This window comes from Gastrolobium bilobum, unplaced genomic scaffold (genome assembly GCF_033153095.1).
Source record: "Gastrolobium bilobum isolate Gb01-03AN ecotype WA unplaced genomic scaffold, APGP_CSIRO_Gbil_v1 utg8085, whole genome shotgun sequence".
Classification (NCBI taxonomy): domain Eukaryota; kingdom Viridiplantae; phylum Streptophyta; class Magnoliopsida; order Fabales; family Fabaceae; genus Gastrolobium; species Gastrolobium bilobum.
In genome coordinates, this window is record NW_026899665.1 from 644,922 (window position 1) to 780,935 (window position 136,014).

General features: G+C 33.3%; 8 protein-coding genes, 1 long non-coding RNA gene and 2 other non-coding genes across 13 annotated transcripts; 5 read left to right on the forward strand and 6 right to left on the reverse strand.

The window, feature by feature from the left end:
* Positions 1–2,927: 2,927 nt before the first annotated feature.
* LOC133292456 (alternative NAD(P)H-ubiquinone oxidoreductase C1, chloroplastic/mitochondrial) lies at positions 2,928–8,768 on the forward strand. 3 transcript variants are annotated; one of them, XM_061490864.1, is made up of 12 exons: positions 2,928–2,954; positions 3,123–3,183; positions 3,375–3,577; positions 3,725–3,820; positions 5,020–5,086; positions 5,172–5,355; positions 5,752–5,845; positions 5,958–6,170; positions 7,390–7,788; positions 7,897–7,973; positions 8,077–8,180; positions 8,279–8,768. In XM_061490864.1, exons 2-12 carry the CDS (start codon positions 3,129–3,131, stop codon positions 8,416–8,418), a joined length of 1,632 nt encoding a protein of 543 aa, XP_061346848.1. In that variant the 5' UTR covers positions 2,928–2,954; positions 3,123–3,128; the 3' UTR covers positions 8,419–8,768. The 3 variants fall into 3 exon arrangements, 2 of the variants coding, with proteins under 2 accessions (XP_061346848.1, XP_061346847.1); XM_061490863.1 differs by having other exon boundaries at positions 2,932–3,002; XR_009748916.1 differs by lacking the exon at positions 8,279–8,768 and having other exon boundaries at positions 2,943–3,183; positions 7,390–7,823; positions 8,077–8,095.
* Positions 8,769–16,234: 7,466 nt separating this feature from the next.
* LOC133292440 (fatty acid amide hydrolase-like) lies at positions 16,235–23,589 on the forward strand. Its single transcript, XM_061490846.1, has 20 exons — positions 16,235–16,572; positions 16,918–17,027; positions 17,226–17,286; positions 17,513–17,700; positions 17,939–18,068; positions 18,486–18,563; positions 18,675–18,822; positions 18,914–19,026; positions 19,307–19,382; positions 19,468–19,539; positions 19,624–19,675; positions 19,861–19,932; positions 20,046–20,126; positions 20,352–20,455; positions 20,533–20,625; positions 20,796–20,864; positions 20,947–21,011; positions 21,133–21,194; positions 21,493–21,588; positions 23,097–23,589. Exons 1-20 carry the CDS (start codon positions 16,473–16,475, stop codon positions 23,157–23,159), a joined length of 1,833 nt encoding a protein of 610 aa, XP_061346830.1. The 5' UTR covers positions 16,235–16,472; the 3' UTR covers positions 23,160–23,589.
* Positions 23,371–23,442, reverse strand: TRNAQ-UUG (transfer RNA glutamine (anticodon UUG)). The gene has a single exon. It is a non-coding gene; the product is annotated as a tRNA-Gln (tRNA).
* Positions 23,590–25,131: 1,542 nt separating the features above from the next.
* Positions 25,132–29,838, reverse strand: LOC133292472 (filament-like plant protein). The gene is made up of 6 exons (XM_061490880.1): positions 29,743–29,838; positions 29,508–29,640; positions 28,946–29,114; positions 28,188–28,389; positions 26,195–27,552; positions 25,132–25,532 (listed from the first exon to the last, which is right to left on the reverse strand). The coding sequence occupies exons 3-6, from the start codon at positions 29,054–29,056 to the stop codon at positions 25,218–25,220; spliced, it is 1,986 nt and encodes a 661-aa protein (XP_061346864.1). The 5' UTR covers positions 29,057–29,114; positions 29,508–29,640; positions 29,743–29,838; the 3' UTR covers positions 25,132–25,217.
* Positions 29,839–35,930: 6,092 nt separating this feature from the next.
* On the forward strand, positions 35,931–48,452 carry LOC133292446 (CBS domain-containing protein CBSCBSPB3-like). The gene is made up of 14 exons (XM_061490852.1): positions 35,931–36,239; positions 37,101–37,269; positions 37,347–37,479; positions 38,615–38,785; positions 40,250–40,328; positions 40,452–40,571; positions 41,153–41,219; positions 41,362–41,467; positions 41,544–41,602; positions 47,381–47,487; positions 47,571–47,701; positions 47,893–47,972; positions 48,059–48,148; positions 48,260–48,452. Exons 1-14 carry the CDS (start codon positions 36,115–36,117, stop codon positions 48,431–48,433), a joined length of 1,611 nt encoding a protein of 536 aa, XP_061346836.1. The 5' UTR covers positions 35,931–36,114; the 3' UTR covers positions 48,434–48,452.
* Positions 48,453–51,104: 2,652 nt separating this feature from the next.
* TRNAW-CCA (transfer RNA tryptophan (anticodon CCA)) lies at positions 51,105–51,176 on the reverse strand. The gene has a single exon. It is a non-coding gene; the product is annotated as a tRNA-Trp (tRNA).
* A 987-nt stretch (positions 51,177–52,163) lies between these two features.
* LOC133292414 (uncharacterized protein At4g08330, chloroplastic-like) lies at positions 52,164–52,789 on the forward strand. The gene is made up of 2 exons (XM_061490813.1): positions 52,164–52,252; positions 52,402–52,789. The coding sequence occupies exons 1-2, from the start codon at positions 52,164–52,166 to the stop codon at positions 52,787–52,789; spliced, it is 477 nt and encodes a 158-aa protein (XP_061346797.1).
* Positions 52,790–53,060: 271 nt separating this feature from the next.
* On the reverse strand, positions 53,061–61,580 carry LOC133292461 (uncharacterized). Its single transcript, XM_061490869.1, has 10 exons — positions 61,168–61,580; positions 60,907–61,027; positions 60,623–60,708; positions 55,549–55,966; positions 55,351–55,451; positions 55,165–55,231; positions 54,692–54,919; positions 53,866–54,324; positions 53,633–53,705; positions 53,061–53,475 (listed from the first exon to the last, which is right to left on the reverse strand). The coding sequence occupies exons 1-10, from the start codon at positions 61,533–61,535 to the stop codon at positions 53,225–53,227; spliced, it is 2,172 nt and encodes a 723-aa protein (XP_061346853.1). The 5' UTR covers positions 61,536–61,580; the 3' UTR covers positions 53,061–53,224.
* A 20,110-nt stretch (positions 61,581–81,690) lies between these two features.
* On the reverse strand, positions 81,691–84,986 carry LOC133292433 (magnesium transporter MRS2-F-like). The gene is made up of 7 exons (XM_061490837.1): positions 84,585–84,986; positions 83,835–83,896; positions 83,651–83,753; positions 83,179–83,307; positions 82,364–82,524; positions 82,081–82,207; positions 81,691–81,972 (listed from the first exon to the last, which is right to left on the reverse strand). Exons 1-7 carry the CDS (start codon positions 84,984–84,986, stop codon positions 81,691–81,693), a joined length of 1,266 nt encoding a protein of 421 aa, XP_061346821.1.
* Positions 84,987–86,594: 1,608 nt separating this feature from the next.
* Positions 86,595–93,316, forward strand: LOC133292475 (diacylglycerol kinase 2). Its single transcript, XM_061490888.1, has 8 exons — positions 86,595–86,733; positions 87,164–88,293; positions 89,473–89,848; positions 89,922–89,998; positions 90,496–90,615; positions 90,729–90,893; positions 92,124–92,261; positions 92,908–93,316. Exons 2-8 carry the CDS (start codon positions 87,169–87,171, stop codon positions 93,058–93,060), a joined length of 2,154 nt encoding a protein of 717 aa, XP_061346872.1. The 5' UTR covers positions 86,595–86,733; positions 87,164–87,168; the 3' UTR covers positions 93,061–93,316.
* A 5,885-nt stretch (positions 93,317–99,201) lies between these two features.
* LOC133292482 (uncharacterized) lies at positions 99,202–101,258 on the reverse strand. The gene is made up of 3 exons (XR_009748918.1): positions 100,720–101,258; positions 99,785–99,873; positions 99,202–99,621 (listed from the first exon to the last, which is right to left on the reverse strand). It is a non-coding gene; the product is annotated as an uncharacterized LOC133292482 (long non-coding RNA).
* Positions 101,259–136,014: the final 34,756 nt, after the last annotated feature.

Consider the following 136,014-nt stretch of genomic DNA (forward strand, 5'->3'; position numbering starts at 1 on the left):
TCAAATTTCAACAACAAAGTATAAACGTTACGGTAATTGTGAATTAATTCAAATGAAGGGTTATTTGTGGTTTTCGTTTTTTTTGTAATTTTGTGATTTCTGTTGTGTTCAATTATACCAGATTTAAGAAATTTTGAAAATTATACTCATCCACCAGAACTATCATGCTATTAATCATTGTATGAATTTAGATTTAAATATAAATTCAGGTTATAAATTACGTAAATCGATAGAGAGAAAGAGGAGGAGAGAGAAAGAATGTGAAAAATAGTGAGGAGAAAGAAAAGGGAAAAAAGTTTATTTTATTCTGCAAATCTCCATCGTTAGATGAGATTGTAATCTAATGGTGTTGAGAGAGATAGGCAAAATAAGAATAGACAGAATAACTTATTCCTTTATTATCATTGATTATAAAGATAATCAATTATTTAAATAATTCTGTTCCCAGAAAATCTAATCATATACCTTTTCAGAATTTTGCAAAAAAATAATAAAATAGCAATTAATTTACCAGCTTCTATTGACCACATAAGTGAAGCTCATGGCGTTCTATCAGCTGGGATCCTTTGGCAAAAAAATTTATTTATTGTAATTTAATTAAATAATTACGTATTTATTGCAGTTTGGGGAGTATTTACAGATCTATTGCACAATGTGACGCCTTTTTTGGGCGTCACATGTGACGCCTCATTTAGGCGTCTCTCACCAAGGGAAGACGCCCCAATGGGGCGTCTCTCATGAGGTGTTGACACGTGTCATTTCTCTCTCCAAAAAAATAATAATTTAATCATAAAACTTCTGAATGCCATAATTTTTGACTCGGGTATCCAATTCAGGTAATTCTTTTTTTGATTCCACATAACTTTTCGAGATCTACGTAATGACATCTCATTTGATATATTTTATTTCTCACAAACATAATTTAAATTTGCAAGAATGGTACTATACGAGCGTTTAAACCTAAAAGTCTCTTAGTTCTTTCCGAATCAACACCAAACACACCAAAACCAAGTGTTTGAAAAAAAAAAATAGTGTACAATGTTATTGAACCGAAATTCGTATTGTGTATCGTTTGGTTGATTTTTCGTATCTTGAATCATACGGTATCATAAGTTACATCCTTCTGTTTTATGACTTTTTACTTTCAAGCCATTTAAATTATAGCTTTTGAATGGTTTTCAAAAATAAAATCCTTCTTAGATTTATAATATTTATTTAATTATTTTTTATTATACAGATTTTTCAAATTGATTTTTGAGTTTAAGTCACAAATCAAATCTTTATTTTGTTTTCCTTATTAATGATAATTTTTTAGATTTTTTTAAATTTAAATCACAAACCAAAACTTTATTTATTTTTTATATTAAAAATTAAAAAATGTGTTTTTTTTTTAAATTTAAATCACAAACTAAATCTTTATTTTTTTTATTAAATCACAAATTTAGTACTCAGAGGCTTGTGGATTTAAACGCTCTTATAATACCATTCTTGCAAATTTAAATTATGTTTGTGAGAAATAAAATATATCAAATGGGATGTCATTGCGTAGATCTCGAAAAGTTATGTGGAATCAAAAAAAAAATTACCTGAATTGGATTATTTTTTTATATTAAATCACAAATCTAGTACTCAGAGGCTTGTGGATTTAAACGCTCTTATAATACCATTCTTGTAAATTTAAATTATGTTTGTGAGAAATAAAATATATCAAATGAGATGTCATTGCGTAGATATCAAAAAGTTATGTGGAATCAAAAAAAGAATTACCTGAATTGGATACCCGAGTCAAAAGTTATGGCCTTCATAAGTTTTATGATTAAATTATTATTTTTTTGGAGAGAGAAATGACACGTGTCAACATCTCATGAGAGACGCCTCATTGGGGCGTCTTCCCTTGGTGAGAGACGCCTAAATGAGACGTCACATGTGACGCCCAAAAAAAGCGTCACATTGTGCAATAGATCCGTAATTATTTTCAAAACTACAATAAATAAATTTTTTTGCCGGGATCCTTTTCATAATGTTTAGAATTAACAACATGTTTCTAACGAAAATAAAATAAAATATCAATAATCAACTTGAAAACAAGTATTCCCGACAAACTAGCAGAATATATTTTAACGAAAAAAAAATGATTAACAAGTTGGAGTCTTGGAGAGACCTCTAGTTTGATCGAGTCGGTAGTATTTATTTTTAGGTAGGGTTATATTTACAAAATTTCTGTTTATAAATTCTTACAAATTACGTTTTATTTTTTTGGAAGAATATTAGTTATATTATGTTTTTATGGGAGTATATAATGTAATTTACAAAATTTTGTAAAAAAAGTTTGTAAACGGATTCTTTCTCTTATTTTTAAATATTGATGAGAGAAATTATTTTTGTAGATTATTAATTTTTGTAAACTTTCAATATTCTTTTAAAATAAACGTGTTATTATTTTTAAAAAATATTGTGTTGATCTTATTTTTAAAAAAGTGTATCATAATATTAGTCTTTTAAAAGCTTTCAATCATAAAACGTTACTATATTTATCATTATAAAAAATTAAAGTAGTAATAAAAGTTAAATTTAATAAATATCTGTATATTGAAATATTAACTTGGTATTAAAAATCATTAGGTTCTCTTAATTGGAATAAAAAGATGAAGAAAAGCGCATTGTAACTTTGTAATGTACATTTCTGTTCTTTTAGCAGATGTACTGTACATTTCTTTGATTTAATTGTAAAAAAGAAAGGTTACGTAGTGTTTCTTATATTAAAGAAAAAAGATGTGAAATTCATTTTTTTTTACATAAATTAAAAATATGTAGAAAATAAATTTATTACCTGTAAGTCAGAAACATTAAGCTAAAAAAAAGAAGGAATATAAAAACTGATAATGATATAAATAACATTTTGGTAGCAACAGTTGATAACTGGGAGAAAGCGTGGAAGCAGAACAGCCATATAGGTTGCAACTTGCAACCAACACTTACCTTCGCTGACTCTATTCTCTAGTGTTTGTTTCCTTCATGCTCTATCTCTGTTTCTGCTTCCTTCGGCGTACAAAATCAACCCTAATTTAATTACAGTGACTCAATTTTGAATTTAGTTCAATCTGTTTTTTTTTTCCCCTCAGATCAGAATGTCGCACATTGCTTTAACTGCATCAGCCACCGCCACCGTCGTGGCGTCTCACCGTATGCTCTCTCTATTCTTCTTCTTCTTCTATCTGCTTGTTTTTATGATATTTATTTATCATCTGACTCACATACACTCCTTGTTTGGAATCTGTGAAAAAAGTGACGGAAATTCTTTGTGGTTTTTCCTCATTTAATAATTACTATCCATTCGCTGCCGTCGCATCAGCAATTTTTTTTGGCGGTTTCAGGCCGCGCGAAGCAATGGAGCACGCTATTTCCGAGTTGTTGGAGAAGCAGGGGAACCAATTCATCCTTGGTCGCAAATTCTCCTCGGAAACGGTTGCAATTGCGGTTTCTTGCTTCGGGGGAAAATGGCGGCAATGGAGGTGTTGGGGCCGAGATATCTGAAACCGAAAAAGCACCCGCGAATTTCGTGTGGTCTGATAACAAGGTTTCTAAACGTTGCTTTTTCTCTTCCGGTATCGGATTTGTATAGAGTTTGCCTTCATTTGTGATTTGGCTGGGGAAACTTGCATTCCCGGTTTATGTTTGAAATAACATGTATAAAATTAACAAGAACTTATCTCCTTGCTTGCAGAAGCCTAGGGTTTGCATATTAGGCGGTGGATTTGGTGGTTTATATACTGCTTTAAGGTTGGAGTCACTCGAGTGGCCTGACGATAAGAAACCACAGGTAAGTTGTCATTCAATATTAAACTCCCTTGTGATGTTTCATGTCAATTTTCATGTCAAATAGCAAGTTTCTTAGAGCATTAATGTCTCTTGGTTTGATAGGCATTGAAACTCTTGGCGATTGCTTGTGTTCATATTGTCTGTCTCTGTACTTGTTTATTTATTTATGTTTTAATGCAATGGACGTGTAAAATGCATGTAATCACGATTTTCCCCCCCCTCTTTTTATTCAACTTTTGCATATCATTTTGACAGTTTCTTGCTCAAGTCATTTGTTGGACAGATTGCTTGATCCTTCATATGAGACTTACTTAATGTGCTAACCAAATGCATTTCCCACATTTGAATGAATGTTGCCTTTTTGCATTATGTTTACATGTCAAGGACAATGACATAATAAAATTAAGATTTCTTGTTGAAAATTAATCCTTTACTCTACTAATTGATGCATAGATTCATCTCACCATGCAGTTCTATCTGTGATAATTGTCTAGTCAACCATGTAGCCACCCTTAACAATACCCCTGCTGCAGTTTTTCCTTACATTTCTCTGTTTATCATCTCCCACCAACTTACTACAGTTATAACATAAACTATGCTTCTAATTTTCGTGAACCAACGATAACACTAAAAGATAAGTCCACTATAAATCACTGTTATTTTGACTTATTAACTACTCATTTCTTGTCTTACACTTGCTAAAGTTACCTCCCTTATGTTCAGCTTTATGTCCATTATAAATCACTGGTATTTTGACTTATTAACTACTCATTTATTGTCTTACACTTGCTAAAGTTGCCTCCCTTATGTTCAGTTATTGTATTTCTTAGCCTAAAGCTGCTAAGTTATAGTGCGTGCCTTTACATTTCTTAGCTCAGGATAACCCCAAATTATGTCCTTTCAATTCAATGGAAGTTGATGCAAAAGCCACGGTAGAAGGAATTTCGGAGCCTTTTCTTGGATGAAGGATGTCTAAGTACATTCACTAATGGATTTAAAGAGAAAAGGAATTACAGCAGTACCTTAACATTTGTAAATGGCTGTTCTGATCGGAAATTATTTTGTTCTTCTTGCAAAGTGTTTATACAACTATCATTATGATGTCTTATATCCTTGTCCTGTGACTTAATTGTTTTCTGTACATTTTGTTTACTTGGAGATGTTTTGATAAGAAAATTTTCTTTATTGGATATGGAACAGATTGCTCTTGTCGACCAGTCTGAACGTTTTGTTTTCAAGCCAATGTTGTATGAGCTTCTCACTGGAGGTTTGCAGCATTATACCTAAGAAACTACTGCAGTTTTCTTCTTTATTTCAAAGATGATTCAGCAGAATTACATTATGACATACAGAAGTGGATGAATGGGAAATAGCTCCCCGTTTCTCAGATTTGCTGGCAAACACTAGTGTACAGTTTTTCAAAGACAGAGTAAAGTTCTTGCATCCCTCTGATCATTGGGGAATGAATGGATCCAAAGCATCTAGTTGTGGAGGCACTGTTCATCTTGAAAGTGGCCTTCTTATTGAATATGACTGGTATTATCTACACTATATAAGTATCTCAGTGTATCCTGGCAACAATTTTGTTTTATATACTGCTTAAGATGATGTATTTTTCTCTGGTTTTTTGTTCTGCATATTAACCTATTTTCTTCAATTTGTAAACGATGGGTGGCCTGCTAGTCATGTATTATATCTGTTATTTTCTTGTTACCATGCTCAAGTTTATGCTTCGAAATGCTAATTAGGATGTATGGGCAAGGTCATAATATTTAGTATACTGAAATGTTCCTTTGTGTGCCTAAATCATCTTTAAAAGGAAAATGAAATCATTTATTGTCAAAAGAAGTACATTGGTAGTGTTATTTTACTTGGAATTACATTGTGTCCGTTGATTTGAACTTTTTTCATTTCTTTGCGCTGGACAGCCAGGCTGGTTCTTGCATTGGGAGCTGAAGCTAAACTGGATGTTGTACCAGGGGCGGCTGAATTTGCAATTCCTTTCTCAACACTAGAGGATGCACTTGTGAGTGAATGATAGGGTCAATCAATTATCAAATATATTGGGACTAGTAGTTCAATCTTTATCTTGCAAATTTTATACTTCATTGATTTTACATTCTGGTTTATTGTGGCAGAAAGTTAACAATAAGTTAACAACATTAGAGAGAAAGACCTTTGGTAAGGACTTCCAGATTAGTGTTGCTGTTGTTGGGTGTGGGTACTCCGGAGTTGAGTTAGCTGCAACTGTAGCAGAGCGATTACAGAATAGAGGGATTGTGAGAGCAATTAATGTTGCAACAACAATTTGCCCAAATGCCCCACCTGGCAATAGGGAAGCTGCACTAAAAGTAAGTTGTTTAGAGTTTAAATTATATGCTTATTGGAACTTGAATATCTGTTGGGTACAACTTGGAAAGGCATATGCAATTAGGTGATGGTCCACTGAGATGTTGACTTTGTATTCCTTCTAGTGCAAGGCAATGAGATATGCCGCTTTTTAAAATTTTATTCTATACTATTTCATGTGAATAAAATTTAATGGAGGAAAGTCAGATGTTTAGAGCTTTATGTATAACCATTTTGGGAGATGTTAAATAAAATTTAAATTGTCTAGTGACTTTAAATATAAATGCTTAAATTGAAATGTGATTGTTCATCGTTTGGGTTGAAGAAATGTAACCCGATTATATACAAAGGCGAGATGATCCTTGCTTTAATGCAACCAAGATTATGTATAAGGCAAGATGATTCTTGCTTATATTATGTTTGTCGAATTTTAAAGTTCTATCCTTCTGTCAGCTGGACTAAGGTCTTGTTGCTTCTATTTCTAGTTGGACTTAGATTGTTAAGATTCAAAATAATTTCTTGATAAGATAGGTGATGAGTAAGAAAACATGTTTGATCTTCTTAGAAGAACTTGATAGTTTTTTTATTAATTACTTTGTAGGCCCCCCATAATTTTTAAGAATTCAAATAGATCCCTGTAATTTGAAATTTTTAATTGGGTCTTTATAGTTTTTAATTTTTTTAATTTGTCCCCAATTCTATCATACTGTTTAGCACTATGGGGATCCAATTATTTTTCTTAATTATAGGTACTCAATCACAAATTTTAAACCATACAGACCTATATGAATTTTTGCAAAAAGTATAGGGACCTACATTGTAATTTAACCTAATTTTTCCCTAAAATATTCTGAAGAAAGAAATTCTGAGTAATTTGAAATTACAAAATTTCCTTCGTAGTAATTTCAATAACTCCTATTCTCTAACTATCACTCTAACACCCATTTTAAATAGATTTCTGAATAATTTAAACCTTTGAAACCATATGAGCATTAGCCACAATTGAATGCTACAAAATGAAATTGAAAAATGGAATACTTCTTAAACCATTTACTTGAAGTCCTGCTTTCAATCTTAAAGCTTCTCCAGCACGCAACTACTCAACTATGGCAGTTGTAGTGTTCACACACCATTCAATTTAAGTCCTCAAATTCTGTTACCAATGTTATTGCAAGTAATGCTTATGGTTTCTGAAAGGAAGCATTATGTTATGGATGATAGGTTCTTTCATCCAGGAAGGTCGAACTTTTATTGGGCTATTTTGTCCGCTGTATTCGGAGGGTCAGTGAATTGGAGTCTTCAGATACCCTGACAGGGGTAGATGAAAATTGCCTTGTAGTACATGATTTTGAGAAATATATATTGGAGCTGCAACCTGCTGAAAGGGAAGTGCAAAGTAAAATCATTGAAGCAGATCTGGTACTGTGGACTGTTGGATCCAAACCTCCTCTTCCTCAGCTGGAACCTTCTGATGCACCATTTGTAATTCCACTTAATGCCCGGGGACAAGCTGAAACAGATGAAACTCTTCGTGTTAAGGGTCACCCACGGATATTTGCTCTTGGTGACTCTTCTGCATTAAGGGATTCAAATGGAAGGATCCTTCCAGCCACTGCACAGGTGTAACTCCTGCTTGATAGATAGCCTATGTGATGGTACTACGACGTATATATAAATTTTGAGGATATCATCATCTTTGTTTGCTGACTGTTTTCCTTTACCTTGCAGGTTGCTTTTCAGCAAGCTGACTTTACTGGTTGGAATCTGTGGGCTGCAATCAATGGGCGTCCGCTTTTGCCATTTAGGTATTATTTCATTGAGAAGATTATTATTTGCAAATAAAACTGTTTAATTATTCTGTAATCTACACGCTCCTAACACGATGTTTCGTCCTAATCTGGCTGCCAGGTTTCAGAATCTAGGTGAGATGATGACCCTGGGAAGAAATGATGCTGCCATTTCTCCGAGTTTTGTTGAGGGGCTAACCTTAGAAGGTCCTATTGGTCATACTGGTAAGTTGGTCTCTGGGCTCCTCTTCATTATGCTCGTTATCTATACTAAAAGAAAAAGAAAAGAAGAAAAACAGGTTTGAACTTTTCTATTTTTGCAGCGAGGAAGATAGCTTATTTGATCAGGTTACCGACAGATGAACATAGGCTTAAAGTGGGGATCAGCTGGCTTACAAAATCTGCTATTGATTCAGTGTCATCGCTACAAAGTACCTTATCCAGAGTCCTTTCGGGATCATAGCTCATTCAGATTCATGCATAAAGCATCATGGCTAACATTTTTCTGTAGAGAGAGACTACGGAGTTTATCAGCCATGGCTTTGTTCCTGAATCACGGAGGATATAAGATGGGTATCATGATTCAACTCTAAAATACAAGATCCAGTGCATCGATTATTAATCAAAAAATTGGAAATATTTGTGTTGTTCAATTTCAATCCGCACCCATGGTTATCAGTATTTATTATGGATTTTGCTAATATTGTGGCATTGGGCTTTTCTAGAAACAGATATCTGAGAATATGGAGCCCCATCATCATCTCTCAAACTATTAATGAATGCATGTTTATTAGTTTCCTTATAATAGTCATAAGCGGCTTAATTAAAAGTTTTATTTTTATCAATTTATCTTCTCGAAATTTAGTTTTTTTTTTTTTTTTTTGGAGGTTTCGAAATTTAGTTTTAAGCACAGATGTAATAATTTTAAGAGTAAAAATGTCTATTTTTGGTCCTTTAAAAATATATGGTATTACATTCATCTTATGTTAATTATTAAATATATCAAATTCATCTTTTATATATATGAATGTGACGTTTTGTCAATAACATCACATGATGTTTGAAATGACAATAAATTAAATTGATCCTTACAATATAATAGATGTATTTTTTTTGTATGGGGTCCACATCTATTGTAAAACAAAGAAAAGAAAATATTGCGTGAAAATCAAAGGATTATTAATAGGAGAAAACAATTCTCTTAGAAAATGTTTTCCAACTTTAATATCCTTTAATTGGTGGTATTAATATTATTATAAAAGATTAATTTGATGTAACTGATAAATAAATAACGATGGCAGGTTTATTTATTTTTTGTAGAACCAAAAGTATTTAAGATTATTTAAACTATTGTTAAAATACATATTTTTGAACAACAGCTTAACCGTGGAGAAATTAAAAAAAAATAATATACATATCTTTGAATGTGACCTCAAGCTTTATACGTAGTGCTGAAAAGATCATTAATTTTTGAAATGCGGAGGTTATATTTACTATATTGTTGAATCAAAATTAAATCAACAATTCTCATTTGAATTTATTTTATGATTATTGATTTAATTTTGATCTTATGATAATAAAGTTGGTAATATATAATTAATGACTCTCACTTGATATTATTTTATAACCATTGATTTAATTTTAATTTAATAATAACAAAATTGATAATAAGAATTGGAAGAAAAAATAGTAATAAGAATTAGGAAATGTTATCTTATAATAAGATAACATTTCCTAAGTATAATATATCATTTTTTTTCTTTCAGAAAACAAAGGAGATTTTCTGTTCCGTAGGATGCGCGGAATTGCGGATATTAAATATACCATTGAATTTCAGGTACCCGAGTTTAGTTGGATTTCTTTTCAAAATGAAACGAATCTTTCTTATTATTGCTGTTGAATTCAACCACTGGGAGAACTAGTACTATTGGCTTAATGGAAAGGTTCTTCTGGAGGAAACACACGTAATAAAGTCAGAGTCATATCATATGACATATAGTATACTGACTTTCGCCTAATATGCAGTTGGCACAAGTCACATGCTTACCAATCTAGAAAGACGTAATAATAATACAATTTATTTCCTTCTTATTTTTATTAAGAAGGATGTATAGTAAATCCATCCACACAAGTAAAAAAAAGCAATACAACATGGGGAAAATGAAAGGACGAATTAATATAGCGATACTGCAAGATCTTCTTGCATTCTATATGGTGAAAAATGACTTTACAATTTTGTTTTCATCTAAACAAATGTCTAAGTTTCGCGTCTTGTACGTAACTCGGACTTTTCATTTGATTAATTCCAATCTATGAAGCACAAGTTATCACTATGTTTTCTTTCCCTTCGTTAACTTTATGAAAATTTACTCTAAGCTTTTTATTTTTTTTCCTTATTATTTGATTAGCATTTTTTTCTCAACTGCATGTAGTCGTTGTAAGGTTAGTTACCCATATTACGTAAAGATGAGGATACCTCATACCCCTAGCTTGAGTCCGAGGGAACTCAGATTAATTGCATGCATGACAGGCAATAAAGCATAATATTCGAGATCTTTTCATGAGGAAAGCGGTGTACCCACTGCAGAAAAAGGGGCAGCTTTGCAATCATTATCAAATACATATTGACCTGGTTTAATTTCTCCCCTAACTTGGAGGCTTGCATGTGTAAATCTTACCAAAACCGCTTTCTAGCATATGATCAGTTGCCTATTAGAGAAAAATTTATTTTTATTTTCTAAAATACCTACCTTTTCTTTTTCTTTTTTTTTAAATTTTCCATTTTAATTTGTATTTCTCTATACTCTTTTTTTTTTTTTTAAATGCGTTGGGAAGTAAGTTTCTCCCAACCCGACTATTTAGTGTGCTATTTTTATATATATTAAATATAAAATTGCTTATTTAAATTAAAAAAATATTTTAAATTGTAAATTATAAGCCGTTGAAGCAGTGTTCACAAACCCAAACGATCTGATAGGGTCAATTCAGGAACCGGTAAACCGGTCATATAATCGGTCTAGGTGAAATAACGGATCAGCCAAGCAATGGAACCGGTGCAAACAAGTGAAATCCAGTCAATTTTGGTGAAAATCGGTAACCCAACTGGTTCAACCGATTATCCAGCTCGGTTCATAATTTTTTTTTCAATAAAATGCTTATAAATATAAGAAGATCATTTTAGTTTTTTTTTTTTTAATTTAAGAAGTTTATAAAATAAGATAAAAGTATAATTAACATGATAAATTAATGAATCGTCAAGATTTCATCTGGATTTCACTTGTGGTAGATGTTAAATGTTTGAAGACAAGTCAAGTATTATGTATTTTTTTGTTCGTTAGATAATATTATGTGATTTATTACTTTTTCATATTAGAATATTTGAAACTGATATCATTATTCACAAGCATTTGAGTATGTTTATAGTTTTTTTAATATAAATTATAGAATTACATATACTTATCGGTCATACAGTTCAACTAGTAACTCATTGGTTGAGCTAGTGACCCAGTCCCTCCACCGAGTCAATGACCAAAATGAGTTTAATAATATTGCATGGAAGTGTTATCCTAGGGAAATGAACCTATGACCTCAATTTCAATATAAGTGTTGGATTGAACATTTATCAGCAAATCATATCGTGCAACTTTTTCTATTCACCCTTAGGGCCTGTTTGGATAGGCTTTTGAAAAAAAAAATTATGCATTTTTTTAAAGAACTTTTTTTAAAAGATAAAGTTATTTTGCATTTGGATGTATAATCTAAAAATTATTTTAATATAAAAAAGTGTTTTGTATGTTAAAATAAAAAAACACTTTTTATATACAAAATTACTAAAAAGGACATGTGAAATTTTTTTAAAACATAATATCTAGGGTTTATGCAAATGTAAAATTTGGATAATGTGATTTGAGGCCACTCAATAACAAGATCCACAAACAATAATATGTAATGCAATATTTCAATTAGTAGAACCATGATTTTGGTATATTTCTATTATGGGGTTTGTATTTATCATTTAACATGATCACACAAAGTTTCCTACACACACAACATTTTGTGGGACCCGCATGTTTTGAAGAAAAAAGAAAAACTATGGCACGCAAAACGAATCTCTATAACATAACACAATCATTTTTCCTACAACATAACACTTATAAAACCCTTCTATTATATAAGATAGTGCAGTCACTTAATATGGAAACAGTTAGGGGTGTCAAAACGGGTTGACACGACACGAATTCGACACGACACGAATACATCAACACGAACATGATACGAATTTTTATTCGTGTCAAAATCTTCAACACTGACACGACACGAATTTTTTGAGGGTTGACACGACACGACATGAATAACACGCAAAATAGGGGTCAAAACGGTAATTGATAAAAAAAATTTAAAAAATATATCGAAAATAAAAAAAATTTAAAAAAATAATTAAAAAAAAATACGGGTCGACACGAACACGAATTCATAAACACGAACACGACACGAATTTTTTTACGGGTCAACCCGAATACGATTTTTCGTGTCGTGTCGCGGGTCGATCCACGTGTCAAAACCTATATTGACACCCCTAGAAACAGTAATAATGTTTTAATGCCATTATTGCGTAGAGTTTAAGGTGACTGGATTTTTTTTTTTATTTCTCTCAATTGTTTTTCATGAGATGACCCGGCTGGCGGCTGCTGTGAGAACTCAAAATTTTTCGCTCTTTATCACAAATATGTGATTTTATAGATGAAAGTTTTTAGGTAAAAAAAATTGGATTTTATAAAAGTTATGTTGTAGGAAAAGTGACCGTGTCATGTTATAGAGATTCGTTTTCCGTGCCTTAGTTTTTTTTTTTTTTTGCTTCAAAAAATGCGAGTCCCTCAAAATATTGTATGTGTAGGAAAAATGTTTGTATCATGTGTCATGATGAATATAAACCCCTTTATTAAAATATTAAACACTACTCATTAACTACTAAATATTATGTAAAATCTCTACATATTATTAAGGGGAATACACTTGTCAATCAATTGCAAGCAAAAGTGTATTCTCCAGATACTAAGGTATTGATCAGTGTGCAACATTTTATTTTTATTTTAAAAAAAAAATTGATGATGGACCTCACAATTCTTGGGGTCAGCTGCAGAAGTTTAACTTCTTGTGTGACATAAAAAGTTCAAATCCCTATTATTAATTACACACGCCAATATTAGGATAAAAAAAGAATTAATTAAAAAAATTATAACAACAATTCACTAACTCATTAATTTAAAATAAATTCTAAATATCAATCAACATATTTTTACTGCAACAAAATTATTACTATGTAGTAAAAATAGTAATTATAAAATTATTGCAAAATTAGAAAATTACTATTTAGATGTATAGTAAATATTCCCCGTTTATTACTATTTTCACGATAACAAAATTATTCCTCGTTTATTACTACCTTTACTATAACAAAATTAGAAAGAGTGATATTTTTACTCCAACTTCACTCTTTGAATTTTTAATATTTAGTGGTTAATAAGTAGTGTTTAGTATTTTAATGAATGAAGCGGAATGAGGAATGAGTGAAAGGCTGGGATTCCGTGTGAGTTCCCCAAGGGGTCGTGACACTTACTTGAAAAAAAAATGCCTTAGTTCAAAGAGGGGAGGGTGCGGGACTCATCCCCCCATACTAAACGACTCTCGTTGATAAATATTGGGAATCGAATACCAGATAGAAAAATTAAAAGAGTAAAAACCCCTGTTTGATGAAAGAGCCCTCTAAAATATTTAAAGGTAGCAATATGGATTTGGTCTGGTAGGTCAACCCGCCAAAACGGGACAGGTTGGGTTGAGGTTTTCAATCTACCCCACTTAAAAATGGATCAAAACGGGTTCAAGCAAGGGCGGGGCAAGTTGACCTGCCAACCCACCATAAAATGAAGTGGTTCATTTTTTCAATCCATATTCAATGGCGGGGCAACTCATCTCGTCTCATTTTTATCGGGTTGATAACGAGCCAACCCATATTGTCACCTCTAAAAATATTTCCCATCACTTCACGAGTTCACGTGGTGAAGTGAACGAGGGATTAAGGCGAAGGATAATTTTTTTTTAAATTCTTATAAATCTTTAATTATAAGTGCTATTTTAATTTTGTGTTATATAAACAGTAATTGTCTCCTTCTAATTTTGTACAACTCTTTACTTGTGAAAGATATTTTTATTGTTATCAAAAAAAAAAAAAAAAAGATATTTTTATTTTTTGTGATATAAATAGTCATGAATAATACACGTTGTAATTTTGTCCCCTTATAAATTTTTCTAACTCTCGCCAATATATTGCCTTGACAAGGCGTGGTGTGTGCCGGACTTAGATCGAATCACGTTGTTTGGATGAGTAAGTGGGAAGAGTGACCATTTTGCCACACTTGACAAAAAAAATTTATCAGATTGTCACGTCAACAGTAAATTTTGCCAAAATATCACACTGCACCCTTAGCCGTCGTTGAAGAAGTCTGAAAATTATTAAGAGTTAAGATAAGATAATGTGAATTAGTTATATTTTCAGACTTCTTCAACGACGGCTAAGGGTGCAGCGTGACATTTTGACAAAATTTACTGTTGGCATGGCAGTCTGGTAAATTTTTTTGCCAAATATGACAAAATGGTCACTCTTCCGAGTAAGTGTTACTTGGATGGGCTGTTTTTTTTTCCTAAATAAATTACTTTTAAAAAAATCCTTTTAAGAAATTTTAGATGTAAAGGATAACAATTTTTTTAAAAAATCATAATTCAATTTTTTTTTAAAAAAATGTTACTTTTTTTAGCCAATGGTTAGTTGCTTTTGAAAAAATAAAAACTAGAAGATTATACAACTTTTTAAAAAATATAATTTTAGCCTCATCTTATTAGCTCCATTATCTCTCTTTATCCCATCATTATTGTGTTTTTTTAGCTAAAAATCTTCCAACAACCTATCACATTATAATCAAACATCTCCCTTTTCTTGATTTTCATTCCTATGAACTCTGTATCTTTATAGAGATTTTTTTTGAGATTTGATTTTTTCACATTGCATGATAATTGAATTCTCATCTGTGACTCAACTAGTAGTGGACCTCATATTTATTAAACAGAAAAAGAGAAAAAAAAATTTACACGTAAATCAAAAAATCATAACATAAGAATTAAATTCTGATCAACATAAAAAAATATTTTTCCTTCATAATATATCAGAATCAATTATCAAATTGATACAAGGTCAGGGAGCTATTTAGTCAAAGAGCCTATTTTAGGGATACAGTATATGAGAAAAGTATTCCATTGATACTTTTCAAGTACTACGTTAAAACTTTTGCACGAATATTATGGCAGATATTAAATGGCCGAATTTATTATCTACGGATATACTTTTATTGAGTTTTATGTTTGTTATGTTATATAACATAACTTTATTTTCCTACACACACAACAAAAGAGAGAGAAAGTGAAATGATGAAAGAGAGAAAAAAATATGTGGACCCCACTTCTTTGTTGTGTGTGTAGGAAAGTAGAGTTATGTTATGTAACATAACAAATATAAAACCCTACTTTATTACAGTTAACCTCTGAAAGCTTTGCGTAGAAAATATTTAGCTAAGATTGAAACTAAATCAATTAACAATAAATATATTATTACATAATACAAAATTCATGTGAGTATTTAATGTAAAGTTGATAATATATTTGTTATTGATTTATTCAACTTATACAAAAAAAAAAAAAAAAAAAGGTCTGCAGAAGTATTTATATAAGGAAGAGCGTCACAACTCACTGTCCCCTTAAGTTGCACTAGCTACTTGTCCATTGCAATATAATATCAACTAGAATGTTAAAAATGTACAATAATATACCTATAGTAAGTAGTAACCACTCACTCCGCAGGAAACTATAGCCCCCATGTTTCATCAATGTTGTTTAATGCAATTCCACCAAACCAAGAATTGTTTCCTGTTATGGCTGGCTCATAAGAATTGCAAATTGCAAAAATAAAAACAAACATCATATTCAACAATCTTTTTCCATTGGTCCACCACATGGCACATACAAACAATTGATATAATAAAGTAATCTACAGTAATCCTGCAACGACAAGAAACAATAAAATAAAAAAGATTAGAAACAAGAAGAACCTTATAGCTGAAGACACTAGAAAGAGCCAGTAGTAGTATGCTAATGAATTGGAGACATTTTCAGCATGCAGCCAAAGCTACACTGTCAAAAGAAATAAAAAAACCATTCTAGAATCTGACTATATAAGCATGATAAGGAATATTATGTTTGAGTTCTTTGTTTTTCTCTCATAACCTGTCAATGAAAATGACTTGTTTTCTAGTTGTCATACCAGACCCTATCCATCAACATGACAATTACAGTTTTGTTCCTCTTGCAGTCTCCGCCTACTACTCCTATAATATGTAATGTATTTTGTTGATAACCCCATGCTCTCTCCATTTTGCTGTTCATCTTCCAAAGAGCAACTTTTTTAGATTAATGGGTTTGTTCAAAAGTAAGGGTATGGTTTACAGGCCCGTTAAAGATGTCAATTTAGGCCCTGATAGCAGTGAATTCTATCTACAAGCCAATGTGAAAGGTTCTTAATGTCATTTATTACCATTTCTTGCTGCTTGTTCTATTTATCCTGATTTTGGTATGACATGGAATTGTTTTCATTTTCTTGGTATGATTTTTTTTTTTTTTTTTTTAATGGAAAGCTTCATATGGTTCACTTTGTTGATTGTAATATTTACAACTCTCTGGCCGGATGCAGAGGAGTTTTAGAATCATAGAAGGTTATGAATATGCTGTGTGTTAGTTCACAATGAATATGTTGTCTGCAGTTTTGAATTGATTTGTCAAGTTTAGAATTCAATATTTGTATCAGAATCTTTTATTTGTAAGTCTTAATGGTTAATTATCATCAAAATTTCAATTATAGCTCCCCGCATGACTGGAATATTGGTCAAGATTTTCACTTGGTTCTTGGAGTCTCCAATATTTGGAGCTTTGCTATTGTATATATTGAAGGGAAACAATCTTATCCATAAGGTATGCTCTTGGTTCATAGTCCATTGCTTTCCATTTTCATGAAATTTTATTCCAATTGAAGAAGAATTTCATCCTCATTTTATAATAACACTTTCTACTACTTCTTTAAGTTCATGCTTGAGAGACTGGACATGCGGATATAACTTTAAGCAGCATTTCTCTTTTCCCAATTCTCAGTAATTTTTTTTTTTCTTGCAGCTTGTTACAAATGCAGAGTTAGAAGAGTCACCCCTCTATGTTCCCTTACATCATTTTGAAGGTTTGTTGTTTTTCACTAGGTTTTTTCCACCAGATGATGTACAAAAGTGAGAGATTTGTTACATGATATTATGGACATGGATGTTATTCTAATCATTTTGTGTTGGATGTGTATTTATCTTTGAATAAACTAAAATAGCTTATTGTTCATACGTTGAAAAATTTTGCTCATAATTCAGAATATCCTTAATACAAAGTGGATCGCTGATTTCAGTTTATACTTGTAGACCACAAAGAACAAGAAGTTAAATCCTTAGATTCTGCTTTAACTCCACCAGAGCAAGTTCAACTTGCAATAGATTGCTTACCTACATCTTCAGAAAAAGCACTTAATGGAACAAATTCTTCTTTCTGTCGCTGGACAATAATGGACTATTCCAGAGCCTACAACTCAGGAGATATAACACCACGCATGGTATTTCATCTCTTAGATATTATTTTAACATGTCCTCGTCCTATTGTGTTAACTCATCAAATCCAGCTCGCATAAAGTTTTATTCTTCAAAATTTTACATTAAAAAGCTTGCTTTTACAAGGTCATTTTGTTCTTTGATATCTGTGTGATTGTTACAGCCACAAGCCCTTCATATTTCTAGTTGCTATTAATTCTGATGCACTTTTCCGTTCATTAGCTTTCTTCTTGATTTGCATAGGTTGCAGAGCGATTTATAGCTGCTGTTGGTGAATCATCAAAGCTTCCACTCCAAATGGGATTCTTTATTAACTACAATGCTGATGAGATACTAAGACAAGCAAATGAATCAACTCTTCGGTATCAGAAAGGTGCTTTATAGCAATTCAAGTGTCAACTCAAAATGATAAGACTTAACCCTTGGATCTTTAGATGATACTATCTAATAGTGTTATTGAAACTCACGTGTGAGTAGTTTTCATTTGCTATTAGAATCCAAAAGTAAGATGTATGCAACTTATCTTTTTAAACTACTCAAAGTTTTAACTTATAAGTGCTCATTGTGTAAGTTTGAGGAATATTATTTTCTAAACTTGGAGCTCTAAAAAGGAATAATTTACCAATGGAAGTAATACAGAAATTGCAATATCATTTTTTGCAATGTGTTAGTAATAATTTTGTGGCTTTGATTGCTTGTGCATCTTCAAGCTTTCTTCTCAATCATATACTTATGTTGATGTGTACTCAACCCTCTTTAGATACTCAATTGGTGCATTTTGTTTTTGTAGGGGAACCTATCTCTGTGCTAGACGGAGTTCCTGTTGCTATCAAGGATGAAATAGATTGTTTGCCATATCCGACTACAGGTAGTGGCAATGTGTTATTCTTTTCACTAACGTGTCAGTGTATTCAAATTTCAAATGTTTTAGCTGCTTATTTCATTATTCACGTAAGCATCTAAAAATGGTGTCCTCTAGGAGGTACAAAGTGGCTGCACAAACAAAGACCTTGTATAGATGATGCTTGCTGCGTTAAGCGTTTAAGGTTATGTGGTGCCATACTTGTTGGGAAGACTAATATGCATGAACTTGGGGCTGGAACTAGTGGTATCAATCCACATTACGGGTATGAAACCATGTGTTATACAACTTATATTCACATTATGCCACATCTTTGGTGTCTTCTGAACTATACCTTAATGAATTTACTTTTGTAGGGCTACTAGAAACCCATACGGTATCAATAAGATTGCAGGAGGTTCTTCTAGTGGATCTGCTGCTGTGGTGTCTGCAGGGTTGTGCCCTATTGCCCTTGGTGTTGATGGGGGAGGTATTTTATTTATATTAGCAGATGAAAGGTCAATGAACTTATCATTCATTATTGCTTATAAACGTGGGGAAGGATCGGTTTACAAATTTTTTTTACAAATTTTTGCAAATTACACTATGTATTCCTGAGAGAAACATTACTATGATATTTATGTTTAAGCCAAAGTGATATGAACTTACTAGATAAGTCTATATCAGTAGGTGAATGAAATTTCATTCTACAATTTACATAGAGAAAACAAAAGCTGGTGAATTAATATTTTATTTGCATGCCATTTCAGGCTCTGTGAGGATGCCTGCAGCTCTTTGTGGTGTGGTTGGTTTGAAGCCAACTTTTGATCGTGTACCTCATTCTGGGTTGGTATTCAATTATGTTTTGTCATGTTTAAATATACTAGGAGGATTGTAATGATTTAGAATAATGATCTTCTGCTACATTCAGAGTTCTTCCTCTGAACTGGACAGTTGGGATGGTTGGAATACTAGCAGGAACTGTTGAGGATGCATTGATCGCGTTAGTACCTTTTTTCTATGATATTTTTTCTTCAAGGAAGTTTTAATATAAGTTTTACAGCTTCTAATATTTCACTATTTATAGTTATGCAGCTATCAGTGGTGAAATTCCATCCCATAAGCCCTCTAGTATACTTGTAAGAACTTGCTTTTTCAAATTCTAAATGATTTTAATCACTGATTAATTTCATAGTTGACTTGTTTCAATGTTTCAAATATAACATTGCTGATGATTGTGATTACATTTACACCAAGTTCAACAAACTGGTCTGAATTTAACTATCTCTTCAAACTTCTGAAAATATTTTATGTAATACCTTAGACCAAGATAAATCTTCCACTGCTGCCCTTGACAAGGTCCATCACTGACATCAAATTGGCAAAATATGGGAAGGTTAGAAACACGTTTCCCTGCCTTGAATATATTGATTATTCATTCCCACAAATTGAAAAAGTAGGTTGTTCTAACATCATTTATGTCCTTTAACCACTAATTCAATCCATTAGTGGTTTGATGATTCCAGTGATGATGTAAGAATATGCTGCTCCAATGCTTTGAGCAAACTTCAGGATCATTATGGTTGGAAGGTACTGCAAAATTTAACCATAAAAACAAAAGCTTTGAAATGTTGACTTTATTATCATGCTTAACAAATATTAGGCGGTTTGAATATTTGATGTGAATTTGGAAGAAGCAACAATTTTTAAAAACAGAAAATCCCCAAGAGCTTTTAATACAATTACTTAACCCTTCATTGAAAAACAGCATAGTGATTACTTACGAACCTGCCAACTTTATTTTAAACATACAAGACCATAGAAGTCACTCTACCAGAAATAGAAATGATGCGCCTGGCACATTACGTAACAATTGGATCAGAGTGTTCCACTGCGCTTGATTCTTTTGGAGAAAAAAAGTATGTCATCTTAAACTCTTGACTTTCTTCCTTTATTGCCTTCTATGATTGCTGACATTACAAAATTATTACCAAAGACATTTTGCAGAATTAGGATGGGATGCAAGGGTAGCACTTAACATCTATGGTTCTTTCAGCAGCAAGGAGTATATTAAAGCTCAGAAAATTAGGTAAATTATGAACTAGTTTTCTTTATTAGTAACATGAAAAATTAGGTTGAGAAATACAGGTAATGAAAGTTAAACTCAATAAAATGAAGCCACATATGAAGCAGTTTGTGTTTGACTATAATCATATTGTAGAACTTTAAACTGATGCAAGTTTGTTAAATTATGAACAGGAATCGCCAGTTGCAATTTCACAAGAAAATATTTGCTGAAGCAGATGTCATTGTGTCACCAACAATAGGGTTTGTCCCATTTTCTCAAACTTAACAGAATGCCTTGTAGCAATTTTCTCTTAGGTAACATATGCCTAATGTTTATAAGCAGTGTAACTGCATACCCGATTCAAGATGATGCCCTTAAGACTGGTGAACTAGACTATATCAACGGAGGTATAGATGAAATTCATACTTGTAGTGACACTGAAGTACTCTTCATGTTACTTTTGAAGATGTTGGTAGCATAAATACCCGAATGTTTATCAAAATCTGATCCCTTTTGCCACCTTTTCAGCTGCACTTGTTCGGTATTCCATATCAGGAAACTTCCTTGGACTTCCCGCTGTGACTGTTGCGGTATGATTATATTATATTTTCCTTGGGATATATTTTTCTTATGTTGTAGGAAAAGAAATACCTCATGTCGTAGAAATAAAGGTATAAGTGGGACCCACATGTAAGATGAGAGAGAAAAAAAAAGTGGTGGGACCCAACTCCTTTTTGTGTGTGTAGGAGAGATGTTTATCTCATGTAAAATGAGATAAACATAACCCATTTTCCTTTTACATAGTTACTACATAAATGTTAGTTTCATCCTTATAGTTAATTTTTAAGAACTCAGATTCAATGATAGCTTTATCATCCTTCATCACAGGTTGGATACGATAAATTGGGATTGCCTATTGGTCTTCAGTTTATAGGAAGGCCTTGGGCTGAAGCAACACTGATCCACTTGGCATTTGCAATGCAGGTTATTAAATAATTACTTGCTTTATAACTACGAGTGTAACCACTACTACGTAGCATATGTGACCATGTTAAGACATTGAAAATTGTATTTTCTATCTTGTCACATTAGTAGACAATATCTGAATAGAAAGAAAAAAAGAATAGTTTTATGGTTATAAATATGTCTTACTGGTCAGATTTAGTTAAAAAGGTAATAGATAATATTTTTTCATACATATATATATATATATGGGGAAAACTAGTATTATGTAACATGATATAATTTTTTTTACCTATTGACCCATTGGTTTCCGCACCAACATTTTTTATTTTTTGTTTTTATTACATGTATGGGACCCACATGCATTTTTGTTTGAGTAGGAAAAATTGTTTAGATTATGTTACGGTAGCTTTACCCTATATAAGCAAAATGATTTCTAGACAGGATCCGCGTGCGGATCCTAGGATACGGCACCAGATCCTTTTTTTTTTTTTTAAAACGCCGTTGGGTCCACTTTTCTGTGTCAGCTGTAGAGAGTGTTATCTACGGCAGCTGCAGAAATGATAAGCCCTATATATATATATATATATATATATATATATATATATATATATAGGGCTTAACATTTCTGCAGCTGCTGTACCTACAGCAGCAAGGATCCGCGTTCGGATCCTAGGATACGGCAACGGATCCTGAGTTTTTTTCAGGATCCGTTGCCGTATCCTAGGATTCGGACGCGGATCCTTGCTTGCTGTAGGTACAGCAGCTGCAGAAATCATTTTGCCTATATATATATATATATATATATATATATATATAGGCAAAATAATTTCTGCAGCCACTGCACCTACAGCTAGCCAGGATCCGCGTGCGGATCCTAGGATACGGCACCAGATCCTTGTCGTCGTGGGGCCCACTTTTCTGTGTCAGCTGTAGAGAGTGTTATCTACGACGGTTGCAGAAATGATAAGCCCATATATATATATATAGGCTTTAATGTTTCTACGGTAAATATGGTAAGTTATCTATATTCGCTCCCAAAATGACGTCTTTTTGGGTTGAAAAAAAATAAAAAATCATAATGAAAAAGACTATTATAACCTTGAAATAAATTATAATTACAAAAATACTTTGATTTCTGCCTCAAAACAATGTCGTTTTGGGCTCAATGTAAATAAGTTATATACATTGACAGTATAAAAAACGAACCCAGGATGATTATACTTGCTAACATTTTCTCTTACTATTTCTTACTACCAACTTTGTTATTGTCGGATCAAAATCAACTCAATGGTTCTCACTTATGTTATTTTGTAAGGGTTGATTTGATTTTGATCTGACAGTAACAAAATTGGTAGTAAAAAATAGTAAGGGAAAATGATAGTATGTATAACTAATATATATATATATATATATATATATATATATATATATTTCTTAAAGGTGATCCAAGCTCAATAAAATGCAGTTTTATACTGTTCTATTTAGTGAACTTAAGTACTAACATCCTGGTGCTGTTATGATCTCAGGCCATCTGCTTGTCAGAATACAGAAAGCCAGAGATTTTTTATGATATGCTAAGAAAAGATTAAACAGACATGGATATATCAGAAGGAAGATGGAAGCATACACTATACCCTAGCAGGAGCATGTCTTTTCAAGCAAAAGCAGAACCATGTTGTGTCCTTTTATTCATTTGTCTTTGTCAGTTTCTCTTTTTGTTTGTTAAGACAACTTAATCACTTGATGGAAAGTTAAGCGAGACAAGCCAATATCTGTTTTTGCAAAAAATAATTTATCAAGAGGTCCTACCGGGAGTCGAACCCAGGTCGCTGGATTCAAAGTCCAGAGTGCTAACCACTACACCATAGAACCTCAGTTGATAGTGAGTGGGAGATTTGATAGTTAAATGTTATTTCTTTCGTTTGAGAAAATGATGTATGTTGCACATAATCATACTCCTCCAATTGATCTCGGTTGATGTGCAGATACACAATATTTTAACAACCCAAAAAACTTAATAACTACGATGCATCTTAAAATGCGTGACAAAATAATTGCTCTTTATTATGATTTTTATTTTTTTACTACTTTTCTAGCACATATTTATGTCAAAAAATCATTTCCATTGGGGGTGTTTGATAGAAAGATAAATTTTAAAATCCCACAAACTGCTATTAAAAATCTTACTTATCCACGTTTTTAATTTGTGAAGCAAAATCCTAGGTAAAAATACCACGGGGATGGGTGGTATTTTTGGATTCTCACCCGATGAGAATATTTGCTAAAAAAACCACGGGGATGGTGGGGCAGCAAAACGCTTGAAGCTTTTCTTAGAATTAGAGCAAAAACCCGCTCTGAGCAGAACCAACAGTGTGCAAACGTGAGTAGCAGCAGCATCAATTTCTGAGCCATTAATCAGCCAACGCAACTTGGAAAAGTTTTTAACAAAAATTAAGATTAATTTTGTAAAATTACCCCATAATCTCATGACTCATACAATCAACCAATCAAAAATTTTGAACCAACATTTCTAATATTTTTTGGCTTATCAAATATTTTTTTGATAATAATTTTGACAAAGTCACTTTTTCAGTATATTCCTGCAAAATAAAAATATTTTTTCTTTATCAAACGCCTCTTTGCATCTCAGCGGCAACCAACAATTGGAAGGAGCCTTCTCATTTAATAAATACGAACCAAATATACAAAAAAAAAAAAAAAAAAAACCCTTAATATAGCATAGCATAGATTTATGTATACAAAACTTTTCATTTATATTGTCATAACTTTAGTCAATTTATTTTCAATGTGAAAATCATTGACTTGTAATTTAAATTATCAATAAGAGTGACCCAAGTTGCTGAGTCCCTATATAGTGGTCCATCGGGCTCGTGGATGTTCTGTCCAACATGATACACACAGCTAGTTTTAGTGATACGCAGCTCATCACTCACGTGTGTGGGGAACGAGTACGAGTAGGAGTAGGACGTAGTAGCATCATGGTTTGGCTTGTGTTTCTGATTTAACGCTCTTTATTTCCTTCTGTTTTTATGTTTTTTTATTCAATAATAACACTGAAGTTTAAACTTATCACCTCATGCAAACTCCTTACCACTATTATTTTCAAGTTTTCCTTTCCACAATGCACTAACAATTAAATACAAATAGTTCCCAAGTGAATGTGAGTTGATTAATTCTATGTTATAAAGGATAAACTAATTTTTTTTTACCAGCTAACTCACCCCACTTTTATTTTTATTTTTTATTTTGCTCCTTACAACACAAGTTTTATTTATTTATTTATTTAGGTTTTTTTTTCATAACTGATTAACATAAAGTGATCTAGGAGATGAGTACTGGCGTTGAAAGTTGTAATTTTATCCTAAAAAGGTACAAATAATTTCCCCTTGAATATAGGATAGCAATTGTCTTATTGTTGAATAGCACGAGACAGAAGTAAACGTATCAAAATTTGGACTTTATGTATTACTATTTTTGCTTTAAACAATTTTACACATCTTCATGCAGTTCTATTTATGTAAATACATTACTTTGGATTCATAGAGATTGAATCCAGGAGATAAGAATGAATAAACCAAATTTACAACACAGCCTTATCTTTTATCCACTTCCCTTTCACATAATTTTCAGTGACTTCCTTTCCTGCTTACACTCTTGCTTCTAGGGATAAACTTACCAAAGCCATTACGTCTTTTCTCATGGATAATAGATGAGTTTAACGAAATGGGTGACTCAGATTCTCTTTTGGGCAAACACAAATCACTATGATGTAATTTTTCACCAACGTTTTGGGGACCTGGTGTCACTTCACAAGTTAACTCCTCCATAGGATCAAGTAGGAAGTCTTCAAAGGCTGCAAGGGACTTTAATTGCTGTCCAAGAGATGCAATGGTTTTCTGGCACTCAGCGAATCTACTACCCGCCAATGCAAGTTCCTTCTCCTGCAATAGAAGATGCCAAGCTCTTTATATGAGAAGACAAGAACAAAAAGGTTAATGCAAGACATTTAATCAACAACTATAACTGGTATTTAGCAATTTAGGCATCAAATGCAACAATAACATCAACATCACCTTTATTTCGAACTAGTGGGGTGAGTAGATTTAGGCACTAATTGCATTTCCAACAAATATTTAGCTTCAAATGCTCACAAATATAATATATAATTACATTTATATTTGATATATAAACTTCAACACGAAGGAAATGGACTTGCAAAGCCTTGGTTAAAATGGGCAGATATGTGAGAAACATGCTAGTATCATTATCTCTATTTAAACAGGCAAAGTATGATCAACAAGTCATGCTAGTAAATATTAGTTTGGACTCGGGAAGCTAAGAAGTTATTGGACTAAGTCAAGAACAACTAAAAGATTTGTTGCTAGACCATGAATATAAGGTTTCACTATACACACACACATGGAAATTGTTCCACCAAACAAACAAAAAAATATTAAAAGAATCGAGTTTATGCATATTGCACTGGACAATTTTCATCATAAAAAATAAATACCAGAAGGTTAGCTAGCGTGTTTCTACAATACAAAATCACTAAAGAGGGCTTAAAATACAAAGAGTTCCTAATAAGTGTTAGCAAACTGACCTGTTTTAATTTCAAATCGTGATTAACACCTTCTTTATGCAATATCTCGGTTTCTTGCTTAACTTGAGCTTCTTGCTTCATTCTCGAAAGCTCATCCTCCAACTTCCCGCACTTGATCAAATTCTCCACAGACAAAGCTTGCTCCTTCTGAATCTCTTCCTCCAATAAACGGATTTTTGAAATCAGTTCTTCTACCTCGGTTTGAGTGAGTTTGAGCTTTGACTCAGCTATGTCCACCTTTGTTTTAGTTGCTTTTAGTTCTTCATGTGCTTCTTGATTTGATTTGTTTGCAAGTGTTAACTGAGTTTGAAGCTCTGCTACCTTCAACTCTGCTTCCCTTATCCGACTCTGTGATGTCTCAAGCTGCATTTGGCACTCAGTTAAACCCATCTCAACCTCAAGTTTATCTGCCTCCATTTTCTCTAGCTTCTTTTCCAATTCAGCATTCTTTTGAATCATAGCTTCCACTTCAGCTTTCATTGTACCCTGAACAACTTTAGATTGATCTGATGCTACTCCTGCCCCAACAAAATTGCTTCCACTTTCTGTATCTGCCAATGCAGCAAGCTTTTCCATCTCAAGGAAGTCATCCATGAGATTGATCTCAGTTGAAGGGACCATATGATTTTTCTCAATAGCCTTTTCATTCTTAAATTGATCAAGTTCTGTAACTAAAGCAGATGACCATGAATCAGAATGGCTTGGCTCACATTCATTCATCCCCCAGCCATCTAATTTACGCATATCACTTTCAACTGCCAGTAGCCTCTCTCCGCTATCTGACATGCTATCTGTGAAGGACTCAACATAAACTGAAGATGCAGTCAAAGACCTATGATCATTAACGGAAAATGTTTTACGAGTCATGGCTTTCAGTCTACGGCATTCAGCTTCAAGCTTAGCAACCTTCTTGACACTCTCCAAATGTTGCTTGCTTGCTGTTTCAGCAACTTGGGTACTCAAATCCCTCTCAACGATCCTGAATTCTAGTTCCTCAAGTCGAGATTGTAGCTCAAGTTTAAGACCTGAATTTTCTTTCTCCACAGCCTCAAGTCTCTGGTGAAGATCAGTATGAATTGATGCTGCAGCATCTGCTTTAGCTGTTTGAAGTTGAGCCTCAAGCTCAGCAACTTTCCCCTCAAGCTCAGATCTTTTGGATTCCCAGTCATGAGAATTATTCGCAATAGCCTCATGGATCTTTTGCTCTTGTGCTTCTCTAGCTTGCCGAAGTTGCCTCATACACTCTTTTAGTGCCCCATCAAGATGACTAACTCGATCTTCAAGAATTGAGTTCTTCTGCCTTGCAGCATCAAGTTGTTGTTTTAAAGACAAAACTTCGTTTTCAGCCCTCTCCCAGCCTTAAATAAAATGAAAAGCCAATATAAAAGACTTCTAGTCAATTAACTAGCGTAGGTTTTTCTGGCAAAACACATATATTTTCAAAGAATTTTGGATGTACTTCCCAATTGTTCATTAAAGCAGAAGATTATGATAGTCATGGCTCCATGGACAAGCAGATAAAGCACATCTTACTAGGCAGTCCTAATATGAGCTTAACCCATGGATCATGTATAGACAAGTTTAGCTTTAATATTAGATATCATCTTTCAAAAGCTGCAAAATAGTCAGCCCTTTAAGAAGTATAAAACAATAAAGTCAATCGCAGATGCAAAGGATAGATAGTTTCTCATTTGATAACTCATCTACCAAACCAAGGAAAAATTATTGATATACAAGATGCACGTTGATGAAAAAAATCTTTAAGAGACGTAATAAGTGTACAGCATGAAGAATCAATGATTTTAATATATGGTCAAAAAAAAGTGCCCAAATCATTATTTAAAAAAATCAAGAATCTCTTCCCCATGAATTTCCCTTTGTGATCTCCTAAAAGTTATCACTTTTTGGGGTTTTCACATTTCTTTGTGATAACATGTATTTGAGGTAGCACTACTTCCAGTGACATACATGAAAAGGGCCAAACAGTAAATACCTGTAACAGCTTCTTCAGCAACTTTGGAATGCTGCTTTACCAGGTCTTCTTTGGCACTAATATTTCGCAGAGCAGCTGTTAATTTGTCTGTAAGAGTCTTCACGTCAGTAACTTCTTCATTTTCTTTGGGTGTACCAACTTCTTCATTTGGTGCAGCCTTAGACGTGACTTCTGGTGATAGAGTAGCTTGGGTTGGATATACCTTTACAACATGGGGGGGAAAATCAGATTCATAAAATTATTTTTCCAACTTTACAATTACTGGAACATGCAGAGATCTCACATTTAAATAGAACTAAATTAATGATGAAATACTGTATGCTTTGAAAAGGAACAAGTCCACCTGAAACCTACAGACCAAGCAATAACCATTGTTTTCTTCTTGCCTAGACATTACAAACTATCTCAAGTTACAGTATGAACAATGAGAGTTATTATTCCAGTCTGTTGTACTATTGACTCAAGTACTCAACTAAGCATTTGCAATGTCGGTAACATGATAACCTCTCCTTTTTCTTGTTTCCAGATATAGACCTTGGATAAGGTCATACTCTCTGTTCAAAATTGTACAATTTTTTATTAATCTAGTCTTGAAGCCACATCCCTCCCTCTATCTTCCTCATCTCCTTCAACAAAGATCATGATTTTCAATTCAGAAAATGGCCACAACCCTGATAATCTATTACACCAAGTATAAGAGCTATCCAGGGGCAAAACATAGTTAATTTAAACGCTGTTATGCCTCCACCATTTCCTACCTGATCATCAGAGAATCTTTCTGAAAGAGATGATATTGACCCAGAACTTTCCGTTTCACCTGGACTTTTCTCAGATGACTTCCTGCGCCATAGCCAACTCCTTCGGTCCATCTACAAATACAACACAGGCAAAAGAAGCACCTCCTCTATTCCCTCACAATGACTTTACCTACAACATTATTACACAAGACATAAACTCAGAACTTGATCTGGGAATCTACACCGCAATCAAGACTCGATTGGTATGACACTAATAAGATAGCTGGCAAAATCTGCAAGCAAAAACCCCCCACAGGAAAAGGAAAAAGAAAGGAAAAAAATATCAGACTGAAACCAGAATCAAATTTTAAATAAAACGGAAGGTGGTTGGTTATAAGCTTTGCTTATAATTCACTTCCTAGCACAACCCATCTACCTCCATTATTAACTTTTCCAAAAAGGGTAGTGCTTTGAATTGAAGCTTGAAAGGGATCACTGTCACTGATCACACAACACCAAAAAAAAATAAAAAATGAGGGATTGTTAAGAGGCATTGAAAAATGAAAGGTCTAGCGGCTATTACTTTAGACTCAAAATTCCAACTACTCCTCTGACAGATAGGCACCTACCAAGGACTCCCCAATTTGACGCCATTGAATTCAACACAGAGAATTGAGGGGTTAATGAAGAGGCATATCCTGTGGGTGTCAAAATATCTGCAAAAATATGAACAGAGAGAGAGTGACCCAGTTCAGTTTTCACTCACAAGATTGCTTAAAAAGAAGTGTGATGAGTACCCAATTGAAAAATATTAGTACCTTCCCAGTGGGTGGAAAATTGAATGAGGCAGAGAAGAGACAAGCTCCGAAGATCAGAGAGGAATGTAAGTGGAATTTCAGAGCTGAAGAAACATCATGCGAAGATTCAGAAATATTATCCAACACGTTTCTTTGGGACCAAAAACAAAACAAAACAAAAAAATGAAATTATGAGAGAGAGAGAGAGAGGGTAACGTAGGTAGGGCCATGTGAGGGGAGAGAAAAAAAAAATCATTAAAAAAGTTCAATGCTAGTTTTATCTTTTTGCTGGAGCTGTCGTGTTGAGTTGTGTGTTGTTTACTTTGCGGAGATTTGGTGGTAATAATTATAATGAGGCAGAGTGTGTCTCTGTGTGTGTTTTTTTCAAACGAAGAGAGCGTTATTCCCGCTCTTTGGTCTTAGGATCTCGCTACAAACCTTTATAAAATCTGATTCGATTTTCATGTAATACTAAGTTACCCACTGTTGTTGGAGATGACATGAGCACAGTTCCCTTCTGACTTCCCACCTTTCCCACCCTTTTTTTTTTTTACACACTACTAACAATTTGCAACCTTATTATGTTGTACGTAGGCGTACAAAACTGATTTGGCTTGGCGGGTCAATTCGGACTAAGTTTTTTAACCTATCTCAAAATAAGTCAAGATTCATTTTTGATGGGTTGACAGTAGATATAGGCGGGACGAGACATGTCTCGAACTGATGGGTCAATCCGCCAAACAGGACGAGACGGACTGAATTTTTTAGTCCACTTTCAAAAGCGAAGCAATACAAGCTAACTCATTTTTTAATAGATCGATAGTCGGGTGCGGCCGGACGGGCACTTTGCCACCTCTAGTTGTATGTTTGGAGCCTTTCGGTTATATTCATGTGTTTTTTATACTCAATCTCTATCTTATCTTAAATCTTAATATATGCAGCACTGGCCGGGTTATGTTATTGCGTACAAGTATTTTTTATGATTATGTTTACCGTTTGGTTGCTAATTCTACTTCATTTTTAATATTTCATATGGTTTATGAATATAACAACTACTACTACAGACCTATGACCAAACTCTATCCAAACCAAAGGGTATAATCCACTTTAAATTATTTGTTCTTTATATTATTTGTGGTATGTGATTAGATTCCTATCATCACAAAAATTAAGTTTAAGTTATATTGTTTTTAATGAATCTCTTCTTTTAAATATGGGAACAAAAATTAACACGGATAGCTTTCCTAATTTCAGTAACTAAAAAAAAAAAACTTTCATGTCAGTCTTACCAAGTTGAGAGCAACACAATAATAACCTGCCTAACGTGTTTGACTTTGGGGTTGTATTGTCCTATCGATTAATTAATATTACAATAATGTTAATTTTTTTTTAGAGATAATAATGCTAATTATTGAGTTGCATTGACACTATTATTTGAACTGATGATGATATTTTATTCAATAGGTGAGACTATCAAAATTATTAAATAATGTGATGTTTTATAATGTATACAAAACATATTTTATTTAATTTACTTGTATTCTAATTAGCACATCAAATTGCTAGTATTTTAATTGACATTATTAGTTCTTAAATGTGTATTTTTTTTAAAAGTAAGTATTAATGAGGGATTCATTGTCATGTACGAGATTCCTTATTGCAATGTTTAATTTTTGTTTTTTGTTTTTCCTTAAGTTACCATTATAGCAAATTGTAAATTACCGACTTTAACTTTAATTTTTTTTATAAATTACCCATTGAATTTTTAATTTATACAATTTATTAATTTGAAATTCAAGAGTGCAACAATTCACAATTTTCACAATTTGTTTCTATAAAGTTTTTATATGACTTTACTTTTCAATGTTATGAAGTGTATATAAATAAACATATGCATACTAATATGTTATGTGTTAATAATTGTAAGAGAATGATAAAAAAGTGAATTATTAAATAATTAATACTAATTTACTAAGTTAAAATTTGAATAAATAATTTGCTGAAGTCTAAAATTAAAGTTGATAATTTGTCATTTGACCTCATGCCATTACTAACTACCCATTTAATGATGTTAAGAAAAATTATAAAAGAACGAAAGTGTAAATATTTCTCATATAAAATAAAACTGTAAATTAACACATTCTCACTAATGATATAAATATTAAAAGATAAACACGAAGAAGACAAGATGTTAAAAAAATTTAAACCTCAACTACAATTATCTTCAATTACTTTTAAACTTTTCAGTTTATAGCTATAATTTACTTTAGACGCTATTTTATCATTTGTATCTTAAACAAAAAATAATGCAAATTGATTGGCATTACTCAACACACTAATAATTGTAAAGTCTTGTAAAAAGAAAAATCAAAAATTGAATATTCTTTGGATATTTTTTTTTTTTGGTAATCTTATTCTTTGGATATTACTATAACTGTAAAGTGAAAATTATTGAATTTTTTCATTTATATATAATTAAATAATAACAATAATTTTGAAAAAGTATAGTTACAACAAAATATAAAAAAACAATCTCCTTTATAATAATACAGGAACTGATAAATAACCATAAAATCAATTTTAGAAATAGAAAAATATAAAAGCTTATAATACCCACCAATATTACATATATAAATAAACTTTTTTTTAAACAAAAGGCACTAAATACTGACTAAAATTAATAAAATGTTCAACTTATCTGTAAAATAAGTATACTGCAACTAGCTTACCGGAATAAAAAAAGAGTATACTGCAAGATTAATGAGCCGTTGGAACTTGGAAGTGTGTTCTTCTTATTGCAGCCTTATATATTCCACGGAAATTTTTTTATCTGACCGATTGAGGCTTTCGAGAAAGTGAGATTGGATTGGTGTTTTATTTTTTAGTCTGATATTTCTCATAAGAAATAATATTATTTTATGGAGTTTGATTTTATGATGTTGAGAATTGAATTCTCATGTTGTGACATAACTAGTGGTGGGTTCCATATTTATTAAAAAAATAAAAAGCTTTGTACGCAAATTGAAGGGTCACAACATGAGAATTGAATTCGCATGCAACATGAGAAAATGTTTTCTCTTATTATATATATATATATATATATATATATATATATATAAAAGTGTATGAGATATATAAAATAAAATAAAATATAAATTATACTTATTTTTATGTACGCAAGAGATAATTTTATTTTTTACTTTTATATTTTATATAAGGAAATTAATTCTCTCATTTTACATGAATTTTTTTTTCATGTTACATACATAATACACGAGTGAGGTCCATAAAAAGTGATAAGACAAAAAGTCAAGACGAGACCCCTCATATATGAGAAAACTATTTTCCTTTAGGGTTTTATTACTCTCATTCAACATAAGATAGATATCTTATGTTGTAGAGAGAAAATAGGTGGGTCCCACCATTTCAAAAAAAAAGAAAAAGGTGGGGCACGAAAATCGAAGAGAGAGAAAATGAGAGATGATATCTCATGTTGAAGGAGAGTAATATTTCCCTTTCCTTAATATAAACAAGTACAAGACATAATTTTATTATTTTATATAAAAAAAATGGCGCACACACATGGTATGATGTGGAGAGAGATGTTTACCTACCTTGTCCCATTGTAGCTTCTTTCAAGTCAGAGGAAATTGTACTCCAAAGGCAACGATGGCATATTTAGGGAGCTACATAAATTTTTAATTATTGACTTGTTTCACTTGAAATTAATCTTACTTGCTTTAAAAAGGTATGAAAATATTGAAATTTATGAAAATATTTAAAAAAATTACTTGCTTCAAAAAGGTAATTATAATTAGTGTAAAAAAGAGAGAGGAGATATTAAAAAAAAAAAAAAAAAAAAGAGAGAGGAGAAAGTTGTAGTCCCGAATATCCATTTGATAAAGTTTCCTTTAAAAATTATAATGTGCTGCAATGATGATTGATGATAATGCATACATTCAACAACATAAAAATGTTCACTTTTTTAAATATTTGATTTTGATAATGTGAAAAAAACTTATGGATTGATGATAATGCATACATTTAACATTTTAGACGAATCTTATGAACATTAAAATAACCGAGGTGGAATGATACACCGCAGCATGTCACATTCAACCTCAAATTTTAAAATCAAAATTACTATATTGTATATACCAAATTTTGATCTCATTATCTCAATTCAACATATAGAGGTCTGGTAGATGCATGCATGAGTTGATGCTCTCTTGTCCGTTTCTTATTTATTAAGATTTAAGGGTGCTTATATACCATACATCACTTTTTAGTTTTTTTGATTTAGATATGATCACCCTTCTTTTTCACATATATTTTAAAATAAAATACTGTTTTTCATATAAAATTAGATTGCCGCACCGTGCACAGATACGACTCATACGAGAATGGACGATTTCATGCGTAATTTCATATAACGAGGATCATAATCATTCATAACAAAAGTAACGGTGACAAAAAATGAGATAAACAAATATTAAAATAAAAAATAAGGAAAGAATAGTACATGAGTGGATTCACTTCTCATGTATATTTTCCTAACTCGCCTCTTGTTGGACGTTTATTGTTCTTAGCTCTCCCTATTTTTTTTTGTAATAAGTGGTACTAGGCCTAATGATTTAACTGAGCTTGAACATTAATATTCAGTTATTTGTGTTGGAATTAATTAATTTTATAAATAAAAAATTTGATTTAAAAAAGTGTATCTTTTTGTCACGAAATGGAAGTATTGTTTTATGTCGAATGAATGACATTTAAATCATGTCATTTTATTATTTTATAAATAAAGAGATTTGATTTTTTCCCTTCATCAATATTTTACATTTGCATCTTTTTACTCCAATGCAATTGATCAAATATAAGTTGAGTCCGATCAAGTTGTTATATATGAAAGCATAGTTAAAAAACAGAAATAATATGTTCTATCTTTGGAGATAATTATTCATGAATCTGGAGCGGACAAATTATTTTAAAGACACAATGTCTAACATTTGTTTCAAATTTTTCATTGTTATAATCATATATTTTCATATAATGCGCTTTAAATTCGTATTATTTCATTTTTGGTTTCTTACGTGCATTGCATAAAACTTAATGTATTATTGAAAACAACTTTTTGAACACGGATAATTCTCTCAATAATTTTAACGTCAATTTTCTAACAATTTATGCTTGCCAAACCCATATTCCCATATTGTGGAACCGACACTCTTAATTTAATTATCCCATCATTATTTGTTGAAGGAGAAGAGATAAATATTTCGTCTCACATTTCAGAGGAAATTTGTTAAAAATTAAAGTACAAGGGACGAGTAATGTAATCCAATTGAGCCGTTAGGATTGATTTAGTGGTAAGAAATTTGAATAATTTATATTAAATTATGTGTTCAATTTTAACAATTGTATAAAAAAAAAATGTAATCCAATATTAATTAAAAATAAATTAATTAGTGTTCAAAGGATCATATACACAATACATTTTGGATTAAGACATAACATTATACTCAATTATTATGATTTTAAATTTTTTAGTTAGCCCATTATTTCCTCCGGTGTTTTGTAGTTCAGTGTCGGTCATAACACTTCAATCCATATAGAAGGTGAAGAACGACTGTTTCTTAAAAGGTAATGAGATGGAATAATGTTTGTTTTGTGTCTTAATATATTTTTTATCCATCCACTGAAACTATAGGCATCTATTAAAGGAAGTCAACACTTTAGGGCGATCAAATCTGGAAGAGTGTTGTTAGCAATTAAACTTTATGATTTAAAATAATTTTAATTAACTAAATATAACTAATTCTTAAAGTGACGAGTTCATAACTTTGTATTTTTTTTAGTACAGCAGAGGGCTAAAAGAAAAGAAAAACCTATTAACTATTACATAAATCAGAATCTAACTATTACATAACTTAAAATGTTAATAAATGTAATCTAACTTAACCTATAATTTCCTTTGGAAGAAAAACCAAACCCTCTTTCCTTTTGAAAAAACAAAATACACTGGAACTTGGGGGTTCAGGTCCCTGACAAGTGGACACACACGAACCACAGCTCCAAAATTTGTCCTATTTTTATAATAATAAAACAAAATAGAAATCATGTCCATTTGTTTTAGATTTGTATTTTTCTAAAAAAAAAACTGAAAATTAGTGCGAATTTTGAGTGATAGGAAAAAATATCAATTAAAAAAAGAAGGAATTCTATTTTACGCGAAAGAAGAAAAGAGAGAGAGAGAGAGAGAGAGAGAGAGAGAGGGGGGTTGCAGAGGCAGAATAAGTGGTGGTGGTGGTGGTAACGGAGAAGAGAGGCAGAGGCAGAGGCAGAAGAAGAAGGAGAAGAAGAACCCTAACCTCTGTCTCCGTTTTGTGAGAGAAAATGAGTGGTCACATAACGAGGAGGAACAGTGGCTCTCACAAAAGGCCTCCGTCCATGCCTAAGAAGTCCGAAAACGGAATCGCCAGCGAACCTTCTAGCAAACCTTCTTCTCCTCCCGCTCAAGAGTACTATACTACCATTCATTCGTTATCTCTCTAACCCTTCCCAGATTTTCGGATACGATTCTATGATTTTATATTTAACGATAAACCGATCCCTATAAATTGACCTGAACCGTTTATATTTAACATAGATATCATAGATTGTATATATTTATTGTTTTGTATATAATCTAGTATAAGAGATTTGGTTTTTGTTATCTGTTGTTACTATTATATTCTATTTTCTAATTTCTGTTCACTTATCGTTTTTTTTTTTTTTTTGGTAGTTAGCTAAGTTGTTTCCCTGCTTCGTAAAATTGATAGCAGAAATTCTTATATACTCCCCCACAGAATTACACCCTGTCCATTAAAATTATAACACGTGAACAAAATATCTATACATGTCCTTGAATTAAATTTGTAATATTGAAATTGAATAATAAAATCTAGATTAAATCTTTACCGTTAGGTGTAGTAGTATCATGAGACTATATAAGAATTTCTCACATTTGATAGGGTAAAAGTTTCAAACATCAATAAACCGTGGAATGAAACAGGTCCAAGTCGTGAACTACGGTTTGATTTTGTTCAAACCATAGAGATTCAAGTATGTTTTGGTTCAAGATTGACCCTCAAACTAAACTAGACTAGAGTGTGCATATCCCTACCTGTTAGCATGTAGACATTTTTGTTTTATTGGTTCTCCTACATGTAATTAGAAGGATGCAGTCACTTGGAAAAGTTTTGCCTGTAGTTCTATATATATATATATATATATATATATATATATAGATTTTCTAGTTAATTGATTAAAGCTTTTAATGGATAGGTCATTTGTTGTATCAGTATTTTTGTTTGATTGTGCTTATTAATACAATTATTTAGGTCTGATGGTGGAGAAAGGACGGTGAAGAAGCTTCGGTTGTCAAAAGCTCTCACTATATCCGAGGGGACAACAGTTTATGAAGCATGTCGGCGAATGGCAGCTCGACGTGTTTCAGCTGTTTTGTTGACTGATGCAAATGCTTTACTCTCTGGAATCGTGACTGACAAGGTTTGTGTATCTTGTGTGCTTGTATCCATTCAGAGACTGCATATTAAATGTTTCAAGCATGTGTATCTTGTGCTCAGGACATTGCTACTAGAGTTATAGCTGAGGGTTTACGACCAGAACAGACATTAGTGTCAAAAGTAATGACTCGGAATCCTATATTTGTGGCATCCGATACACTAGCCATCGAAGCTCTTCAGAAGATGGTCCAAGGTTAGCTTCATTCCTCCTGCTGATGTCATTGTTATTATTGGATTTTAGCTGGGTAAATAAAACTAGGATATCAGTATGGACTTTTGCTTATTCCTGTGCTTGGATGAGTGAGTTCATTTCTTAAGCAATTGGATAATACCATGACAATTATTTTCTGCTGGGCTCAATTAATTTCATACATTTTGTGCAACACTTTTACTCGCCATCTCATATGTAAGAAGAGATTTGGTTACAATGTAGATTAAATGTATGTGTTTTGGACATTGATGCTTACGCTTCATTATGATCATGAGATTTGTAGCATGGCATGGCACTGAAGTCTGCACCCTAGGATATGGATTAAATAAGATTTATATTCCTTTGCACTATTAAATCTGTTGTTTGCGTTTATATTATGGTTACTATGTCTGCAGACCCCGAATAAAAAGGTGTATGTTAACAGAAAGTTAGTTAGTTGTGGGAGGGGGAGAAATGGAAATGACAGTGTATAAATAATAAGAGGAAAATAATAGAGGGGGGGTTTTGGTTTCGGAGTAGAGGTTGGGAGGGAGAACCAAGACACTCAAATTTCCTGAAGCTGAGAGATACTTCTCTGTATTCCTTCTTTTCCATTTTACCTCTTGGTAGTTTGTTCTATGTTCATCTTTATTCAGATCCAGGGAGAAGAATGATATTCAGTAAAAGTTCTGTGTGCACATTTTGATCTTCTGGCTGTCTATATTTTTTACATCAGACTTTATTAAACGTGCTGTTTAATTTTTTTTTTCCTTTCAATTTTAACTCTTTGAATTGCTTTGTCCTCTGTTTTATATTCTATGATATCTCCCCCCTAACCTAAAAAATGGTGTTTGATTTGCATCCAAAACTTCACCTGATCTAGTATTTATAGTTACAGGTATTTTTTTCTTTTTCTTTTTTGGGAGGTTTGGGGGGCGATCAGGGCCTTATTATGTTTCTTCTTTGTTGCAGCCGTTCAGGGTTCCTTTTTTTGCCCCCATAACTATTTCTGTTTCTTTAACTAATTCATGCTTGATGGTGCAAGAATTGGGCAAATGTTTCTATTAGATTCTGTGTGTACATCTTGTATTAATTGAGATATTCATTGAGGTATAATTTAATTTTTTTCGACTGATAGGAAAATTCAGGCACCTCCCTGTTGTGGAAAATGGTGAAGTCATTGCCATACTGGATATCACCAAATGTCTTTATGATGCCATATCTAGGGTGGAGAAGGCTGCTGAGCAGGGGAGTGCCATTGCTGCTGCAGTGGAAGGGGTGGAACGCCAGCGGGGTAGCAATGCATCTGGTTGGTTAACAATTATTTTTAAATACACTTCTTATAGTACTATTGTATAGGAATTTGTGAATTGTATCCGCTTACGTGCATATATGTCTTTTTGATGTTTATGCTATAGCTGCCCCTGTTGAATTCAGAAGTATGTTTTCTAAATATAAAATTTATCATTTGGCATACTCATAAGCTGGCTCCACTGTTTCTACAAACAAAATTTTATGCTTTGTTTATCTTTCTGGCTGAAAATTAGACACAAGGGAATTGGTAGTTTATAGAAAGAGATAGGGAGAAGTGAATTACCAAATGAATGCTTTAGATTGCTCTTATTTATTTCATTTTTTTTTTAAGAATATATCTTATTTTCCCACCTGAGGGCGAGCCTTGGAGCAGTGGTAAAGTTGCTCCTTATGCCCAATAGGTCACGGGTTCGAGTCTTGGAAACAGTCTTTTTGCAAAAATGTGAAGACAAGGACCCTCCCAAGTCAGGAAGCCTTGTGCGCCAAGTTTGCCCTTTTATCTTATTTTCCCACTAGTCTCACTTTGTACTCTCTCTCTTTGTCTGTCACTCTTTTTCTTTCCCCTTCTAATAATATATTCTTCTTTATCAAAAAGTTTGAAGAGTGGTTAGTGTGAGAAGCCTCTATTAGCTTAATTAATCACTTGTGTGGGTAATTACCCCCTTAACTGGAAATATTTTTGTTAGACATTTCTCAATTATAATTTGTAATCCTCCCAAAAAAGTCTCAATTTATCTTGCTTTGAGGCCAGGATTTTTATTAATGGACTGGGCAATGTGTTTTACTTCTTAGTATATTATACTTGGATGACATACTTGAGAGGATAACTTATAAGGTTTAGAGCCCGTTTGTTTGGCCTTTTAAAAAAAGAAGCTTTTATGCCTTGCTTATTTTAGAAGTGCTTTTTACAAAAGTTAAAGCTATTTAGATTCTTTAAAAAAAATTGAATTTTGGCTTATTTTTTTTTTAGAAGCTAAATTTTTAGCTTCCAAAAAAAGCAGGTTTTTGGCTTTTTTTGTGACTTATGTTTTTTTTTTTTAAGCAAATATCCAAACAAACTTAAAGTGAGAAGTGCTGCTTTTTTTTTTCCTGAAAAAAAAGCAGCTTTTGGAGACAAAAAAGCCCATCCAAACGGGCCCGTGAATATTAACCTAAGCACATGAAGGGAGAACAAAACGCTGTCAAGAAAAGTGATTAGAAACCCTGCAAGTTTATGCATTAATTATGATTTATGTGCCTCTTAACTTATACAGTTATGCTTTATGTTTCTTATCTTTAATATTGATTTGAATGGTTTCCATGTATTTTGACTTCTCTTTTTTTGGTTGTGCTTCTGTAAATTGTTCGCTTCTCAGAGTCCTTGCTTTATAATTATTTAGGAATGCTGGATATTGCCATATTTTGCCTTCATATTGTAATGATACTAATCTTCCGTTTCAATTGCCACCATCTTTCTCAGCTCCAAATGCTTTGATAGAAACATTGAGGGAGCGCATGTTCAAGCCTTCCCTGTCAACTCTAATTGGTGAAAATACAAAGTAATTTTCACATTAAATATATATACATATATATATATTTGTGTTTGTATGTATTGCCACTGGATACTTATATAATCATAAGATATTATTGTTTTATAAAGTTCTGTAGCTTTATGTTTACAGGTTTGCTATTGCATCAGCTGCCGATCCTGTCTATGTAGCTGCAAAAAAGATGCGGGAGTTGCGCGTTAATTCGGCTGTTGTTGTGTCCCAGTCGGGAACCAAGATTCAGGGGATACTCACGTAATATCTTTTTCAGGGCTTTATTCTCTTCTCTTGAAAGTCAATGATATGAGTAACATACACGATTGCATGTTTTCTTAAGAACTTTCCTTGAATGATATTGGAATTGGATTTTGGACCCTTTTTTTGTATAATATTTTGTTCTCTGGTAGGTACCAGGCATTTTATTAGAGAAAATAGGGATAATCCCCCATTATAGAGATAAAAGCCGTAGGTTCAGCACTCTCACTCACAAAAACAGATAACAAAGGATAGAACACTGCAGAACTTCGAGAGGGTCTGCAAACCTCCCTGCCCAATAAACCCAAAACCTTACTCAATTCATGCCTACCTCACTTAGCTCACCCTTCTTTCTTTTATTCCTAACTTTCCCTCCTAATCTTCTATCCAGTTCCCTTCCTTATTTCCCTCCCAACCTGCCATGTGGGCAGGAGGTAACATTACTGTCCGTGATGATTCTTTCCCATCCTCTCCCACTACTTCCTGTGTGATCCACCCCAAACCCGATACTCATCCCATCCTTCCTAATTTGTACATTTGTCATTGTAGGATGCCTAACATTCTCTAAATCTTTCATGCAGTTCTAAGGACATACTTATGCGTGTTGTGGCTCAAAATCTTTCTCCTGAGTTGACTCTAGTGGAAAAGGTTGTTGTTTTATTTTATTTTTTGAAATAACTTAAGTAGAGAGAGGGTTATTGTGAGAGGCCATCTCTACTGTTTGTTTCTTATTTTTGCTAGATATTGAGAACTGATTTGTTTTTTCTTGATTCTTCCCTTTCTCACTTAGGTAATGACTCCAAACCCAGATTGTGCATCAGTTGATACAACAATAATTGATGCTCTGCATATGATGCATGATGGGAAGTTTTTACATCTTCCTGTGCTAGACAGAGGTGAGCTTTACTTTCGCTATTTCATAGGCAGTTTCTTAATTTTTACCTTATTGTGCTGATTATTATTGTTCTGCAGATGGATATGTTTCTGCTTGTGTGGATGTTTTGCAGATAACCCATGCTGCAATTTCCATGGTAAATTTCATGCTTGAGATGGATATAATTATACAGTAGAGGAAGCAATTTTATTATATAGTCTTGAAGTTGGAAATATGGAGGGATCTGGTTATCTGCTGTGAGGTGTGTGTATGTATGGGTCTTGATGTCTGTGTTTCAGGTGATAGCTGTGTATTATGAAAGGATCAAGCATCAGTTTTAGTCCCTGGAATTTACTTTTCATAACTTTTTTCTGAACTTTCTTTCAATGGCATTCACATTTCACACAAACATTCACTACCCTAAGGGAATATCTAAGAATTTCTGAAATAACTTTTGTCTTTTTGCAAACAGAAAATGTCTCTCTCTCTCCATCCAACTATGTGGTATTGGTGCACATTCAGTTTGGTTAGAGGAATGTTGCCTTTTACATTTGGTGATAGTAAGGCAACATTTGGTGATAGTAATATTGATAGTTTCCATCTTTGTTTGGAAGATTTCCACACACTCTGGATAACGATTTGATTGTAAAGAACCAATTCAATCAAAAAGTTTAAGCTCTTGAGTGAGACTACATTAATGGTTTATACTATTCTCTAACACGTCCTCTCTCACGAGAGCCCACTGGGCTTGAAGGGTGGATGATGCATCAGGCCCAACTTACTTGTGCTAAGAAATTCCACAATACTTAATTATTTATTAACTGAATGGGGGGCGGTGAGAATCGAACTCGTGACCATTCGGTCATGGAGGCTTTTATACCATGTAAAGAACCAATTCAACACAAAAACTTAAGTTGTTGGGTGATACTACATTAATGGTTTATACTATTCTCTAACATGTAGGAAATTAGGATATTTGAATTTTTAAATTTGCTGAGTCATGATAGGATAGGACTGGCAACTCATTGCTAAGTCATTCTTATCTATTTTTTTTCATTTTTCACTTGTATAAATACATCATATTAGTGTAAACCTATAGAATCAACATACAAAAAACTCCTTTTTACATATTTCATTATGGTATCAAGAGCGGGTTCGTTCCACCCCTAGATCAGCCATTCTCACCGCCGCCGGAAACACTGTTCAACGTCACTTGAGTTACTGTGCACTGCCGAAATTACTGTTCATTGAATTTGTTCTACTCTGTGTCTTCATTCATGGCTTCTTCTGATTGTTTTTCCGCTTCCTTATCTGCCCCCAATACTCTGTCCTCTGGAGACAACTTAGCCATGCAGATCACTATTCACCGGTTGAACGGTAAGAATTTCCTGCAATGGTTTCAATCTATTAAGTTGATCATCTGGGCAAAGGGTAGGATGGGTAATCTCGACGGGAAGATTAAAAAGCCTGCCGAGAATGCTCCTGATTATGAAAATTGGGAGATTAATAACTCCTTGGTAATGGCGCGGCTGACCAATTCCATGGAACCCCAGATCAGATGAACCTATTTGTTTCTCGATATCGCCAAGGATATTTGGGATGTTGTTCAACAAAATTATTCCGATCTGGAAAATACCTCTCAAGTCTTTGAACTAAACAATAAGTTAAAGGACCTGCGTAAAGGAGGTATGACCATTACTGAATATTTTACTGCATTAGCAAATTTGTGGCAGGAACTGGATCTTCATTATGCATCCGACCTCAAAGGATTGAAAGCTAATGCCCAGTTTAAAACACACTTGGAGAAGGAACGACTTTATGAATTTCTTGCTGGCCTCAACTGCGATCTTGATGAGGTTCGTGGTCGAATATTGGGTCAGCGACCGTTACCTTCACTTGTTGATGCCTTTGCTGAGGTTCGAAGAGAAGCTAGTAGACGAAGAGTTATGTTGGGAGAAAAAGAATCAATTGATAAGTCTATTGATATGTCTGCAGTAGCCGCCAAACATACTATTGATCGTTCCTCTGGAGAATCGAAACGGAATGGTCGTCCGTGGTGCACCCATTGCAATAAAGTTGGTCATACCTGTGAGAGGTGTTGGGAGATCCACGGGAAACCTGCAAATTGGAAGCCAAAAAGGCAGAATAAACATTGTGTATATTGGGTCTCTACTGATGACAGGGTTGATGAGCCTCGTGCCTTCGCTGACTCTGATAGTGTGTTTCTCAGCAAAACTCAATTCGAGCAACTTCAGAGACTTTTGACTTAACCTCCTAAGGCCACTAGCAATGTGGCCCAGCAAGGTACAACCTTCCATGTTGATAATCAAACTCGTTGGATCCTTGATTTTGTAGCCTCTGACCATATGACAGATAATCCGACCTTATTTTGCTCTTACATGGCAATTTTATCGCCGATGGCAGTTTCTCCCGGATTGCAGGACATGGAATCGTTAAACTTTCCGAGGAGATTGATTTAACATCAATTCTTCTTGTTCCTTCTCTGGCTTGCAATCTCATTTCCATTAGCAAGCTGACTTTTGAGTTATGTTGTTTTGCTAAATTCTTTCCACATGGTTGTGTTTTTCAGGAACATGACTCGGAGAGGATGATTGGCAGTGCTAGAGAGAATTTACTACTGTGAGGAGGATGGTGTGACTCATGAAGCTGCTTTTGTGGAAAATGAGACTATGTTTTTTTTTTATTCATGTAATGATGTTTTGTTGTGGCATTGTTGGCTAGGCCATCCAAATTTTACCTATTTTCAGAAATTGTTACCAAACTTATTTATTAATAAAAGTCCTAGTTTGTTTTCTTGTGATATTTGTCAACTTGCCAAGCATTCTCATGTTCATTATCTTCTAGAGCTCACCATGATTCTTTCCCATTTTCCTTAATTCATAGTGACATATGGGGTCCAGCCCGTGTAAAGAATATTTCAGGTTCTCGATGGTTCATTACCTTCGTTGATGACCATTCTCGGGTTTGTTGGGTATACCTTCTAAAGAACAAGTCAAATGCTTTACCCATTTTCAAAAAATTCCATGCCATGGTTCAAACCTAATTCCAATTTGCTATACAAATTCTTCTTACAGATATGGCAAAGAGTATTTTAACTCTATTCTTGGAGAATATCTCTCTCAACATGACATCCTTTAACAAAGCTCGTGTCCTGACACACCCTAACAAAACAGAGTTGCTGAAAGAAAAAACCAACATCTCCTTGAAGTTGCTTGGGCTCTTATGTTCATTATGAGCGTCCGAAAATATTTTTGGGGGGAAGCCGTTCTCACTGTCTTGTACCTTATCAATCGAATGCTATCTCGCACTCGAAACTTTTAGTCTCCTCTTTCTAGTCTTTTTTGCACCTTCCCTTCCTTCCGAGGCATCTCCTCCCTACCTCCTAAGCTGTTTGGTTATGTTGTATTTTTCCATATTCCTTCTCATCAAAGGTCCAAACTTGATCCTAAGTCTCTCTGGTGTGTCTTCATTGGTTATTATCCTACTCAACATGGCTATAAATGCTATTCACCCCTCTCTTTCTAATGTCTGTCTCTATGGATGTCACCTTTTCTGTGAGACAACCTTTCTTTCCCCTGACTTCTCTTCAGGGGGAGTCTTTAGGAGCAGATGAAGATCAGTCATGGGAACCTACTGATGCCACAATATTACCTCTACTATTGGAAACAGGAGCTACAGAACCCTCACAATTAGAGACAGGAGGAGCCTCCTCAAAGTGGGGATAAGTTAATAGCAGGCGAAAGCCTCCTCAAAGTGTGAATAGCCCAGAGCCTCTACACTGCCATGATTCTGAACCAAGTTCTAATTACAGCACCCCGACACTTGAGTGCCATGACCAAAGTGATCTACACTTGCCCATTGCTTTCAGAAAATGTTAGTACATCCTATTTCTAATCATATTTCATATGTAAAGTTATACCCAGGGTTCCGTGCTTTCAATACTATGTTGGACAGCAAGTGTACAACGATACCGAGAAATATACACGAGGCTCTCAATGATCCAAAATGGAGGGATGCTGTTTTTGAAGAAATGAATGCTCTAGAAAGAAATGGAACTTGGGAGACAGTGACCCTACCAAAGGAAAAACAGGAAGTAGGATGTAATTGGGTGTTTACAATAAAATTCAATGCAGATAATAGCATCAACGGATACAAGGCAAGATTGGTTGTGAAGGGGTTCACCCAGATTCACCATGAGACTTTTGCTCCAGTTGCTAAGGTCAATACCATCCGAGTTCTCTTATCACTTGCTGCCAATCTAGATTGGCCTCTGCAACAGTTAGATGTGAAAAATGCGTTCCTAAATGGTGATTTACATGAAGAGGTCTATATGGATCCTCCACCTGGTTTTTAAATGCGAGATGGATCAGTGTGTAAACTAAAAGAGGCTTTTTGGGTTGAAACAATCTCTTAGAAAATGGTTCGTCAAATTCACACAAGTTGTCAAAGGAAGAGGCTTCATTCAAGCATAGACTGATCATACACACTTCCACAAACACTCTAAGGATGGTAAAATTGCTATTTTTATTGTGTACGTGGATGATATAGTTCTTACAGGTGACGATAATGAGGAATTGAACTCCTTGAAGGAGTATCTAGCAGCTGAGTTCGAACTAAAGGACCTTGGAACTCTTAAATATTTCCTTGATATGGAAGTTGCTAGGAGCAAAGCGGGCATCACTCTCACACAAAAGAAGTATTTTCTAGATCTTTTGCTGGAAACAGGAATGTTAGGATGTAAGCCTGCCAAGACACCTATGGAACCGAACACCAATTTAGGTATTGAAGATGGGAACGAGGTGGGCAAAGAGCAATATCAAAGATTGGTTGAAAAACTAATTTACTTATCCCACATGCGACCTGACATTGCCTTTGCCGTGGGTATTATTAGTCAATTCATGCACTCACCCAAGGGGAAACATGTAAGTGCAGTCTATAGGATGCTTAGATACCTCAAGAATACTTCAAGCAAAGGATTATTCTTTAGAAAAGGTATAATAGGACAATTGAAATCTATACTGATGCAGATTGGGCAAGTTCATAAGTGGACAGGAGATTACCTCATGCTATTGCACCTATGTGTGGGGAAATTTTGTAACTTGGAGAAGCAAAAAATAAACAGTGGTCGCAAGAAGTAGTGCTGAAATAGCTTTAGCCCATGGAGTCTGTGAGAGAATCTGGTTGAGAAGACTTCTTGAAGAGTTGAAGATCTTATATTCCCTACTAATAAAATTATATTGTGACAACGAGGCAGCTGTCAGCAGTGCTCAAAATCCAGTTCACCATGATCGAACAAAGCATGTGGAAGTTGATCGTCACTTCGTCAAAGAAAAACTAGATTATAGAAGTGTGTGTATGATGTATAGTCCTACCAAAGAACAAATTGCAGATATCCTCACTAAGGGCCTACATCGGCCAGCCTTTGAAGACCTGATTGGCAAGTTGGGAATGATCATCATTTACCTCCCAACTTGAGGGGGAGTGTAGGAAATTAGGATATTTGAATTTTTGAATTTGCTAAGTCATGATAGGATAGGATTGATGGCTCATTGCTGAGTCATTATTATCTATTTTTTTCGTTTTTTACTTGTATAAATACCTTCTATTAGTGTAAACCTATAGAATCAACATACAAAAAACTCTTTTTTACATCTTTGAATAGTTATCATCCTAAATTATCATAACGTTGTACCTTTGGGTAGTCTTGTAAATGGATCAGTTCAACTGTCCACCTTAAATTCCCCCTTCTCACTTCCTAATCATTATGCTTTTATAACTCTTGGGGTGCCCACCTTTAATAACATTGAAGTCTTTTATCTTGTGTTGTAAGAATCATGCACCTCTCTGTATAAACAGTTGGTACTGTGTCTGTTATACAAATGCCAATATCTGATTACTAAGATGTACTTTGTAGGTTGAGAGTGGCTCTGGAGCTGTTAATGATGTGGCAAATACAATTATGCAAAAATTTTGGGATTCTGCTTTTGCTCTAGAGCCACCAGAAGATTCTGATACTCATAGGTGCTCGGGTTGTACGGATGTTTAAACATGAGATTTGTTTTTGTTCTGATCACTGAATCAGCCTATACGTTGTTTTATTGCAGTGAAGTTTCTGGGCTAATGACATCAGATGGGGCAGATACAGCAAAGTCTGCATATCAATCTGTAGCTTTTGGAAATTCATTTGCCTTCAAATTTGAGGATCTCAATGGTTTTGTGCATCGATTCAACTGTGGTGAGTGACTATCTTGGGGAAAGTATTGCGAGGACTTATTGTCTGAATATTTTTTTTGTCTCCTTGGATGTTAGCCACGAACATCATGTACATTGATATCTGAACCTGGCTTATTTAATTTTTTTCCTCTTCCCTGTCCCCTTTGATTCTTTTTAGAACTTACAATTATTTATGTTGTTGTTTTTTTGTAGGTTCTGAACATCTAGATGAGCTAGTATCTGCTGTCATGCAGAGAATCGATGTTAATGATGGAGAACACCCTACAATTTTGGTGTGTTTTATGCTAGCTCATAGTCTTCTGCCTTTTGAGAGAACTATATGTCTTTATGATTATACTGACTTTTTCCTCCTTTATAGTATGAGGATGATGAAGGTGATAAAATTATTCTTTCAACTGATAGTGATCTTGTAGCTGCTGTCAGCTATGCTAGATCTGCAGGAGTGAAGGTGAAGATATATGCTTCGACTAGTTTTTTCATTTGATGATGTTGGCTTCTATGAGATTATTAATTTGGATTTGATCCATACATTCTGATATAGAGCATTTTTGTATTTCAGGCTTTAAAGTTGCATTTGGAGTTTGGCAATTCAGCCAAACCAACAACACCACAATCTGGTACAGCCATTAGACAGAAAACTAGTCCTTTGTCTTTACGTTCTGGTATTTTTGCAGGTGCTATTGTTATAACTAGCGTTGCTGTGTTGGTCTACTTAAAGCGCTCCAAACAGTGATGTGTTGTAAGTTTGGGGGGGGGGGGGGGGGGGGGGGGAAAGCAATAATCTCGCTGTATGAGTTCCAGAGCTCTATTCCAATTTAAATGCCCATTGCAACGACAAAGGAAATATTGGATGCTAAAATAGGCTAATGATGCGAAGTTTCTCTAATCTTGAGTATTTTTTGGGGGGGTAATTTTGTATAATCATGGTCAAGCCATGGTGATTAGTTAAGATGGGCACTTATATTTATGTTTCTGTTGTAATTGCAATCAGTAATCCCTTCTCCTTCCATGTGAGGATATGTATAGTTAATGTCATGGCATACAATATTCAGAAATGTTACGACGTTCAGCATTTTTGCTTGAACTCAAGGCTACTTCCAATGATGTCCCAAATGGAATCTCTGTAATTTTTGCCGCCACCTTTCCTGTTTCTACCGCGATGTTTGCACGGTCTGGTTGCGGATTACGGTGACTGCTTTTTCCCTAACCCTATTAATGTGACATTATTTGTCTAATATTTTGTTGCTGAATTCTTGTTACCCTAATTCTTTCATTCTCCACTTGGACGACTCTTTCTCTGCGATTCGAACCCTTTTCTCATGCAATATTTGCAGACTTCGTTGGAGTAGTGATTTTGTTGCATTGTGATGGTTATGTAAATGTATTATATCATGCTAATTGCTAAACTTGGCCACGATGAATACATTTGTCTTTTATTGTCTTTTTCTGCGGTCATGTTATAGAGAAATATGTAAGTATTTCGAGAAGAGAATAGTATATTGTTACTATCAATTAGTGTTATTATCAATGTCATAATTAATCACTTTGTTTCACCATTAGGTCGATTATGTTGATCCAACGACTATGTTTATTTTATCTGTATGATTATGATTTTTTATATTTAATTCTTTCACATTAAATATGAAGTATTAAATATAAAGTATTTTACAAAGGTAAAAATAAATATAAAATACTAAATATAGGGAGAAGAAAGAATATTTTTAGAAAGTTAAATATAATTGTTGGATCAACATAATCGATCTAATGGTGAAATATAGTGGTAGTGACATTGATAGTAACACTAATTGATAGTAATAATATTTTATTTCTTTTGAGAATAACATTTAAAGATTGAAGGTTTATTTTAGAAATTAAAATAATTAACTCCCAATAGGTGTAGCTTAGTTGGCTATACAGGCTAAGTAGGTGGGAAGAAAATTTGAGTTTGATTTTCATCAAATGCATTTTTAGAAAGCATTGGCGGTGCCAGCAAAACTACTTAGATGCCAAAAAAAAGTTAGCCGGTGCCAAATACTATATTTTATCTCTTTCAGGTGTTGTAGTGTAAATACGGTTATCTACCAACTTCTAAAACATGATTAATTTTTGAAAATAAGCCTGTGCAAGGCACTGGTTGGAGTCAATGTGGCTTCGTTACTATTGAGAAGGGACGAAGAGCTTTAACTATGATTAAGTTCTGATTCGAGATTAAATAATTAAATAATATTTTAATTTTTACCAATAATAATATATGAAAAATAAACTCTAAATTAATTTTAGTGGAATACATAACAATAATTAAAATTCTTACAGAACAAATTCTGCATCAAATTAAAAAATTTAATTAAATCCGAATAGTGCTATCTAAATCATATTAAATAAGACAAAAAGATACCATAAGATATTTAATTACATACAAATTTATATAAGATGATTTTTTACGGGTACCTTCGGATTGAAATGTAAATTAAATGAATATGTCCTGTTGGTATCAGGTGTCTCCTGACTCTTGAGTATTAGCTAATTTTGAAATATCATTAGTTCACCTTTGAAAAATAAAATAAAATAAAATAATTCAACCGTGTGAAGAAAGAAAGTTGGATGAGAAGGTGAATATAATCAGAAGAAATATAAATTCAAATGAATTAGGGAAGAAGTTATTTATAACTGAATTTTCCAATAACAAAAGGAAAAAACAAAAAAAAACTTGACATCGCTGTCTGGCATATAAAAGATGAGGCAACCTAGAAGTATTAAGGGTGTACCAAGGAGAATTTTTTTTTTGTGAGAAATAATTATTACTGGAATATAGTGAAAAATATATTTTACTGGAATGTTACTAAAAAGATGTTTGGTAGACCCATATTTTCTCGGAAAGATTAAGTTAATTTTATTGAGTTTGTGTTTGGTTGATTATGAAATAGTAGTGGAAATGTGAGATTATTTTATTAAAATATCCTCACTTTTTTTGCTTTTGGTAGACCATATCTACACATCGTACTTCCTGACAAGGTCAATTTTGTCTAGTTTTCGCACTTTAACTTTCCTTCCCCCAGCAGTCAACATTTCCACAAATTTTATGGATCTACAATTTGTCGACCGTACACAAGTTAACACACAAAGTCACGTACCAATCGCGTCCTTAGTGAAGAAGACATTCATAATGTTTTTACTGTTTTACTTTTTATTTTATTTTTTTATAAATATTAGTTCGAAAATGTAACTCACAAATAATAGATTGAAACTCAAATTATAGTAACGACCCAATTCAATGGAAACAGAGAAGTAGGTGCAAGGAAGGAATCAAAAGAACAGAGCATTACATGGAATGGAAGCATATTTTGGGGAGCAAAAGCAGAAAGAAAAAAAGTAAAAGAAAAAATATAGGATCTTTCAAAGGGATTTGAACCCGACGTGAATCGAACACGCAACCTTCTGATCTGGAGTCAGACGCGCTACCATTGCGCCACGGATCCTTGTTGTGGTGATACGGTGACTTTAATTAACCTACCAATTGAGAGAGAAAGTCGTCGTGACTATGATATCTCTTAAAGCCATGAGAGAGATAGTAGCTTCTTTTTTATCTAACCTCTTGATTCTGCAATCATCTTGAATCAAATTAATGGGGTTTTTCATGGTACCAACGAGAGTGGATGAGGATGGCATGAATAGAGAACTTGATGAAGCTCAACTCAAGGAATGTCTCGGCATTCCAGGGGAGTTCTTCAACTGAGTTGACCTCAAAGGGTTTTCAATCTGCAACGAATATACTTAGATGTGAGTTATAATTATTAGGAATAGTGAAATATCGAAAATATTATCAAAAAGCTTTTTATTAAACCAAAATATGGAAAAATACATGAAAAATATGTGCATGATGCAAAATTATCTCATGCAACATAAAAAATACATTTCCCAAAATTTAAATATTGAAGGTTTATTGTAAAAATTTAAATAATTTAACCACCTAGATTTATTTTTTATGGGACGTGTTATCTTTTTATTAAATAGATGTATTATTTTCAGAGTAAATAAGAATTATCTTCCAATCACAAAATTGACATATTTTCATTTGGTAAGGCAAAAGAAGTTATTGGAACTAAAAATAATGGATAAAGTTATATATACAAATTTTTTATTTATAAATTTTTATAAACTATACTATGTATTAAAGGTAGTACATTTCAATACACAATGTATTATCCATAAGTACATAGTGTAATTTATAAATAAAAAAATTGTAAATATATTACGCGAACAAATTAAGAAAAAAAAGTAGATAATACCAAATTGTAATAAAGTATAACTTTGGGCTTTAAGAAGTGGCCACCTCCAAAGTAGGAAGCTTGAATGATAATATATATTTTGTTGCCTTCTATTGTTACCGTTAGTGGGGCCTTCTGACTCAGAAGCTCTTCTTTCATTATAAACTCACTCTTTCACTAAACCATACACACAAAAAGATGATCACCTATGGTGGTGACATGCTTATGGGATCATCCCAATGTCAACAACTTCACCTTTCCTCCTTTATCAGAGATGTAAACTACAGGTACTCTCTCTATCTCTCTCACTCTTTTCTATTATATTGGAATCTCTCTCTGTGCGTGTTTGTTTGTGTTCACTTTTGAGCTTTTAAATGCAAAGTAAAGTACCATGTTGTAATGTCATATGTTTTCTGTTCCATGTCATGTTATTCAGCTGTGGTTCGTGTGGTTATGAGCTGAACTTGAACTCCAGAAACCGCAACACCTCCTTCATTGATTCCAAATACGGTAAGTCCATAAAGAAAGGTATCATTTCCTTCTTCTCCGTGGATGAGAGCAGGTTCACTCAGATCCAACAACTTCCTTGGTCATGGATACCCTTTTTCCAACGAAGAAGAACCAAGCTTCTCTGCCGCAGGTGTGGGAACCATGTTGGTTATGCTTACAGTTTACCCTCTCACTCCTGGGATGGTATTTCTGATTCCAAAATCTATGATATCAAACTAACCACCCTTCAACCTTCATTCTATGAGGAACCAAGTCCTCACATGTCAGAGGATATGGTTCACTACGAGAGTGCATCTTCTTCTGTGGTGTTCTAATTCTAATATGAAGCCGAGTATACACAGCTGCATACTTTTTTTTTTTGTTTTGTTTTTGTTTAAAAGTATATGATCTTTGTTGTATGAATGTGAATTAATGTATTCTACTGTTGATTATGAGGATATATTCTCAATAATTCTTTAGTCTATTTTGTGCTTAATTAATAGTACTCCGTTTAGTTTTATTGTCTACCAATTCAACTCAAAAGCTTAAGCTGTTAGGTGAGGCTACATTAATGATTTTATATATCTCGACAGTCTCTTCTTTTTTAAATTTTCAACTTAAAACTAGAATGGCAAAGTTCAATTACAGTGGAGAATCAATCAATCAATCAATCCATACAAAAAAATCATCACCAGAAACCTATCATATGTTACAATGAACACATTGGTTATACTTAAACCAATGTATACATAAATAAATCCATTCTCATTTTACTCAACCCAATTTACGTCCAATTGTTTTAGTTCTGTGAGCCACTTGTGTGTATCTTGAGAAATATAGTCTCTGGATGGTGTCTTGATCTCATTATCTACATTAGGTGACATTATATGAACAATTTTCTTATCCTTGTTGGCAAGCTTTCCCTGTCTGCTTGGTTGTCTCCTCACTTTGAGGGACAGAAGGCGAGAAACCTCATGAAGTCCACCCCACTTTTCCAGTGCACGCGCAATATCAAAGCGCCCTGTGGGAAAATTCCATTATGTACTACTGCTATGTTCAAAATGAAACTGGAAAGAAGTTACATATTTGTGATGTTGCATGTTACTACATCCATCTTTCTTCTTTAGAATAGAAAGTGATCAAAGCTAAGTTGAGAAGGGGAATATATCTCAACCTACCTGCACGCTCAAATGACTTCCTACTGGGCATAAATGAAGGGTCCATTCCCCAGTTCCTTTGAAATCTACTTATCTGCATTAAGAAATGAATTATATTCTGATTGAAGATATCAACAATGTTATGCATATTCTTTAATCATGAAATAATCTTTCATAGATGCATAACATTTATCTTTCATCATGTCATTGTCATTCTTGTTAGCGGAAACTAGATAGAAACTTTTGCAGCCAACCTCGTCCTGCAAATTTTCAAGATTGTCCCAGTAACCCTTTGGTTTGCGGTGCTTGTAAGCAAGAGAGAGGTTCATCATTGTTGCAATCTTTCTGAATCCACCCATGCGAGTTATAGCCTTCTCAATGTCCACTCTTCCATGCAAACGAAGTTGCTTCCTCATTGGCATAAATCCTTCCTGTCCATGCTCCCCAATGAATCTCAGGAGTTCAGATTTTAGGACTTCAATATCCCTCTGTAAGCCTGCAACTCTAGGCCTTTGTTGAGATGAGCTTTGAGCATTGCAATCAGAGAAGTCATCAACTGAACTATAGCTGTCATCATCTTCAAAGCCAGATGAAACAATTTGTTGCCCTGAATTTGTATTCTGCTCACAAACTTCCGAGATATGTGATGCTTTCTTGTTCTCAACATAGTCTCTTATTGCACACAAGTTTGATGGGAGATCTTCATAAATGACCTGAAATAATATTGTTCAAAGATCTTATAACATTTCGGGCATTCAAGTAGTCAGTGTGTTATAGATATAATGTTTGAAGTGACAAACAAGTGGATCAATTTACCTTCAAAAGATTGTATCTAGTTCAAACAAAGGTACACGGATTTTTATTTTCACTAAAACAAAAGAGAGAGATATGGATAAAAGAATGTATCTTGCTTCCACTTATATAGGTCAAAGATACTGAGTAATTTCCATTTTCGGTAACTTAGCTCCTTTGCAGTTTCTATCAAAAGGTTATCTAAGGTGGACTATAATGAACAGTAGGTGGTTAAACTATTAGAAATAATCAAGTATTAAAAGCAAAATGAAATTGATATAGACAAACCTCTTCCATGATAGCTTCAGAAAGGAAAGTATCTTTGCGCATTTTTGACTCCACAGTGTACTTAAGCAGTGTATGATGATTTCCTAGTTGCTCAAAAATCCATTTTCCCTGGAACGAGTCGAAGTCCCCTTCAACCTGTTCAAAACTGATTTCTTGTTCTAGATATTCACACAAGTCTAACACAACACGAGCATGAAGCACCATATAAAGTAGTCCTTTACAACCTTCCTGCACATTGATTTAACCAGGAATTTACATCAATCACATAATTTATTGATAAATTGTATCACAAGTTCATGCTTGTATTTAGTAATTGTGCTAATAAGGAGATACTTCTGCATTTTACTGATAGTGGATGGTCATGGTAAAACAATGCCTGGTAAGCATAATACAGTGGCCAAGAAACATACTAGTATATAAACAGCTATGATTCTCTCATTTTAAGACCTTGTTTCAGTGACATTGAACCATACCTGAAGAATGCGGACTTTATTGTTATCTCGTGATAAAATCTTACTGATGGCTAAATTTGGAACTATCCTGCAACAAATGATTTTAATTTTGGAGCCAAATCAGGAAAATGAAACATAAAATCTAGAAATATTTCACAGCATGTTTTTTAATATCTCTAGTGTAAAGAAGAAGCACACATTACTTACTCAGGAAGAGTCTCATAGGAAGACAGAACATTCCATACATCACGAACTGGAGCTTTAACTGTCATGCTTGCAACAACACAGCGATGAACACCTCCATTTTCCTTAGCATGAAAATCATTTCATTAGTTAATTTGACAACAAATAGAGCTCATTCTCAGAATTAAGGTCACCTCATAACAATTTAGTATGGCAAGTTACCAAAAGTCCATCAAATCTGCGGAGATGAACTTCATCCACCACACAAGGCTTGTCAAGTCTGCAAACTTTTCCAAATACACCCCAATTGCTGTTCACTTCATTTGAAGAGATGGGCATGGAACCGGAAATTGAGCTGGCCAATCCTTCTTTGTTCTCTCCAGGTGACAATTTGTCACTTTCACACAAAGCACCATTGATCTTTTCGACAGATGACCCGTTAATAGCAGTAGAAGTTTCATGCAAGTGGTTTTCTGGCAGGGAAAGTTTCTGATTTCCCAAAATATTCCTTTCAACCCTATATGCCAAGGCTCTGAGGTTTATAGGAAGATCTGAGCTGATAATCCTTTCCAAGAAAATAGCTGGGAAATTGAATCTCGGTATCACGTTAACTTCATAAGATAAATTAGTTGATGACGACCTGCAAGAAACAGAATTGAAGGATAAACTATAAAAGTAAAACAGTTATGCCAATAAAAGTTCCATATTGTAGAAAATTAGAATTCAAACATGTTTCCGTTTTTATTTCCTATTAATTAGGATTGATTATGATTGATTAGGATTGATTATGATTGATTAGGATTAATTGTGATTGATTAGAATTGATTGTGATTAGGATTGTGATAGGATTGATTAGTCATCGCTTAGTCATTCTTAGCGATTCTTTCTTGTATAAATACTCACTCATGTAATTTATTCAATATCAATATACAAAAACTTCTTTTCAATATGGTATCAGAGCGGGTTCGTTCCTACCCTAATTCAAATCTGAAATAACCATCCAAACACTTCCATCACCGTCAAACACCTCCTAAACACCGCCTTGAATCTGTCCAACACAGAAACCTAGTTTACTGACCTCCGATCAAAAAAGTGAGGTGACCATTCGACTCAGAAGGATCCGACGAGTCGACCGCCGCTGGACCCATCGCCGTCAGCCGCTGCACGCGCCACCACGCGCCGCCTTCCAGACGTTTTTTTTCCGTCGCGACTTGCACAGACCTTCTCGCCGGCTTCTCCCCTTCCTGTTCCAGAGGTCAGATCAAAAGTTTACAAAACTTGATTTTTCATCAACGGTCAACCCTTCTCTTTTTATTCATGGCTTCCTCAAAACACTCTTTTTATTACCACGAGCAACCTCCTAAGGCCACTAGTCATGTGGTCCAGCAAGGTACAACTTTCCATGTTGATAGTCAAAATCATTGGATCCTTGATTCTGGAGCCTCTGATCATATGACAGGTAATCTTGGCTTGTTTTGTTCATACACTCCATATTCTGAACCTTCTCGGGTCAAGATCGCCGATGGCAGTTTTTCCCAGATTGCGGGACACGGAACCATTAAACTTTCTGAGCTGATTACTTTGACATCAGTTCTTTATGTTCCTTCTCTGACTTGTAATCTCATTTCCATTAGCAAGCTCACCTCTGAGTTGCATTGCTTTGCTAAATTCTTTCCACATGGTTGTGTTTTTCAGGAACATGACTCGGAGAGGATGATTGGCAATGCTAGAGAGGATGGTGGACTTTACTACTTTGAGGAGGATGTGACTCATGAAGCTGTTTTCGTAGAAAAAAACTCTATGTTTCCTTTTGATTCATGTAATGATGTTATGCTGTGGCATCGTAGGCTAGGCCATCCAAATTTTATTTATCTTCAGAAGTTGTTGCCAAACTTATTTATTAATAAAAGTCCAAGTTTGTTTTCTTGTGATATTTGTCAACTTGCCAAGCATACTCGTGCTCATTATCCTTCTAAAGTTCACCATGACTCTTCCCCATTTTCCTTAATTCATAGCGACATATGGGGTCCAGCCCGTGTTAAAAATATTTCAGGTACTCGATGGTTCATTACCTTCATTGATGACCATTCTCGAGTTTGTTGGGTGTATCTTCTAAAGGATAAGTCCGATGCTGCATCCGTGTTTAAAAAATTTCATGCCATGGTTCAAACCCAATTCCAAGTTGCTATACAAATTCTTCGTACAGATAATGGCAAAGAGTATTTTAACTCTATTCTTGGAGAATATCTTTCCCAACATGGCATCCTTCACCAAAGCTCGTGTCCTGACACACCCCAACAAAACGGAGTTGCGGAAAGAAAAAACCGACATCTCCTTGAAGTTGCTCGGGCTCTTATGTTTACCACGAGTGTTCCTAAATATCTTTGGGGAGAGGCAGTTCTCACTGCCTCGTATCTGATAAATCGAATGCCATCTCGCATTCTGAAATTTCAGTCTCCTCTTTCTAGTCTTGTTCGTATCTTCCCTTCCTTCCGAGGTGTCTCCTCCTTACCTCTTAAGTTATTTGGTTGTGTTGTATTTGTCCATATTCCCTCCCATCAACGGTCTAAGCTTGATCCTAAGTCTCTCCAGTGTGTCTTTATTGGTTATTCTCCTACTCAACGTGGCTATAAGTGTTATTCACCCTCTTCGTAAGGTCTTTGTCTCTATGGATGTCACTTTTTCTGAGAATGACCCTTTCTTCCCCTCGACTTCTCTTCAGGGGGAGTCTATAGGAGTAGATGAAGATCAGTCATGGGAACCTATTAATGCCACAGTATTACCTCTACTTTTGGAAACAGGGGGAGCTACAGAATCCTCACCATCAGGAGCCTCCTCAAAATGGGGACAAGATTATAGCAGGCGAAAGCCTCCTCAAAGTGTGAATAACCCAGAGCCTCTACACTGCCAGGATTCTGAACCATGTTCTAGTTCCAGCACCCCAATACTTGAGTGTCATGGTGAAAATGATCTACACTTGCCCATTGCTCTCAGAAAAGGTACTCGATCTTGTACTACTCATCCTATTTCTAATCATATTTCATATGGAAAGTTGTCCCCAGGGTTTCGTGCTTTCAATACTATGTTGGATAGTACAAAGATACCGAGAAATATACATGAGGCTCTCAATGATAAAAAATGGAGGGATGCTGTCTTTGAAGAAATGAATGCTTTAGAAAGAAATGGAACTTGGGAGATAGTGACCCTACCCAAAGGAAAAAAGGCAGTAGGATGCAAATGGGTGTTTACAATAAAATTCAATGCAGATAATAGCATCAACAGATACAAGGCAAGATTGGTTGCAAAGGGTTTCACTCAGACTCATGGGATAGATTATCATGAGACTTTTGCTCCGGTTGCTAAAGTCAATACCATCCGAGTTCTCTTATCTCTTGCTGCCAATCTAGATTGGCCTCTGCAACAGTTAGATGTGAAGAATGCATTCCTAAATGGTGACTTACATGAAGAAGTCTATATGGATCCTCCACCTGGTTTTGAAAGGGGAAATGAATCAGTGTGTAAACTAAAAAAGTCTCTATATGGATTGAAACAGTCTCCCAGAGAATGGTTCGACAAATTCACACAAGCAGTCAAAAGAAGAGGCTTCATTCAAGCACAGACTGATCATACTCTCTTCCACAAACACTCTAAGGATGGTAAAATTGCTATTCTTATTGTATATGTAGATGATATAATTCTTACAGGTGATGATATTGAGGAATTGAACACCTTGAAGAAATTTCTAGCAGCTCAATTTGAACTCAAAGACCTTGGCACTCTCAAATATTTCCTTGGTATGGAAGTTGCTAGGAGCAAAACAGGCATCACTCTAACACAAAAGAAATATGTTCTAGATCTTTTGTTGGAAACAGGAATGTTAGGGTGTAAACCTGCTGAGACACCTGTGGAACCTAATACCAAGTTAGGTATTGAAGATGGGAATGAGGTGGATAAAGAACAATATCAGCGATTGGTTGGTAAACTAATCTACTTATCTCATACGCGTCCTGACATTGCCTTTGCGGTGAGTATGATTAGTCAATTCATGCACTCACCCAAGGAGAAGCATCTTAGTGCAGTCTATAGGGTGCTTAGATACCTCAAGAATACTCCAGGAAGAGGATTATTCTTTAAAAAGGGGTATAAAAGGACAATTGAAATCTACACTGATGCAGATTGGGCAGGCTCATCAGTAGACAGAAGATCTACCTCAGGCTATTGCACCTATGTGTGGGGAAATCTTGTTACTTGGAGAAGCAAAAAGCAAACAGTGGTTGCAAGAAGTAGTGCTGAAGCAGAATTTCGAGCTTTAGCTCATGGAGTTTGTGAAGGAATCTGGTTGAGAAGACTTCTTCAAGAGTTGAAGATTTCATATTCCCTACCAATAAAACTATATTGTGACAACAAGGCAGCTGTTAGCATTGCTCAAAATCCTGTGCATCATGATCGAACAAAGCACGTGGAAGTTGATCGTCACTTCATCAAAGAAAAATTAGATGATGGAAGTGTGCATTTGATATATGTTCCAACCAAAGAGCAAACGGCAGATGTCCTTACCAAGGGCCTACACCGTCCAGCATTCGAAGACTTGATTGGCAAGTTGGGAATGATCAATATTTACCTCCCAACTTGAGGGGGAGTGTAGAAAATTAGAATTCAAACATGTTTCCGTTTTTATTTCCTATTAATTAGGATTGATTATGATTGATTAGGATTGATTATGATTGATTAGAATTGATTGTGATTAGGATTGTGATAGGATTGATTAGTCATCGCTTAGTCATTCTTAGCGATTCTTTCTTGTATAAATACTCACTCATGTAATTTATTCAATATCAATATACAAAAACTTCTTTTCAATACATATCAACGGCAAATGAAGTTACCTGTAAAAATCCCACTTGAACTAAGACTAAACAAATAAGGACAGCAAAGCTTCATTATCTTATTGGGTTCGTTAATGCAAAATGGGGCATACAACATACTCAAAAGTTCAAGTTCAAAACACATTGATATAAAGCTATTCAACTGAATTATATATGAACTTCCTTGTATCTCAAAGGAAGTCCCACAGATTCTAATTTGTGGTATCAGACATAAAGCCAAAAATGAAGCCTCTTTAGTCATCGGAACTTCATCCAAGATTCCACCTTTTGACTGTGCTGGCTTTAGATTAGCATCATGTACAACACATAAACGTCGGTTTGGATTGAACCAATTTTAAGAGTTTTAAGTCCAGTAAGTTCAAAATATAGCTTCTTAGTAAGCAATTGGCTTTGAGAGTTATAGATTCTACCTTGTTCCAGATTTTACAGACCATTTGCCCTCAAACTTCTTAAAGTCTCCATCAACCATGGAAAAGTGAAGTTCTCGATCCCATGCCTGAAGCATTGAAAAGAATATGTAATATTAGAAAATAGAAAGTCTTATAATTTTTAAAATTGTCCTGTGCGGCGGCATCCGTTCTTCCTAGGTGCCCATTTTTTAGTTACAAATAGAACTCATTACTAATATGCAGTAACTGAAAAAAACAATGCTTCTTATGTGCCAATAAAAAAACAAGTGTTTATATACTCTTACAGAATTGAGGAATTCTTGAAGATCCAACACAACACGAGCTTCTATGTGCCAATACATTGCCCTTTGAAATCCTCTTTGTTCTAACCATATCCGTCCAGGATATGGACAAGGAATTCTCCCACTAACAACAAAACAATGCTCATAATCTCTCATTGTCCATACTATATATAAATTTAAAAAAAAAAAAAAAACCCACTTTTTTATTTTTATTTTTTTCTTAAACTTCAATATCAAAACTTTGACAGCAATATTATACATTACCTCCACACAAGGTTTGGTATGAAATCAGCGAGATGCTCATAATCAGTGAGAGCATTCCAAACGGAATCAATGTCAGCATTGATAGAAATATTGGCCTTAACTCTTCTTTCCCTCCATGAAACTACTTGGACCTCACAGTGCACCTCTCTGTCACCCTCCTCTGCTACCCCATTATTAACATTCCTTTCTTTTTCCAAATGGCTTCTGGGTTTGCATTGGGTTGAGGAAAGTGCAATGCCCTTGTGAGCAAAGTGGCAGGGGAAGAAGAGACTCAGAGATAGAAATGCTGGTTTGGATAAAAAGCTTAGAGAAAGAGAAGGGTGAGCTACAAGGTTGGTGCTTGAAGAAGTTCTGCATGTGGTGATCATGAGCACAGTGAGTGAATGAGTTAGTTTGTGTGGAGAAGGAATTGTTGTTGTTGTTCTTAGTTCATGTCATGACATTGGATGCAGTTCATCGTAGCCACCAGTTTTTGCTTCTGTCGTTTTCTTCTGTTCTTTGCACTTTGCTTTCTTACATTGGTTGGTTCCATATGCATACACGTTGGTGGTGTTGTTTTTGTCATTTTATTTTATCCACAATTTTCAAACTTTTTAAGCATAAAAAACAGTTGATAATTATTGGTATAAATTTTAATAATATGCTAGCATAATATTAAAAAAAATTAATGGACGTTTTAACTGTTAAACTTTTTTTTTTACAATAGACTTAATATTGGTCTATTATTTTATATTAGTTTTACTAATATAAAATGGGTTAAATTTATTTAATAAAACTAGGTGATTCAATCTAATAATAAATAATATTAAACAAGAAATATTAAATAATGTGTTATTATCATTCTTCTTTAAATGATGATAAAAGCATGTTTATTATGTTTTTTTCTTATTTTTAGAATCAACATTAAAAAGGAATAAAAAGGAAGGAAAGTCTTTTCAAAATTTAAATTTCCTAATTAAGCATGAGATTTTCTTTTTATGAAAATATATCAATGAAATATGTTTAAATAATATTATAATATTATTTTTAATAAATCTAAATCTCATGTGACATTGCGCTGAGGAGATCAGATAGTAGCGGTGAGTAGGTGGTAAATGAACCATCGGCTTTTGATAAGCTTTTGGCTCGACTCGTGAAGACTTGAGTTTACATGTCTAAAATTAGTTGTTGGAATCATGTTTGAACTTGTATAAAAACTCGTTTAATAAAAAAGCCTCAGACTTCAATTCAAAAGCTCGGTCTTAGAGCTTCTTAGGCTGGCCTAGTATATTAATTTTTATTTTTATTTTTTATATTACTTTTAGTAGCTCTCTCTCTCTCCTCAATTCATCTCACCCCATTTTATTGGTTAAACAGACTTTTTGAATGATTTTGTTTTATATTATGTTGTTTAGATGTACATTGAATTTATGAATATTTATGGAATTACTAGTGCTGTTGATTATATATTCTGTTTGGATAAATTTTTATTATCTTATATTTTTTAAACAGGCTATCAGACTAAACTAGGCTTTTATTTTTTGTAAGTCAGGTCACATGCCGATAACTATATTCATAACAGGTAACAGTCTTGGTCAGACTGACATATTTAAATATAGACTTAGTCTTTTAATACCCAAACTCGACTCGGCTCGACCGGTTAACACCCCTAACGGTGAGGGTCTGTTTGTTTGTGTTCTAATTTTATTGTTTTTTATTTATAGAATATTTAATGAAACATGTATTTTTTGCGTTTTTTATTTTAAAAATTAAAATTTAAACACAAAATAAAAATTACTCAAATATGTTCTCTAAATTTTTTTCTAAAAATTAAAAAACAGTTATAATTTTTAAAATTATTTTTACTGAATAGATATTATCAAATATATTTTATTATTTTAAAAATTAAAAAACTATTTTTGAGAACTGAAATAGGCCCTTTGTAATTCATTAACTCGTTATTCAATGTACGGAGTGTTAATTGTTATTATAATTTTTTCTGTTGTCACTAATTTTAAATTAACTTTTTTGTAATGACTCCATTCAATGAAAAAATTAAATACAATTTTATGTTTTGAATTGAAAAATGAGAGAGTAAATAAATACTGCAGAGCGAGGCTTTTTGACCAGGGATCCAAATCTAAAAATTAAATAAATAAATAAATTATTGCATATTTGAGGAAATATATTTACTATGTCTTAATTAAATAATTGGGTCAAATACTTCATTCAATGAATAAATTAAATACAATTTTATGTTTTCAATTGAAAAAAGAGAGAAAATACTACAATTAATGGAGCGAGGCTTTTTGGACCAGGGGCCAAATCTAAAAAATAAATAAAATTATTGGATCTTTGGAGAAATATATTTACTATGTCTTATGTATAGTACCCTCGTACCACAAATAAAAAAATAAAAGTTGGAAGGCTTATGTTTATTTTTAAAATGTGAGTCTCCATCATTAATATACGTGGCATAGAGTTGAAATATGTTTTTCCAAACACCCAATCAAAAACAAATTTGGAGAGTTGCACCCGTATGGTCAAAAAGTCATGGAGCAATTTATGGTTTAACTGCATGCAGTATTGCAACAATTTTTGACTATTCTTCTTGTAAATTGTTATTCTTCAAGAAGTGATGTCACAATTAATAAAGAATGTGGAAGATTTTTTTGGTGGTGGCTTTTATATAAGTTGCAATTCGCAGTGAGGTTATGTGTATGTGTAGGGTAGTGAAAATAGGTAAGCTTGTTTTTGTTATATAACAAACATGTTCAAGTTGTTGGCTACAGTTGTTGTATTAGTAATGGGGATTGTAGTCCCAATACACTGTCAACAACAAGATGATGGATTGTTGGCAACAAGAACAGTGCGTGTTCAAGGACAATGATCTTGGTGATCGTTCTCTTCATTATGGAACCTTCCAACAATGGTCCTTCAAAGATAACATTCGCGGTACAACTATGTTTTGGTGCACCGCTAGGTGGAACAGTGTGAAATCTCCATCTCCATCTCCATCACCACCTGGGTATAGCTTTCAAGTTTATAACTCCGAAAAGGATGGTTTATCGTGTTCATCAAAATGCTGGCGAAGTGTTAGACTAGATGGAGTCTATTTTTTTCTTGAGTACAAAGGTATCTGGGAGAAGAGAGTCCCATTTCCTAATTTACTTTCCTAAATTAAAACCTTCAAGTTATTATTCCTTCCTCTCTGCTCAAGTGAAAAATAAAATAAATTAATAATTATTCTTGTTCCATGCACTTATTATAATACATGTAATACTTTATCTATATTATTAACGAAGATATTTTCCTTTATTTTGATCGCGTTTCATCTTCTCACGTTATGGTTGTCATTAGTATAATTGTCACACTATCCAATTGGTGATTTGAATCATATTGTCTAATTTTTTTTTTACTAAAATATAATTTTAATCATTATTATTTTATTTTTATTTTATATAAATGGAGGGCCTAGCCCAGAAACACTAAACAGAAAACTGGTGCATGTTTAAAGTCACATGCTCCACCAGCAAGTTTGAACAGAAAGAATTTAAAAAGACTCAATGCTATCAGGGGGAGAGGAGAACACCCTCAACTCTACACCCTTGTGATTAAATCTTAACTTAGCTAAGCTATCTGCACAATCATTTAAATCTCTAGGAATGTACTCCAGATGAACTTGATCAAACGATTGGGTTGTTTTCTTTATACTTTCGATTAGGGAAGAGTAACCACATGGATTAGCTATAGCTTCTGTGCAGTGAATGGCCTCTTTGCTATCACAACCAAGCCAGACAATAGGTAGTTTCAGCTCACTAGCTAGTTTAAGGCCATGAAGAATATCCCATAATTCAGCTTCCAAAAGGGTACAGGACCCTATGCTATAAGAGAATCCACTTAACCATTCTCCATTTGAAGAGCAAGCAAAACCTCCACAAGCTCCTATGTGGGTTGAAAGATTAACAACACTATCCACAAAATTTTCTACTCCTTTTTGGTCAAAAATCTGGCCTGATCTACCAGAAAGGTTAGGATCCAGATAAAAGAGAGAAAGGATCAGCAGTTCCACTATTCTTCATATCAGCAAGGTAACACAGAATCTTGTGTACTGGATCTTGAGGTCTTGAAAATAAATCAGCATGAACAGTGGAATTCCTCCATTGCCATAAGAACCAGCAAGTCACAAAATTTTTTTCTATCAACGAATGCCAGAGATGCGAAGTAAAAAGGCTTAAATAAATTAAGCCTGAACCACTCTATTCCATTTACTGTAAGAAACTTACTTGGGATTTTGCCAGCAAACCATCTCTCCCAAATACTCCAAACCGCTTTGCAATCTCTCAGAGTGTGGATTAAAGTTTCTTTATCATTAAAATAGGTGGGGCATTGCACCTCCCCACCACTCCAGTGACAGGTAGCTTATTAAGACAAGCCAACCAAAGAAAGACAACTATTCTATAAGGCCCTTTCCACTTCCAAATTGCTGACCAAATTCTGTCCTTTTCATAGTTGGAGGTCAACAGATGGCAGTAAGCATTCCTAACAACAGATTTTCCTGGATTACTCTTCCTCCAATTGAGCCAGTCATCAGAGTTGCTGAGATTAGGGGGGAATATTGCTCAACTTACTGCAAGTGGGAGTATCAAGGAATTTTTCCAGATAAATCCAGTTCCAACCATCTGTATTATGATCTATTACATCACACACTTTAAGGTCTAGATCAGACATAGGAGGTTTGATTGAAGCAAGCTCAAAAAGAGTAGATTGCCATCCTCCCCAATAGTGAGTCTAGAAAAAAATTGTTTTACCATTCTCTATCACCCACTCAAGCATGCACTAGAAGAGTATTGTTCTGCATATGGTAACAAGGAATGGCTGAAATTACACTTTTAGCTAAAGTGATTCTTCCCGCCAGAGAAAGACATTTTGATTTCCAACCTTGTAGCCTATCCTGAACTCTGGAAATAACAGCAGCATAGTGGTTCTTGTTTATTCTCTGATGTCTCATCATAGCTCCCAAGTAACAGCCAAGGTTATTAACCTTTTTGAACCCACTAATTTCAGTAATGGACTTCACAGCCTCCTGAGGAACATTTTTGGAAAAGTAGATGCAGGACTTTCCTATACTTACACATTGTCTGACACCTTTGAGAACTTTTCCTATACTTATTAAGTTGGCTTAGAGAAGCTTCAGCAAAGAGAATGATGTCATCAGCAAACATAAGATGTGAGATGGGGGGACCAGATTTGCCAGCTCTAATTGGTTGCCAATTTTTCACCTCCACTTCATCTATGATTAAGTGAATTAACTTCTCCATTCAAAGAACAAAAAGGTAAGGGGATAGTGGGTCCCCTTGCCTAATTCCCCTCTGAGATTGAAAACTGGTGGTTCTAGCTCCATTCCTCAGAACCTCTAAAACAGGACTTGCCACACAGCCCATTATAGCCTCAACCATTTCCCTTGGAAATTTCAAATCATCCAAAACTGTTCTGATAAATTTCCAATTGAGCTTGTCATAAGCCTTTTCTAAATCGATCTTAATAGACAAGAAGCTCTTCTTACCTTTCATCCTATGCATTGAGTGGATGAGCTCTTGAACAATTATGACATTGTCTTGGATATGCCTCTTAGGCACAAAACTTACCTGATTTGGGGATATAAGCTCCCCCAAAAGAGGTTTGATTTTGTTAGCAATAATTTTGCTCAACCCCTTATAAACAGAATTACAAAGGGCTATTGGCCTGAATTGCTTCATCAAACAAAGTCTTTCAACTTTGGGCACTAGTACAATAAGAGTGTAGTTTACCTCACCAATCTGATCAGGATGCTGCATATAAAACTGCATACTGTTGTATATTTGAGTCTTAAGAATCTCCCAATTTCTATGATAAAACAAAGCTGGAAACCCATCCGGTCCTGGGGCTTTCAAAGGAGGCATTTGGAAAAAGGCCATCTTCACTTCCTCAAGAGAAATAACCATAGAAAGATTACCCATTTGATTCTCTCTGATAGTAGGCCAGGAATTATTTGTTTGGTACCAAACTGGCTCTTCAGAATTTTCCTTAAAAAGATTCTGGAAGAATTCCCTAGCAAGATCAATTGGATCCTTCTCTTGAGTTACCCAATTCCCATTATCATCCTGGAGTTTAATGATTTTATTATTTTTCCTACGGATTACAGTACTAGTGTGATAAAAACTAGTATTTATGTCCCTTCCTCTTATCCATTCACTCTTAGACTTTTGGTACCATATTTGCTCCTCCTGATCAAGGATGTCAGAAAGTTCTTTTCTCAACTTAGCTTCCAATTTTTCAAGTTGGGAGCTATTTGAGGAACTAAGTTGTCTTTGTATGCCTTCCATTCTAGCTATAACTCTATTTTTCCTATGCTGAGTAAACCCAAAAACATTCTTATTCCAATCCTTTAACGGAGGAACAAGAGAGTTTAAGCTATCCAACAAACCAGCAGACGAATCCCAATTAGCTTTTAGGAAAGAAATGAATCTAGCATCATTCTGCCAAGTAGCCAAGAATCTAAATGGCCTCTCCCTCCAAACAGTATCTTCTTTTTCCATTCTAATCAGAATCGGGCAATGATCTGAGAGAGTCTAGGAAGAACTAACTCACCAGCTTCCTCAAAAGAGGATCTCCAGACATTATTAGCTACAGCTCTGTCCAGTCTTTTATACACTCTATCTAAGTGAAGAAATTTTGGACCTTTTCAGGTAAATCTATTACCTCCTCCCCCCAAATCCATCACCCCATAAACACTCAAGATATTAGCAAAATTGTTGCACCTGTTCACATCCACAGGTCCTCCTCCTCTTTTTTCTGAAGCCAGAGAAATTTCATTGAAATCCCCAGATAAAATCCAAGGATCATTCATAATTCTGCCGATGTGCTTTATCTCCTCCCAAAGCATTTTGCGTTTTTCCTCCTGAGGGTTAACATACACAGCCGTCCAAAAAAACCCCTTCATTCCAAGAAATTCCACCCACCAATGAATAAATTGGTCATGTTTAACCAGAAGAGAGATATTGACATCTTTATTATTCCAAACTACCCAAATGCCACCAGCAAAGCCGTGAGCATCAGTAATTATATGGTTTGAAAAACCCAAGCTACGAATTATACTAATAGCTTTACTTCCACTAACTTTAGGCTCTAAAATAACAGCCACACCAACTCTATGCTTTCTACGAAATCTGTTGAAAGTGCTCTTAAACTGTTTTTTAGCAGCACCTCTACAGTTCCATGTGAGAATATTCATAAAGAATTCTGGTTTGATTACAAGATTACGAAGCTCTTGTTACTTTGTTCTTGATTCACAACAGATGGTTCCCTTGTTTCAGACATCTCATTACCACAGATAACTCCACCCTCAACAAACATAGAGTTTTTCAGTGAATTACACAACGATAATTCAACTCCCATACCTGATTGGCCTTCTCCCCTCTTTGAATCCTCTCTCATGTTTAGATCAGGTGGATTAGGAACTGACACAAGGACATCACAAACCAAATCATCAGCTGAGAGGTTCTTGCTGAGTTGATCAGAGCTACCTTCTTTCATGGAGTTATCAACAGCCATCATCATGTCACTCCATAGCTTTCCTTTTTGCTGCTCAGGAGGAGATTGAGAAATGTTCAGGTTGGCCTTTCGCATTTTAATGCTACTGCTTGAAAGAACATTAAGGGGATTAATATGGACAGCTCTATTGCCTTTAGAATTTGGAGCCTTTGAAGAGGATTTTTTGGTAACTGAAAAATGGGGCTTGCTACATGAAGGCTTCTTAGCCTGAGAGGAAGCTTCTGTAGTGAACTTCATCTCCAAGACAGGGGACTGATTCTTATTCTTCAAATCCTCATTCTCCTTATTCACCTTAGACATAGGGGTACCCAATTCAGGAAGCTTACCAGAGGCAATTTCCTGAGGATTTATCTCACTTCTAGAGTTTGACTCTGACCCTAGTATTTTTTATCCTCTACTAAATTCATATTTTTTTTATTTCTCATTTTCTTGACCATTTTATTTCTTAATATTATATTATTACCTTAATATTAATTATACAAATGAATAAATAAATACATATATATAAGTCAGATGACTCAACTAAAATTTCATGATATCACAATAATTTAAAGCAAAAATAATTGATGTTGCATTGAAGAAAAAATGACAAGTCTCCAATGTATTTTGAATATGTCTCTTAATTGGTCAACATTATATTGGGGGGAAAACGATTGTCTCTAGCTCATTGGTTTGCAATATTTTTCTTAATAATCTCTATTTCGGTCACTTCATTTGAGGGCCCCTCATCATCTATAGTTGCATATGTATAGGTTGATACTGCAATGTTGGGATTCACATAATGTGCTAGATTTTTGTCTGCTATCTGATAATCCCTGATAAAGTTATGTACTGCAAAAAATGCAATTAAAATGACAACTTGCTTCCGAAATGAAACTGGAGGCATTTTACGCAAAATTGGGAACCTATTCTTCAAAGCTCCTAATAACCATTCTATTACATTTCTCAAAGAAGAGTGCCTATGATTGAACAACTCCTTAGTTGATATGGGTTGATTTCGTCTTCCTCTATAGTCATTCAAATGGCAGTGCTCTCCTTTGAATGGTGTCAAATAACCATCCCTAGTTGGGTATCCAGAATCAACGACATAAAATTTGCCTACATGTTGACAAGAATTTACCAATATATAAATTGCAATAATAATAAGGACAATCAAATGTGAAACTAAAGAAAAATGTCATTCACATTGCTGTATAAACTCATTGTACCTGGTGGGGGATGAAGGAATTACAACCTGGAGTTTCAAGCGCAGTAGTAAAAATACGATAATCATTTGCGAATCCTTCTCATCCGGCATACACAAAAGTGAACATAATGTCAAAGGAACATGCACACATGACATTTTGGGTTGTAATTTGTTTCCTGCCTCTGAATGATATTTGCTTATTCTCAGGTAACGTAGAACTTATGTGAGTGCCATATATTGCGCCAATATAATCCTAATATTTAAAATGAAATGTTAAAATAGAAAATAATAAAATAAAATTTTGAAAATAAAAAATGCTTAAATCCATAAGAAAAATTACCTTGGAGTATGGGAAATGTTTAGGACTGTCCTTAATTTCCTTTGGAACCATATCTAGAAAAGGTGGTTTAATGATCTCACGTGCTAATTGAAGCATTGCTTTCAACACTTTGTTGAAATACTTGCTAATTGTTTGCGGTGAGCGCTAAAATCTCTCATTAACATTATTATTTGAACTGCCATGTCCAATCAAGTACAAAATAATTCCTAATTGTTCATTATTCCGGAATGATTGTTATGTTGGAATATGTATCTATATCCTACGAGTTATGAATAAGAAGTGGGTTGAGGAAGAAAAGAAAAGAAGGAAGTTGGAAGGGTGTGTGGGCTATAAGAAGTCTCATGTTGGACAACTAATAAGAGGTGAGAGAATATATAAGCTCCCACCTCACACTACTAAATTGTCCCTTGGGGCAGTACACATTTTGTGGAGGAGAGAGAAGTTAGGTGGCCTTTGGTCCACCACACACGCGCCGCTGCTGTCCGGTCGACTCAGTTCGTATGTGCGTGCGTGTGTGAAATAAAAATAATTTTTTATTAAATTATTTTATTATTTTTTGTCCATTCGTTGCTTCCCTTCAAATTCAAAAGTGAAATGTTGCTTCCCGCCTGAATCGGTTCTTTCCTTTTGGTTTTGTTTTAAACCCAACCGACGCATTCAATCAATGTAGAACCGAATCGGTAACTAGTCGTATCCCTTTGCAGTCGTCAGTTACAGCGGTTCGCTGATGGCTGTTCATTGTGTTTGGTCAATGTCTATATATAGACCTTGACCCTTTTAGAAAATTTATCTGATCAGTGTTCGATTGATATCTTTGATGGATATTCTTCCATAGTTACATCTGGTTTATATCTTGGATTGCCTCTTGTTGGGTTTGTCAATTAATGGGCCTCATATATGGATCCATAACAGTTGCCCCTCAGCCAGGTTGTTCAGGTGTCCGGGCTGCCGGGGTGAAATATTTGCATTTGTCTGAGTTTCTTCAGAGAATGCTCGGGTTCTCGTGAATTCTTTGTGCATATATTCTGGCCTTTGAAATTTCTGGATTTTTGCATTATAGGACAATCTTTCCTTGCCCCTTATCTCAGTAGGGTGAACAATCAACTTGTTGAGTTATTATTTCTGTTGTTCCAAACCGGGTTACAGATGGACTTTGAGTCATTTTACGTTCAACTGGGGAGTTGCCCCCAACCTATTTGTTCTGCAATCCGGTTTGTTGTAACTTGTTATTAGGTGGGAAGTTCCTTTTGGGAACCCAGTTGGAGGTTCCTGATATGGTAGCTTTTTGTGTGATAAGTTCACTGAGATCATAGTTGCCTTTATTGTCATAATGATTTCATTTGTACATGTAGTGATTGTCACATTCATTAGCGTGCTGCAGCCAATTTGTGCCGTTTTCATTTTTCGTGTGCATTTATATACATTTGTGTGTAATGACTTTCTTACCCTTGACCTTTCCCATTCGAAAACCTCAACGATGACTGGAAATCGCCTATATATATACATTTTCCCTCCTTTCCTTCTTCCTCTTCTTTCATGCTCGTTTATTCTTTAGAAGTTCTATTTGTTCTTAGTGATTTCCTTGAGTACAAGCATTTGCAATTTCTTGCTTTCGATTCTTCGAGATTTACTCCTTCACTTCAGGTATTTTCATTCTTTATTTCTTTCATCATTTCGAGTATCTGAATGTGGTGTTGTTTTCTGAGTTTTTTAATCTTCATTCTTTCTGTTTTTGAATTTTTTGCACTGGATGTTGCCATTCTCTTGAACCATTTGTAAGTTGCATTTTGAATTTCCTCAATGTTTCTGGCCTTTCTGGAGAAGGGTATGTGCTTGTAATTTTGATATTCTAGGTATTTTATCCCTAGATTTCTATCATTTCCTCCATATTTGCTTTAAATTTGGTATCATTTCCATTCCTTACTATAATGAGGGGGAAGAAAGATCCTTCTTCGGTTGTGCGTGATGAAAGGAAACAGGAGGACAAATCTGAGTTATTGAAGAAGATTCCTCCTGCAGCTCGGTTCTGGTTGTGGGGGATACCTAGGACCGAGGAGGAAGAACGTGAAGCCATGCTTCTTGGTTATCGCGATGTGGGATCCAAGAAGAGATCTGAGTTGTCTAACCGTGGTTTGGGTGAGAACTTTACTGGTCGGGGTCGTGGTTCTTCCAGACCGGGTAGAGGTCATCCTTTTACCAATAGACGTATTCCCCAGTATTTTCCCCAAGCCGGGTTAAACCCTTCTAGTGTTGCTTGTAATCCGAGTTCTGATGTATCATCTTCTTCCCCTGTTATTCTCAAATTCCTCTTTGTCACCTCCTCTTCTATCCCATTATTAGCATTGCCTTCTTTTTCCAAATGGCTTCTGGGTTTGCATTGGGTTGAGGAAAGTGCAATGCCCTTGTGTGCAAAGTGGCAAGGGAAGAAGAGTCTCAGATATAGAAATGCTAGTTTGGATAAGAAGCTTAGAGAAAGTGAAGGGTGAACTACAAGGTTGGTGCTTGAAGAAGTTCTGCATGTGGTGATCATGAGCACAATGAATGAATGAGTGAGTTTGTGTGGAGAAGGAGTTGTTGTTGTTGTTAGTTCATGTCATGACATTGGGTGCAGTTCACCGTAGCCACCAGTTTTTGCTTCTGTTGTTTTCTTCAGTTCTTTACACTTTGCTTTCTTACATTGGTTGGTTCCATATGCATACACGTTGGTGGTGTTGTTTTGGTCATTTTATTTTATCCACAATTTGCAAACTTTTCAAGCATAAAAACCAGTTGATAATTATTGGTATAAATTTTAATAATATGCTAGCATAATATTAAAAAAAAATTAATGGACGTTTTAACTGTTAAACCTTTTTTCTACAATAGAATTAATATTGGTCTTTTATTTTATATTAGTTTTACTAATATAAAATGAGTTAAATTTATTTAATAAAACTAAGTGATTCAATCTAATAATAAATAATATTAAACAATTAAATAATGTGTTATTATCATTCTTCTTTAAATTATGATAAAGCATGCTTATTATGTTTTTTTTCTTATTTTTAGAATCAACATTAAAAAGGAATAAAAAGGAAGGAAAGTCTTTTCAAAATTCAAATCTCCTAATTAAACATGAGATTTTATTTTTAAGAAAATATATCAATGAAATATGTGTAAATAATATTATTTTTAATAAATCTAAATCCCATCGACTATGGGTGCTAAACGTATCAGGGGCCTATAACTCGACTCGTGAAAGCCTAAGCTTACATATCTAAAATTTGTTGTTGACACCAGACTTGAATTTGTATAAAAGTTGATTTAATAAAAATGTCTCAGCCTCCAATTCAAAAGTTCGGCCTTAGAGCCTCTCAGGTTGACCTAGTATATTATTTTTTTATTTTATAATTTTTATACTACTTGTAATATAGCCCTCTTTTTCTCCTCAATCCATTTCATCCTATTTTATTGGTTAAACAGAGTTTTTGAATGATTTTGTTTTATATTATGCTGTTTGGATAAACATTGAATTTTTTAATATTTATGGTATTACAAATGTTGTTGATTGTATATTTTGTTTGGATAAATTTTTGTCCTTTTATTTATTTTAAACAGGCTAACAGGCTAAACCAGACTTTTATTTTTTGCAAATAAGTCATGCCACAAGCCGATAATTATATTTATAACAGGTAACAAACTTGGTCAGCTGACACATTTAAACATAGGCTCAGCCTTTTAAGACCAAAGTTCGGCTTGACTCGGCCCGTTAACACTCCCTACATGCGACATTGCATCGAGGAGATCACATAGTATTGCTAAGGATTTGTTTGATTGTGTTTTAATTTTTTACTTTTAAAAATTGTTTTATAGAATAATTAATGAAATATGTACTTTTTTATATTTTTTATTTCGAAAGTTAAAATTAAAACACAAAATAAAAAAAAATTCAGATATACTCTCTAAAAAATAAAAAATAGTTATAATTTTCAATTGTTTTTCCAAAATAAATAATATCAAACAATTTTTTTTTATTTTAACAATTAAAAAATTATTTTTGAGAACTGAATTCAAATAGACCCTTTGTAATTCATTTACTCGTTATTCAATGTACGGAGTGTTAATTATTATTATCATTTTTTCTGTTGTCACTTATTTTAAATTAACTTTTTTTTAATGACTCCATTCAATGAATAAATTAAATAAAATTTTGTTTTGAATTGAAAAAAGAGAAAGTAAATACTGCAGTTAATGGAGCGAGGCTTTTTGACCAGGGGTCCAAATCTAAAAAATAAATGAAAAATAAAATTATTGGGTGTTTGGGGAAATATATTTACTATGTCTTAATTAAATTATTGGGTCAAATACTCCACTCAATGAATAAATTAAAGGAAAATGTTCATCAATGTCTCATGGTTTGCTTCAGAATCACATATGTGATTTATAAAAAGTAAAAAATCACAGGAACATATATAATAAAAAAATATCCTTTTGCAAATCACGGGGAATGTATGATAAAAAAAATTAGATATAGATAATTCTGGAGTAAATCACATTAGCATTGATGAACTTCTTCCTAAATTAAATACAATTTTATGTTTTGAATTGAAAAAGAGAGAGTAAATACTGCAATTAATGGAGCGAGACTTTTTTGACCGGGGTCCAAATCTAAAATTTAAAGAGTAAAGATCCTCTTGAGTCCTTAACAAGAAATATAGTCCTCACTTTAATTTCTTACAAAAAAAAGTTAGTCTCGAGGTCCTTAAGAAATTCAAAGTGGACAGATGAGTTTATAGTGACCAGGCGACTAATTTTTTTTAAGGGACTAAAGTGAGAACTTTATTTTTTAATTCGGGGCCCAAAAATAACTTTACTCAAAAATAAATATAAAATAAAATTATTGGGTGTTTGGGGAAATATATTTACTACGTCTTATGTCTAGTATTTTTTATCACACTGCCACACCACGTAATTCGCTACGACTGGTTCCGAATTACGTTCGTGACACGTGGCTATATTGCGTACCAAATTCGCTAACTAGTAGCGAATTACATCCAATCAGCTTTTCTGTGAAAATATGCCACGTGTCACAAAATTATTGACAAACGTAATTTGTTACCAGTCGTAGCGAATTACGTCGCGTGACAGTGTGGTAAAAAATACTGTTCGCATAATATCTAGATATTTTTTTTTTCGAAAAGTGGCACAATAATCGATGTTCCCCTCGTGCCATAAATAAATAAATAAAAGTTAGAAGGCTTGTTTATTTTTAAAATGCGAGTCTCCATCGTTAAGACACGTGGCATAGAGTAGAAACATGTTTTTGCAAACACCCAATCAAAATCAATTTTGGAGATTTGTAACCGTTTGGTCAAAAAGCCAAGGAGCAATTTATGGTTTTACTGCATGCAGTACTGCAACAATTTTTGACTATTCTTCTTGTAAATTGTTATTCTTCAAGAAGTGATGTCACAATTAATAAAGAATGTGGAAGATTTTTTTGGTGGTGGCTTTTATATAAGTTGCAATTCGCAGTGAGGTTGTGTGTATGTGTAGGGTAGTGAAAATAGGTAAGCTTGTTTTTGTTATCTAACAAACATGTTCAAGTTGTTGGCTACAGTTGTTGTATTAGTAATGGGGATTGTAGTCCCAATACAGTGTCAACAACAAGATGATGGATTGTTGGCAACAAGAACAGTGCGTGTTCAACAAGAATTGGGTCCTGCTTTTATTCTTAAACTCCATTGTCGTTCCAAGGACAATGATCTTGGTGATCGTGCTCTTGATTATGGAATCTTCCAACAATGGTCCTTCAAAGATAACATTATCGGTACAACTGTGTTTTGGTGCACCGCTTGGTGGAACAGTGTGAAATCTCCATCACCACCTGGGTATAGCTTTCAAGTTTATAACTCCGAAAAGGATGGTTTATCGTGTTCATCAAAATGCTGGCGAAGTGTTAGACTAGATGGAGTCTATTTTTTTCTTGAGTACAAAGGTATCTGGGAGAAGAGAGTCCCATTTCCTAATTTACTTTCCTAAATTAAAACCTTCAAGTTATTATTCCTTCCTCTCTGCTCAAGTGAAAAATAAAATATAATAATAATTATTCTCGTGTTCCATGCACTTATTATAATACATGTAATACTTTATCTATATTATTAACGAATATATTTTCCTTTATTTTGATCGCGTTTCATCTTCTCACGTTATGGTTGTAATTAGTATAAGGGTAAAATGTGTGTCATTTTGAAGAATGTAAAATTGTGTCATTTTAAGTAAGAGAAAGAAATAGATAAAAGAGGAGAGAGAGTGAACAAAAAAAATAAAGGTGTGAGTCTCACCTCTTTGTGAGAGTAAAATGATATAAGTTGTGTCATTTAAAAGGACAAACACTTTTCACTTATTATAATTGTCATGCTATCCAATTACGGGTTATTCTCTTATTTGTACGGATTTCTTTTTTGCTAGAATTGTGGGAATATAAAAAAAAAATCAATTCGCGCCAAAGAATAATAAGGATTATGATATATATATATATATATATATATATATATATATATATATATATATATATTTATCCTTTTAAAGGAAATGTTGTGACTTTTTAATTTTTAACATTATGTACTTATAAAGTATTGACACTTCAAAAATCCTAACGTGTCGTGTCCGACACCTCGACACTCCAACACTCCAACACATGTTGTAGAAACTCATAAAAAGGTTCACAGGTTGCATTGCGTTGCGTTTTTTGTTCTAACTATTAGATTCGTGGGATTACTATTACCATTTTATTCAATTTAATATAAATATTTGTGATATCCTATGTTTCTTTGCAAAATTAATGGGTATTATAAGTTTACTTTTATTTTTTTATTAAATTATTGAATATTAAATATAATATACACAACATAAATTAAAAAAATTATTTAAAATTTAAACGTTTCCTAACGTGTCGAAATCTAACATTTTTTAGAATTAACGTGTTGGAGTGTTGTATCGTGTCGAGTCCTGTGCCGGTATCATTGTTACATAGTTATGTACTACAAGTAATACATAGTTATAATATGAATTTTTTTTCTCTTTCGTTAGTCCCTTTAGCTGATGTGGAAAGAGAAAAGAATTTTTTTTTCATATTATAATTATGTATTACTCGTAGTACGTAGTGTAAAAAATTAAAAGGACATAATTCGTATCCTTTAAAAGAAGAGACACTTAGCCCATATATATATTTGTTATATAACTGGATGGTCAAGTCATGATTAAACTACGTCGTTTTGTTTATTTATTTCCTTATATTAATTGATTTATCTTTAAATGATTATGAATTTATAATTACCTTGTTCTCTCACTTCTTTTATCACTGTTGATTCACCTTTGTACCAGTGACTGAACAAAAGTTTATATCTAGTGACTTAATACTCATAAAACCTTATATATATATATATATATATATATATATATATATATATATATATATATAGAGGCAGGATCCTTTGACACCGGTGTCAAAGAAAAAGTTTGACACCTCATCTGAGAGCCGTTAGATTAAAAAAAATCAATGGTGTCACATGCTTACAAATCAGAATCGTTGATTTTTTTTAATCTAACGGCTCTCAGATGAGGTGTCAAACTTTTTCTTTGACACCGGTGTCAAAGGATCCTGTCTAATCATATATATATATGGCTTTAATGTTTTTACAGTAAATATAGATAGAGGTAAGATCCTTTGACACTGGTGTCAAATTTAAAGTTTGACACCTCATCTGAGAGTCGTTAGATCAAAAAATATCAACGACTCTGATTTGTAAGCATGTGACACCATTGATATTTTTTGATCTAACGGCTCTCAGATGAGGTGTCAAACTTTAAATTTGACACCGGTGTCAAAAGATCCTACCTCATGTAGATAAATGATAAGTTACTTTAGATAACTTATCATTTACCATTTTTTCTGTTGTGATTTATTTTAAATTAACTTTTTTTAATGACTCCATTCGATGAATAAATTAAATACAATTTTATGTTCTGAATTGAAAAATGAGAGAGTAAATATTGCAGTTAGGGTTGGCAAAACGGGCCAACCCGACTCGACCCGGCCCAACCCGCATTCAGCCCGAAAAAAATGGGTCGGGTCGGGTTGGCTCGAAAAAAAAAACGAGCCAGAAAATCCAACCCGGCTCGACCCGAGCCGGGTTAGGGTTGGCTCGCGGGTTGGCTCGATAATCAGCTCGCGGGTTGGCTCGTAAAAAAGCTCACGGGTTGGCTCAAAAAAAGCTCGCGAGTTAGCTCGAAATGATGCTAGTGGGTTGGCTCGCGGGTTGGTTAGCTCAAAATATTGGCTAGCGGGTTGGCTCAAAAAATTTAATTTTTGTGGTTTGTTTTCCTGTATAAAATTATTGTATTTTGCAGTCCAACTACAAGTAGTAGTTTACAAAATCCAAAAACATTAAATGAAACACAAACCACTCCACGAATCACAAGAGTCATTTATCATGATTTTTTGAATTACTCTAGCTCACGATAACCATAAAACGTATGTAAAGCCAAAAAATAAAAAATAAAAGAAGTCCATCAGTGGAGAATCCATCAGTAAAGTCCATTGTATTAAAAAAAAAAAAAAAAAAAAAAAAGAGTAACCCGCGAGCTGGCTCGTTCAACCCGCGAGCTGGCTCGTTTGAGCTCGGGTTGGCTCGGGTCGGGCTAAATCGAGCTGGCAGCTCATTTTTGCCAACCCAACCCGGCTCGTTTTGTGCGGGTTACGAGCCAACCCGACGGGTTGGCTCATTTTTGCCATCCCTAATTGCAGTTAATGGAGCGAGGCTTTTTGACCAGGGGTCGAAATCCAAAAAATAAAATAAAATTATTGCATGTTTGAGGAAATATATTTACTATGTCTTAATTAAATAATTGGGTCAAATACTCCATTCAATGAATAAATTAAATACAATTTATGTTTTGAATTGTAAAAAGAGAGAGAGAGTAATACTACAATTAATGGAGCGAGGCTTTTTTGACCAGCGGTCCAAATCTAAAAATAAAAAAAATAAAAATATATTATTGGGTGTTTGGGGAAATATATATATTTACTATATCTTATGTCTAGTATCCTCGTGCCACAAATAAATAAATAAAAGTTGGAAGGTTTATGTTTATTTTTGAAATGTGAGTCTCCATCATTAAGACACGTGGCATAGAGTAGAAATATGTTTTTGCAAACACCCAATCAAAAACAAATTTGGAGATTTGTACCCGTATGGTCAAAAAGCCATGGAGCAATTTACGGTTTACCTGCATGCAGAACTGCAATAATTTTTTACTATTCTTCTTGTAAATTGTTATTCTTCAAGAAGTGATGTCACAATTAATAAAGAATGTGAAAGACTTTTTTGGTGGTGGCTTTTATATAAGTTGCAATTCGCAGTGCGGTTATGTGTATGTGTAGGGTAGTAGAAATAGGTAAGCTTGTTTTTGTTATCTAACAAACATGTTCAAGTTGTTGGCTACAGTTGCTATATTAGTAATGAGGATTGTAGTCCCAATACAGTGTCAACAACAAGATGATGGATTGTTGGCAACAAGAACAGTGCGTGTTGAACAAGAATTGGGTCCTGCTTTTATTCTTAAACTCCATTGTCATTCCAAGGACAATGATCTTGGTGGTCGTTCTCTTCATTATGGAACCTTCCAACAATGGTCCTTCCAAGATAACATTCGCGGTACAAACTATGTTTTGGTGCACCGCTTGGTGGAACATTGTGAAATCTCCATCACCACCTGTGTATAGCTTTCAAGTTTATAGCTCCGAAAAGGATGGTTTATCGTGTTCATCAAAATGCTGGCGAAGTGTTAGACTAGATGCAGTCTATTTTTTTCTTGAGTACAAAGGTATCTGGGAGAAGAGAGTCTCATTTCCTAATTTACTTGCTTAAATTAAAACCTTCCAAGTTATTATTCCTTCGTCTGCTCAAGTGTAAAATAAAATAAATTAATAATTATTCTCGTGCCATGCACCTATTTTCCTTTATTTTGATCGAGTTTCATCTTCTCGCATTATGGTTGTCATTAGTATAATTGTCACGCTATCCAATTGGGGATTAGTCTCATATTTATATGGATTCCTTTTTTGCTGGACTGTGGGAATATCCAAAAAGAAAAAACTTATTTCGCCCCAAAGAATTATATATATATATATGAGAAAAATATTTCTCCAGCAATTTGAGATAAGTTTATCTTCGGTCATCCCAAAACTACGTCGTTTTGTTTATATATATAGGGCTTAACATTTCTGCAGCAGCCGTAGATAGTGTTATCTACAGCTGACACAGAAAAGTGGGCCCCACGGCTTAAAAAAAAAAAAAAACTCAGGATCCGTTGTATATATATATATAGGCTTAACATTTCTGCAGCAGCCGTAGATAGCGTTATCTACAGCTGACACAGAAAAGTGGGCCCCACGACTTTAAAAAAAAAAAAACTCAGGATCCGTTGTGTGTATATATATATATATATATATATATATATATATATATATATATAGGGCTTAACATTTCTGCAGCAGCCGTAGATAGTGTTATCTACAGCTGAGACATAAAAGTGGGCCCCACGACTTTAAAAAAAAAAAAAAACTCAGGATCCGTTGCCGTATCCTAGAATCCGGACGCGGATCCTTGCTTGCTGTAGGTACAGCAGCTGCAGAAATTATTTTGTCATATATATATATATATATATATATATATATATATGTATATATATATATATATATAGGGCTTTGATTTTCTCATGTTACATGAAAATTATATTCTCATGTTGTGACTTAACTAGTTGTGGGTCCACACTTATTAAACAAAGAAAAAAGAAAGAAAGTTTTACACACAAATCGAAGAGTCACAACGTGAGAAAACACTTTTCATACAACATGAGAAGTGTTTTTCCCATATATATATATATATATATATATATATATATATATATGTATATATATATATTAGATTATATTTATCTTATGTTACATAAGAGAAGCCAATTTCTTACAGACAAAAAATGGAATGGATCCCACCTCTATTTTTTCTCTTTCCTCTTACCTGAGAGGTCGCACTTGTAATTTTGTTTCTGCTACATGAGATATTTTTTTCTTACAACATAACAAAATTTTTTCCCTTATATATATATATATATATATATGTATATATATATATTTTTTTTATTTTTATTTTTTTCAGGGTGAAGAGATACTCATGTGGTAATTTACTTACCTAAAACATGTAATATTTTATCTAATAATTACTAATAAAGAATATTTCCCTTCATTTGATCGCCTTTCATTTTCTCAATTTGTTGTTATCTAGAATCTAGAAAGCTAACGTTTTGCAAATCACTAAAATTTCATACAAGTAGTTTGCTCATAAATTGGTAATGGTTGAAGTGATTCACAAGTGATTTCCCTTTAACGAGGGAGCAAATATCTTTTCTTACCCCACCAAACAGAGACAAGGAATAAAACTACACAGCCTACAACTGTACCCCAAGTTGTAGCCCAAAATTGACTATTTTGACCATCAAAGAGATCTATGTGAATATTCATGCCAAACGATCCTACAACCACAATTCCCGCACTAACTATCATGTTTAGCGTGTCGAATACTACTGCTACCTGTAGAAGCTGATTTCTTTTATCATCCAACATTATGTTGATGTAGTCCTCTGTGTCATCCACGTACTCACTCATCTTAACCATGTGCCATACACATACGTCAGTGACTTTGATAAAGAAAAATAAATAAATATTGAATAGCACATAATAAAATATATATACAAGAGTTCAAAAGATACGTACACTGGACAATTTTTGCATGATTCCATTTATCTGTGCAAAATATGCTTCTAGAAGCATCTCCAATTCCTCAACGTCAAGGTCAGCAGGACCAGAAGTTGTGTCTGACTTTTCCGAAATTGATTTACCTCTGCAGGCAAAGCAACCATACTAAGCGTGACTCATGTAATTGAATAGCAGAGTTATGGTGCATTTGATTAAATAATGTTTATTAGGTTTTAATGAAGTATAACACTTGAGTCTTATTTGTCAAAATAGAGCTATTATTTAATAGACTAATGTTAACAGTTTGCACCTTTCGTCGTCATGATCTTCAAATTCAACATTGTACGCTTGTTTTGATGATGCCTCAGCCTGATCCAATAAGCGAGCATCGAGCTTTTGTGTCAAGTACATTTCAGCCATGTCATTATCATCGTCCAACAAATGTTCGAGTTGATCTGCCACCTGTAAAATTCAAGACTAGTACTAGTTTTTATTTTCAGAACAGCGTAGCTTTGTTGAATAATTAATCAAAAAATCCCTAGGCATGTACTCCAGCTTGGAGCAAAAATATGCTCATAAAGGAACTCTGAACTAAAATAACCAAAAAGGCCTTTAACGACCACCAAGTTACCCCAAATCCCATTTGCTTAGAGCTTCTTGAAAACGTAAAGTTCCTAATCTCAAATCTAATTTGCAAAAGTGTTATATTAAAAACCACTAGAGATTAAATCCTAACTAGTAAGGATTAAAATAGGGATAATACTTATAAGCAATCTTATCCTTATATATTTACAAGTATATTGCTTTTCGAATTTAAATTCTTCTTTAAAAGTGTGCTATATTAATAAACAAAAAATGGAGCCTTTGAAAAAACATGGCAAAATGATCCCATGTATAAATTATTAGCATTGAATCCTCCATCTCTACATCAGCATGGTGTTTTGCAGAAAATTTCTTATTGAAAATCAAGATTAAGCTTTGTTTTCTTTAGGGAACACAGAGTTTCAAACAACAGGGTGCACAAGACAGATGACTATACTTCCGAAATTCTTAATGTAAAATTCATAGATCTTCTTCATCATACATGGTAGCATGTGTTTGATGAATATTATTTACCTTCTGCACACGGCCAGAAAGTGCAACCAAACGACTCTTGATCTGTCTTACACGTTCAAGATTGAGTGTGCTAATTTTAGAGGTCAATTCATCTAAAGCTGGGTAAGCCTCTTCCTCCAATGTTCGAGCCTGATAAAGATAAAAGGCATAGAGCTTATAATCATTATAGAATTCACTTGGATCTGGTCTTATTAAATAAATAATAAAATAATACATCAGGTTTAAGAAACAAGAGCAACTTCAAAACAATTCCTGAGAAAAAAAATTAAGTTGAGAAATTTTTTCTTAAAAAAAAAAAAACGACATAATGGAAATTTTGTAAGACTGCCCTTACTATCAGAGATACAATAAGATTAAAGTGTTTATTCATTAAATATATTTTTCCCATTCGAATCTTTGGCTCCATCAACAACATGATTAGAGATAGTGTAAATGCAGTTCTATAAATGAACAAAATAAATTACCTACAGACCTCAGATTCAAGGCACATGCAAGCAGATTCAAGACATGCCTCAAGTGCTCTGAACTCAAAAGGTAACTGCTTGGGAGCTGGTGCTTCTGGTACATCCTGTGCCCTCCTCTTAGAGCTACCCCATTTTATGTCAACGTTTAACGTGTCTTGAAAGTCCTCAATGTGGGAATCCTGACGACTGCACAATGTAGGTGACCCCTCCGATAAAGATTTTGCTTCATAATCAGTATCCGTGTCATTGCTCATCTGTGGAATTAAGTCTAGAGTCATTGAAAATTTTTACTATATAGCAAAGACATTAACATTGGTCTAGTGCCGAGGGGTTTAAGTAATCGGCATAAGGTTCAAACCTTGGTACTACTATTGTATCAAAAAAAAGAAAAAAGAAAAAAACATGCTAGTGATGGTGTGCTTAATTCAACTTAATTTAGATCAAATATGTGTTTTAAGTTACTTTTTAATTTCTATTCAGAGTATTATATATGAGGGCGAACGTAAAGAAGTGGTAAAATGATAAAGTTACTTTTTATGCTGCAAGGGTAAAATTATTGTCCTCACCCCTACCCTTGATAGTTGGGATTTAATGAGAAGTGATTTATTTGGATTGTTATGTCATGTAAAGATCAGTTTAAAAGTGACAATCATAACAAAAAAAAGTAATATTATTTAATTGGATTTTTTTGGCTTTGTGAACCCCACTAACAGATTATATGCAAAACAAAGGTGTTTATAGGTCATTGAGCTGAATCTATTTTCAGTATTTCGTGCATTCACAAATAACCTAAGAATTCTCATGATAAAAATTATTATGGCCTTAAAGGATATAATTTTTCCCCAAAAACATTCACAACAAAAATGAATACGTTTTAGAGTGTTTTTTCCGTAATGGTTTGAACTTTGAAGCGATAAAGAAAGAAACTAGGGAGGCACGTACCGGGTGGGGCGTTTCATTGTTGGAAGAAGGAAGACGCGCAAGAAGATCATGAAGGAAATGAAGAAACAAAGGGTTGGAGGAGTTGATCATGAGGATCTCCTTGGGAGTGATGATGGCTTTGATGTGTTCCAAGTTGACAACAATGGCTCTGTCACGTCCTAGGATGGAAGAGGGATTAGACAACATAGGATCGAGAACCCTAAGGTCACGCGCCGGCAACCCAGTTCGCCTCATAATGGAGTGTTTCTCAACTTCCTCAAGCAGTGATTGTCCTTTCTCCGATACCACCATCCACTTCTTCACTCCCATTCCCATACCCTTACGCCGACCCTGCCCTTGAACATTCATCATCATCCCCACTTTTCCTTTCTCTTCCTCGATTATGCGCCTCATTTTACCCATCACTTCAAATCCAATACCATCTCTATCTATTCATATTAACTATCTCTCTCTATATCAACTCTTTCACCAAACAAAAAACCTATGTTCCTTGAAATTCTTTTACGTTGTTCTCAACAAAAATAAACTTATCTTACGTCTTGCAGTTACACTTGTTTTTGTAGACGACCTTTTCTTTATTTGATGATAAGTTTTCTCCCACCAAATTCGGGTACAGGAGATTTATCTTATTTAATTTGTTTTTTCAGATTAAACTAACTAACAACTTTAAATGAAATGGACCTTGGCCCAATTCTAGTGGTGTTGGGTGTGTGTGTTAGGAGTGTGTGTAGTATAGGAGTGTGTGTTGTAGTATAGACAAATTTAGAGAGAATTCTAATAATTATTTTTATTTAATTGTAATAAAAATTATAAATCTTTAAATAATTTTCTTGAATAGACAAATCCACAGTGAATTTTATTGGACTAATGGCATATCCTTTTGTAATCATTTCACTATAAGTCCGTCACAAAAATTGATTATCATGTCAAATTGTCAGCATTCAATTAATGTTAGTATTAAAACCAATTCGTTCAAAGCAACAAATTCGTTCAATTAATTTTAATTTACTTCAATAAATTCTTTTCCATCTAAATCATTTCATAACATTTCCAATAGAATCTCATTTATATATTAAATATAGGGAATAACATCTGTCATTTTAAATGATACAATCTTATATCATTTTAGATCATAACCGTTGATTTTCGTACATCAACGGTTATAATTTATTGGATCAAAATTAAATTAATTAATAATAAATTTGGCCCATTAAATTTGACCCAATAAATTATAATCATTTATGGACGGAAATCAATAGTTAGGATCTAAAATGATATAAGTTTATATCCTTTAAAAGAATAGATGTTTTTCCCTTAAATATAAAGTCGTCTTTAATAAAACAGTAATCCCCGAAACAAAAATCACATATTTAATTTTTTTTATAAAAATTAAAATAAATTATTTTTTTCAAAAGTAAAAAACCTAAAACACAAAAACAATGCATTTGATTGCAATATAAATCAATGTAAACAAACGGGCTGTGATTATTTTATGGGAAAAATATCTCTCCTTTTAAAGGATATAACCTTATATCATTTTAGATCCTAATTAATTTTCGTCCATCAACGATTATAATCTATTGGGTCAAACTTAATGAGCCAAATTTATTATTAATTAATTAATAATTTTAATCTAATAAATTATAATCGTTGATAAACAAAAATTAACCGTTAGGATCTAAAATGACATAAACTTATATCCTTTAACATGACAGATGTTATTCACTTATTTTATTTTATTTTTTGAGAAAAAAGAAAAAAAATGGAGGAAAGGATATAATGGTAAATAGATGGGAAACGCGTTACCCATTCCTACGGGGAATCCAATAGGGAAGCCGTGTTTATTGAGCAATGGAAATCCCGCCCTTTTTCCGTCTCTCTCTCTCTCTCCTTTTGCTTTTTTCATTTTTTTAATATATAAATATAATATACTAGTTAACTTCTTAATTAGGTAAGGTGAAAAAGAAGGGGATGAAAATCAAAATCAAAATTCAAACACTGAAAGGAGAATTATGATAATAACAATAATATTTGAATTGTGATATTGTTTGATTCGAAGAAGGGATGAGAGGGGTTGTAACAGACTAACAGGATTCTGTTAAGCTCCAATTCCAGATTCCCTCTCTCGCTCGCCGCAATCTCCATTCAGGTTCCTCTTCTTCTTTTCATCTAATTGTTCATGTTCCGTAGATCCAATGCCTCTTATATCTTTCACACCAATTCTAATAATTTTCTCAACAATTCTGTTTGTTAATCGTGTCCCTAGATTCCATCGCAAGTTGCGTTTCAATCACTATGATAAACTTTTTTTTTTTTTTTTAATTTATCTCAAATTTCAATATTAGGTACCAAAAATACAATTCTCAATCCAGTTTAGAGTTTTAACGTCTTCCGCAGCACCGTGCCCTGCGATTTCTTTCTATTTTTACGTTCTTAATTAAGCAGTTAGTCTATAAATTATTTTGGAATTAATCGCTTCTGCCTTTTACTTTTTATTTATTTATTTATTTATATTTGATTTAGGAACCATAGAGAATGGTGTAAGTAACAATGACTGAAGTTTCGTTTTGAATGTTCAGGTTTTATGTACATGAATCCTTTGACAACCGAGTTGTATCTAATGAGTTTCACCATGATAGATTTGGCAATTTCAATTTTGAGGTTGGTCACGAGCCCTGATGCTTCCGGTGCATCTATTTTTGGATGTTTAATCACGGGATCATTAGGAGTTATGGCAGTTATATATGCTGTTCTCAAGTGGCAGCGAAGATCATCTTTGAATTGGATCAAAGCTGCAGCTAGAGAAAAGAAGAAAGTTTGGAAAAAGTTTAAAGTACCTTTATCAGATCATTTGTGGGTTGAGGATTTTACTTATGGGGAACAGCCATCCACTTGTTGTTTCTGCTTGACTTCCCTTTGGCCTTCTCAAAATTTAGGGACAACAGCCTCGCCGGGCACTCCTCTCCATCGTTGCTCCGTTTGTGGTGTCGCAGCTCATTTCCTTTGTTCCCAGTTTGCAGCAAAGGATTGCAAGTGTGTGGCTCAGGCTGGTTTTAGCCATATTCGACACCACTGGTCAGAAAGATGGGTTAATGTGGATGACAATCATGAGATGTCTGCCTTCTGTTTTTACTGCGATGAACTGTGTGGTGGTGTTCCATTTGTCAAAGCTTCTCCCACGTGGCATTGCCGGTGGTGTCAGCGCCTCATTCATGTGAAATGTCATAACAAATTGACTGGAGATTCTGGTGATTTTTGTGATTTGGGTCCCTTGAGGCGAGTTGTCCTCTCTCCTCTATGGGTCAAAGAAGTTGATGAAGATCAAAAGGGAGCGAGACCAAGTTCTATTATAAACTCATCTGTTCATGGTCAGGTTAGAAAACGGCGTAATCGCAGTAAAAGCTTAGGTGGTTTCCATACTAATGGTAAGTCAAGTGGTTCCTCGGTTACTGATGCAACATTCTTGGAATATATGTTGAATGATATCGATTGGAATGATCCCAGTGATGAGAAGCTCTTTGAATACATGAATAATGGTAGAGTATTAAAAAACGGTATAACTGCTGGCCCTAGCCTAATCAAGAAATACACATTGGTTGATTTGCCACATGATACAAGGCCACTTTTGGTCTTCATTAATGCCAGGAGTGGTGGGCAGCTTGGGCCTTCTCTTCATAGGAGATTGAATATGCTACTAAATCCTGTTCAGGTGATTACTTTGTCTTCCATAAATGAACGTACTTTTGCCTTTTATTGAAGTAATGACATCTATTAGTAGAGTTGCAGATATATCTTTTAGATCTTTTTCAGAATCAGATTGGATCGTATGATTTTGGAGTTTGTTTGATTAGAAGTTAAATTTTAATTGTGATCTTAGATCAAGAATCACTTCATTCTTCCTGTTTTCAATCCTTCATAATGCCATGAATATATTGTTGACAGAAAATAAAATAAAAAAGTTGAAGTTCTGTATATTAAGATGTAGTCTGTTTCAGACAGGACTGCAGAGTGATGACTTTAGTTACGAATATTCTGTAAAGAGAGTTGTTGTTGAACAGCATGCTAATATTTTTTCATTATAATAGAAAATTTTAATTCTACCATAATATTTGAAATGTGATCTGTTGGCTTAACATTATGTGATTTGTTTCCATGATCCTCAAAATATAAAAGATATTTTGAAATGCAACTCTATTTTTGAAATTTCCTTTTCTTTTTGTTGGAGAAAGAAGAACATTAAAAAAAAAAAAAACTAATGCTGTAATTTCATTATTAAGCACTGATGTCAAATTCAAATAGCTTAATCATTAAATTTTCTCCCAACTAATTACTTTGTGGTTATGTGTTGAATCCATACAATTCTTGATTGCATGTGCATAAGACTTGTTTGATATGTTATCTTAACCTGTTCATTATTCATGAAGGTTTAAAGTAGAGCAAATGTTTTGGTGTTGTATTAAGTATATTATCTTCTTTAATACTGCTGACAAGTTAGTAAAAAGGAATAGAAACAACAAACAAGGTTCTACTGTAGTTAAAAAAATTAAGCGAAGTTGTGTTTTATTCTGAATATCATCCAACATGAGAAATTCAACACACTATGTACTATGTTTATGTTATCTTTCAATTTTCTCATCAAATTGGGCTTTCTGTTGAATTTTTTTTCTATTTAAATTTATTGTGTTATTATAAGGGATATCTGTATGATATTACAGATTAAAGTTTTGCTAAATCCTACTAAATAACTCCTCAACAACAATTTATCTATGAAAATAATTTTCTCCTTTCTTTTGTAAACTAGCAATACTTGTCCGGATAGACATAATGTTTTTCATTTTTCATATCATGGTCTTAATGGACATTTTCTGGTTTGGCTATTTTACTGCAGATCTTTGAATTGAGTGCTTCTCAAGGTCCTGAGGTGGGCCTGGAATTGTTCAAAAGTGTACGATATTTTAGGGTATTGGTATGTGGTGGGGATGGCACTGTTGCATGGGTCCTTGATGCTATAGAAAGACACAATTTTGAGTCACCTCCACCAGTTGCAATTCTTCCCCTAGGCACGGGAAATGATTTGTCCAGGGTGCTGAATTGGGGAAGAGGCTTCTCTGCGCTTGATGGACAAGGCGGGTTGACCATGCTTTTGCATGACATTAGCAATGCAGCAGTTACTATGCTAGATCGCTGGGAAGTTAAAATTGCAGAAGAAAATTCGGAAGGAAAACCAAATAAAGTGAAAACTAAATCCATGATGAACTATCTAGGTACATCTCTGAAACAACAACTATCTAGGATTGTTTCTTAAGAATTACTGACATCTGCAACCTGCTTTTACAGGCATTGGATGTGATGCCAAGGTTGCATATGAATTTCATGTTACTCGAGAGATAAATCCTGAAAAGTTTTCAAGTCAGGTAGATATTCTCCCTTCTGTGCTGTCTTATCATTGAAAAATATTTATTCATGTTAAACCATGTCAATTGTCTAGTTTTCTTTCTATGCACATTTTTTAAACTACCCCTTTAAAGGCCGGGCAATATTTAGTAAAAATTACACTGCTGGTTCATGCTAAAAGGCTGAGATTATTCTAAATTGCCTGTGCTGGCATTAGGGTGCTAAATGTAGTTGACTGAAATAGGAGCCTATTGAACTGATTCTTTTAATTCTATTTATCATACATCTTAACGACAAACAGGAGAGACCAGGTCAAGATGAGTGGATGGCCAGCAATATGGTTTTGGACATTTCAACAAATTATACATGTTTACTTCCTCATTTTGGCCCTTCTTTATTAAAGACTTTTGGTTCTATTTTGGTTCTCTTATCTAGGGTAGTTAACTCATGCTGTCCATGCAAAGCCTTCTTTCTTACTTTTGGGTTTATTTATTTCTGATGATAATTCTATTAACAGTTTTTCAATAAATTGCGATATGCAAAAGAAGGAGCAAGAGATATTATGGACCGAACTTGTGCGGACTTGCCATGGCAAGTATGGCTTGAAGTTGACGGGACAGACATTGAAATTCCTAAGGTTAATTACTGATGCTAATTATTTTCAGATTCAAGTCAGTAATTCATGTTATGAATATCTTCTTCTCTAAATTTATATATAAATCTACATTTATTGATTCTTCTTTCATGCAGGATTCAGAGGGCTTAATTGTGCTCAATATTGGGAGCTATATGGGTGGAGTAGATCTTTGGCAAAATGACTATGAGCATGATGATGATTTTAGTCGTCAATTCATGCATGATAAAATGCTTGATGTGGTATGTGTTTGTGGAGCATGGCACCTAGGAAAACTTCAGGTATTGGATACTTTAATCTTATGCACTTCTGAAATATCAAATTAAGTCTTTATAATGATGCTGTTAATTTAAATTATTCTACTAATTTTAAATTTATTTCACAAAAATTTATTTTTCTGTATTTATAAAATAATGATGCAAATACCACCACTTCCCATTAACCCCGACTAATGAGGGTGAGATGATGACAATCCTAGTACGCAACCTTAACCTTGTATAATTAATTACAAAGAGACTATTTTCTGGATTCGAACCCGTGACTTTTCAGTCACAACGGAACAACTTTACCATTGCTCAAGGCTTGCCCTCTTTGAAATAATGATGCAAATACATTTAGGTAAATTTTAATAATATAATTATGCATATGGATTTGTCATTAGACAAAGTAATTCAAATACTGAAAGTACCAAACTGATCTAAATTTTACATAAAAACAACAAATTTATATGCTCATTCTACATTGGATAAATGATAGAAACTTGGAATTAGAGTAGGTAGAAATAATGGAGACCAAGCTCCTTACAAGAAGAACTAGCCCTCTATTAAGACTGAAATCACAAAAGAAAATAACAATGGAAATTCTGCAAACCCGCTGAATATCCCACCCCTCCCAAAACTTCTCCACCTTACTCTTGCGTTAACCTTTCTCATTTCTCTCCCTCACATTTATCCCACCTTTTGGTGGTAATGCCCAAATCGCTCCACTCATTCCTTCCTTCTTTATATTGTGCCCGGTGTCTAGGTTGTTACCAACCCCTTCTTCTATCTTTTCCTCTGCTGTTAGGATAGACCCTCCAATTTCCCCCCCACTTTTGTTCAGCCCAGTTCTCTTCATTCTAGAGTGAACATGCGTTAAGGATCTATCAATAAATAAGGTAACTAAAGTTTTGGATTCATTTTGATTATAGTCTTGCATCTTTCTCTACGCGGAAGTCTTACTTGTCCATATTTTAAATTTGATCCAATGCCATTATAAAACTGTTTTACTATTAGTATCTTTTAATAAGAAAGTGCCATTCTATTGTGGCGACCAAGTTTTGTTTTTAAAGATATATATAAAGCCTTGTCTGTTGAAATGATTATTTTAGACACGGAGAACTATTGCAAGAGGTTAATGTATTGGTGCACTTATTTCACTCTTAAATTTTTTTGCAATGCTTGTTAAATAGATAAAAGATAAATTTGTAAATTCATGGTAAATGAATAAGTAATGCTTGATTTACTGTATAGGTTGGACTTTCGCAAGCAAGAAGGCTAGCTCAAGGTAAAGTCATCAAGATACACTCTTCCAGTCCTTTCCCAGTTCAAATTGATGGGGAGCCATTTATCCTACAACCAGGCTACTTGGAGATAACACATCGTGGGCAGGTAATGGCATGCTTCCATGTTTTTGTAGTTTATTTTATTCTCACATTTTTCTATTTAATGGCGCATCTCTAGCATGTGGTTTAAGTAAAATACGTTCTTATCATCTTATGCTAATTGGTCTAGAATGTACTTTCACTGATTAACCTAGAATTGCTCCCTTTTGCTCATAAATTGCATACATGCATCTTCAATAAATTAGATCATGGTTTGTATTATATTCACATGTGCAATAAAGCAAGCAGGGGGAGGGAGTTACTGCTTGTCCCTACTGCAATATTTAGATATGATTTGTATCTCCTTTCGATGCCAAAGAAGTGGAAAACATATGCAGATTATCACTGGGCTATGGACGATGGGGTTAAATGTCTGATGTGCCAAGGAGATAACTGTCCATATCATGCATTTTCCAATACCTTTCCCGTCCAACTGGTTTTCCCCTACTCCCAGTTCCCCCTCATTTAAAGAATTAATATTATTGTTGAGTTTAGCACGTCGGAGGCTTGATTGGGCGTTGCCTGTTGAACTGAATTAAAGGGAGAAAATATTTTGTATTAAATCGGGTTTGTTCACAAGAATTCTGAACACAACAATTTCACTTTTGTATGTTGATTGATATTAATGGAGTCTTAGCTTTTGCTATATTCAGGTATTCATGTTGAGGAGGATTTCAGAAGATGAGCCTAAAGGGCAAGCAGCTGCAATTATGACAGAGGTATTACTAGATGCCGAGTGCAAGGGCATTATTAATGCATCTCAGAAGAAAGTTATTCTACAGGATATGGCCATCCATCTTTCTTAAGATCCATCTCTCGTTCAGCCCGTTTATATAGTGTTGCCCATAAATGGGTTTTTGTCCTCTCTAATCCTTTTTTATAGGACCATTTTTGGTAATTCTCCAACTTAGAGAGAGAAAAATGTAGTTCCACGAAGAAGCTAATTACTAATATAAGAGTGAAAAATGTGCGGCGGCATAGTCAAGGTTTTTCTTTTACTCTTGTTTTCCGGCTAACACCCTACGCTGTGTATATTGTAACCGGCGTAACATATTTTCTTGAAATCCCTGTATCACTACTACTCTAGTGAGATTCTTTTTTGTTTTTTTGTTTTTTTGGTAAGAATATGCATATATTTATCACAATCGTGGTGCCCAAAATCCTTCTTGTGGTTTTTCTACTACGATCACGTTCATTAAGTAAACCTAAATTCCAATAGCTGTCCGTCACGTTTAATTGTCGAGCTGTTAAGGGGCATGAGCATGTTGAAATTGGAGGTTTTTTGTTTCTACGTTGGAGAAAATCAAAGTTTTATTCACGAATCATGATCTTGAATTGATTATTGGACGCTTCTTCTGTAGGCCACACCGTGATAAACCGTGTTATCAATGTCTTTCATTTCATCCATGATGTTTCCTCTCCTAGCTTGAGGCAACTAATAACTATGGCATCTAAATCATCTGTGCAATGCAACAATTCCAACTCCTTTTTTATTTTTTTTCTGGGGTTCAAAAATACAACTCATTGATTCTCTATGATTCGCACGACCTAACGCGTTTATTAATCTTGGAATTATTGATCCTTGCTTTCTACTACGTTCCATCAAAATCAAAATCATTGAAAAATCATAACAAATGGTTTGCTTGTTCGCTAGTCACAACCTGTGTCTTTTGAGTGCGAAAGAGAGCTATGTAGGATATTATTTTCTGAAACACATTTCATTTGTTTTCGTATATATGAATAATTCAGACCACATTTACCAAGTTGCTGTGTTCATTTAGTTCCTCGAAGTATTATTTTTATAATTGTTTGACTTCTAAATAAGCACCACCATACTCAGCTTAATTAATTAAAAAATCATGTTTGCTACACTTATAATTAACGTTTAGATTATCTAATATAAAAATGATTTTATTGTTAATTATTTATACATGTTTTGTCCTCTATTTAACAAGTTTTTGATATATTTTATATATACATTATAAATCTTCAATTGCGTCATAATTTATATTACATATTATATATTAGTTCTATAAAACGATCTAAGAACAACTTAACACGTGTGCAGACTAAGAATCAAGTTGTTGCTGCTAACCCAAAAAAAAGGGGGCTTAAATATATAAACTCTGCTTCGATCTATATATTTTAAGGCAAATCCAAATATTACGAAACAAAACGCAGAAAAATAAACTCATAAACGAATAGCCCTATAAATTTAAAATGGCAATATGCAAATAATCCATAGCACAAATCAAACATAAATCATTATGTTCAATACAAACCATGTTAAATTAATCAAATATATAACAAATATCAGAACATTCTCTTAAAGTAATTCCATTAATAATTTAAGGATAATTTCGGAAATCCAATCAGTATTCGAATATTAAGAGTTCAAAAAATGGCATATAATGGAACCACATATCCTCCGGGCTAATTTAAGCGTATATATATATATATATATATTAAACTTAAATTGTTACAGAATGACACTGAATTAATAGTGTTTTCTTATTATAGGTACAAACTGATCTTTTAATTTCATATTTGTTTGGTCTGTTTGTTACCTCGATTTTATTAGTGCTGTTATAGTTAACAATAAGTTGTATGCATTTTTCTTTTTTTACCCATCCTCATTTTAACATAGTCTACTGTGGCGTATTTATTTTTTACATAACTCATCGAGTAGATAACTGTATTTGATTTGCATAATATTGATCACTTTCAATAGCAGATTTTTGTTTATGATTGATATTTGCAAAGTTCTGTATCAATGCTGTAATTTTTCCACCTAAAATATAGAATAAGATAATAACACAGGTTTTTGTAAGTATAAGGTTTGCAGTGCGATTAACCAACCACGGCGGACGATAAATATTTTGTTCTTTTTCTCCCGGGCATCGCACGGGTAATTCACTAGTATATACATATAATGGAACCACATATCCTCCGGGCTAATTTAAGCGCATATATATATATATATATATATATATATATATATATATATATATATATATATATATATATTAAATCACTTTCTTAGTTCGGTCAAGAATAAATCACCCAAGCCTATATTAAATAATTCACAAAGATATTTCTTGCAGTTTTATCTCAAGTAATTAGCACTGTTAGAATTTAAACTTATGGTCACATGCCCTACCTATAAATCCTTGTCTACCGCTAAGCAAACCTTAGGACTATACACAATGTTATATTGTATTGCGAGATAAAGATGCTCTAAATCCTAAAAAAATGTCCTGTTGGAAGCTTCATCATGATTGGGGTATGTCATCCACAGCCACCCCCGGCTACATATTGTTAGAAATAATTAAAAGAATGATGAAATTCAAATATCTGTTCAGCAACTAAATATATAACTATTGCATAGATTTAAAAGAATATGATTTTTCAGTACACAAACAAAACATTAATATCATTTTTTCGGAGAGAACTTATCCTCTTGAATGCATCAAGCTATTGTAGGGGTGTGCCCTAAAAAAAGTATAGGGCTACCGTTAACGTTGGCTAAGGATATTTAATTTAAGGGCTAACTTGTTTTGGGTTTAAAAATTTTAATGACTAATTTATATACATAATTAAGGAAATTCAAGAACTAAGTGTATGATGTGTTCAATCGCCTGTTTATAACACGCACAATTTGAGCTTAGCTCATTTATTTACTGAGTTTAAATTTAAACTTGAGCTCATTAGCTCAACTTATTTGCACTGTACAAGCATCAAGATTTTTAGCATTGACCATTTTTTAAGAATTAAGATTAACAATCGAGATTTATGGCCTGATATAGTTAATGAATTGGGAAGTCGATCTATATATTTTTACTTTTGCAAATTGGTCGCTCGAAAAAAGCATATTGTCTTCTCTATCAATCAAGACCAGTCAAAATTGGTGCTAAATTGTAGATTGCCAGTCCAAACTTTTTAAATTTAAGGGAAAAAAAAAATAGTGAGTGGGACTTGGAAAGGAAGTTATTGAAAAGGAAAATAAGATATCATATCTTAGCCATATAAGTTGTTGAGATTTTATTTATTTAATCCAATCCTGATTAATCCGATTTGACTATTATCAAACTTATATTATTGGGGCGACTCTACCGACATTACCAAATTTTAACTCAAAACCTTTAATTAAGGAAAAGAAATCGTTGAGACTTTAACTTATTAACACATGCAACTTTATACCTTTGACTATTATATTATACATTCTAGCTTGATCACGCTATCATATCTTATCTGATTGAATGATTAATTCTGCTTTTAGAATCTCAATTTCTAATTTCACTTTCACTCTCTTCAATCTTTTTCTCCAAGACTAAGTTACAGGGTTTTGCAAACTTCTTTTAAGAGATTCACAAAGTTTTGAATTGTTTTTTTTTAAGGTTTCTTCTTTATTGAATTGGTGAGCTTGCAACAAGTTAGTTTCATGGAATGGATTGAGAACATCGGTTGAATAAAACAATTTTTGCATGCCTTTAAAGAAGGGAAGGCCACTACCAGTGGATTAAGTAATAAATGAAAGTAAGTTCAACACTATATCTTAACTTAAAATTTTAATGTATTAAATTTAAAAATTATTCCATTTATGTGGTCTTCGTCATCAACTTATATTGTTTGGTTTTATCATAGAAAAGAATAGAAATACAAGTTAATAACATTGCAATTGATGAATGGCTACTCCACTTTCCTTCCTTCCTCCCTAGTTTTTCAAAAAGGAGGGAGCGTACATAAATTGTGTACATCCCGAAAAGATTAGGGTATCGGTTCGATCTTTATATCTTATTTTTTAAGACGGATTTAAATATTTTTATCCTGACCTGCCACACACTCCGAATTAATCCATAGCCGACTCTAAAAGTTAAAGCTTGCATGTGGAGATATCGGGAAAAGTCAACTCAATATATAATGGGTTAACTCAAAAAAAAAAAACAAGGGATGGCATAATTATTTTGTCTCTGCCTTTCTTTTACCTTCATATAAATAGAAAAATGGAAGCGGCCAGCACAAGAGAAAGGAAAGGACCAAAATGCAAGAATTACGAGTTAAGGGTTAAAAGGAGAAGATTTAAAAAGAAAACAAGATAATTAATTACGAGGGTCTAATCTTAAATAAAACCAAATATATGTTTATCTATTATCAATGTTATTAAAATCTGCCCGGTCATTGACCCGATCGAGGTACTGAGTCACTGGTTCAACCAGTGGGTCACTGGTTCAACCGCAAGATCCGGTAATTATATGCAATTTTATAATTTATATTAAAAAATTATAAACATACTCAAATATCTAGAAAAAATGATAAATATTTTAATACAAAAAATAATAAATCACATATTATTATCAAATAAAAAATCAAACAAAAATATAACGATCGTGATACGGGACTTTAGGTTCATAAAACGACATCTCTAACTATGAATTAATTCAAAATTTTATGCATAGTACATAATTGAGATAATATTAGAGTTGTAGGTACATAACTTATGTAAGTCAATAAGCAAAAAAATATTCAAATATAGCTATTATGATTTTTATTTTTAAAAACAAAAATTTGAAAAAAAAATTTGGGACCGGGCCGGGTCACCGGTTTTTGTGAAAATCGGTCGGATCGCATCGATTCTGATGCATAGCCGGTCCGTTGCTTCAACCGAACCAGTTATATAACGAGTTTACCAATTTTCGGATCAACCCAACCGGATCGGTCCAATTTTATTAACTATGCTTCCACTATTATAGCATGTCATTTATAAGGTGTATCCATCCTCCTAACAATGACTATTGTAGAAAACTCCCCCTAAGACACTCAAATTACAGACACAATTCAAATGAAATGATTACCGCAGCAAAACAGTTGAGCATATAAGTACTCAAAACTTACAATATTTTTTTTTTTGATAACAACTTACAATATTTTTATCATTACCCATGAAGCGCATTATATTTTTTTCATTAATTTCTCTATTTTTATAAAGTATCATTTAATTAAAAATAATAATGACTAAATAAATGGAGAGAGATAAATATTGGATGTTTCATATATATATATATATATACATATGAGAAAAAGACTTTTGATATGTTGCATGAGAAGTCTCATTTCCTACCACTCTCACTTTGATGTTTGTGTCAATCACTTTTTTATTTCTTATTTTTTACTTTAAAGTGGGTCCTATCCCTTTCTCTCTCTGTAGGAAAACTTGAATCTTTCATACAACATGAGAAATTGCAAGCCATATATATATATATATATATATGAAAACAATGCTATATAAGCTAGTGATAGGAGCTTAAATAATTTAACGGATTATAAGATCAAATTTTGGTATGGTTATTAAAAATAAATGGAAAGAGAAAAGCATATATGCTTGTCACTATCTTCTTGAGTAATTAATAGGATATACCTAAAAACATGCTATTGAAAATTGGGGGAGTGGATTCTCTCATGTGAAAAAGTTGTCATGTGATCATGTTATTTGATCGCAGCCACTCATTGATGATGAGATAAGAGAGAAAAGTATATAATTTTGAAATGAGTGATTGTGATCAAATAACATGACCACATGACCACTTTTCCACGTGAGAGGATTCACTCGTGTGGATGATACTAAAATTTTAAATTTGTTTTAAAATTTTTGTTCCTTGCTGGCTGGCAGTGGAAAAACATTCAATTGATAAAATATTCATAATGAAGATCGAAGCTGTCAACAATAAAGAAGTGCAATTGTTTCCCTTCTTTAAAGAGACCATGTTTATCATGAAACGATCCCCGAGTAGCTGTGTCTTTCTCTCAGTTTCATTTCCCTAGAAACGTCAGATAGTGACACATTTACTCTCTCTGTCACTCTCTCTCTTAATGCTTTTCAATTTCAAATGCTAAAATATCTCATTATTACTATGACTCCATGAAGAAAGGAGGAAGCTAATATTGCTGATATCCAAGCTTTTCCAAAGAGGGTTTCTGAATTTTCAACAACTTTAAAAGCTCCATAAATACATTACACTAAAACACACATATCAGACACACACACACAAATATAGAATAATAGAAGAGAAGAGCTATTTTCTCTTTCTCTTTTTTCCAGGTTTAGTTTGCATCATTGCTTATGCATGCAGATATATATATCTATCTATCTGGGTCATCATGATAATGGAAGAGTGACAGATAGAAGAATCCCTAGCTAGCTTCTCCTGATTCTTACTTCTTCTCGTTAACTGTTCCAGCACATCTCTTATATGTCTCTCTCTATCCATGGCATCTCAACCCTTCTTTCATTATTGAGTACTCTTTCACAGATGCTTCTTCATCAGCAACTAGTGCATGCCTTGAATTGAATACTCATCACTGTCATTTCACTACACAACAAACCATAATAAATATTCAACAGTACATCATGTATCAAAAGCTCCCATCATATATAATAATAATAATATAGATAACATATAATAATTTAATTTAATCAGTAATTTATTGCCTATTAAATTCATTATTTCCTTTACTGGCTAACTGTTGATGTACCTGAAGTACATTCATTCAGATTCATGAAAATGATGGCTTTTTCCAAAGTAAATTGTGAGTTTCCCTTCCCAATAATTTTCACCGTTCGCCTGAAAAAAAGGGTTAATTCAAAAAAGCCTGAAAGGACTTCAGAATAGAGGGATGTAATGTAATAGTTTGAAACACTGGAAAGACCTATATAGGAGACAGAGCAGCTAGCTAGTTGCAGATAAATTAAGAAAGAATTTCACATCTGATAGGTTTTCACTGTTCATTCTTTCAGCTTTCTTGCCCACGTGAAAATGAACATTCTCGCAGCTGTGGCAAATTTATTTATTTTTTTGGTAATAATATATTCAATGTCTCTCTTCTCTGAAATGTTAATTAATCTAAAATTAATATACCAAAAACTAGAGTGATCTGAAGTTGGGTGGTGCAAGAGTTTCTCTATCTCTATCTCTCTCTCTGTAAGTGTGCAAGAGAGAAAAAAAAAGGGGATAGGGTAACAAATCGACAATAGTTTCAGTCGGTGCAAGAGAATTGGGCATGAAGAGTGAGAATATCTGTTCGATCTTTTTTAGTACCGTCTTTGGAATAGATTTAATACCTTAATATCAAGACTCGCTCTAAATCCAACTAGTTTCGAAGGCGATGAGTTAATTGAAATATTAAAAAAAAAAAAAGATAGGACAGAGAAGGAGATCAGGTTAATTCTTCATACAAGTGCTTCAAATGAGAAAAACTAAAGCTACTTACGAGAGACTTGAGCAGAGTTAAAAAATCTGAACAGATTCAGACTGAAACCTTTTTTTTTTTAAGCCATATATGTAAACAAATTGGAAGAAGGTAGTAAAAGTTGACATGTGTAATAAAAACTAAGCTGTAATTAAGGTAACAAATAAATACAATCTTTATAAGAATTTAAAACAAGATGAAGAAGGAACAGAAAGCCTTACCAAGAGAAATAGGGGCAAGATATCGATGAAGATAGATGATGATGATCATTAGAAACAAAATGAAATTCAAGTAGCAAAAGTTGGCTGGGGGGAATGAAGCCTGGTCCGAGAATCATTTTTCTGTTAAGAGTAGGGTAATTAAATTTCCATTTACTTCACTGGAAACTTTCACTACTGAAAGAATTGATATCAGTACTCCTCCTCCTCCAAACATGACCTCGAGCCAGACAACATTCCTCTCAACCTAACCTTTGCAAGAACCACCACCTTAACCACATTTATACAAAGAAAAAACAACACCTCCTCTTTCAACTTTGAAGTTTGAACATGCATGATGATTAGAAATCCAAATGAAGAACAATAATTTAATTAATAGGCAGCAGCAGCATCACATGAAATAAGTACATATTTGAGGGGAATGAAGCCTGGTCCGAAGCCTTATAGTTCTTCCAATTGTGAATGAACCTCCTTTGTGAAAAGCCTCGAGCCAGCCAACATTCCCCTCAATACAAACCCATCTCAACGTTTTGCTGTTTGCCCCCACCCCTCACCCTGAAAACCCTAACCCACATATACCTTCTTATATAGAGAGAGGCCCTCTCTGTGTCCATGTGTGAAAGAGAGAGAGAAAGAACAAAAAAAAAAAAAGTAATCACTGACTCACACTATAACACTAATGGTGCTTTTTAGTTACCCATTCTTATGTTCCAAAATTAGCTTATGCAAAACGGCACATTTACACTAACTACTGACGTATAATATGAAATAAAACAAATAACCAAAGCATCGTACATTGTTACACAACACCTCAAAAACGGAAAAATTAATTCCTTTGAACATTTTTTTTTTATGTGATGAGATTTTACTTAAAAACTACTAAATTCTGCTATATAATATAAGGGTTCAGTGAGTGTCCTTTTAAAAGATATAAGCTTATATCATTTTAACAGTTTTTAACTATGCATTTTCAGAAATGCATAATTATACTATTAAAGTTATATTTTCTCGCTTTCTACGTCAGTAGACAGCTCATGAAGAGAGAACAAAAAATATAATTTTAATATAACAATTATATATTTTCAAAAATACATAATTAAAAATTATTAAAAAAATATAAATTTATGTCCTTTAAAACAATATTATTTTTCCCATGATGTAAATGCACACTACATAATTTTACTTAATAACCATACAAAGACTGAGATTAAGATACCCTTTCCCACTTATATATTAAATATTCCTTAACTTTATCTTTAAAATATGAGTAAATATCATTTTTGGTACTCAGCAAATTTCACGATACCCATTTTAGTCCCTAGCAAATAAAAAGGCCTATTGTGGTCCCTAAGAAATTCAAAATGGACCAATTTAATTGAAATCGTGGTCCATCACAAATTCATAGACCCATATTAGTACTTAAAAGGACTAAAATAAGTCCATTTTGAATTTTTTAGGGATCACGATAGATCTTTTTATTTACTAAGGACTAAAGCAGGCATCGTGAAATTTGGCAAGAACAAAAAAAAATATTTATTTACTCTTAAAATATTTTCTTTAGCAAGACTTTGATTTTTTTAATTTATCATTAAAGAAGCAGGTCTTATTTTTTGTAATTCCTACGGGAATGACCTGAGGCTGCCGGTCAACCAACCGACCCGTTACCTGCTACTAAGAGTTGCTCCCGGTCAAACACACAGAACAAGACAAAATGAGTATTTAAAATACACTTGACACGAGATCAGTGTGTCTTTAATGCGATTCTTTCATCATTGCCTTATTATTTTCAGCTTTTTGTTATCTCGACTTTCAAACTCCTCTGTACTATGCTTTGCCCGCACGGCCACATCATATCACAATCACATGCATCTCTTTCTCTTTTTATCTTCTCTTCCCCCCCCCCCCCCACCTCGTGGTGATTATTTTTAGTGATTATTTTTTTATTTAACATTAAACATGAATAAGCATTTCACCAAAAAAATGCATAAAAACATTGATTAGGGATGAATTTCGGGATGATTTTTAGTAAGAAATTTTTTATTATATAACATCGAATATTTGTGAAACAATGATAATTAAAACATTAGATAATGATGTCTACCAAAAAAAAAAAAATAACATTAGATAATGATAATTCTATCTAATTGAAGAAATGCAGATGTTAATATATTTTCTATATGATCCACACAACCTTACATGTTTAATATACAAATTCTTAGATAAGCATTAATTACTTTCTATGCTGCATTTAATATTAAACTTTATGTAAAGTTACTGGAATCGAAAATTAAAATAACATTTATTTATAAAAAAATATTTGTACACTCTTTAATGTAATATGAAATATCTATGATAAATAGTGTATGCCAGAGAATTTCTTCTCCCTACCTGGCTGGCCTAGTTGAGCCGGAGATAATAGTCTCAGACTTTTGTGCGACACCGGACTCCTCAATTATTCGACTCAACAACATAAAAAATTTCCGATCTCCCTTCATCTAAATCAATTGGAATCTTAATTTATGTGAACTCACTTATTATACTTAATTTCATTATAAATACTATTTTATATGTATTTATTCGAACCACTTTTTGTTGAAATATTTTTTTGTTAAAATAGTTTACATATTATATAAAGGGAAAATAAATATAATGTCGTAGGAAAGTTGTTAGGTTATGTTGTAAAGATAGAGATTGTGGGACCCACACTTGTTTTATTTTTTTGTTTTTTTGAAAATAAGTGTGAATCCCATAATTTCTATCACTACAACATAATCTAACAATTTTCCTACAACATTATTTTTTTTTTCCCTTATATAAATCACCTGTTGACTAATAGCCTAAACAGTCATGCCCTTAATAGGTTTCTGATATATATGCACATGTGAAATAAGCCAATAATAGAATTGTCAATTTATGTAACTTGATTATATACAAGATATGTTTCAGAATCTATCTAAAGTCATAACTTCATTGCAAAATCTAAACTATATGAACTTAGGCTACACAATTTATGTGGATTGAGCCAACAAGATAAACGTGGCTGACAGTTTATGTGACTTGATTATCTACTCAATAGGTACACATTTTTCAAGATTTTGTTACATGTACAGTGGAATCAATTTATTAGGTCGGCCTACATAGTTTATGTGCTTAAAGTCAATTCAATAATTTTCGTCTCGCAGTAATTACCTCCAAAATTAGAATTGGACCTGTTTAATTTTTTATTAAATAGTATGCCAACAAATTAACATTTCTCCTTTTATTAAATTCACTCATGCTTATTAAAAAAAATAATGATAGAAGCCACAAAGAATTGGTCAAGTGGTGAGGAATTTCAATAAGTTGTATTAAGTTATAATATGTTCAATTCTCACTTATATAAAAAAACAAAAAGATAATGATAGTAATATTTTTACAGTTACTTATAAATTTTAAATGTATCTTTATTTAATTTTTATTTAAAAAAAGTATAGATTTTTAGATGTGGAAGATTATACTTACCATCATTTTAATTTTATCACTCTTATTAATTATTGTTATGGTTGGATCAATTTGAAATTAAAGTCAGTTATCTTTTCTCTTTTTCAACCGTTGATTTCAAATTGAGTCAATAATAAACAAACTTGTAGTGAAAATGATAAGACTAAAATGATAATAAGTATAATCGCTCCTAGGTATTATTACATGTATGCATTTTTGTACAATAACATACATATCAATCCATTCATCTTCATTAAAATTAAAAATATGGTTCAAAATCCATCAATAATCATATAGTTTATTTATTATTTTTAACCAATACTTTTTTGCCTCCATATATACTACTAATCCATCTGCATCTTTATTGTAAAATTAGTGTATGAAATTTAGCATGCAAATACCTCAACCAAATTACTATACAGGGGTGTCCATCAACAGATCTAAAATAATTCAAATCGCGATAATTGAACCGAAAAACTGTTAATTGAAAAAAAAAAAAATTAGTTGGATTGAATCGGTTTTTGGTTTGATTGGTGAAAATTGATCTAATATATTATGTATTTATTATTTTTGAAAAATGGTGACTTGAAATCCTGTTATTTTGTAGACTTGAAACCTTAGATGTTAATGATAGCAAACTATCTTGTTTTAGTTTTTTATTATCTATTATCCTATTTTAAATCTTCATGAGTTTTAAGACTTATTTTAGTTTGAAAACTTGAATTTTCCAGTAGTTTGTAATTTGTATGACTTCATTTTGATATAGGTAATGATTTGTATCAATGTTATTAAAACCGGCCTGGTCATTGACCCGGTCGAGGTACTGGGTCACTGGTTCAACCAGTGGGTTACTGGTTCAACCGCATGATCCGGTAATTATATGCAATTTTATAATTTGTATTAAAAAAATTATAAACATACTTAAATATCTAAAAAAAAAAAAGATAAAAATTTCAAATATTTTAATATAAAAAATAATAAATCACGTATTATTATCCAATAAAAGATCAAACAAAAATATAATGATCGTGATACAGGACTTTAGGTTAAGAAAATGACATTTCTAACTATAAATCAAATCAAAATTTTCTGCATAGTGCATAATTGAGATAATATTAGTGTTGTAGGTACATAACTTACGTAAGTTAATAAGCAAAAAAATATTCAAATATATCCATTATGATTTTATTTTTTTTGAAAAAAAAATTAAATTTTTTTTTGAGACCGGGCCGGGTCACCGGTTAACCGACTGGGTCACCGGTTTTCATGAAAACCGACCGGGTCGCACCGGTTCTGATGCATAACTCGTCCGTTGCTTGAACCGGACCGGTTATATGACCGGTTTACCGGTTCTCGGGTCGACCCGGCCGGGTCAGTCCGGGTTTTATAACACTGATTTGTATGACTAGAATTTTAGGTTTTTTGAAAAATTGAAAACCAATTCAAACCTAACCGAATAAAATTATATTAGATTATATCGGATTTGAAAGAAAAAAAAATCAAACGAAGGAGATAATTAATTAAAGGGTTTTATAAGAGTTATGTTGTAGGAAAAGTGATTGTGTAATGTTATAGAGATTTATTTAGTGTGCCGTAATTTTTTTTTTCTCTTCAAAAAGTGTGGGCCCTCACAAAATGTTGTGTGTTTAGAAAAGTTTGTTGTGTCATATTAAATGACAAATGCAAACCTCATTTAATTAAATGATCGAATGAATTGAGTCAGATAATTTCTCCTTCAAAACTAATCTAATTCAAACCGCCAACACTCATCATACCATAAGAATTCAACGTATTACCTCAATTTGGTCTAGTGTACATATCTACTACGTTACCTAGCTATAGTATTGGTAGGTATGCTGATTTTTATTTTCTTCTTAACTGATCTGATTGGCCATGGCCGTTACGTGTTACATGACCTACTAGAAGAGTTAATCATCACAATAGTTGCAATGTTGCAGCAAAGAGGGCCAGTTGTTTACTTGTTGAGAACAAAACATAACAACAGAAAAGAAACTCTAAACTGTACAAGCGTATGGCATAGAACTTGTGTCTCTCCATTAATGTGATTAAAAAAGAAAATGAAACTCCGTATGAGAGCGACCCCAAAATTTAAATTAAGATCACTTCATCATCACAGTGTCCCTCTCTCTCTCTCTGGATCAATGTCAATAATATAAACACTATCCATGCAGTTGGTGTTGGTGAATCGGTGATTCTCTATATATAGACACCCTATATATGTGGCTTGTTTATAATGAAAGTATGGCTGTGAGCGTCAACAGTGTCTTGCGCGAAACACGTCATGGGAAAGACGGCGAATAGGGAATGAACAAATCGCATCCGTTGAATCCCATGATCCAACAGCGGAAAACGCAGACCGGACATGTCGGTGTCAGCGGGAGCGTAGGATCGGGAGAACCGAGTAAAGAACCCGACTAACGAGGAACACAAACAAATTACCAACACCAGCACCCATCATCATATTATGATGATACAACTGTACAAGACATAGCAGCATCCGCATTTAATTCTCTTGACGTGGACCACTCGAACCAACACCAACACCAACACAAAAACAAACTCAGAAACTCAATTCTCATCTTCTCTCTCATTCTTCTATTCTATTTCTATCCCTCACTAGTTACTTTACTCATCTTTCCCCTTTTCATTTTTATAAAAACCTCCAAATAAAAAGAGTGAAAAAAATATTATTATTTTATTTTTAATTTTAAAGTAAATGAGGAGTCAAAGCCCTGTGGGGTGGAATTGGAATCGACGGCTCAGATTCTGGGAGCATGGGTAGGGTGCAGGCATGGCCACGTGATTCCATTAAATGCGAGTTGGTACGGCGGAATGTGGGTCCCATGTCGAGGGGACAAGAGCACGTTGTGTGAATTGAAGACTTGGGTCACGTTGGGGACCACCAGATATATGTTAGTAGGGACCACCTTTTTTCAATTATGGGATCATCATAACACTCTTTACATATATCTTCAACACCCCTCTTTTGCGCATTTCTCGGGCCCTCTTCTAATATTAACATATATATCGCCTGCACTCCACATTTTCATGAAAAAAATATATTTTCAATAGTGTTAATGGACCGAGCCGAGCCGAGCTTTGATCTTAAAAGGTTAAGTCTGTGGTTAAATGTGTCGGTCTTACCAAACCTGTTAGCTGTTACGAATATAATTATCGGCCTATGACTTGTCTTATTTACAAAAAATAAAAACCTGATTTGGGCTGTTAGTCTGTTAGAAAAAATAAGACAATAAAAATTTATCCAAACAAAATATACAATCAACAACACTAGTAATTTTATAAATATCCATAAATTCAAGAAATAACATAATATAGAACAAAATCGTTCAAAAAGTCTGCTTAACTAATAAAATAGATGTGAAATGGATTGAGAGGAGAGAAAGAGAGTTGTTACAAATAGTATAAAAAATATAAATAAAAATAAAAATTAATATATTAGGCAGAGGCTCCAAGGTCGAGCTTTTGAATTGGAACCTGAGACTTATTTATTAAATGAGCTTTTATACAAGTTCAAACCTGATTCCAACAACCAATATTCATGCCTGAGCCTTCACGAGCCGAGCCAAAGGCCCCTGGCTCGTTTATCACTCCTATCTCCAATCATAACTGATTTAAATAATATATTAGTACATGATTATTCTAGTAATAATATGATATACTAATAAAATCAAACTCTTATATTATATATCATTCTCAACAAGAGTGAAAAACTATAATGATTGTGAATATAAAATAACCAAGAGGAACTGTGGTGCTTAATTTGAAAACGGTGAGAGTGAGTGAGAGAATGAGGAGTGTCAAGTCTCAAATCTCGAGCCATATGCTCAACAGGAAAGCTATGTCCCAATGTTTTGACTTATCAGCGCAGACATTTATTACCATCGATTTTATATATATTGATATGAAGATGTGTGCATGTCAATAGCAATGGAATCCAAGGATGTTTGGCGTTTCTACAACTTCAAAACCATTTCATATCAGAAGCTTTATGTTTTAAAGGACAATAAATTGGTGAGTTGCATATTCACAATTAAAGGAAGTTAATGGGACCAAAGAAAGCTGAATTACAGGACCACAGTGCAATGCCATTTTCATAATTTGAAGAAATCACATAATTTTTTTTTTTAAATAAAAAAAAAAATGTAGAGTAGGACTTGTTGGTAGAAATATTGCAGGGGCAAAGAACGAATCTGTTTAATTTCTGACCACTGTCATTCCATATTAATTGTTCAGTACTCCATCTTGTTGTTATAGTCAAACGATAAAAGATGAATTGGAATTTCATATTGAAAATGAGCCCACCGCGCCGTACCAAGTTGCTGGTATTCTTATATGCTTCATCTTCATTAATAGGCTCTTCTCTGTTGCGAATTGCAAAACAAGACATCAATGAGAATATCCATATTCCATACATAACATACAAAAAAAAAAAACGAATGATCCAGGATATAGCATCAACACGCGTAGGGTGACAATAATCAAAATATAGGTTCATATAATTGTACCCACTATGGTTTAATAGAACCACCTGGTTTACCTTTATCGAGGAACAAAGCAAACGTCATTAATTAGCTCTCTTTTTGTGTGTGTGTGTGTAATCTATAACTCAGCAAAACCAATAAAATAAAATAAAACTTAGGAAAAAGAAAAAAAAAAAAGTGATAAAGTTATTTCTCACCTCTTCCATCAGTCCCATTTATTTTTCAAAATCGCATCTGGATCACTAACAGATTAGCAAGCATATATAATACCATAGTGGATATAGTAGATAAGGGGAAGAAAAGATAGAACAAATTTTCATCGATAGAATGTACCTTAAATTAGAAACAAAAAGGCATTAAATTTAATTTCAACAGAAAACCTTGATTCCATCAAGATCCTTTTTAACCCTTGGGGTGTACTCGTTTCATGATCGAAAAAAGCATATCAAGATCAAATATGGACACCATGCTTGCATAGTTAATTATCTTGGAAACTAATTCTTATTTTGGAATTTTGCAGACGCATTTTGAGTGCAGAATATACACTCATTATTATAAGTTTCATGTGTCTATGCACAAGATTCATCAGTAACAGGAAGAGGCATATTTGTCCTCTTTTTGTGGATCATCCAGGGTGTGTTGCTGCACTACTTGAAAAGTACATGTAAATATATAAATTGGCTATGAATTTAACAATTCCATTAAATCGTGATTGAAAACAGTTAATGATGGCAGAGAATGAGATCCGATTGGCAATAAATTGCCCACTATCTTGATAGAACAACATACCGTAGTAACCATCTAATTATAAAAATTATCACCTTTATAGATAATTGTAAATCAGCCAATTCACCTAACAGCTCAAATTGTTTAGCAACCAATTGCACATGCTATTTTATTTTTATTTTTATTTTTTTTGCTCTACATACATTAAGCTAATTCAATTCGACTGATGACCCTATGGTCAGGATTTGATACTACAATAAACAATCATCTCATCTAAAAACTCAAGCTGTTAAGTGATGGACTTTCAATGATTTTTACACTCTCCATCAATCTATCTGTCCTGGATATGTTTCCAATATTTATTTGAAAGTTGATGTCCTCATCTGTATATCAAACAAAAATTAAATTTCACTTACTATATTCATATGATTTTTTAATTTAAATTTGAATTCATTATTAACGAAAACTTCTTTATTGAATCATTCAATTACAATATGTCAAATTATTAAAAGAAATAACTAGAGTTTGATAAATAGGTCACGGCTTGAGGGGCAACTAGTTTACGAATTAGCCCGTAACCTCCTAGTCTGGTATTTTATTTTTATTTTTATAAATTGAACCCATTTGGCATTTGTTAGCCCATACACGTCAAATGAGATAACCAAGTATTAGCCCAAAATACTTGGGCCCATACTTTTTTGCCATCGAGCCATTTCCCTAAACTCAACCATAACATTAAACTTTTTAAGTAAAAGTGAAATATAAGTAAAAATAAAAGGCAAAGATAACCAATATAAGCGAAGTAATATATATTTATCTGACAAATTATTATATACAAAACATCACACACAATTAACTAAAAATATTACATGTATGAAGTATAAATCGTACATGTTAGATTAAATGATATAATGTAAACTCATTTTTCCATTACAGCAAGCGGGAAGTACAAATATTCAGTCAATACAAGCAGACATGAGAGAGAGTATTAAAAGCAGAATAAAAGTGACTAAAATTGAACATAGAAACCTAATTAAACTTAGTTATAAAGTTACTGAATGTTAAATATCCCTCTCAAGATAGAGTGTGTATATCCATCACAACAATTTTGGACAATAGAGAAAACATGGATGAAAATGGCAGTGGCATGGTGAAAACATTAGCCAGTTGATGTGGAGAACGAATAGGCATCAATCAAATAAGACCAGAAAATACTTGATCATGGACAAAAAGATAGTCTTTTGCAATATGCTTGGTCCGTTCATGGAAGGTTGGATTAGAAGCAATGTGGACTGCCACTTGATTATCACAAAACACTAGAGCTGGAGGTGGACTGCAAACGCCAAGGTCCTGCAACAACTGTGACAACCAACGGAGTTCTGCAGCAGTGGCAGCCATTGCTCTATATTCAGCTTCAACTGAAGATCAAGAGATAGTTGTTTGTTTCTTGAACTTCCAAGATATCAATGAATTCTGAAGAAAAACGCAAAAACTGAGTTACTGAATTTCTTGAGTTCGAACATGAAGCCCAGTCTGCATCAGTAATGGCTGTGAGTTGTAATGAGGAAGCTGAGGAAAACAAAAGCAAACGATGAGGCCCTTGGAAAGGTGGTGTTCTAGGCTGAGACACAAATTAACTCAATTAGTGAACAACAAAGGTAATATCAGGCCTAGAAAAAGTCAAGTATAACAATCCTCCAACCAGCCTGCGATATTGAGAAGGGTCAGGTAGAAGACTTATGTTCCATAAGTACAACAACTAGCTTAGAAGCAAGAAATCCAGTATCTTCCAATAATCGAATAGTATAATATCTTTGAGATAACACTATAACTTTGCGACTCCTGGCAATTTCAAGTCCTAAGAAATATTTCAAGTTACCTAAATTTTTGAGCTTGAACGTGAATGCAGAAACTGCTTTAAAGTTTCAATTACTTCATGAAGCACTTTAAGAGTTTTTTTTATTTAATGATACAGAATAACAAGTTGTTCTTAATCCGGAATACTTAAGATTTTTTCTACTAACATATTTGGATTACATTATGTACACGAGGGCGTCACATGCATGTTAGAGGATTTAAAACAAAACAAAACAATCCAATCAAATTTTCTTTTTTTAAAAAAAAAATTAAAGACAAAAATTAAAATAAAAAGTGAATCAATTTTCGGATCAAATTTGAAATCTGTTTGCTTTTGAAGTTAAAGTATGACATTATGATTACCCAACAAGCAAAATTAAGGAGAGGAGATCAAAGGGAAAAACATATATTCAATCTTCGGAATGTCTGAGTAATAAAAGCACATAATCACACAACATATCATTCGATAGGCTATGGAACGAGTTATCTGGGGTTGAGACACGTGTCACACATGCATTTGTTGGCTGTACGGTGAGCATATAATTTGCCTGTATAGAGAGATAAGCTAAGTGCTTAAACGTGGAAAAGCTACACTGATTTCGCGCAGCTGTCCAGCGAGATAAGCCACGTGGACAGGCTTTTTCAAATTGCCCAGTTTGCCACTTTTTTTTTTGGAAATGTTCCAATCGGTTCATTGTTTCGCAACTAATCCGATTCGGGGCGGGTCCAGGATTAAGGCTTTAAACCCCTCTCAAAGGTGGTACTGGGAAGATTTGTGGCTGGCTATCTAGCTACACTGTTCATCGAGATTTGTGGCTGCAAAAAATGGCCAAGTGTCCAAACAACACTCACTTGTTAGGGTAGCGAATTTGTGATGTGGCATTTTAGAAAAAATTGATTGGATAATGAGATTCTCATAAATAGTTGTAGATAATGTGGCAAATGGGTCAATGTGCCCCTCCAATCTGTGTTGCTGCCGTACTTGAAAAGTACATGTAAATATATAAATCGGCTATGAATTTAACAATTATATGGAATCGTGATTGAAAAAAGTTAAAGGTGGCAGCAAATGAGATCCGAAAATCTTCTGAGTCCAATTGGCAAGAAATTGCCGACTATATCTTAATAGAACAACAGACAATAGTAACCATCTAATTATAAAAATTATCAACTTTATAGATAATTGTAAATCAACCAATTCACCTAACAGCTCAAATTGTTTAGCAACCAATTGCACATGCTAATTTTTTATTTTTATTTTTATTTTTATTTTACCTTAAGCTAACTTAATTCAACTCATGACTCTATGGTCAAAGATTTGATACTATAATAAAAAATCATCTCACCTAAAAACTCAAACTGTTAAATGATGGACTCTCCATCAGTCTTTATGTCGTGGATATGTTTCCAATATTTATTAGAAAAAGTTGATGTCTTCATCTGTATATCAAACAAAAATTAAATTTCATTTACTCTATTCATATAAATGTTTTTACCTCATTTTGTTAAATAAAATTTTATATGAATATAATAAGTTTTTAATTTAAATTTGAATTCATTATTAACGAAAACTTCTTTATTGAATCATTCAATTACAATGTCAAATTATTAAAAAAATAACTAGAGTTTGATAAATAGGTCACGGCTTGAGGGGCAACTAGTTTACGAATTAGCCCATAACCTCCTAGTCAGATATTTTATTTTATTTTTTATAAATTGAACCCATTTGGTATTTGTTAGCCCAAACATGTGAAATGAGATAACCAAATATTAGCCCAATATAGGACATAAACACCAACAACTAGCCCAAAATCCCCATTGAGGCCCAGAGGCCATGTTCCCAAATTCTATGGTTTTCTTTCCATCTCATTTAGCTTCCATATAGACTAGCTACGAAGCACCGACACTTCAAAAATTCTGACGTATCGTGTCCGACATTTTTCGACACTCTCCGACACTCCCTGACACTCTAACACGTGTTATGGAAATTGAAGAAAAAGTTCAAAAATTGCGTTGCGTTGAGTTTTTAATTTCAACTATTAGATTCGTTGAATTTCGATTACCATTTTATTGAGTTTAATATAAATATTTGGAATATCTTATGTTTCTTTGCAAAATTGATGAATATTATAAGTTTAGTTTCCTTTTTTTGTTAAATTATTGAATATTAAATATAATATACACTACATAAATTAAAAATATTATTTAATATCAATACATGTCTTAACGTGTCGAAATCTAACATTTTTTAGAATTAACGTGTTGGAATGTCGTGTCGTATCGTGTCACGTGTTTCGTGTCAGTATCGATGCTACACTCAACCACAACATTAAACTTTTTAAGTATAAGTGAAATATAAGTAAAATAAAAGGCAAAGATAACCAATATATATAAGGGAAGTAGTATATATTTGTTATCGACCTATAAAAGAGGTGCACATTTTAGAATGTCCAAAAAATGGCAAAAGAGAAAACTAAAGCAAATAAAGAAAGACATCAATCAACGATGTTAATCTTAATGTGACAATAATGAATTTGGACATGGGCCATCAGAAGAGTCCATAAAGGTTTAGAAATTCACAACCTACAGATAAATCATATAAATAGGAGGTAAAATCTACATATATCAACACCTTTTGTCTTTTTATTGTTATGTTGTCATTGTTATACACACCACCCCTTTAGTTAAAGCCATTATTTCTAGTGTACAGCGATCTGCTACACTCAAATGTATCCAATCGATAAATACTTAAAAGAACATCTAGATCTTAATATGAACAAACATTCTCTAACTAAATATTTCTGTTACTAAGACAAAACAATATAAATCTGACAAATTATTATAAACAAAATACCACACACAATTTACTAAAAATATTACATGTATGAAGTATAATCATACATGGTGTTAGATTAAATGATACAAAGTATTACTCAAGAAGCACTTAAGAGTTTTTTTTTTCATTTAATGAAACAAAACAACAAGCTTGTTCTTAATCCGTAATACTCGAGATCTTTTCTGCTAACATATTTGGATTAATTATGTACATGAGGCGTCGCATGCATATGAGAGGATTTAAAACAAAACAATCCAATCAATTTTATTTTATTTTATTTTAAAAAAAAAGGAGTAAAAAATGAATCAGTTTTCGGATCAAATTTGAAATCCGATATACTATTATACTTGTTGGCTCTTGAAGTTAAAGCGTGACATGATGATTGCCCAACAAGCAAAATTAAGGAGAGAAGATTAAAGAGAAAAAAAACATATATTTCAATCCTCGGAATGTCTCAGCAATAAAAGCACATAATCATGCTATAAAAAAAAAGCACATAATCACAGAGCACAGCACTAAACTAATTTCTCTGCCTTCAATCAAGACTTGTCTATTCGCCAGCGGAGATGAAGAAAGTCATCGACGGAACATGGGAGCTTGAGGGGACCATCGGTGTGGTAGTCATAAACCTCGTGTGCTTTGTCGAGAAGGCGCTTGAATAGATGATGATAAAGATACGAAATTGGTATCACAAATCTTTGAGAGGATTCGTCTTCTTCTAAACCCACTTGAACCGCTAGCCACCCCTTCTTCACCTTCATCTTCATCTTCTTCTTCTTCTCCTCAAGCATCCTCTTCTTGACTTCCTTCTTACTTTAATTCCTATGTGAGTGTCAGTGACCCGCCAACGTAAATATAGGTGTTTGGTCGCTAATGCTTTTTTTACTTTTCTCTTAAAAAAAATATATTTATTGGGTTGATTCTAATCATAATAAAATAGATATTTTTTGTTGTATCCGCGCCGCGTGCGTGTTGTAATTTGTACGTACGTGATACGGAATCAAAATCAAATAATGGTGGTGGCCTGGTGGGGGCTGAATTAAGAGTGGACATTTCAATAACATGGGCTCCCTGTGCCGTCCTATTCCGGTGATGGAGGGAAAAAAAATTTAGATCCTCTTATTTTTTAGCTAGAAGCTATTTATAAGCTAAAACTAAAATAAAGAGTTTCAAAAAAGAAGTTAAAAATTGTTTGCTAATTGCATAAAAATTTTAGATTAAAAATTACTTAAAAGCACGTGTTTCAAGAAAATTATTTCTATCTCTATCTTTATAACTTTTCATTTTAAAAAAAACACACAATTCAAGAAAAATAAATAAGAGCTTAAAAAAAAGCTCCCAGGAGGAGCTTTTAGTTTTCAGCTTTTTTTTTTCATTAAAAAAAAGAGTTTTTCATTATAAGAACTTTTTCTAAAACTATTTGACCTAACTTATGCTTATAAGTAGCTTCTAGCTTAAAAAAATGATGATTCAAAGAGGCACTTAGTAATAGGAGAGTAGGAGTTCGATCGGTACTTCCGTATATTCTTCAAAAGGAAATTTTCTTTTTCTATTTTAACACTACCTTATCACTTGGTAGTGCCTTGGCACTACCTTTGTTTCAAAATTTTGCATTTATTATATGGGAAAAATGTGTATAATTTTGAAGGAGGTAAAGTTGTGTCATTTTAAGAGAGAGAAAGAGATAGATAAAGGAGGATAGAGAGTTGACAAAAAAAAATAAAGTTGTGGGTCCCACCTCTTTGTGAGAGTGAAAGGATGTAAGTTGTGTAATTTAAAAGTATAGACATTTTTCCCTTGTTATATATAAATATATATATAATTTTGGGTTTAGTGTTTGTCATTTTAAATGACACAAAGTTGTATCATTTTTAATGAAACTACATCGTTTTGGTGTATTTTATTATTTTCTCTAATTTATAAAATTAAAAATAAAAAGAAAATGGAGGAGAGAGAATATTAAAATACACCAAAACGACGTAGTTTCATTAAAAATGACACAACTTTATGTCATTTAAAATCACAAACATTTTTCCCTATAATTATATGACTAATTATAATTTGGCCATGCCTAAAATTATAATTTGACACTATCTAAATAAATATAATAAAGTTATAATATTTTTATCTTCCATTTTTCATTTTTATCTTTTCCCTCATTTTTTAACCACTCATTTGTCATTTACTTTTTTTAACATATTTTTATTTTTATATCCACGTCTTCTTTACACAATTCTCTTCTCTCCCCCCCTCCCCCACACTTCTTTTTTCTTTTTTCCAATCAACATCCCAAAATATCCTCTCTCCATTTTGCCTTAAGTATTGTTCTTCTTCTCAAAACCAACACCAGTCGCCGTCTACCAGCAAACTCAATCAACCTCCCTGATGCATAGCAAAAATTTGTTAGTTCTGGAGCGCAAGTTTTTAATAAATGATCACTAGCCATATGGTTTAGCTGATTAATGAAGAGCATAGCAATTTCATTTCGTCTCCACTTTCGTCAAAGAAATTCGAATCCATTTGATGTATGACTGATTACAACAAAGACCTATTATTGTTATAAACTATTATATTTGAAATGTTTATCCGAAAGATTAGTATATTTTTATATATTTGTTTTTGTATATAATAATAAGAATTTTAATGTTATGTAACATAATTTAGTAAATAATTAGATAAATATGCTAGAATTAATTTTTTTTCCTGATAAATTTGCATAATTACAATAAATATTTTGATAATTTGATATGTCAAATTTTTTGGCACTATCTAAATTTTTTTCCTAACTCCGCCACTGTATTTTAACCTATATTTTTTTTTGTATAATTTCTTTTAATTTTTTTTTCTTTTTAGTATGAATGTACCTACAAAATTACGCCAAAGCTCGAGTTGAAGGGTATTTAATGTTAGATGGGGACATCAAAATGATAAAATGGAAATCAAATAGCTAATCGATTGCACCACTAAGGTTAGTCTAATGGTGTTGGGTGTGTTTAGTTTGTATTAGATTTTCAATTCGATTCCCGTATGATGTCAAAAAAAAAAAATAGCTAAGCGATTTTAATTAACCTTATAACTTTAGCAAGAGTATCATATTTCGTTACAACGTATGGCTGACTTATGGTTATGCTCACACACAAAAATAAAAGTTGTAGTGTCACATTTTACTTTCTCTTTCTTTAATAAAGTTGTGCCCACATCAACGTTATCTTCTTCTTTTGGGTATTTCTTTTTAATTATTGTTGTTGTACTCTGACAGTTTAATTGGCTTAAACAAATCTCATTCATAATAATAAGACGACTTTATAATGAATGATGACTGAGCAATAATTAATATTGTCATAGTGAGATTAGCATCACTCGCCATGCTTTCACCTTTTCAATTTTCTTTAAATATCTTCGAACCTATACGTCGGATCAGGCAGCATCTGTTCATGACAAAAGGTGCAGCACAGAACGGCCCTATATAACTCACATAAAAGAAAATTAGTAACAGTTTGTCTTCTTTAGTTAAAATATATATGTATGATAGTCCGGCCACTTCTCTGTCATTGTCTTAATTAAGAGTTAAGACTAATAATTTTAATTTTTTTGCTAACATTAAACTATTTTTTATATATTTTTTTCATTAAGCTTTGTTGAGTTATAGCAAGGAGTTCGTATAGTGGCAAATAATATGTGGGATTTTTTTCTCTCGAAATAATATGTGGGGTTTTAGTTAAAGATGTCCATATTAATCATATTGAAATGCTGTTTGAATACTACAAACGGGGCAGATTAACACTTATATATATTTATAAATTGCGTAATGTCCCTATTAAAGATGTCATTATCTCATGTAACATACATAAAAATTGATGAAACTCAATAAAAAAAGAGAGAAAAAAAATCTCATACACTTTTTATATATGTATGATTATTTCATGCAACATGAGAAATATATTCTCCAATTATATAGGAATTTAATTTCAGTTTTCTATAAGATTTTTATATTAAACAACTAAAATATTAATGTCACAATCTATTTTTATAATAATATTTTTTTGTTTACTTTAATGGCCAAAAGAGATGGACTAACTGACTAAACTATTACTATCTGTATGTTAAAATTAGGAGTGTACATGGATCAAATGGAACTGAATTTTTTGAAGAACTGAACCGAATTAGACCAATTCAATCCAAAGAACCAAACTTTTGTTTTTATCCTAAACCGGTTCGATTTGATTCAAAATCAGTTTGGGTTAAACCTATTATAAAACGAAAAGAAAAAATAAAGAAATAAAGTAATAAATTAAAGATAAAAGAAGCCACTAAATAAAATCGAGAGAAAAAAGAAGAAAAAAGAGAGAAAAAAAACAATTTTGTTCTTGAACTGGTTCTTAAAAACTAATTTGGTTCATGAAGTGATTCTTTAAAAACTAATTATTTTAATTACAGTTTAGTTCAAGGGTTTGTTTTTTCTGATGTTACTTTAGATAACTTTATCTAATGTTCATCAAAACGACGTCGTTTTGGGACGGAAATCATGGTATTTTTGTAATTTTAATTTATTTCAGGGTTATAATAGTCTTTATCACTCTAATTTTTTAATTTTTCAACTCCAAAACGACGTCGTTTCGATGAACATTAGATAAAGTTATCTAAAGTAACATCGGAAACTTTTTTCCCTTAGTTCTTTCACAGTTTAATTCAGTTTTTTGATTCTTTTGCACACTCCTAAGCAAAATATCATCCATTTAAGAATGTTATACGAAGATTAACAAAAACAATAAAATCTATGTAATATTAAAAAAATAGTTGCATGTAACTAAATTATTCTATCAATAAAAGAATATTCTCTTATTATATTAATGTTCATTTAAGTATTATTAAGAAATAAAATATTATAAAATAGAAGTCAAGATAATTTAAAAATTATTAATTTATTTTTAATTTTGTAAAATAGGAATAAAATAAAATACTATTTAAGTAATCGATATTTTAAAATGATGTTGTAATCAAAATGAAAAATAATAATATTAGTCAAATTAGTCGCTTACCAATGAATGGATACAGAAATAAAAAAATAAATAATGATAAAAAAATTTAATAGGTGAGTATTAGTCAATTTATATGCAAGCTTGGCAATGAGACAAGAAAGAATATCGAAAGCATGAATTATGAAAGTAAGCATGCTACTGGCTAAGAGTGCATAAATAGTGTGGGTTGAAATTCTGCAGACTTTAAAAAGGCAGAAATTCTTGTTTATTTTTTAGTTCAACCCTAAATTGTAATAATAGAGAATTGACCATTAAAAACAATCAATATTATAATTTTGCAACAAAATTATAATATATTTAAATACAAAGTCAAATGTCTAGTATATAATATGAGAAAAAGGTGTGTTATTTTAATTGACACACCTTACATCCTTTCATTCTCACAAAAAGGTGGGATGCACATTTTAAAAAAAAAATCCTCCACTTTCTCTCCCATGATTTATCTCTTTCTCTCACTTAAAATGACACAATTTTATATCCTTTAAATTATTCACATTTTTTCATATAATATATGTGACACCAAAGTCATGATTACGTTGTTGAAGAAAATGATGTGATTTATATAAAGATGACAAGTTGAATTAAAAAAAAAAATTGCGAGTTGACCTACCGTGCCCTGCTTGTAACCCATTTTGACTTGCCTACATGTAGGGCAGGTTCTGCTAGATTGACGGGTTGAAATATATAATCTTTTCCGCTCTATTTTGGTAGGTTGATGGATTGACCAGTTAAGTTCAACCCACATTGCTAACTCAGTTATAATAGGATTGTTAATGATTTGCTTATCGCGGTTTCTATTTTTTTTTTTTTTTTGGTATGCTATCGTGGTTTCTATTTTATTTGGAAATATATTTTCAATGCTCTCATAATACTTAAGAATTAATACATCATTTGTTAAAATTAAAAAAATAGAATACATATGCTTCTAATAAAAAATTATCTACTCCTATAATATTGAGAATATTTTTTTAAAAATATTTTCATTCCACAAAGCATACCGTAATACTGAAAAATCAATATATGACTTATAAAAGTTGGAAAAAAAACAATCTATTTACTTATGGTTAAAGTCATATGAGTTTTATTGTTTCTTACATCTAGTAAATGAGTTTTATTGTTTCTTACATCTAGTAAAGGAGTACCATAAGTAAATAGATCGTTTTTTTTTCAACTTCTATAAATCATATATTGATTTTTTAGTATTACGGTATGTTTTATTGAATGAAAATATTTTTAAAAAATATTTCTCAATATTACGGGAGTAGATAATTTTTTTACTAGAAGTATATGTATTTTTTTTTTAATTTTAACAAATGATGTATTATTTCTTAAGTATTACGATAGCATTAAAAACATCTTTCCTTCATTAAGATAGGTAGAGGTGGGCTCTCGGTCTTCCATCTAATATTTGCTGACGATCTAATGCTGATTGCGGAGGCATCGCTTTTCCAAATGAAAATAGTGCTAAAATGCATAAATCCGTTTGAAGAGATATCAGGATTGAAATTGAGTGTTCCGAAGACTGGTGTCTTTTTCTCTAAGAACATGTCAAAGCAGCTTGCTAAGGACATTATTGAGAGATGCAGCTTCCAACAGGTGCGCAATGTTGGGAGATATTTGGGTGCTTGGATGATACATGGGCACTAGGAAAGTAAATGGGCTAGGCCGGACTACAAGGGCCTATGGCCTAGCCTATACTAGGTCAGACTTGGCCTATTACAAATAGTAAAATAGAATAGGCTTAGGCTTTTTAGATAACCTATTTAGAAAATAGGCCATAGGCTTTTTTTTTACATGTCGGGCCTATAAGCCTATAGGCCAGCTTATATCATACTATTTTTCAAATAAAATAAATAAAATTATTATTTTTATAATTTTGAATAATAAAGTGATACTATTTTAGTTATTCTTCTAATTGTTGAATGTTTAATAGGCTTAAACTAGATAACAAACTTAGGCCAAAGCTTTTATTTTTTAAATATAGGACAGACCAGACTTGTAATTTGGGACCTACACAGTCTAATAGGCCAAGTCAGACCCGATGTTTTTTACACAAGAATGGCCTATTTAGGCCAAAACCCAGCCTAGCCTAACATATTTACACCCCAAATGGATGCACAACCAAACAACACTATGAGACATTATTGATAAAGATAAATCAAAACTGGGGGGTTTGACAGCAACATACGTTATCACAAGCAGGTAGGATTACGTTATCCCAATCCGTCTTATCTTCGATCCCTTACTTTCACATGTAGCATGGTAAGCTCCCTGTGGCCGGTGAAATTGAAAAGATTCAGAGGATATTTATCTGGGATTAAAGTGAGACTACCTGTAAGCATCATGCGATTGGATGAGATACATTAACATTGCTAAAGGAGTTTGGGGGGCTAGGACTGAAGCGGCTAAAAATTATGAATGATGCTTTCCTTTCAAAGTTGGCGTGGAGATTCCATAACAAAGCAGACTCTTTGTGGGTACGATTCCTAAGGGGAAAATACATGGACAGTGGGGTTGACGTCTCTACATTCACCGAGAAGGCTGGTTGTTCCCGATTATGGTCAGCTCTCTGTCGGGTTTGGCTGTTTTTGAAAAATAAGGTCATCTGGGAGATTGGAGATGGTACTTTGGTTTCCTTCTAGAGGGATAAGTGGGTGTCGGGGCTTCAGCCCTTGATTGACGGACCCATTAATCCAGTCCCAGAAGAAGAAGTACACAAATGTGTGTATGATTATATGAATGACAACGGTAATTGGCAAATTGAGCTACTGCTTTGGAGGATGGATCAGATCGTCGGGTTGGAAGACTTGAAAATATGGCTAGGGTCACGGTAAAATTGTTATACATCTCTATTAGGGGCCACAACAGATTATGCCTACTTGCCATGTGCGTTCTGGAGAAAATTGTAGTGTTGGAAAGGTCCTCAGCGCATGAAATTTTTTCAGTGGAAGTTAGCTTGTAACGGATTACCTACCAAAGCATGGAGTGCTTATTGGTCCCATGGGGATCCTTGATGCCAAAAATGCAATGAACGTGTAGAAACCTTACTACATGCTATTAGGGATTGTTCCATCATCAAAGAGATATGGAATGTTATTCTGCTTTCTTCAGAAAAGGGAAGTCTTCTTCGGGGCTGATATGCTTGAATGGCTACAATGGAACTGGAATCGTAAGGTGGAAAGTATAGGTATGATCCCATGAGCTACATTTTTTGTTGTTGGTTGTTGGATGATATGGCAGTGGCATAATTCAGTTGCACATGGCCAACCAGTCCCCCTTTTATTCACTCGCATCTTGCTGTGATTGATAATGCGCAACAAGTGTGCGATGCGTTTGTAAAGGACACATCTTTTTCGGTCTAGCGTCCTATTGTTTGGCTTCCTCCTCTGGAAGAATTTATTAAAATAAATACAGATGAAGCTTCTAGGGACAATCTGGGGGGTTGCTGCTTGGAGTGGGGTGCTGCGAGACTTAACTGGCAGTTGGAAAGGTGAATTTTCTTATAAAATTGGTACTTGTTTAGAATGGAATGCAGAACTGTGGGATGTTCTTAAAGGGCTCCAGTTAGCTTGAAGTAAGGGCATTAGGAAACTTATCATTGAAAGCAACTCAAGCTCTGTTGTCGCTTTGCTCACTAGGCATGATGAGAAAGCTCATGAGACATTTTTGGTGACTTGGATTCGAGTAATGATCAATTGTAACTGACAAGTTCACTTTATTCATACACTGAGGGAGGCCAATTGCCACGCCGACTACCTGGGAACCTCCTAAAATTCAAAAGCACATATACGAATGAAAAAGGAACAAGGCACGAGATATGTGGACCAAACCTTCATGTTTATTTGAAAAACGTATAAACATTACTATGCTTTGTTGATGCTGCCGATATTTTTGTTTATTTTTTTATTTTGTGGTAATGCCTGAACCAAGAGGGATGATCTATATATTGGCCGGTGCAAGGTTGTCCGCACTATCTTTATTAATTACTATCATCAAGTTCACCCATATCTACGACCTGGAATATGGGAAACAAAGATGTTTCAAAATGAGTTATCTGCAATGATAAATATTTTTCGTATTATAGAAAATAAAATTATTTTTTATACACACATGTGGATTCTATATGAGATTATGTAAAAAGAAAAAAAAGAAAAAAATGTATGAGTCTCATACACTTTTACGTGTTTAAGAGATAATTTTATTTCCTATAACATTAGAGATATTAAACACATGATAAAAATACGGATATGTTTGTTCTAAAATTTTAGTGGAATAAAAATATAATATGTTTTAAATTTAATTAAAAGTTAAAACATTTTTATCAGTATAATTAAGAAAAGATCACTTTAAAAAATTCTCATTCTTAATCTATCGATATTACTATTAATGTGTGTATATTTGCTTCAATCAAATCCTAGATTGTAATATTTGCTTATCGGGACGTTTGGTTGAGGAGAAATTTTTTGAATACTAGGGAAATGGTTGGAAAGTGAGTTTGGTAAAAAAATGTAAAAAAAATTGTTTGGTAAAAAAAAAATTTACCGAAAATTTTTGGTAAATATTATAAAATCTATGTTTGGTTTGAGTTAAAATATTGATGGGAAAATGAGTTGTAATAACCAAAATCCCTTTATATTTATAAAGTCTATATTAAATATTTTTAAATAGTGTATAGGCAAGCCATAGCCACTTTGGCATTTAGAAAAAAATTAAAAAAAATCAACATTTAGAAAAATAAAATAAAAAATCAAGACGAACAACTCTGCCTCCATTATCGTTGAAACTGACAAACCCACAAAATCAACATTCAGGAAATAAATTCACGGCGAACAACGCTGCACTATTTGTTAAAACCAACCGTGCCTCAATGAATTTTGCATTTTGTTAGCAAAGAACCAAAAGAGTGAAATTTTTCTTCTAGCATATAATAATAATAAAGCTTGAGTTAAAATCTCAAAGTGAACATGAAGCAAAAGCGGTGTGAAGCTATGGAAAAGTGAAGAAGTTTACTGGAGCAGTAGGAAGTAGATGGTGGAAAAGTGATAACTATCGATGATATCTGATTAAAGGGAGGGTTAATTATGTCCTAATTTTTCTGGCCACTTTTTCGTTTGCCGGAAAAAATGTCGGTGGTATTCTGAAATAGTGATATTTTTTCAATTTTACACATAATACTACATTTCTATGCAAATTTTAATCCCATGCTAATTATTTAAAAATCTCAACCAAACGTGGTCAACTAAGAAACTCATATGAATTTCCCCAGGCAAAAAATTAAAACTCTCCAACCAAACACCCCCTATAAGTTATCCGATCGAGATACTAAGTTACTAACACCTCAGGATCAAATATTGGGTCGATTTTGTGCCGGTCTGTATTAGTTTTTAGTTTGCTTTTTTTTTATTGTATCAAAAAAAAATATTGGGTCGGTTTAATTTCTATTTTCAAAAACAGTTTTTAAATTTTTAAAATAAAAAAGATTAAAAAAAAACTTATTTGGTAAGAATTGTTTTAAAAAATAATCCCAAACAATGATTGTTTTTTAGTCTTAAAATTAAAAAAGCAGAACAATATAGGAATATTCTCAATTTTTTTTTGTGGTGATAATTTTATCAATAATTTTTTTTATTAATGGCAATTTTATGAATAAATCTAACTTACATATTACTACTAGATTGCCTATTAATGGCACTTTTATGAATAAATCTAACTTACATATTTGTTTGCTTGTTCCTACTAGATTGAGAAGCTCTTAAATTAAAAGCAGTAATCGTTTTAGGTGATAGTTAATTTGATTGTTTTAAAATGTAATTTCAGTTTACCAAAAAAGAAGAAGAAGAATGTAATTTCATCAATACTTTCTTATTTGAGAGAAAACAAAATTGAATATTAACAAGTTTCAATGTAAAATTGATTTCTCATTTTTTATTATTTTGATTGTTTTCGTATTTACACAGATAATTTTCACTACAAAAAAATAAAAGTATTAATCAAAGATATTAACGGATCCAAATAGAATTGGAGCACTATCAAAATCACTATAAATGAATTAATAATAAAAGACCTAAATAAACATCATCCTCTGACACTTAACTTCCCCGTAGGATGTTATGTTCTGCACTTACCACGTTTATGTCGGTTGGTGTCCACGGCCACCTTCTTATGATACTAGAATCACCATGCAAGAACCAAAGAACAGAGAAGATGAAGAAATGAAGAATCTGAATATTTCATAAACTGAAAATTAATGAATACAAGCAAGATAAAGTGTTTTATACTACTGATTCTAAAACTACCATCTAACTAACTGAAACTGAACGTAACTAACTAGGCAACTAAATAAAACAGTTAAGTTACAATGGGCTTGGCTTTATTGAGCCCAATATCATTAGTGTCCAGTAACACCCCCCCACAAGCTTGGATGGGTTGATGAATGTCCCGAAGACCAAGCTTGGCATGAAGCATGTTAAATGGAGAAGGCAGTAAAGCCTTGGTGAAGATGTCAGCGATCTGATTAGTAGTTGAAATTGGAAGAAGATGCAGGAGCCCAGATTGAATCTTCTCACGGGTGATATGACAATCAAGTTCAATGTGTTTTGAACGTTCATGAAAAACAGGATTGTGAGAAAGATAAATAGCTGAGTTGTTGTCACAGAACACTGGTATTGGCTTCTCTCGTGGAATGCAAAAATCTTGAAGAAGAAAGGACAGCCACTGAATTTCACACGTGATTGCAGCCAGAGCCCGATACTCGGCTTCAGTAGATGAGCGAGAAACAGTTGTCTGTTTCTTCGATCTCCAAGATATGAGAGAAGAACCCAGAAAAACACAAAAGCCTGTGACCGAACGACGGGTGTCAGGGCAACAAGCCCAATCTGCATCAGAAAACCCACTGAGCTGAAGTGAGGAATCTGCAGGGAAGAAGAGACCTTGAGCTGGTGAGGCCTTGAGGTATTTAAGAACACGATGAGCAGCTTCCAGGTGAATATCAGTTGGAGCAGATAGGTATTGACTGAGTTGATGAACACTGAAACTAATGTCAGGACGTGTTGTTGTAAGATACAACAAACGCCCAATAAGCCTACGGTACCCAGATGCATCAGGCAAGAGCTGTCCCAAGTCACGACGAAGACGTAGTGAGGAATCCATGGGAGTGTTAACAGCTTTGCAAGCTAGTAAGCTAGAGTCAGAGAGCAATTCCAAAGCATATTTTCTTTGATTTAGAATAATACCTGAAGAGGATCGAGATACTTCTAAACCCAAGAAAAATCTGAGTTGTCCCAAATCCTTGATCTTAAACTTCATATCAAGAAAGGACTTAACTTTCGTGATTTCTGCCATGTCATCACCAGCAAGTATGATGGCATCAACGTAGATAAGTAATGTTGTGAAGGAAGTGTCATTTTTCTTGGTGAAAAGAGAAAAGTCAGCTTGGGACTGAAGATAACCGAGAGACAGTAATGCAGTGGAAAGTTTTGAGTACCATTGCCTACTTGCTTGTTTGAGGTCATATAAGGACTTGTGAAGCTTGCAAACCAATGAAGAATCTGAAGAAGGAATACCTTGTGGCAAAGCCATGTAGACTTCCTCATGTAAATCCCCATGGAGGAAAGCATTGTTGACATCAAGCTGTTCCCAAAACCAGTGTTTGGAAGAAGCTAGGGAGATGAGCATTCGGACAGTGGTGAGCTTAGCCACTGGACTAAATGTGTCAAGGTAGTCCAATCCCTCAGTTTGTGTGTAACCTTTTGCTACAAGGCGAGCCTTATGTCTCTCAATGGAACCATCAACATGGAATTTGATCTTAAACACCCACTTACACCCAATGGTGTGTTTGCCAGGAGGAAGGGACACAAGGCTCCATGTGTTATTATGCTCAAGAGCTGAGATTTCTGCTTGCATTGCTCTACGCCAGCAGTCATGCTTGGAAGCCTGGAGATAAGTCTTTGGTTCTATGTGTGTGGTGATATTACAACAGAAATTTTTGTATGTAGTAGAGCAATTGGCATAGGATAAACAGAAGAAAGGGGATGAGGAATTAAAGAGGAGAGAATACCTGAGTGAGATGGATCTGGTGATGTAGCTGATAAGTTACAGTGATAGTCATGCAAGTAAGAAGGCTGTCTACTCAATCGATTGGACCTGCGTGTGGGAGCAGGCAAGGGTTGGGGTGGATGATCTGGAAGAAGGGATGATGGCAAAGAGGTTGTGTTAGGTGGAACTAGGTTGTCAGGTATGGCAGATGATGGAATGGGTGGAAATGGTAAGAAAGCAGAATCAGGGTTATGAGGAAAGGGATATACAGGGGGTGGATGTATAGGTGGTTGGTGAACAACAAAAGGAAATTGATTTTCAAAAAATGTGACATTTCGGGAAAGGAATATTTTTCTGGTGTTTAAATCCAAAAGGATGTACCCTTTAACCCCATCTTGATAACCTAAGAATACTGTTTTATGAGCCCTTGGAGAAAATTTTGTTCTATGAGACAAAAGAGTAGATGCATAGGCTAAACAACCAAAAACCTTAAGATGAAGTAAGGTAGGAGACTGATTGAGAAGAATGTCATATGGAGTGAGGTTGTTCAGTAAAGGAGTAGTGGTTCTGTTGATAATGTGAATGGCGTGTGTGATTGCATAAGACCAGAAAGGAAGAGGTAATTTGGACTGAAAAATAATAGCTCGAGCTACATTCAATATGTGTTGGTGTTTCCTCTCAACAACACCATTTTGTTGGGGATTCTCCACACAAGTCTTTTGGAGAAGTATACCATTCTCTTGGTAAAAAGGAGTCATAGCAAATTCAGCACCTTTATCGGATCGAATGCATTTCACAGTTAAGTTAAACTGAGTTTGGACCATTAAAATGAAATGTTGCAGTGACTGTCTTGCATCAGCTTTGGATTTAAGTAACATAGCCCATGTAAAACGGGAAAAGTCCTCAACAATGGTGAGGAAATATCTATGACCATGAATAGAGGGGATGGAATAAGGTCCCCAAATATCAACATGAATTAGTTGAAAAACAGAAGAAGTTTTGGTAGTGCTAATAAGGTAAGGTAGTTTGTGCTGTTTTGCAAAGTGACAAGCATCACAAGGAGAAATGTCTTTAACAGAAATGAAAGGGAACTTTATTGCCATATGTTTCAAAGTATGAGTGGATACATGTCCTCGCCTAAGATGCCATAACATGGAGGCATCAGTATTATTAACAGAATGATCAGATACATGAAAAACAGAAGTATGTGGCTTGCTGTCAGTATTATTGCTTTTAACAGTAGCAGGACTTAAAGACTTCATCACATATAACCCATCAGTTTGATCAGCTGAACCAATCATCACATTGGTATGCATCTGTTTAATGAGACAATAAGAGGCACAAAAAATTAGATAACAAGGAATAGTATGAAGTAGTTTAGTAACATATACTAAATTGACATGAAAGGAAGGAACAAATAAGACATCAAGTAAAGTCAAAGTGGGAGACAGAATAACTGTACCAGCAAAATTAGCTGTGGTGTGTGAACCATCAGGCAGAGTTATTGAAACAGGGTTGATTTTGAAAAGATTGGAAAAATGAGAAGGTGAACAACTGATATGGTCAGTGGCTCCTGTGTCAAGGAGCCACCTAGAAGAAAGTGTACCTGACATAGGAGCAGTGTTGGCATTTAAAGCAGTGGTATGGACCAAATTGGTGGAGCTAAGTGGAGTAGCTTCAGTAGAAGTGCCTAGATGCAAGCCTTGAAGCAAATTCTGATATTCCTCATTGGAGATAGTCATCATTCCTTCTTGATTGTCAATTCCTTCAGTAGTGTCAATATTTTCTTGAGAGGCAAAATGAGCCTTTGGATTTGGACCCCTGGACTTAAATCCTGGAGGAAAGCCATGCTTCTGGTAACAAGTATCAATGGTGTGATGGGGTTTGCTACAGTAAGTGCAAACCTTAGGTGGACCACGACCCTTACTGAGATATGCAGGAGTAGTGTTATGACCCCTGCCTTTACCAAAATAAGGTCGATGTTGGCTATCAGAGAAGCTGTTAAAAGCTTTAGTTTCACCATTGTCATCAATTAACAATCCACAATGCATTTGTCGTTCTTGTTGAACTACCAGAGAAAACACACGAATCAAGCTAGGAAAGGGATCCATCATCATAACCTGGGAACGAACATGAGCATACTGCTCATTAAGGCCTTTGAGAAACCTAACAATTTGATCACGGTCTCTGTAGGTTCTCATCAAGGCATAACCTTCACACACACAAGGATTAACACATCGACACATAGGCAGTGGTTTGAGATTGTCAAGCTCATCCCACATGATTTTCATTTGAGTGAAGTAATCAGTTACTGACCTATCACCTTGGTGCATGCGGTACATTTCTTCTTGTAAATCAGAAATACGAAAGATATCTGAATGAGAAAACCTTCCGCGTAGATCAGACCAAGCATCATTGGCTCGATCAATCCAAAGAATGGATTTTGCAATAGAACTGTTAATTGAACGGTGAATCCATGATAAAACAATCATGTTGCAGCGCTGCCATGCAGAGAAAGAGGGATCATGCTCTGGAGGTGGAAGAATAGTGTCATCCACAAAACCTAATTTGTTTTTGCTCAGAAGAGCCATGGTTATAGATTTGGACCAAGAATGATAATTCCTCTCATCAAGAGGAGGTGAAACAAGCACCAAACCTGGATTTTCACTTGGATGCAAGAAAAATGGATTTCCAGGATTTGTATAGAAATCCGGAAGAACATTGGTTGGAATTGCCATGAGTATGAATCCAAAAAGAAGGAAAGAAAATCAAGAAAGAAAGCAGAAGATCAGAGAAGCGAACAGCAAGAAGAGGAAGAAGTGAAATCTGATACCATCTTATGATACTAGAATCACCATGCAAGAACCAAAGAACAGAGAAGATGAAGAAATGAAGAATCTGAATATTTCATAAACTGAAAATTAATGAATACAAGCAAGATAAAGTGTTTTATACTACTAATTCTAAAACTGCCATCTAACTAACTGAAACTGAACGTAACTAACTAGGCAACTAAATAAAACAGTTAAGTTACAATGGGCTTGGCTTTATTGAGCCCAATATCATTAGTGTCCAGTAACACACCTGACTTCTGAACGATGAGCATTAAAAATATGAATTTCTCGGCCCTGTCTCTGTTCTCGTGTTTAAGGCTTCAGCTTCACCCTCTTTTGATTTTTAGAAACTTTATCCACACTTAAACAAAAATTTAAATTCAGGGATTAGCGTTTGTTCCTTTATAAAATATAGAATCATATTATTTTAATCAAAACTATAATTTATGGTGAGAAAAACAGTTCTATAATAGAAATCATGATAAGAGAAAATAAGAGCTTTGTTTTTAAATTTAAATATTGAACAAATATTTTTCCCTTAAAATGAATAAATAAAATACTACAGCTGCACTCAAACATGAGTATCCACCCCCAGCTTTTTCTATATCGATTGTTATGATACTAACAGAAAAAAAAAATTAATTTACCCTCCCAAATGTGGTTTTCAATTTTTTTTAAAAGTGAGTTTTAGTTATTCTATCTAATTTTTCATTTAATATTAATGAAAATGGCTACCCAATTTTCTGGTGAAAAGAAGTTCAATTTATCTCCTACAATTTAAATTCAAGTACACTTTGTTCCTAAAAATTTACTAAACATAATTATTTTTGTTACTATTTGATAAAAAATAAAAATAAATGGAAAGACTAAAATGCACCCTTTAAAATATTTAAGTATTGCATTTCATGTTTTTAAAATTTAAGTATCTGCATATGACCCAAAGTTAAATAGGATAAATTTGCACATCATTTAAACCTTTTCATCTTTAGACTTTAATGGTAACTAAATTTAAGTTGTGTAATTAAGTTGGTAAGGACAAAGAAGTAGCTGAATCACAGCACAGATTTTTATTCTATCTATTATTTAATAGTCTAAGCAAGTGATTCTGTACTATATATTATTTGATAAATATAAATACTAGATATTACAATATAAAATTTATTTTTTTGAATTTCGAGGATTTACAATATAAAATTTATTGCAATAACCTACTTTGCACTACGAAAAATGTAATAGGTAAGATTTTGATTTTCTGTGATATTTAATATGTATCATTTAATTATCTTCCCATGTTAATCTTATTTTTTATATACATTAATTTTAATATTTTTTAATTAATTTTATATAAGAGATGATTCTGGAGGTAGTTGTGGTAGTATATTCATATTCAAGGAGTCTGATTCAAGCATTGAATTTATTATAAGAACAACTATATTCTAGGATTATTTTTTCCGTTCTCAAGAATTGAGCCCATTGAAATGTGTTTTTTTGACTGAAAAAAAATAACAGTTTAGTGTCTCACGTGATGTGCTTTTTGTCCATTTCCTTGTTTACTTTGCAAATTAAACAAGGGAAATAATAATATTATGTAGGAGGAGATATTTTTATCTCATGCACTATAGATATTGTGAAATTCACTTTTTTTTTTAAAAAAGAAAAAATTATTGGTACAATTGACAAAATCAATGTTGTAAAAATTAGATCGGACCGGCTGTGTCGACCTGGAATCCGGTAAACTGGTCATCTGATCGATTCAGTTATTACATTGAATCGGCCAAGTATCAGACCTGGTGCAACCCAGCCGATTTTGGTGAAAATCGGTGACCCAACTTGGTTTATTTTAAAAAATATTTCCAAAAAAAAAGTTTTACAAAAAAAATTCATAATTGACATATTGTAGTGATCTGTTATCTATTGACTTATATAGGTTATTGTACTTATAATATTATATCAGTTATGTACTATGCATGAAATTTTGATTTGATTTATAGTTAGAGATGTCGTTTACTGAACCTGAAATACCAGTATCACAAGTATTATATATTTGTTTAATCCTTTATTGAACAATAATGTATAATTTGTTATTTTTATATTAAAATACTTAGAATTTATATTATTTTTTTAATATGTTTATAATTTTTTAATATAAATTATAAATTTACATATAATTATTAAATCATACAGTTCAACCAATGATTCATTGATTGAATCAATGACCAAATAACTGGGTACCCAATAGCCATCAAACAGATCATAAAACAATAACTATAACCATTCTACAAGTTAAGTGTATGATATAAGTTTGTGCAATTACAACGTTGAAATAGTTTAATAATGTAAATTATGGCAACAACTTGTATACTGCGTGAAAACTGTGACATTAATGCAAACCTATCTTTAAAAAAAAAATTAAAATAAACTGACAGCATACAATCTCATTAGCGACATATGACAGTTGGAAAGCAATGAACTGTTTATAACTAACAAGAAATAATGTAGTTCTTCTAGTAAGGCATCAATATTTATTTATATTTGTGGGAGATAATGCATCTTTATTTATTTATGAATATAGCAAATGACTAGCAGACAAATTGAAACTGAGCATTTTTCAATAGTAGTGTACAACAATCCTTTCTTTCTCCAAAATTGTTGCCCATAAGTCAAAAACAGACCTCACGAATGGAATCAAAGTAAGGACTTATCATAGAACTAGAAACACGTGTCTCTCTATTTTCTCAGACATTCATAATCAATAAACTTCATGTATAGTATTGAAACGAATGGTCATATTCCCCGTATAGTATTGATATGAATGGTCTCCTCAAACTCAAAGACCAAAGTATCGGAGTTGAGGATATATTCAATTTCATTATTCATCTGGGATAAATATAAAGCCCACTTGTAAAAATCTTTCACTATGAACAAGATAATCTCTTGCAAGACACTTTCCACAAACTCTTCTACAATAATTATCCAGGTTACTTATAGGACCTAATTAAAAATCTTAAGGCCTCACCACTTTCAAACTACTTACAGGATTAGCTCCAAAACTGGACACTCCGTCACTAAAAATACAAGTGTATTAAAGCACAAGAAAAATAATCTTCTTCAACATGAAATACTTGCTAGGGGATATGATCAGCCCAATTGTAAATTTAGTTCTATATCAATTATGCTTCTGCAATAATTATCCAGGCCACTTACAAGAACCAATTAAAAGTCTTATTGCCTCATCACTTGCAAGTTATGTTACCCTGACACGGGACACGCCACGCAGACACGTTAATTCTAAAAAATGTCATATTTCGACACGTTGTGACACATTTTGATATTAAATAATATTTTTAATATATATAATATAATTTATATTTAATACATATAACAGCCAATAATAAGTCATATAACAAATCAAATACTCAAATTTCATAACATAAATATAAACAAAAATAATTTTTCGTACCTTGTTAATTTTTCATATAAAATTTCATAGTAGAAAAAAATTGATTTATAATTTTTTTTTATGTTTAGTTAATAAAATAAATTAAAACCTAAAAAAAAACGTGTCGGATGCGTGTCGGAAAAAATTGACTGCGTGTCGGAACATGTTGGAGCAAAATATTGACCGCGTGTCGGACGCATGTCGGAGCGTGTCAGACATATTTTTAAAAATACGTGTGTCCGTGCTTTGTTGCTTGCAAGCTACTTACAGGATCAGCCCCCAAAGCTGGACGCCCCTTCACTATATATACAAATGTGCTAAAAAAATAAGGAAAATCATCTTCTTCTACATGAAATACTTGCTAGGGAGGATTATATGATTAGCCCAATTGCCCCACCACTTGCAAGGATCAGCCCTCAAAGCTAGACTCCCCCTCACTATAAATACAAGTGTGCTAAAACACAAAGAAAATCATCTTACCTTGGTTTTGGTAACCACCGATTTGAGGTGGCCGTAGGAAAATCGGGTTCAACCGGTACTGATTTTATGTTAAATTTTGCAAGCAAGGAGATTCGAACTTGAGTCCCCATATTTGAGGATCAGAAGGCTTACCAGTAGACCACTTTTATTTGTTGGACATAATATTCATAATTTAATATATATTATATATTATTTAATAAATTTAATTTATGCAGTTGAACCACTGACCCAATGATTCAGTACCTCGACCGAGCCAATGACTGAGTCGAGTTTTAAAACACTGATTGGAACCAATAAATGTGAGTTGTGATTGACAAACGAATCACTGGTCTCCTCCTCATTTTACAAATTAAATGAAGGGTTTTATAAGAGTTATGTTGTAGGAAAAGTGATTGTGTAATGTTATAGAGATTCGTTTTGCATGCCGTAATTTTCTTTTTTTCTTTTTTCTTCAAAAAGTGTGGGCCCCACAAAATGTTGTGTGTGTAGGAAAGTTTGTTGTGTCATGTTAAATGACAAATGCAAACCCCTTAAATGAAATGAAGGAATACAAACACGAGTATTATTAAAATTCTAATTTTACTAATCATCCAATTTTCTATTAAAATTATGCTATTATATAGGACTTTGAAGATAAATAAGAAAGTAATTATATTTCAATACACTACTAATCTAACAATTGTACTACATTAAAAGTTATGAAAAATAAAAAATCATCCACATATGAACTATGGACAAGATGTGGTGTTTGTATTATAAGTCTAAACTCTATTGAACTCATGATGATACCATCACTTGTATTACAGGATTAACACCCCTAAGTGAACTCATACTCATAATGATACCATCACTTGTATTACAGGCTTAGCACCCCTAAGTGAACTCATACTCATAATGATACCATCACTTGTATTACAGGTATTTGTGGTTTTGGAGAAACAAAAGTTTACATTAAGATAATTTTCAACATCGATCAAATGGGTGTAGCATTATAGCAGACTATATTGAGGACATTAGTCTTGCGAGAACATGCTCAAATTTGATGTGTTTAGAAGTACATAATCATCTTAACACTATATCATAGAAAAAACCAGATAGACGTTGGGTTAAGTTAAACTTTGATGGAGCTTCTCATAAACACATAAATCGTGCATCTTGTGGAGGACTATTAAGGGATCATACAGGGACATGGTTAGGTGGCTATTACATTTCCTTTACATAATGTAATTCCATGGAAGCTGAATTATGGGAAATCCTTAAAGAAATGGAACTTGCTTGGAGTTTAGGAATTAAGAAACTGATCATTGAGGGGGACTCAACTCTTGCACTTTTTATCTTATAGACACCTTCTTTGGAAGTAAGGGAATCACATATATGCTATCAAATACAAGAATACATGCAAAAAGATTGGCTTTTTAAAAGTAATCATTTGCACAGGCAATACAAGAGATGTGCATGCTTACCAAGTAGATTAGGTTTTCAAATTGTTAATAATATTCCACCAGAACTCAATAGACTTGCTTTCTGAGGATGCTGGAATAGTATCACTGTGTGATGTTATGATTATGTAATTCTTTTCTTTGGGCCTTAACCCTCCATAAATACCAAAAAAAAAAGTGGTTAAACCATAAAATATTTATACAAAGATTTTTTTTAATACAAAATATAATTCGGTGTAAAAGTTTTATACAGAAAAAAAGCTTTATAAAAAATTAAATTATACGACGAAAGTACTAATGATGTAACCAAATTTGTAGTGATAGTAGTCTAACATTAATGTTCAAAAATTAGATTGGTTATATTATAGTATAATTAAAAAAAAAAAACTAAGAACATCACTCATAAAGAGCGTGTGGTCTAATGCGAGAAGCAGTTCATCACAAGATTATCTATGCATCATGTTCAAATCTATAAATTGTCATTTGAAGCTTCAATTAAAAAATCTTATATAGGTTTGAGTAAATCGATAAAACCTGGATATAATGGGCCATGTCTATTTAAGCTTCGGTCTATGCATCACTGCTAGGCCCTCTGAGTTTAGATTCGGCCA

Coding starts and splice junctions, on each gene's coding strand:
- LOC133292456 (XM_061490864.1), top strand. CDS start 3,129: ATGTCGCACATTGCTTTAACTGCATCAGCCACCGCCACCGTCGTGGCG. Junction 3,578..3,724: donor TCGTGTGGTCTGATAACAAG/GTTTCTAAACGT, acceptor CCTTGCTTGCAG/AAGCCTAGGGTTTGCATATT. Junction 6,171..7,389: donor ATAGGGAAGCTGCACTAAAA/GTAAGTTGTTTA, acceptor TATGGATGATAG/GTTCTTTCATCCAGGAAGGT.
- LOC133292440 (XM_061490846.1), top strand. CDS start 16,473: ATGGGTTTGTTCAAAAGTAAGGGTATGGTTTACAGGCCCGTTAAAGAT. Junction 17,028..17,225: donor GAAACAATCTTATCCATAAG/GTATGCTCTTGG, acceptor TTTTTCTTGCAG/CTTGTTACAAATGCAGAGTT. Junction 18,069..18,485: donor AACTCTTCGGTATCAGAAAG/GTGCTTTATAGC, acceptor TTGTTTTTGTAG/GGGAACCTATCTCTGTGCTA.
- LOC133292472 (XM_061490880.1), bottom strand. CDS start 29,056: ATGGACCGAAGGAGTTGGCTATGGCGCAGGAAGTCATCTGAGAAAAGT. Junction 28,390..28,945: donor AAAGATTCTCTGATGATCAG/GTAGGAAATGGT, acceptor CATGTTGTAAAG/GTATATCCAACCCAAGCTAC. Junction 25,533..26,194: donor ACGATTTGAAATTAAAACAG/GTCAGTTTGCTA, acceptor CTTCTATTGCAG/GAGAAGGAACTTGCATTGGC.
- LOC133292446 (XM_061490852.1), top strand. CDS start 36,115: ATGAGTGGTCACATAACGAGGAGGAACAGTGGCTCTCACAAAAGGCCT. Junction 38,786..40,249: donor GCGGGGTAGCAATGCATCTG/GTTGGTTAACAA, acceptor CATCTTTCTCAG/CTCCAAATGCTTTGATAGAA. Junction 41,468..41,543: donor TCTTCCTGTGCTAGACAGAG/GTGAGCTTTACT, acceptor ATTGTTCTGCAG/ATGGATATGTTTCTGCTTGT.
- LOC133292414 (XM_061490813.1), top strand. CDS start 52,164: ATGATCACCTATGGTGGTGACATGCTTATGGGATCATCCCAATGTCAA. Junction 52,253..52,401: donor ATCAGAGATGTAAACTACAG/GTACTCTCTCTA, acceptor CATGTTATTCAG/CTGTGGTTCGTGTGGTTATG.
- LOC133292461 (XM_061490869.1), bottom strand. CDS start 61,535: ATGATCACCACATGCAGAACTTCTTCAAGCACCAACCTTGTAGCTCAC. Junction 60,709..60,906: donor TTCAAGAATTCCTCAATTCT/GTAAGAGTATAT, acceptor TCAATGCTTCAG/GCATGGGATCGAGAACTTCA. Junction 55,232..55,350: donor TCCTATGAGACTCTTCCTGA/GTAAGTAATGTG, acceptor CATTTGTTGCAG/GATAGTTCCAAATTTAGCCA.
- LOC133292433 (XM_061490837.1), bottom strand. CDS start 84,986: ATGGGTAAAATGAGGCGCATAATCGAGGAAGAGAAAGGAAAAGTGGGG. Junction 83,308..83,650: donor GCATGTGCCTTGAATCTGAG/GTCTGTAGGTAA, acceptor TATCTTTATCAG/GCTCGAACATTGGAGGAAGA. Junction 82,208..82,363: donor GACGACGAAAGGTGCAAACT/GTTAACATTAGT, acceptor CTTTGCCTGCAG/AGGTAAATCAATTTCGGAAA.
- LOC133292475 (XM_061490888.1), top strand. CDS start 87,169: ATGTACATGAATCCTTTGACAACCGAGTTGTATCTAATGAGTTTCACC. Junction 89,849..89,921: donor ATCCATGATGAACTATCTAG/GTACATCTCTGA, acceptor CTGCTTTTACAG/GCATTGGATGTGATGCCAAG. Junction 90,894..92,123: donor GGCACCTAGGAAAACTTCAG/GTATTGGATACT, acceptor TTTACTGTATAG/GTTGGACTTTCGCAAGCAAG.